Raw genomic sequence first — 129,504 nt, 5'->3', positions numbered from 1 at the left:
GTAAAATGTGGTCTATAGGAGATGCTCAAAAAATGCCCCTTGAATCCACTTAATTTTTTTAATCTTTCCCCGAGGGCAAGTTTTTATTGATTTGAGAGAAAGAGAGAGAAACAGCGATGGGCTGCCTCCCATACCCACCCTGACTAGGGATCGAACCCACAACCTAAGTATGTGCCCCACCAGGAATCCAACCTGCTATCCTTTGGTGCCCGGGATGACACGCAACCAACTGAGCCACCCAGCAACGGCTGAACCCACCTTTTTTTGACTTCCACTGAGTCTCCACCCTTCACTCATGGGACTCCCTGGGTGCATCTGCCCTTGAACCCTACGTCCAGGGGTCTTACCTCTGTATATTCCATTCCATCCCCCCTGCTGGCCGTGCCTGTCATCTCTCTCCTCCAAATGCCCTCCGTGGTCCGAGGTGAAATACGTGAGCGTCCGGTTTGTCAGACCATTCTCTTCAAGGGCATCGAGAATTTTACCTTCAGGAGAGACGACACGTTTCAGGACAAAGTCAATAAAACAGCATCGGGGACCAGAGCGCAATCACCCCTCCTCTCCACCCGCTTTCTGTATTAAGTCACCGCTTGGTGGAAAGTCAAGCGTGGAGACCCGTCTCCAGGAGACCACAGTGATGGATGTGACTGCAACGTGTCAAGATATATCCCATTGTTCTGATACAGTAGGATCCAGAATAGATATATTTAAATATATTTTTATTGATTTCAGAGAGAGGAAGGGAGAGCGAGAGAAACATCAATGATGAGAGTCATTGATCCGTTGCCTCTTGCTCGCCCCCTACTGGGGATCAAGCCAATAACGCAGGCCTGTGCCCTGCCCGGGAAATGAACCGTCACCTCCAGGTTCATAGGTCGACGCTCAACCACTGAGCCACGCCGGCGGGGCGGTTACCGTTCTTTAATGGTGAGGCCCAAAGTAAGTAATGCTGGGTCATGTCTTGAGTTACCTACAAGCCAGTCCATCTCCTGCACACAGTCTCCATATAAACCGTGCTGGCTCTTCCCGAGAAACTCCTTTGTGACCGTAAGGGGGACGTGCACATGCAGCAAGGAAACAAAGAGTAGGAACGGCCGGTGTTTATTCCTGAAAAGAGAGAAACATCGTTGAAGCAGAACAGCATCTGTGTCGACACTAAGGGGTCCGTTATGGCGAAGGAGAGACTTGAGTTTTGGAAACCGCTACAGATAAAAGGTTGGGTTCCTCAAACTCGCCTGCACAAAAGGTGGGCGTACAAAATCCCAAAGGTGATACAGAGACTCAAATGCTATTAGAACTCATCTCCTCTTAAAAACGTGAGGGTTTAACAGTCACCAGCGATACGTCCGATAAGCGGTTAATTTCCAAAATGTATAAGGGACCCATACGGCTCAACAGCAGGAAAAGAGACAATGCAATTTAAAAAATGAGCCAAGGGCCTGAATGGACATTTCTCCAAAGAAGACACGCAGACAGCCAAGGGACATATGAAAAGATGCTCAACGTCACTCATCATCAGAGATGCAAATTAAAACCACAATGAGGTATCACTTCACACCCGTCAGAATGTGTATTATCCACAAATCACTGAACGACAAGTGCTGGCGAGGGTGTGGAGAAGGGGGACCCTGGTCCACAGCTGGTGGGAATGCAGACGGGTGCAGCCACTGTGGAAAACAGTGTGGAGGGTCCTCAAAAAATTAAAAATGGAACTGGCTTTTGACCCAATGTTCCCACTTCTGGGAATATATTCAAAGAAACACTAATTCGAAAGAATATATATATATATATATGTATATATATATATATATATATATATATATATATATATATATATATGTTCATTGCAGTGTTATTTACAAGAGCTAAGATCTGGAAACAGCCCAAGGGCCCATCCGTAGATGAGTGGATAGAAAAGCTGTGGTATATCTACGCCGTGGAATACTATGCAGCTGTGAAAAAGGCAGATCTCTTACCCTTTGGGACAGCAGGGAGGGACCTGGAGAGTATTATGCTCAGTGAAACAGGTCAGTCACAAAAGGACAAATAACTTATGATTTCACACTTATATGTGGACTCTAATGAGCAAAATAAAGAAACAAACAAAACAAAAACAGGCTCATAGACACAGAGAACAGACTGACAGTTACCAGGCTGGAGGGAGGGCTGGGGGGCTGGGTGAAAAAGGGGGGAGGGATTGAGAAGGACAGGTTGGCGGTTACAGAATAGTCCTGGGGGTGTAAAGTACAGCACAGGAAACATAGTCAATAATATTGTAATAACTACAGATAGTGCCAGGTGGGTACTAGCCTTTTTTTGGGGGGGGGAGAGGGGTCCCTTTGTAAGGTATATAAATAGCTAACCCCTATATTGTACATATGAAACTAATATAACATTGTATGCCAATTGTAATTAAAAAATAAAATTAAAAAAAATCTGAACAGCCCGGCCGGGCATGGCTCAGCGGTTGAGCGTCGACCTAGGATCCAGGCAATCGGGGTTCGATTCCCGGTCAGGGCACATGCCTGGGTTGTGGGCTCAATCAATGACTCTCTCATCACTGATGTTTCTATCTCTCTCTCCCTCTCCTGTCCTCTTTGAAATCAATAAAGATATATTTAAATAAATAAATAAATAAGTAAATAAGTAAATAAATAAATAAATAAATAAATAAAAATAAAAATAAATTTAAAAAGTCTGAACAAAAGCGGGGGTTGAATTACCTTTCAATATAGGAAACTGTTTCTTTTAGCAGAAGGCTCGTTACTCTTTCCAAAACCATGGGCTGCTGGGTGACGTCATGGTTTCTCATCAGGATGCAATTCCAGCGCCTCACGAACCCTAGGCTGGCGTACCAGGCGACGAAAAACAGAGAGAAGAGGATGGCCGCCCCCACGACCGCTCCCCAGGAAACAGAGATGAGCCCGCAGGCCTTGCCGGCTGCCATGGTCAAGATCCCCAAGGCCAGCCACTGGGTGTAACGCCAGAGCTTCACTCTCAGGGCCACATGCAGCTGGGGTGGATAGTCTGGGTCACAGTCCGTCACCAGCGTGAAAGGCATCCCGTAAAAATAGTCGAATCCGTGGCTGAGGGGGTGGTGGCAGAAGTCTGTGCGGGATTCACAGTTGACACCCTGGTGCCATTTTCCTGTACATAGAAACAGCCAGTTGCACAAAAACCCACATTTAAAAAATACATATATATATATATATGTTTTTATTGATTTCAGGGAGAGGGAGAGAGAGAGAGAAACATCGATGTGAGAGAGACACATCCATTGGTTGCCTTCCACACGTGCCAGGACCGGGGCCAGAGACCGAGCCTGCAACCCAGGTCCGTGCCCTTGTCTGGAACTGAAACGGGGACCCTTCAGTCCATGGGCTGATGCTCTAACCGCTGAGCCAAACCAGACAGGGCCCCAAACCTATATTTGTCTGAAACAAATCACGTTGTCAGGATAATTCGGACGTTCCCATGAAAAAGGAGGTAGGAAACGGCAGAATTTGAAACTGAGGAGAAATATAATAGAAATTTGAAAGATAAAGAATGTTCTAGGCCCGGATGGCTCAGGGGTTGAGCATCGACCTATGAACCAGGAGGTTACGGTTTGATTCCCGGTCAGGACACATGGCCCCCAGCAGGGGGCGAGCAGGAGGCAGCCGATCCATGACTCTCATCATTGATGTTTCTCTCTCTCTCCCTCTCCCTTCCCCTCTCTCTAAAATCAATTTAAAAAAATAGAAATAAAAATAAAGAGAAGTCAGATGGATCAGGCACCAAATTTTGGTTCTGACCCGTGACCCCTTTCCCTTGTAGAAACAGGGGATCTTGAAAACCCTGCTTTTCAACGGGACCAAACGACAGGAGCAGGGGTACCTATGAGGCCTGTTGCGTAACCGCGCTGTTGCAGGATTCTCGCAAACGTGGTTTCATTCTCGGGGAGTCCGCCAGAGCCCCCGATCCAGTTAAGGGCCCGAAATCCTCCGTCACTGGTGTCCATGCCTGCAGAGCAGAGACGACAGGGAGATTTTGGTGTCTGCTGGCAGCCATGGGGGCTCTCAGCTGGGGTGAGTCTGCCCTCCCCTCCCTCCAGGGGACAGTCTGCAGGGTCTGGGATTGGTGTCGGTTGTCACAATTGGGGGAGGGGGCACGACTAGCGTCTGGTGGGTATACACATCCTACAGTGCGCAGGGCAGACTCAGCAGAGGGAATCACCCAGCCCCAAATGTCAGTGGTGCTGAGGCTGAGAACCCCTGAGCCTTCACATGACTCTATTTGTCTATCTATCTATCATCTATCTATCTATCTATCTATCTATCTATCTATCTATCTATCTATCATCTATCATCTATCTATCTATCATCTATCTATCTATATCTATATATTTATCATCTATCTATCATCATCTATCTATATCTATCTATCTATCTATCTATCTATCATCTATCTATCATCTATCTATCTATCTATCTATCTATCTATCTATCTATCTATATCATCTATCTATCATCTATCATCTATCTATCTATCTATCATCTATCTATCTATCATCTATCTATCATCTATCTATATCTATCATCTATCTATCATCATCATCTATCTATCATCTATCTATCATCTATCATCTGTCTATCATCTATCTATCGCTATATCCATTTACCTATCCATAGTCATCTGTCTATCTATCCTAGTCAGGGCACATGCAGGCTTGGTCCACAGTAGGGGACGTGCAGGAGGCAGCCGGTCGATGTCTCTCTCTCTTGCTCATTGATGTTTCTCTCCCTCTCCCTCTCCCTTGCTCTCTCTCCAAAAAAACCAACAAAAACATATTAAAAATAAAAAAAAATTAAAAAATATATATATACACACATAAAACGATGCCTGCATTCCTTGGCTCATGGTGGCTTCCTGCGTCATCAAAGTGCAATACTCCAATTTCTCACTCGCATCCTCGCGTCTACTCTGCTGCTTCTCTCCCTCCTGGACCATCCAGCAGCGGGTCGCCACCCCCACGTCCCTGACTTAATGGGACACCTTTCTGGGGGCGTGATTCAGCCCCCAACGCCTTCCCAGACTTCGCGTCAATATTGCTGCAAAAACAGGGTGCCCCCCCCCCAAAAAAACACAGATAGACACCTTAACAGCTGGTATAGCTCAGTGGGTGTTTCTTTTCAGCCAGACTGGGCTTTCAACGAAGAAGATTCATCCTAAAATGCTACTGGAAGTTTGAAAACGCAGTTTAGGTATGAACACTGCCTTGTAATTATTCAAAGTGTGTATGCGGTTTTTTTGGGGGGGACACAGGGTGCACACAGTTTAACGGCTGATCACTCACTTAATTTTCGCTCCTTTTCGGGTTTAACGGATTTGAAACAATGGGTGACGCCAGACTAAGCTTTGAACAAACAAAATTTATCCACTAGACTTTATGGGGACACATAAAAGATAAAGTTTACGGTATGTAACCGGCAACAGTCAATGTATTGAGGGAGCACAGATACCCCACGAAATGATCCTGGATGTTGACGATTCCATTGCTTTGCGTTATCAGCAGGGCCTGGACCAGAGGGTCATCAGTTTGAAAACAGGCGTTGACCAAAAAATTATTCATTTCTATAGATTCTTTTAAATATTGAAAGTGAACTATATACTAATAAACAGGGACTTTATAATCATTCAAAATATATACATTTTTGGGGGACACCCTGTATTTAAACAACTAAACAGACATCACAGTCAGCTACCACCGGAGGGTTTCAGCATTTCCAATTATCACAACTTTTTTTTCCCCCACGACTGCATAAAACACAGTATGTATGTAATTACGAAACAACAAACGAGCGGACACAGACGGGCCCTTTTCCTGGTGGTCCCCACGACACCCACCTGATCTGAAAGCGTGTCTCCCGGTCAGGAAAGCAGCTCTGCTCGGGGTGCAGATGGGGGCGGCCGCCAGGTGCTGGGTGAGCCTCACGCCTTCCCGTGCCAGCCGGTCGATGTTGGGCGTCCTGGGCAAACCACACACATGTCACTGTCAGGAAGGGGGATGTGTGTCCAGCTCCAGCAGATCTTTGCATGGAGAGGCATCGGGAAGGAACTCTATTTGGAAACAGGGTCTTTGCAGGTGGGATGAAGGGAAGGCTCTGAGATGAGGTCGTCCTGGGTCAGGGGGGCCCGACGCCCAAGGACAGGGTCCTTGTAAGAGACACGGACACAGAGACGAAACCACGTGGAGATGGAGGCAGAGACGGGAGGGAGGTGGCCACCAGCCCGGGGATGCCTGGAGCCCCAGGAGCTGGAAGAGGCAGGAAGGACCCTCCCTGGAGCCTCTAGAGGGAGCTCGGCCCTGGGACACCTGGACCTCAGACGTCTGGTCTCCAGGATTGGGGGTGGGGGACAAGAATTCCTGGTGATTTTAGGCCACCCAGTTCATGGTCACTTGTTAAGGCAGCCAAAGGAAACGTACACCCACCCACTACAATTCCCTGTTCTTGGAGAGGTGTAGGGCTCTCTTTTTCCCTGGAAAAATATATTTTTTGGTGTTGAGATCTGAAGCAGTCAGGAATTTCCTTCCTTCTACAGGCCGATTTTAAATGCATCATTCAGCCAAACACACACACACCCCACCACCACCACCACCAGCACCACCAGCACAGGGTACCTCAGTGTGTCGTTCCCATAGCAACCGAGGTCCCCAATGCCAAGGTCGTCGGCCATTATCATGAGTATATTTGGTTGAAAGGCACCGGCTGCTTTTAATTCGCAAATCCTCAGAAGGAAACATACGGTGACTAGAAACGGCCAGCAGTCCCTGGAGGGAAACGCCAAGAGGCAGAGAGAAAGATCTGTCAACGTAAGAAACTTTCACACCTGTGAAGAACTTTTTGTGAGCGTATTTGAGCCAAACTGTGGACAAATTTTGCCCGGACGCAGAATCTCAACGGGATGAGATGATGTTCCGGAGAACGGCAGGTCTGCCCCTTGTTTTATATATTACAATCTAAAGAGGAGACATAAGTGGGTCCCATGAAATCCACGGGTGACAGATGAGGGAGGCGGGAGAAAGCAAAGCGGGGAAACCTCTGGGTTCGGTAGAAATGATAGACACACGTCTTTTACTCAGGTCGGTGCAGGATAGTTAACAGTCAACAATTAACTCAGTAACAACGAGGGGATTTGTAGTATCCACAGAAGGAACCCTGTGCCCTGAGGGGTCCGGAAAAAGGGAAATTACTTGGACATTCCAACGATATGTTATCGTAGATGCAAAAAAGACAATAGACAGGCTCAGTTCTGGTAAAGATGGACCTTTGTCAGGGGAGATGCCAGCCTAGGACCTGACGACCCTCCATAAACTGCTTTTTAGTTAAAACAGTTTTCATTTCAGACCATCCTGGGTGGTTCCTTTAGGCCTCTGAGTTTGCAGGGCCCCCCACAGGCCTCCCCCCCCCCCCAGCTCCTCAAGGTCACCACGTGGCCCCTTTGCGTCCACAGGTCTATGCTGTGGAATGAAAAGTCACTCTTTCAAACCTAGGTTTACGCATTTCCACTAAATGTAGGATTTGCCAAAGAAATGCATCTGCCGCTGGTTCCTTTTGTCCCAATGGCTCGCATAATATAATAGGCGCCGGCAGGGATGTTAGTAAGCGCGGTGCGTAAAACGGATGTTTGCTTTTGGAATCCCGGCCCCTCCTTACCGGGGTACAGAAGATACAAAGTTTCAAGTCTCACTCAGTGAAGGGCGGGGTACAAGGCGGGGCGTTCAGGTTTCGTGCAGGCGCCTCCCTTTCCCGGGGTCGAAGGTGCCAAAAGTCCCGGTTGTTCCGGCTGCGCCATGTTGGAGAGGGTGGGGGGGCCCGGGAAGATTTGGGCAGAGGGGCACTTACATACTAAAAGGCTACATGTAGGGTGATTTGAAGCACCCCAGACGGGACCCGGGGATACAGCAGAGTTGTTTTCGCTACATAGTTACCGCGCGCATTTGAAAGGCCCGTTGCTCGAGCGCCCGGAGCGCGCAGGCGGCTGTTGCGCGTAAAGGGACCCGGAGCGGACGCGGCGGCTCCCGGGCTCTCCCCGCGCTAGAACCCGGAGGGGCACGGAGCTGGGGTAGCCCTGATCCCAATTCCAGCCCGTCCTGGTGGGGGGGGGTCCCCATTTCCCCCATTTCAACCCGGGTGAGAGTCAGGGCGCAGAGCAGCGGTGCTCTAGGGGGACCCGGACTGGGGCGTGGCCAGAGAGTGGGGGGCTCCGCCGAGTTGAGGGGGAGGGGGTCAAGGCCGGACTGGCTGTCTTGGGGGGGCTGTTTTGGGTCGGGGAGAAGGGGACCCAAGACAGGACGGGGTGTGTCTTAGCGTTGGGGGTACGGGAGCGCAGGGCAAGGCGGTGGAGGTCGGGCCGCAGGAAGGGGGGGCCACGAGGGCGTGTCTTAGACTGTGGGGCTCCAGGGAACAGCCGTGCTCGCGAGGCTTTGGGGTTAAAATGTTTTTAGGCAAAGGGGGTGGGGCCAGGGGGGCGTGCCTTAGACTTTTGGGGAGGACCCAGCTAGGCCCCGCCTACCGCCCTCCTTTGTCTCTCTCTCTCGTCCGACCTCTAACCCCTTGGGGCGGGGAATTGTCACCACCGCAGGTCTTTTGTGCCACGTCCCTGCACAGGCCTCGGGCTGTGTTTTGTTGAATTCTAGGCGCACCCTCAGGGCTCTCACTTTGGACTCCCCACTTTCTCCCCCACCTCCACCCCGGGCCCCCAGCCCCAGGTCCCATGGGGGGGGGCTGTGTCCTGGGGTCCCGCGCACCTGGCAGCGGCGGGCGGGGCGCGTCTCCTCTGCACCAAGGGTCCCATGGCGGAGCGCAAGCGACACGCTGAAGCCAGACGCACAGGACTTTGCCCTCAGGGCCTCGCGTTCAAGTCCCGCCCACCGAGTTTAAAAAAATCTGCCCGGTGAGGCCCCTCCGTCCCTAATCTTCTTAATCTCCTGGGAATAAATCTTTGAAACAGGTTTTCCTTCCTTCTGCGAGTTCCCGGTGGACACCCCCTGGGCGAGTGGGATCAATGAGGAGCCGGTTAAGCCAGGCTGGGCTTGGGTATGGGGACACCAAACCCTACCCGCCCCCCCACACACGCACCCCTGCCAGCCCTCAGGACCGAGCCCCCTTTCCTCCACCTAAGGAAGAATATATTGGGGGTTTCCTGGTGAAACCAGGCATCCAGGATGCGAATTAAGTGTCATGAGGGTCCTGGATACCAGATGGCTACTCTATGGCCACGGGGAGTGTGCGTGTGTGTGTATTAAATGTGAGCTGGTCTTGTTGGACCTTCACCCGCAGGACTGTACATTGGGGCCTGCCTCGTGGTCATATTTAGGTCCTGGTCCCCCTAAAGTACCCCAGAAGGAATGCTCTCCTTACTTTTAAAATTCAGTTTTGGCCATAACAATCCAGGCAGGGACCAGACCTGGGGGAGGGGGTAGTGTACAGAGCGGATTGGGTGGGTGGGTGGGGCATCTGGAATAGGGTCCCTGCGTCCGTCCCCTCGGGCAGGTGTCCCTTGCTGCCAAGCCAGTGGCAGGGGACTGTGCAGTGACCGACAACCTTGAACACCCAGACCATTTCCCAAATTCTGGGTTTTCCCCCAATCACCGGGGCTCTTGCTCACCCAGGAACATCTGTTGGAAACAGTTCCAGCCTCCAACACACTGTGTCCTAACCAAGGTTAAAACGACGGACCTGCGCTGTTCCATGGGGCCCGAGCCAGCCTGTGTCAGGGCCGCGGTGTCCCTTGGTGTCTACAAGTCGGCATGACAAAGACATGAGTTACTCTGGGACTGAAGCTCTTTAAGGGGGACACAGCGGGCTTTCCCGGGGCGGGGGGAGACTGGGGTCCTTTGTCCAGAAAGCCCTGAAGCAGGAGGAACTTTGCTGGTCGCTCGCCTGTTGCGTCACTGCTCTTTTGCATCATTCAGTTGTGACGTCGCTTGCGTGGTGCGTCATTTGCCTGTTACGTCACTGCTCTGTTGCGTCACTCGGTTGTGGCGTCGCTTGCGTGTTGCGTCATTCGCCTGTTGCGTCACTGGTTGGTTGCGTCATTCGCCTGTTGCGTCACTGCTCTTTTTCATCACTCAGTTGTGACGTCGCTTGCGTGTTGCGTCATTCGCCTGTTGCGTCACTGGTTGGTTGCGTCATTCGCCTGTTGCGTCACTGCTCTTTTGCATCACTCAGTTGTGACGTCGCTTGCGTGTTGCGTCATTCGCCTGTTGCGTGGCCTGGGCCACCCTCAAGGGTGCATTTTATTTAGTGGAGTCCGTAGGTGCCTGTGGCATTCTCTTGACCGAGCTTTACAGCCACGTTTTATTTCCCCCCCAGATGGAGGACATCCAGGCACCGGGGACCCCAGGGTGCCCCGGGGCAGGCGGTTACTGCCCCTCACCTTCCCGGTTGCACCAGCAGAGGGGGAAGGGCCCGCAGCACGGCTGCAGCCACGGCCTCCAGACGTTGTTCCGCGCGTCCAGCTGCAGGGGGACAGGCCCGAGGGTCCGGCGATGGTCCTCCACGGCCTGGGCCACCGTGGCCAGCAGCTGGTAAAACGAGGGCTCGGTGTCCGGCGTGAGCGCGTGGGCCTCGGAGGGGTCGCTGGAGAGGTCGAAGAGCAGAGGTGGGTCGTGACGGGTCACCGCGTGCCCTGCGCACGGGCAGATCCCTCGCTCGTAGCAGGCGCGCGCTGCGTCCGGCTGGAAGACGGGGGTCAGGTAGTGGACCTTCCACACGGTGCCTCCTGGGGGGAGGCAAGAGTCCCCGAGAATGAAGAGGGGGTGCTGCAGGGCAGCCTCGCTCACAGCAGCCAGAAGGCAGATGTCCATCAAAGAGGTGATGGAAACCTGGCCCGTGTGGCTCAGTGGTTAGATCAGCAGCCAGCGCACCCAAGGGTCACAGGTTCGAGTCCCGGTCAAGGGCACATACCTGGGGGGTGGGTTCCCTCCCCACCCCACCCCCACCCCACCCTGCAGGAGGCAATAAATGCGCTCAATGAAATGTTTTGCAAGACCATGTGCTCCCACGTCTCGGGATCTGTTTTGCGCCTCAGTTTAGTTTGTTCATTGGATTTCACCCTTAAGGGGGCCTGAGGGGATCTCAGAGGGGAGGGGGAAATGGGGCTGGAAGACATTGACCGAAGAACTTCTAGGCATCTATGCACAGCCCATGGACACGGGCACTGGTGCCGGGAAGGCCTGGGGAGGGGCTGGGAGCGGGATAGAGGGGTGAATGGGGGGAAAAGAGAGGATTTGTGTAATACGTTCAACAATAAAGGTGAATTAAAGAAAAGAAAAACACCCTTCTGTGGATATGAACGCAGCAAGAAGGGTGTGGAAGGGGGAGAGACAGGAGCCGGGAGCAGGGAAGCCCTAAGGACAACCTGGAGCGTCCAGGTAGACCTTGTACCTGGAGGGCAGCTGACACCGCCCCAAGGTCAGCCTCAGGACACATCCTTGAAAGACTGCAAGGCGAGCCCTGGCCAGTGTGATCCAGTAGTGAGAGCATTGGCCCAGGCACCAAAGGGTGCAGACAGGTTCGTTTCCAGGTCAAGGGCACTCACCTGGGGTGTCGGTTGGATCCCCGGCCTGGTTAGTTGCTGCAGGAGGCAACCAATTGATGTCTCTCTCTTACAGCAATGCCCCCCCCACTCTCTCTAAAAGCCAATGGAAAAATATCCTTCAGTGACGATTCACAACCAAAAAAAAAAAAAGCAATACAGGTGAAAAGAGTAGACTTGAAAGGTCAGAGGCAGGCTCTCGGATATGTGGGCACGTGGGGTGTGTGTGCGTGTGCCAGTGTGTGAGCGAGCATAGAAAATCCCCTAAGTTATGCCTAAACCATGGGTAACAACCCCCTTATCGTAAGGCCCCTGAGAGGATGTCGCTGGCATGAGGGAGAAAATACCCCAAGAAATGTAGAAAGGAGCCCGGCCGGCGTGGCTCAATGGTTGTGCATCGACCCTGATCCAGGAGGTCGCCGGTTCCATTCCCGGTCAGGGCCAATGCCCTCGATCCCCAGTAGGGGGCGAGCAGGAGGCAGCTGACCCGTGACTCTCTCTCTTCATTGATGTTTCTATCTCCCTCTCTCTGAAATCAATAAAGCCATATATATATATATATATATATTTATTGATTTCATAGAGAGGAAAGGAGAGGGGGAGAGAAAGACAGAAACATCAATGATGAGAGAGTCATTGATCAAGCCCACAACCTGGCATGTGCCCTGACCGGGAATCGAACCCCGATCGTCTGGATCCCAGGTCGACGCTCAACCGCTGAGCCAGGCCCGGCCGGGCAAGACATATTTTTTTAAAAATAAAAAAAGAAAGAAGGAAAGGAGCCAGTAGAAGGGCGGAGGCAGCCGCCAAGGGGGTAGAGTCACCCAGACGGTGCCGCCCCCCGGCCTACTCACTGTCCCGTTGGTGCCAGCGGACGGCGTGCAGGAACTTCTCACAATAATGCATCAGGAACTCGTGGTCCGAGTGCCGCGCGGTCCCCAGGAGCAACGGCAGCAGGTCCCGGCCGTCCACCACCCTGCAGAAAGCGGCCCAGAGACTCAGGGGTGGAGCGGCACCCATGGGAGGCATGCCGGAGCCGTGGCCAGCTCGGGGGCGCCTTGGGGCAGCCGCCCAGCTACCCTCCTGCCAACATCACCTTTGACTAAAAGCTCAGCCGGGACCAGCTGGTTCAGGTTAGGTTTCTGCCCACCTGAACATATGAACGCAAAATAAGCCGCTGAGTCCCTGAAACGTCTTTTTCTGTGTGTGTACCTGTGTGTTTTAAATGCTGATTTGAGTTTTAAGTTATTCTAGAATACGTGTGTTTTTGTTTTTAAATATATCTTTGTTGATTTCAGAGAGAGGAAAGGAGAGGGAGAGAAAGAAACATCAATGATGAGAGAGTCATGGATCGAGCCCACAACCCGGGCTTGTGCCCTGACCGGGAATCGAACCCCGATCGCCGGGATCCCAGGTCGACGCCCAATGGCTGAGCCACGCCCGGCCGGGCTACGTGTTTTTTTTCAACAAGACTTGGAACCGTTTTCTGGCCTGCAGGGCCCTCCGCCCTCACCTTTCTTTCCTAAAACTAAGGCCCGGCCCTGGCAAGTGGGGCTCAGTGGTTAGAGCAGGGCTTGGGGAACCTTTTTTCCTGCCAAGGGCCATTTCTATATTTATAGCATCATTCTCGGGCAGCACAAAATGATCAACTGAAACATTAGGTATAAGAAAAGCTCCCCGATTTGTTGAATTTCGAGTCCCGCCTGTGGTTGCCTCGGCAGGGCCGGACTCAATGCCATCCAGGGCCGAATGCAGCCTGTGGGCCGGACGTTCCCCACCCTCGGGTTAGACTGTGGGCCTGCACACCGAAGGGTCCTGGGTTCAATTCCCAGTCAAGGCCACCTACCTGGGTTGTGGGTTCGATCCCCAGCCCTGGTTATGGCATATGGGGGAGGCAACCGGTTGATGTGTCCCCCTCACATCCATGTTTCTCTGTCTCTCTCTGCTCCCTCCATCCCTCCCTCCCTTCAACTCTCCCTCAAAATCAATGGGAAAAATATCCTCAGGTGACAGTTAACAACAAAAACCAACCCCCCCCACCAAGGCTGATGTCTACATATAAGCCATTAATTTTTTTGCCTATGCACAAAGATTTTTAAAAAATATATAAATATATAAAAATAATATATAAGTGCATATAAATAATACATATGTATATAATATATAATATGTATATAACATATTTTATAGATATGATATACATATTACATGATTTAATTATTTATTCATGTCCAGGCTGTTAAGATTATAAAATAATTTATTTTCTTATTTCTTCCAAAATTTTCTATACATTTTAAGACAAGAGAAACTGAAATATAAAATTTCTGCACTACACTGAATCTAAAACACTTTTTTCGGGGTAGATTGTTAGATTTTTTTCCATGACAATGTCCCTTATAATAAAATGGGCCCCACTTACCAGCCAGGAAAGAGAAATCCCCCCCCCCCCTTTCTTTTTTGTATAAAATGAAGGAGACACTTGATCTCGGGAGATGACAGGGAACCGGAGCCTTTTCCCAAATTTCTCGGACACTTTACGCCATGTGACAGGGACATTGCAGACACATGACATCTGTGTGCAAAACTGAATTGCTCTTGGGGGGGTTGCTCTGTACCTGTCCTCAGGCACCTTGCCGCCCCCCAGCTGGACCACCGTGGGGAACACGTCCATCAAGCTGGTGGGCTCGTGGATGACCTGGCCGGCGGGCAGCACCCTGGGCCACCGGACTATCCCGGAGACGCGGATCCCGCCTTCCCAGCCGCCCATGCCTTTGCCACCTGTGTTGAAACAAGAGCAGAAGAATACGGTTAAAAACCAGATGGGGTTGCTTACTGTGGGTGATTTAACATTTCTGCTTGTTAAGGCCTTTTATTGATTTCAGAGAGGAAGGGAGAGGGAGCGAGATATAGAAACATCAATGATGAGAGTCCCTCCTGCACGCCCCCTACTGGGGATCGAGCCCACAACCCGGGCATGTGCCCCGACCGGGAATCGAACCCCGATCTCCTGGATCAGAGATTGATGCTCAACCGCTGAGCCACACCAGCTGGGCTGCTGAATGCCTTGGGGTAGATGGTCCCAGTCCACTGGAAGGGTTAGGAATGGTAGGTAAGACCACAGACAAGGGCCTGGGGCTCTGCCGTACGTACCTTTGTAGATCCCATTCCAGCCCCCATACTGGTGGTTCCCCACTTGAGCCTCTAAGAATCCCCCGTTGTCCGATGTAAAATAAACGAGGGTACTGTTGGTGAGACCTTCTGCGTCCAAAGTCTCAAGGATCTGCCCTGCAAAGAATTGGTATGTTTGAGCTGGTCAACACAAATTATGTATATAAAATAAAATATATTATTATATATATATAATATAAAATATATTATTATATATTTAAAAATTATATATAAAATAAAAAATATATATAATATAAAATATATTATATATTTAAAAATTATATATAAAATAAAAATATATATAAAATATATTATATATTTAAAAATTATATATAAGATAAAAAATATATAATATAAAATATATTATTATATATTTTAAAATTATATATAAAATAAAAATATATAATATAAAATATATTATTATATATTTAAAAATTATATATATAATAAAATATATATAATATAAATATATTATATATTTAAAAATTATACATATGTAAAATAAAAATATATATAATATAAAAATATATAAAAATATATATAATATATTATTATTATATATAATATATATACAATTATTGATCAATTTTTATTTATTTATTTTTATTTTTTATTATTATTTTTTTATATATATTTTAAATATATTTTTATTGATTTCAGAGCGAGGAAAGGAGAGGGAGAGAGAGAGATAGAAACATCAATGATGAGAGAGTCATTGATCGAGCCCACAACCCGAGCATGTGCCCTGACCGGGAATCGAACCCTGATCGCCTGGATCCTAGGTCGACGCTCAACTGCTGAGCCACGCCCAGCCGGGCTGATCGACTTTTAGACAGAGAAGGGAAAGAGAGAGAAACATCGATTTGTTCTTCCGCTTTTTTATGCATTCATTGGTTGCTTCTTGCATGAGCCCTGACCGGAGATCGAACCCGCAACATTAGACTATCTTAAACCAAATTATTCACTGTGTGTGCTTTAGCATTTTGGAGCAATCCTCCGAATGAGTCTTTAAAGTATACTGGGAGTGAGCGGAAGTATAGTTGGGCTATTCTGAGCATCTATGATCTAACATGGACACATCTTGCTATACTCCCCAATCTGTGTCCACGAGAGATTTAGGCAAGATACAAGGCTATATGCTACAGAGCACTAAACAGTAAAAACTTAAAATTGAGACAAAAGAAGATTTAAAAAAAGAAAGAGGTTGACTATGGTGTTGGACATGTATGTCCACGGGTAACGAACAGTCTTAAATAATGGCTTAAGTTTCTTAAAGTTACACAAAAGATACCTGCACCCCCATGTTCATTGCTGCATGGCTCACGATACCTAAGATTTGGAAGCAACCTAAGTGTCCATCGGTGGATGACTGGATAAAAAATGTGGTATATCCATACAAGGGAATAGTATACAGCCAAGAAAAGGAAGGAAATCTGGCCAAAATGTGACAACATGGATGGACCTCGAAGGCATTATGGTGAGGCGGGACAGACAGAGAAAAACAAATACCACATGATCTCACTTATATGTGGGATCTAAAGAGAAAAAAAAAAATTATAGAAAGAGAGCAGAGTGATTGCCAGAGGTGGTGGTGAAGTGGGGGGAGGCAGCCAGTTTGCACCAGGAAGACTCACCCACCATCCAGTCCATTTCCTCTACGTTGTCTCCGTATAGCCCGTGCAGGCTTCTCCCAAGGAAATCCTCAGTCGTGACGAGAGGGGTGTGGACGTGCAGAAAGGACACAAACAGAAGGAAAGGCCCTTGCTTGTTTCTAAAAATAAATACGAGACCAGGGTTCATTTGATTTATTTATTTTGAAAAGCAGAGATGGAGATCCTAGAGATACAAAACTGATTTTCTGCATCTTGTTTCCCTTGACGACTATCATTTTGTGCGTTTTTTAAATCTTCACCCAAGGATATTCTTTCTGTTGCTTTTCAGAGAGAGAGGAAGGGAGAGAAATAAGGAGAGAGAGAAAGAGAGAGAGAGATGGATGTGAGACAAATCGATTGGTTGCCTCCTGCACGGGGCCCAGGGCCAGGGCTCAAGCCTGCAACCGAAGCACATGCCCTTGACCAGAACAGAACCAGGGAACCTTCAGTCCACAGGCCGACGCTTTAACCACTGAGCCAAACCAGTTAGGCCTGACACTCACCTTTTGAGAAAGGAGGAGGCCTCCTTGAGAATGAGGGAGGTCGTCCTTGAAAAGTCCATGGGCTGCTCCGTGATGCTGCGATTTCTCATCAGAAAGCAGTTGGTGTAAACAATGAGAGTGCCCGTGAGCTGCGACGTCATCAACAACAAGGTAGCCACAATGGTCAAGCAGATGAATGGCGCCCAGGAGACCGACAGGAGGCCGGCGAGTTTCCCGGCGGCCAGCGTCAGGGCGGCGAAGGCCACGATTTGCACGTAGAAGTTGAATCTGCGCTCCAGGCTCACCCGACTCTCCGACACTTCCCAGCCCATGCAGTCTCCCATCATGGACAAAGGTATCCCGTAGAAGTGGTCGAATCCGTGGGTGTGGGGGTGGTGGCAGTGATCGCTGGAGGATTCGCAGTTGAGACCCAGGTGCCATTTTCCTGAAAGGGAAAAAAAATATATATGTTTATGTAACAACTGGCTTATCAGTTGTGTGTGATATTCTAGGTACTCAGTTGGGTGCTGGGATTGGGTGCAGATGGAGAGGACAGGACTAGTGTTTGATGTGATTTGCACCACTAACTAGTCTCACTCTTTCAGGGCAATGGGACCCTGTGTGGCAGCATTACCTGGTGGATCATCTACACTCTTGTGACTAGTGACCCGAGCTAGTTGACTTAAAAATCACAGAAATCCCTCATTTTTCCACCCTGGAGACCAGGCGTCTGAGGTCCAGGGGTCCCAGGGCCGTGCTCCCTCCAGAGGCTCCAGGGAGGGTCCTTCCTGCCTGTTTCAGCTCCTGGGGCGCCAGGCGTCCCCGGGCTGGTGGCCGCCTCCCTCCCGTCTCTGCCTCCGTCTCCACGGGGTTTCATCTCTGTGTCCATGTCTCTTACAAGGACCCTGTCCTTGGGCGTCGGGCCCCCCTGACCCAGGACGACCTCATCTCAGAGCCTTCACGTCGCCCCATCTGCAAAGACCCTATTTCCAGGCAAGTCAGTATGTGCAGGTTTTAGCATTTAGGGCCTGATATCTTTGGTGATTTTGCAACGGTCTATGTGAGAAAGAAAACAAAGGCCCAGAGGCATCGAATTGCTTCAGAAACCTCAGTCTGATAAAATCACTGTGGGCAACAGGATTCCTGCCTTCTGGCTTGACCTTCAGCTGGCTAATCTGCTATAACGAGGGTAAGAGTGGTGGTGGGGCGTCTGTTATTTATTTACTGTTAAAGATTTTGCTCATTTAAAAAAATATGTGTTTTATTGATTTCAGAGAGAAGAAGGCAGATGGAGAGAGAGAGAGAGAGGGAAACATCAATGATGAGAGTCGTCGATCGGCTGCCTCCCGCACGCCCCCTACTGGGGATCGAGCCCCAAAACCCCCAGCGTGTGCTGTGACCTGGAATCGAACTGTGACCTCCTGGTTCATAGGTCGAGACTCAACCACACGCAAAACAATATCCTTAAAGTTTGGAAAGACACATACCTATTAATCCAGTGGCATAGCCCCGATCTTTCAGTATTTTCGCAAAAGTCGTCTCATTGGTCGGAAGGCCTCCTGAGGCTGCGGTCCACCGGAGAACACGAGAGCCGTCGCTGGACACCATGCCTTTTGAGGATCGTTTTCAAGAAATGGTACCATCCCGCGCCGATAATATCATTATTATTTTAATGTAAATTTAAAAAAATAAAATAAAAATAATAATTTTGTAATTTCCGGTTACAGTTAACACTCAATATTATATTAGTTTCAGATGTACAGCATAGTGGTTAGACATTTATATACCTAACAAAGTGTCCCCCCCAGATATTTCTAGTACCCACCTGGCACCATACCTACTTATTACAATATTATTACTGAAAATATCCCCTGGGCTGCACTCTACACCCCTATGACTATAGCGTAACTGCCAATCTGTCTTTCTCAGTCCCTTTACTTTTTCCCCCAGTCACCCAACCACCCCCCACCCGCCCGCCGGCCTGCAATCTGGCAGCCATCAGCCTTTGTGTCTATGAGTCTGTTTCTGTTTTCTTTGTTCATTTATTTTGTTGTTTTTTTTTAGATTGCACATATAATTCAAATCCTACGGCATTTGTCTTTCTCTGCCTGACCTGTTTCACTCAGCTTAGCACCCTCTAGGTTCATCCACGCTGTGGCCAATGGTAAGATTTCTTTCCTTTGTTTTGGCCCAGCCCTGTTCCATTGCACGCATGCACCACAGCTATGTCCAATCGTCCCCTGATGGGCATATGTTTTTTTAATTTATCAGTCGTATTAAACTTAGGCTCTTTTTTTTTTTAATATATCTTTATTGATTTCAGAGAGAGGAAAGGAAAGGGAGAGACAGACAGACAGAAACATCAATGATGAGAGAGTCATTGATCAGCTGCAGCCCACAACCCGGGCATGTGCCCTGACTGGGAATCGAACCCCGATCGCCTGGATCCTAGGTCGACGCTCAACTGCTGAGCCACACCTGGCCGGGCTAACCTTAGGCTATTTGATGAGCCCTGGATGGGTGGCTCAGCAGGTTGGAGCATCACCCCATAAATAAAAAAGGCATGGGTTCGATTCCGAATCGGGGCACATATCTGGGTTTCAGGTTTGAACCCCAGTAGGGGGAGTGCAGGAGACAGCCGATCAATGACTTTGTCTTATCACTGATGTTTCTCTCTCTCTCCCTCTCCCTTCCTCTCTCGGAAATCAATAAATATATATAAAAAAATCAATAGAAACATATCCTTGGGTGAGTATTAAAAAAAATATGGGGGGACATGTACCATTCCCTGCCGCTGAACTGCAGGATCCTTATTTGAATGCCTGAATTAGAGAAGTTAAAGGGAGAATCCCCAGCCGTTGGACTCATGGAAGGACAAACCTGATCGGAGAGGGTATCTGCCTGTCAGGAAAGCAGCTCGGCTCGGGGTGCAGAGAGAGGCCGCGGCGATGTGCTGGGTGAGCAGGACCCCGCCCTCTGCCAGGCGGTCAATATTTGGAGTCCTATGGGGAGAGACAGACAGGGGCGGGTTTCATTCCTTCACCAACAGAAACTCACGTTTTCCCCATCGACATCTCCTGGTCATCGCTGAACCCACGAAGGTCCTCCTAGCAATGACCAGAGGAGATGGCAAAGGGCATTCACAACCTTCCGAACCGTCAAGGAAACTCATCGACCGGAGTCGGCCTTAGGACCTATGTTTCTGCAAATGAAACGGGTGCTGTGGGGAGCCCAGCAGCGGGGAGGGCCCTTCTCACTTGGGGTTCACAGTCTTGGTTGGAAGGGTCTTAGCGCCTTGTAGGGGGGCGCGGGAGGGTGGGATCCCGATGTAGCTTCATGGTGGCCTCCAAGGGCAATGAGACCACGATGGAGGCGACAAGCTCATTGTAAGAGCGAAGCAGTAGCAGGGACACATGGGCTTCGAGGCAACACTGATTTTAAAAACATCATCTTCAGGCCCTGCCCGGTGTGGCTCAGTGGTTAGATTGTCGGCCTGCACACCGAAGGGTCATGGGTGTGATTTCTGGTCAAGGGCGTGTACCTGGGTTGCAGGTTCAATTCTTGGTCCCTGCCAGGGTGCGTGTAAAAGGCAACCCATCGATGTGTCTCTCTCACATGCATGTCTCTCGGTCTCTCTCTCTCCTTCCCTTCCACTCTCTCTAAAAATCAATGGAAAAAAATGTGCTTGGGTGAATATTAAAAAAATAATAATAAAGATAAAAACTAGAAACACTGTCTTTAGAGGGTTTCAAAGGCGGGGGGGAATCTATAATACTCTGAATAAATAAAAACAAACGTTTTCCGTGGGCTATGCTAATGGCGATGGTATTTAAAAATAAAACCATTACTCCTGTGTGGGGTGGGCTGGGGCCGGGGTTATTGCAGGCCTGGGAGATGGCAGGATCGGGGGTGTTCAGTGGCGTGTGCAGAATTCTGCTAACGTTTGGATTGCTCGTATCAAGGGCCAGATGCATTGTCTGTGGTCTCTGCGTCGGGGCCACGCCCGGGCCGTTCTCTCCTTGCCTGATTGTGTCGTTGCCATAGCAGCCGATGTCCCCAATGCCAAGGTCGTCCGCCATCAGCAGAAGGATGTTGGGTCGAGAGCCAGGTACACCCCTACCGTTGGTGGGCCTCAAAACCAGGACACCGAGTGCCGCAGCCAGCCAGCCCCTAAAAAACAAGCTAACAACCCAAACAAATCGTCAGTAAGAAGTCTCTCTGGCTTTGTATCTCCTACAAGGAGTAAAGAGACTCAACCAGGGCATGCACATAAATAGTGCTCCGACCCACAGGGTCATGAAATAAAGATACCTGATGGGCTCCTTGGGAAAGCAGACACCTCCCACGGGAGATGAAAAATCATGGGCGTCCCAGGGGGCTGGATACCTGCTGGCCCAGAAGCCTGCCCACCACGGTAGCCACCAGGGCTTGACATCTGCTCAGATGGGGACAGGTGATACGGGCTTCCTCCCCAAGCTGCCCAGGTTACCCCCAGGTAGGGGACCCCATGGAAAAACATCAATGAACCCCGAGTCTCACGCCCGGTTTCCAAGACACACGATCGATCCGTCACCGAGGAAGACCCGCTTTGTCATCGGTGGATTCTGCCACATGAAGACCCGTGGAGGCAGGGATGGAAGATTCAGGGCCAAATTCCATCTTACCTAGAACGTCCCGGGCGTAACATGTCCTCTCTGGCGTCCTGTCTCCTACGAGGAGCGAAGAGATGCGGAATCAGACAGGGCCGCAGGACGTGAAGCCGTTCGATAAGCAAAACAGGAAGGAGGGAAGGAAAGGGAAACTTTGGTTATCTCTGGTATGATCCGTACAACCTTGAAGCAGCTACTAAAAACTCACAAAAGAGCCCTGGCCCTGTGCACTGAAAGGTCAATGGTTCGATTCCCGGTCAGGGCACATGCTGGGGTTGCAGGGTCCACCCCCAGTAGGGGGCGTGCAAGAGGCAGCCGATCCATGACTCTCTCACATTGGTGTTTCCATCTCTCTCTCCCTCTTCCTTCCTTTCTCTAAAAATCAATAAAAACACATGTATAAAAAATATAATGAAAGAAAATGATAGAAAAACAGAGAGTGGAAGGCTGGCACCCAGCGGGAAACGGGTTGGTGCTTAAGGATACAAAGTTGCAACTAGAAGGCCTGCAGTTGCAACTGGCAGCACAGAGGTGACAGTCAGTGCTACTATGTTGCTAAAGTCAAAGTGTCTGACTGATGGCATCTTAATTGTTCTTAACACTCAATGATTAGCGGTGATTCTGCAACTCTCAGAAGCTGTTGGCTCCTGTTACTGTTGCAACCGTCTTGCGAAACCCAGGTCCTTGCACGATGAGCTTCCCCATAGTGATATCTCTCCATCCCATCCCGGTTTAAGAAAAGAAAATGCGAACAAGAGAAGGAAAGGGTTTCTTCAAGACAGTCGAACCCATAATTTTGCCTGGGGTTCTATTCCTGGAGAGAAGGGACCGTCTGCTTCTTGGCTGCCCCTTGGACCCCGGGGAAGGACAGTTAGGCGTCACCACGACGCTTGGCCCTGTCCCCAGCTTGGTATTTCATCCCCAGCCTGTCTTTAAAATCCAGTCCCCATGCTGTAAAATGTCTAAAAACCTAGTCCCTTCCCCCTCTCCCTCCACACATTTTGTTTTTTATTATTTTTATTTTTATTTTTATTTTTTTCATTTTCTAGTTGATTGGAGACTGCACCACGCCGGAGTTTCTTCTAAATCTTTGCCAGGGGATGCACTGTACCAAGCAATGGGGTGCTGTTTGAAACAGCTGTCCAGAGTCCCCCCCGGGGCGGGGGGACAGATGTATAAAAGCATCTTGGTGGCCGAGGGAGAAATGCAAGTTACCTGAACACGTGCACTGCAGCTGGAGATCGGTGTGCGTGGCTGGCTGGTTGTGCAGGGAAAGATCTCCTCCTGCACAGGGCGCCGCAGGCTCTTGCTGGCTCACAATCCCCACCTCTCAGGGCCGTGCACGCATGTGCAAGGGTAGCCGGTTTACTCTCCAAATAAAACACGAATTCCAGAGGAGCTCACGTTAGGTTGCTCAGACAATGCGCGGAGAACGGGCCCCCAGACATCCGGAGGTCTGTTTTAATTCCCGGGTTGTGTCCCTCCCAGAAGGACGCCAGCAGCTTGCTCCGTCCGAGACAGTAGCTCCTTTATTCCCTGAAAGGCTGGCCTGTGGTCAAATAAAAAAAAAAGCAAAAAAAAAAAAAAAAAAGCTATGCCTGGCTTCCCTCCAATCCCGCAAAACAGTGACCCTGACAATTTTGTCGTTTTTATGATTATTATTTTTTGCCTCCGCCCTTCTGACATCAGCCTCAGAAATATGAAAAAAAAGGACACAAAATAGGTGTGACTACTACGTGCCAATAATGCTTAGCTACCTAACACCATATATATATATATATAAACTTATTTGGGGGCTGAGTGCCAAATTTCTTCTTTTTTATCCACGAAGGAACATTTTAAACTTTTTTTTTTTTTTTTTTCATGTGGCCGCAAAACATGGGAGTCAGGCAGCTTTGGAGGTGAAAACGATGCTTTTCTAAGGCCTTTGCAAATAGGACCTTTTCCTCACGTGTCTACAAGTCGGACAAACGTCTAAATAATGTTTAACCTGCCCTGGCCGGTGTGTGGCTCAGTGCTTAGGGCACCGGCCCGCACGCTGAAGGGTTGTGGGTTTGATTCCGGTCAGAGACTGGTACCTGGGTTGCAGGCAGGATCCCCGGACCCGGTTTGCATCAAGGCTCCACGTACATTTTTGGGGGGAGTTTTTTTTCCCATTGCTTTTCAGAGAGACTGGAAGCGGGGAGAGAGAGAGAAATATCAATGTGAGAGAGACACCTGGGTTGGTGGCCTCCTGCACCCGCTTGACTCTCTCTCTCATCATAGATGTTCCTAAATTTCCCTTCCTCTCTCTGAAATCAATAAAGATATATTTACAAAAAAAGTTCTGTATAATAATAATAATAATAATAATAATGATAATAACAAAAAAATCAATTTAAGAAATGTTTCCTAAGGGTCGTGAGCAAAAAGACAACCTTGAAATCCATGTTCCTAAGGGAGTCACCTTAACTCGGATGTTATTAAAAGAGCAAAAACCAAATGTGTCTGTCTGGGCAAAACGCATGGCGGGTTTCCATGAGAAAACACCTTATATATGGAGCCCTATTATCATCATCATTTTTTTTTTTATCTATAAAAGCTCTCTTTAAAGTCAACTCTTATCTCATGTTTTGAAACACGTCTCAATGTCTTCTGCAGATTGATCCAGCTCTTATCTGCTGACGACAGGCTTTGCGAACCCTTTTTTTTTATTTTATTTTATTTATTTTATTTTATTTTATTATTTTATTTTATTTTATTTTATTATTTTATATTTTATTATTTTATTTTATTTTTATTTTATTTTATTATTTTATTTTATATTTTATTATTTTATTTCATATTTTATTATTTTATTTTATATTTTATTTTATTTTATTTTATTTTAATTTTAATCTCTATGGTTTCCAGATCTGGGCGGGGTTGTTGCGCCACGCCTCTGCGTTTGCAGGTTATTAACCGTTTCCCAGGCACTGCACACAAGGTTTACAAGCACCGTGTCAGCCCTGGCCAGGTGAGTCAGCGGTTAGAGCATCCTCCCGATACCCCAAGGTCTCGGCTTTGATCCCTGGTCAGGGCACATACGAGAATTAACCGATGATGCATCAATAAGCGGAGCAACAAATTGATCTCTCTCTCTCTCTTCCCCTTTCTCTCTAAAAAATAAATAAATTACAGACAATAGTATGTGGAAAACCTGGTGGGGGGCGGGAACATGGTTGTGGGGTGGAGGGGATCAATTGAGGAGAAACGAGGATCTCCATTCCTTGATATGCTGTGTTGAGTGGATAAAAAAAAGCTGTGGTGCATCTACACCGTGGAATACTATGCAGCTGTGAAAAAGCAGCACATGTTACCCTTTGGGACAACAGGGAGGGACCTGGAGAGTCTTATGCTGAGTGAAATAAGCCAGGCAGAGAAAGACAAGTATCCCCTGACCTCACTCATATGTGGAATCCAATGAACAAAATAAATCCAGAGACATAGAAGCATGGAGCAGATGGAGGGATCTCAGAGGGAAGGCGGGTGGGGAGAGATGAACCAAAGAATTTATATGCAAATATGCATGACCCACGGACACAGACAATAGTGTGGGGAAGGTCTGGGATGTGTTGGGAACTGGGTGGGAAGGCAATGGGGGAAAAAGTGGAAACATCTCTAATACTTTTTCAATAATAAAGATAAATAAAAAATAAATAGCTATATGGCCCTTCTTTGACTCCTATTGCATTCTATAAATCTTAAGAGCAAAGAAAAGGGGCTTAAAAACCTGTCAATGGCAACTTCAAAGCAAAATGTCCTAAAATTTCCCACTAGGTGAACGAATCAGGGATCCTGGTTCATTCCACCAAGAGATCAGGTCACTGAATGCTGGCAGGTCAGAAACGCGAATTTGCACCAGCTGGCGTCCCAGTCCTGTCTCTGCCTATGTGGGGAAACTGGGGAGACCACAAGCCTCCTAGGTTTGCGAGGAACCACGTGTAAACTTCACAGAGGTGTATCCTGTTAACTCTTAAAAAAATTGCATCTGGCCTGGCTGGTGTGTCTCAGGGGTTGAGCGTCGACCTATGAACCAGCAGGTCAGGGTTCGATTTCCACTCAGGGCACTTGCCTGGGTTTCGGGGGCTCGATCGCCAGTAGGGGGCGTGCAGGGGGTAGCCGATCAATGACTCTCATCATTGATGTTTCTATCTCTCTCTCTCTCCCTTCCTCTCTCTGAAATCGATACAAAAAAATCATTAAAATCATTAAAAAAAAAAATTGGATCTGTACCCTGGATTGTACACAACTCAGAATCTGTGTCTCTGCAGCCTGGCCCTGGGTCAGGATCATGTGCGGAAGTTTTTAAAACACAGGCTTCAGCCCTCACTGCCAACCTGTGTGAGTCAGGAGGTTGAGGGCTGGGTCCAAGAGAGCACAGCTAAAAATAAAATTTGCCCTTGACTGAGCCCGTTGTCAAAATAACGTGAATGGAGCCGGAGCTGCCATCCCTGAGGAACTGGCTGGCACGTCTGAGGCCTCCAAGCTTGGACGTGAAACACTTTGCTGATGGGCGATTTCAAACCAGAATTTGCCTGTGGGGCCGGCTACTTTCATCAGTGAGATGTTTAAAATTATTTAAATGAATGTAAATGCAGGCGCGGGTTATCTTGTGACGGGTCAGCAAGGTGTTTAAAATAAAATCACCTTTGCACAGGGCCAAAAGCCACCTCGTGCCCCCAAGAGCTGTCTGCAAAGATGACGGGAAAGCAGGTGTGACGACCACTGAGGAGACAAAGTAACCTTTGCATGGGGCCTAAAGCAACATTGTATCCAAAAGAGCTGTCTGCAAAGATGACGGGGAAGCAGGTGCGATGACCACTGACGAGACAAAGTAACCTTTGCACGGGCCTAAAGCAACATTGTATCCAAAAGAGCTGTCTGCTAAGATGACGGGGAAGCAGGTGTGACGACTACCGGATGGGGGGACAGGACTGAAGATTAAATGCACTGTTTAGAATCAGCATCATGAGGTCCTGTTACCTGCACCCACAGCCACGCCCTCCCGCTGTGGGTGTCACTGTGGCCCGTCCCTTCCTCACAAACACCCGTCGCCTCTGTCCCGTCATCGGGACGCCGTTTGGGCTCCGACCTGAACCCGAGCTCTCCCAGTCGCTGCTCTTGCTGATCTCAAATACACGGTGTGGCCTCTCCCCTTGAGCGACCTTGTATTGTTAGGTGAACACCTACCAGGGTTAAGAACGGTCTTAAACCATAATTCACATTTCTCCTGCAGAGCTGTCTCCCTTCCCGGAAACACACACACACATGTTACATGCATGTACATATGTATACATACCATACCATCTACCTAAATATATATTCACACACACACATACCTATACACACACGTATGATATATACACATATATAAATATACTCACACGCACATATATAGCGTATCCCCCCAAAATGTATACATTTTATAAAATATTTTTTTAATTGATTTCAGAGAGAGGAAAGGAAAGCCATGGGGTTTCCCTATGGCTTCTCGGGGCGTCAGTCATGGCCAAAAAGAAAACCGTCGTCTCCATGATTTTTAAATTTTTTTTTCTTTCCCTGAGCCCTTTTCAGCTGCTTGGAGACATTGCATGTTTGGTCTCGGACCACAGCCATGGAGCGAGTCACATTCTTTTTTTATTTGTTTCCCGGTGTATATAAAAGTCATGTTTGTACTATACTGTAGTGTATTAAGAGGGTAAGAGGATTATGTAGAACGAATGCACAGGTTTTAATGGAAATGGCCCACGTGCCCATCCGTAGGTGAGCGGATAAAAAAAAGCGGTGGTACGTCTACGCCGTGGAATACTATGCAGCTGTGAAAAAGGTGGGTCTCTCATACCCTTTGGGGCAGCAGGGAGGGACCTGGAGGGTGTGAGGCTGAGTGAAATAAGCCCGTCAGAGAAAAGACAAGTATCTCGTGATCTCACTTATATGTGGAATTTAATGAACAAAGTAGACCCAGAGACGGGAAGCGTGGGACAGACCGAGGGCAGCGGGAGGGCGGCAGGAAGAGATTAACCAAAGAACTTATATGCGTATACGCTTCACCCGTGCACCTTGCGATGCTCTCTCCCCCCTCGGATGTGCAGGTTGAGGCTTCACGATGCCACGTTTACGAGACGCATTTTAAGCCCAGAAGGTGGAAGCCGCTCTCGAAAGCCTACGGCAGCGTCCAAAATGCTGAAATCCCCTTGTTACCGTTCTACGGGGTGTCCCGGAAAAAAAATGCACCCGCATTTTGAATGATGATAAACTCCGTGCTGATGACTAGGGTCCCTTTAGGATAAAGGTGCTTCGCCCAAAGCTTAGTCGGGCCTCACCCATTATTTCAAATCAGCTAAACCTGAAAAAGAGTGAAAATTAAGGGAGTGACCAGCTGTGAAATTGTGTGTTTTTTTTTGTTTGTTTGTTTGTTTTGGGGGCTGGGGGACACCCTGTATTCCCTCTTCCTGCCTTTTAAAGCCAGACTGTAGACCTTGGTTAAACTTAGAAATAATTACGTCGGCAGGAAATGTACCCAATTTCATTAGGTCCCCTTAATTATATATAAGCGTGTGTGTGTTTAGTGCCCATCAAAAGGCCGAGAGGAATGAGTTACTTGCTAAATTACTATGCAGCAGCTGTTCCGGGGGGTGTGTGATGCTGAAATATAAAAATATAAAAATGATTGACAGGCTCTCGAGGTGCCCGACGTCGGCACTTAATGAGTATTTAATTATAACAGTGGGGGCAGGAACTGGGAGCTGTCCCAGGGGCTCGGACGTGCAGGGCCGGCGGCCACAAATGCGGGAGACGGAGAGACAGCTGGACCCAGGTGAGTAAAACACGTGAACTTGCCCGAATTCGGGTTCTGAGCTCTTAAGTGGTCAGCTGGGGGTGAGAGCGGGTAGGCGACTATTTCTTTTATGAAACCAGCTCTCTCCTCTTTTTAAAAATGTGCTTGAATTTCACCTACATAGACTTTTGCAAGGTATCTGGCTTTTTAAAAAATTTTGAGACGTAGGACGGGTCTTGTCTAATGCGTAGATGATCCCCACGCCGGCTGGGGCAAGACAGAAAGGAAGATTTTAATCAGATTTTAATCACAGATGCGTCTGAAATTTTTCATCTCGCTGGTCTATTTCAGAATAACAACGTTCCAAGGATCCTTGGCTATCGGGAAACTCGAAAGGAGTTAGGGGCCTGCGTGCGAATCTCTCCAGAAATTGCCGGCCTAAGTTAGGAACCGGCTAATCCTGTCATCACCCAACAAGTCAGTTCCCTCCAGCAGGGACCCGAGTGCGAGGAAACCGCCAGGGACCTGCTGTCTAACTTTTAATTATGACTGTGTTTCAGTTAAAAAACGAATAGAGTTGGAAGGTTTATATTTTAAGTCCACAAGCGTGTTCTGAGATAGTGAGAATGTTGCATCCTTTAAAATAACAGCGTGAGCCCGGCCGGCGCGGCTCAGGGGTCGAGCACCGACCTAGGATCCAGGCGATCAGGGTTCGATTCCCGGTCAGGGCACAGGCCCGGGTTGTGGGCTGCAGCCGATCAATGACTCTCTCATCATTGATGTTTCTGTCTCTCTCTCTCCCTCTCCTTTCCTCTCTCTCAAATCAATAAACATATATTTAAAAAAAATAAATTAATTTAAAAAATAAATAAAATAACAGTCAGAGTGGCTCAGTGGTCGAGCGTCGACCTAGGATGCAGGAGGTCGCGGGTTCGATTCCCGGCCAAGGGCACAGGCCTGGGTTACAGGGTCGATCCCCGGTCCCCCCATTGGGATGCGCTCAGGAGGCACCCCATTGACGTGACTCTCTCCCATCGATGTTTCTCTCTCTCTCTCTCTCTCCTTCCACTTCCCTCCCTTCCACCATCTCTGAAAATCAACGGAGAGAAATATCCTCGGGTAAGGAGATGCCGGGTGGAAAGGGTCTTGATATTCCTTAGGCTCCGGACCCGATACGTACAATCCTCCGACGCCGTCCGAACCCCCTTTACCACAGGGAGTGGTTTGTTCAATGTCCATCGATTTAACAAACAGCGTCGGTTCCTGGCCCCTGAGGGAGAGCCAGGCTCGGGCGGCCGGTGACCAGCCACTGGGACTCTTTCCCTCTCCCTTCCTCAGTCTCTAAAATCAAGGAAAGTGTATTATAAAAATAAAAATAGAAATAACAATAAAAATAAAGATAAAAATATTAATAAAAATAGAAATAGAAATAGAAATAAAGCCCAGCCGGGTGCGGCTCAGCGGTTGAGCGTCGACCTAGGATCCGGGCGATCAGTGTTCGATTCCTGGTCGGGGCACATGCCCGGTTATGGGCTCGATCAATGACTCTCTCATCATTGATGTTTCTGTCTCTCTCTCTCTCCCTCTCCTTTCCTCTCTCTGAAATCAATAAAGATATATTTAAAAAAAAAAGAAATGAAAATAGAAATAAAAATAAAATAGAAATAAAAATAAAAATAGAAATAGAAATAGAAATTAAAAAATAAAATAAATAAAATATAAAATAAAATAAAATAAAATAATAAAATAATAAAATAAAATAAAATAAAAAATAAAATAAAATAAAATAAAATAATAAAAAGGATGGGTGTGTGGGTCCCAGCAAATGCCTCCAGGTAGTAAGCAGCCTGTAGAGATGCTGCATGTGAGGGCCGGACCCGAGGTCTGAGATGGGAACGTGTCCCTGGATATGGGACAGACACACACGCTATATACTGAATCCCACATCCTCAGCTGACCCGTCTTGAGAAAGTCTTTAAACCCTGTGATTTCCCCCGACTGCCTCTCCATTAAAAGGGGTGAGCAATCGTCCTCTTGTGCAAGACGCCGGGGGAGGTGTCCCGAGGGCGCAGTGGGAACCCGGCGGCGGAAAGGCCTGTAAAGTACAGGAGCAGGTGACTCACCTTATCACGTGTGTCATTTGTCCTGCGGGTGGCTCCTGGGCCTACGAGAACTGCACCCCGTTGGAGAAATTGGAGGCTCTGAGGTTTCGGGGTGAGGGGGGGATGCCAGGCAGGACCACTCTTTGGACTGTTATGAAAGAACATATTGAGTCGGGCCACCACGGCCACAGGCGAGGGCCATTTGTCATTGTGTGTGTGTGTGTTTTTATTTTTTTATTTTTTAAATTAAAAAACACACAATATAATATACAGACAACATATACAGACAATATACAGACAACCGGTTTATTAGGGAATTGCAGCCCTGAGGCCTACCTAATCTTACGAACCAATATCGCCCCAATAAATTCAACTACGAAATGCATCAATAAATGTGAAAAAATTTAAAAGAATAGCAAATACCTCAATTCAGGGAGGTGTATCAATCGTGCTGGGGTTGAGGTTTTTTAATCCCAAGGCCAGTGGGACGTTACTGGACATCTTCAGGGGGTATTGCAGCCGGGTTTGGGTATCTGCAGGGTCGGCTGGCTTGGCTGGGTCGCCGAGAGGCCAGCTGCCCAAAACGGGGGGGTCGGAGCCAGTTTGGAGGGTTCAGGGGTATGCAAGAGAGAGAGACGCCATCAGTCACCTGGGGACAGGGAGGGGACTGAACACCGAGGGACGCAAATGAATTTAAGAAACCGTGATTTTTAAAATTTATTATATTTTTATTTTTTTTGAGGTGGAACAAACAGACCTTGGAATTCACCAGATGACGTTTTCGGTTGGAAAACCCGTTTTCCTGCGTGAGGAGACCATGCGGCTCGTCATATCCCGGTAATGACCTTCGGTCAAGGGCATTCATGGGCATTTTCCGAAATGTTCAAGCATTCGGCCGTTGCAGGTGGATTACCCTGTGGTCTGAAATTTAGTGGAATAGTTTCGTGTTAAGTTTCCGTTTTCAGATGTTAAAAGAATTGCTGTGAGTTGTTTTTTGTTTTGTTTGTTTGTTTCAAAATATTTTTTATTGATTTTTAGAGAGGAGGGAAGAGAGAGGGAGAGAGAGAAACATCAGTGATGAGAGAGGAACGTTGATCGGCTGCCTCTTGCTCGCCCCCTACTGGGCATGGAGCCCACAACACGGGCCTGTGCCCTGACCGGGAATCGAACCGGCGACCTTTCGGTTCATAGGCCGAGGCTCAACCACTGAGCAACACCAGCCAGGACGTGCGTCTGTCTTTGTTTCTGTTCTGCTGTTGAGTGTCCTCCACCTGCTATATGGACGTAATTTCTTTCTTTTTTTAAAAAATTTTTTAAAAAAATACATCTTTATTGATTACAGAGAGAGGAAAGGAGAGGGAGAGAGAGAGAGAAACATCAATGATGAGAGAGTCATTGATCGAGCCCGCCATTGGGCATGTGCCCTGACCGGGCATTGAACCCTGATCGCCTGGATCCTAGGTCGACGCTCAACCGCTGAGCCACACCCGGCCGGGCTGGACGTAAATTCTTTACAAGGGAGAAATAGCAGATGTAGCCGACCCCAGAAGACTGAGTCTCGGAGCAGAAAGTTCTGGGCTCAGACCCAGGAGGCTACTCGAGCTCCCGCTTGCACTTTCCACTCTGAGCAGCTAAGAGCAAAAACGATGAACCTATAACACACACAGGGTGGGGCAGAAGCGGGTCTACAGCCGTGGGTACGGAAAACGCAGAGTTTCTTCGTGTATTATTATTTGTTAACTATTGGGCTGTTTTCCACACGGACCACGGTAAACCTGCTTTGGCCCCGCCTTGTATTAGAAACTACGGCTGAGCATGAAGAGAAAAGCAAACCCGACTAGCTGGCTCTTTGCTCTGATTTTACTGTTTTGTTTCCACTTTTTTTGCAATGAAATCAAATTATGAAGCTTCACACTCAAACGACTGATAGAATTTGTTTTTTTTTTGGAAAGGCCTCTTATTGCTAAAACAACAGTGGTGCTTCAGTTTTGGAATGCAGTTCGTCCCGGGAGCCCGTTCGAGTTCTGAAACGTTCGGAAAACCGAGGGATCCACAGCCCACAACTAGGCCTCAGGGTCTTGCCCTCCGCGGAAGCCAGCCGTGGGGCGTGTTTGACTTCCGAGGCGTGTTTGAAAACCGAAGCATTTCCTTCCGGGTCGACGGGCCTGCATAGACCGAAATGTTCGTCAGCGGAGACGTTCGGAAACCGAGGTACCATCGTATTTGAAAAATTTGGTAAATTTAAAGTCAGAATGCGTGTGAAACGAAGGTGTCAGTTAGACTATATTAACATAAAAAACATTCTCGTTTTTGAGTAAGCGCCAGCTCAGGGATGTTGGACAGTGAACATTTATAAGGGATACCATTACTTCCGTTTTTATGATTTTTTTTGTTTGTTAATCATCACCAGAGGCTATTTTTTTCATTGATTTTTTTTTTTAAATAAAAGAAGGTCGAAGGGCCTAGTTGGTGTGGCTCAGCGGTTGCACATCGACCGACGAACCAGGAGATCGCTGGTTCGATTCCTGCTCAGGACACAGGCCCAGTTGTGGGCTTGGTCCCCAGTAGGGGGCGAGCAGGAGGCAGCCGATCCCTGACTCTCCTCATTGATGTTTCTCTCTCTCTCCCTCTCCCTTCCTCTCTCTGAAATCAATAAAAACGTATTTAAAAAAAATAAACAAGTAAAAAAGAGGGAGGGAGTGGGCGAAAGAAATATTGATGTGAGGGAGACACATCTATTGGTTGCCTCCTGTGTGCACCAGCCTGCACCTGGGCTGGGGATTGAGCCTGAAACTCAGGCACATGCCGTTGGCCAGAGAATCGAACCCGAGACCCTCCAGTGAGCTGGCCGACGCTCTAAGCACTGAGCCAAGCCAGCCAGGGCTATTTTATTTATTTTATTTTATTTTATTTTAATTTTATTATTTTATTTTATTTTATTTTATTTTATTATTTTATTATTTTATTTTATTTTATATTTTATTTTATTTTAATTTAATTTAATTTAATTTTATTATTTTATTTTATTTTATTTTATTTTATTTTTTATTTTATTTTATTTTTTCCAAGTTGCTACAAATGCAAAACTGAATTGATAGTTGTGTTTATTTATTTTTGGTTGTTTTTTTTTTTTTGTTTTTTTTCCTTCCCAAATACTCACAGGGGCTGCTGGCTCTGGGTGTCCCTGTGGTGCATGGTTGGGGGCCTCCATGCCGTGTTCGTGACCAGGAACTCCAGGCCCAATATTGTCCTGTTGATGGCCGATGACCTTGGGCTGGGAGATTTATGCTGCTATGGTAACAACACAGTCAGGTAAAGACCCCCCACCCCCCACCCCCCCAACCCTGGCTGGTGGCATCTCCTGAGGGGAGGGAAGGGCTCCCCAATCCCATCGCTGTCAGTTCTCAACACGAACAGCAGAGGGCGCGCTAAGCAAGCGGCAAAAGATCAGGACCTCATTTCCTATCTCTGTCTTCTTACCTACAGGGGGCGCTGCTGTTGTTTTTATTATTGTGTTTTTAAAAAAACCGCAAAACACCCCAAAAACACATAATACAAACATCTTTTTAACCCATTGAAAGCAGGCCGTTCAGAGGCATTTAGTAAATTCACAGCGGTCCACCCAGTGTCGATTCATTGGTAATCCCAGTTGACTCGTCTTAGTTTGTAATCATCTTGCCTGAAGGTTCATTGTTTTATACTCTGCTTATTTTTTGCATTTAATCACAGGTGCATCCAAGTAGGTAGAAAATGGAAATTAAAAAAAAAAAAGCGTTTTAGGTTGACTGGAAACAGAGTCAACCCAGGACACAAAGGCTTTGGATCTCCTCCGTTTGGTGGGGAATGGGAAACCTCAATGCTGATTGTCTGTCTGTCTGCAGCACCCCGAATATCGACCGCCTGGCCAGGGAAGGAGTTCTGCTCACCCAGCACCTGGCAGCAGCCTCTGTGTGCACCCCGAGTCGGGCGGCGTTTCTGACAGGCCGCTACGCCATCCGATCAGGTGAACTGGGGAAATCCCACAGGCTTCTCATCTCAAACTCTGCTGTTTTATTATGCACCCTAAACCTAACCCTAACCTAACCCTAACCCTAACCCTAACCCTAAATCTAACCCTAACCCTAACCCTAACCCTAACCTAACCCTAACCCCTAAACTTAAACTTAAACTTAATCTTAACCCTAACCCTAACCCTAAACCTAACCCTAACCTAACCCTAACCCTAACCCTAACCCTAACCCTAAATCTAACCCTAACCCTAACCCTAACCCTAACCTAACCCTAACCCTAACCCTAACCCTAAATCTAACCCTAACCCTAACCCTAACCCTAACCCTAACCCTAACCCTAACCCCTAAACTTAAACTTAAACTTAATCTTAACCCTAACCCTAAACCTAAACCTAACCCTAACCCTAACTCTAACCCTAATCCTAACTCTAAACCTAAACTTAATCTTAACCTTAACCTTAAACCTAACCCTAACCCTAACCCTAAAACTAGTGATAGCTCTACACCTACCCCTAAACCAAAACCTAAATCTAACACTAACCCTAATCCTAGCCCTAGTCTTAACCCTAACCCTAACCTAACACCAGCACTAAACCAATCCGAAACCTGAAGCCATAGACATGAACCTAAAACTAAATCTAGTGCTAAACATAAACGAAACCACACCCCTAAACCAAGCACTAATCCTAACACGAACACTAACCCTACCCATCACTTTAACCTTGACCCTGACCCTAAACCTAAGTTTATTGCAATTGTGAACTCTAAACATAAAGCGAACCCTAACCCTAACACTAACCCTAACCCTCACCCTAACCCTAGCCCTAACCCTAGCCTTAACCCTAAATCTAAACCTAGCTCTAACTGTAACCCTAACCCTAACCCTAACCCTAACCCTAACCCTAACCCTAACCCTAACCCTAACCCTAACCCTAACGCTAACCCTAAAACTCTAATCCTGGCCCTAACCCTAACCCTAGCCCTAATGCTAACACTAACCCTAACCCTAGCCCTAGCCCTAGCCCTAGCCCTAACCCTAACCCTAACCCTAACCCTAACCTTAACCATAGCCCTAACCCTTACACTAGCCCTAACCGTAACCCTAGCCCTAACCCTAGCCCTAGGCCTAACCCTAACTCTAACCCTAGCTATAACTCTAACCCTAATCCTAACCCTAACCCTAACCCTAACCTAACCCTAACCCTAACCCTAACCCTAACCCTAACCCTAACCCAAGTTCAAGAGCACGTGTGCATTTGGCCCGTGGGAGAAGGAGCGCGGAGGAAGCTTATAGTCAAAGGCAAGAGAAAAACTTGGGGGAGAGAAGAGACTGGAAGGGCACAGGGGGTGCATCCGAGGACCTCAGGTAGACGCAGGAATCCGTGGAGCCCCTGCCGAGAAGACCGGTCACCTGGGCTCTGCTTCTGTGCCCGTAGGCATGGCGTCTGCCTTCAACCTGAACCGCGCCCTCACCTGGCTGGGAGGCTCGGGCGGTCTTCCCACCAACGAAACCACCTTCGCCAGACTGCTTCAGCATCAGGGCTACCGCACGGGGCTCATAGGTATGCCGGTGGGGGAGCTGCGGACGTGGAAACCCCCTCTTTTTCTGGGTCACCTCTCCAGGGGGTACCTGGGGCCAGCTTCTCTTTGCGAAGAGACAGTGGGGAAGGAGCTTAAGGCACAATGATGGACGGCCTTCAACACCTAGAGCAAGGAGTTAGAAAAGCCGTGGGTATGAAAAGCAATTATGCTCATCCATTGCCCCCCAAATAGAATATTCTGTAGGGCGGGGGCCTGCTTTGGCGAGGCCGTTGCTAGCTGAAAAAATGAGTGAATTTTTAATTTAAAAAATTATTTTTTTGTTCATTGTTGTCGGAAAATATCTTTTTCCATCGCTTTTATTTTACAGAGAATGGGAGGGAGGAGAAGAGATAGAGAGAGAGAGAGAAACATGATCGTGAGAGAGACATATTGACCGGGAATCGAACCCATGACCCTTTGGTGTACATTCAGACTCTCTAACCACTGAGCAACACCGTTCAGGGCATGAATCAATTTTTAAAGGGATCTTCTTGAACTTGAGAACTGAAAGCGTACACAGCGAGCAAGGGGAGGCAATTACTACCCTACGTGTTCAGATCGCCCCCCTCTCCCATGCCTGTGGGGGGTCGGTGTTGGGCAGGGGTGAGACTGTGGGTCGGCACATCACCACGCAGGTTTATGCCACAGGATTCTGGTCCCATCACTTATGCCTCTAAGGAGAGATTCTGTGAGCAAGTAATTTTGAGACATGTTTCCTGTTTGTTATAGGCGCTAGTTTTAGGATTTTCCATGTAGATTGTACCTCGGACATCAGCTAAGATGGCCTCACTTTTAAAAACATGAGTTTGCAGATCTTAGCTATTGTAAATAGCGGTGCTACGACCTGGAAACAGCCCAAGGGCCCATCCGTAGATGAGCGGATAAAAAAGCTGTGGTATATCTATACCGTGGAATACTATGCAGCTGTGAAAAAGCAGGATCTCTTACCCTTTGGGGCAGCATGGAGACACCTGGAGGGCATTATGCTGAGTGAAATAAGCCAGGCAGAGAAAGAGAAATATCCCCATGATCTCACTCATGTGTGGAATCTAATGAACTAAATAAAGTTATGGGCAAAATAGATCCAGAGACATGGAAGCATGGAGCAGACGGAGGGAGCTCAGAGGGAAGGCAGAGGGCGTGGGGATTAACCAAGGAATTTATATGCCTATATTCATAACCCATGGACACAGAAATAGTGAGGTGAAGGCCTGGAAGAGAGGGGGGACTGGAACCAGGTGGTGGGGGGCAAGGGAGAGAAAAAAGGGGGGGCATCTGTAATACTATCAACAATAAAAATAATTAAAAAATGGGAAGGGGCTGTTCAATGGGGGAAAAGGGGGCATCTGAAATACTTCCAATAATACAGATAAATTTAAAAAGAACACCCCCCCTCAAACCCCCCCCCCCCCCAAAGAAAAACCAATGAGTTTGTATCATCCATATGTGACCAGTAGTGAGTTTATTCCCACAAAGCTCCCGGTAGCATCAGATGAATAAACATCTTCTAAATTAGCTTTGAGGGAGACTCAGGGCACCACCAAACCTGGGTGTGAGTCCATCTTCCCCATCATTAATACGACCTCAGGCTTCCTAATGAATCCACATAGTAGCTTTCTCATTGGTCCTAAAGGGTCTTAAAAGAACGAAATACAACAATGTGTGTGAATAAATCAGCACAGAACCTGACCCACGTGGTATGTGCTCGTTCGAGGGAATGGCTCCCATTCCCCAATTCCTTTCGCTCACGGTTAAGTTTCCAGGGATAGCGTATCATCCCCACTTTGGGGACCGTGGCGAGGAGCTGCGGCCACAGAGTTTTGGTTATTTTTTTAGTGGGTGGCATGAGACAGTGAGAAGTGACTGCTCGATGGGAACTCGGGCTCCGTCCCCAGTCCTGGAAATTCAGGGGGCAGCCAGCAGGGGGCGCACAAGAGGCAGCCAGCCGGTGACGCTCTCTCATCATTGATGTTTCTCTCTCTCTCCCTCTCCCTGCCTCTCTCTGAAATCAATACCTATTTTTAAAAAGATTAAAAAAAATAATACAAAAGAAAATACACGGCTGGTCGGTGGAAGTGTGAACACATATCAACCAAGACGCAGTCTCTGGCTTCCCAGGGAGGGCGGGACACCTGGGAAATTTTTATTTTTATTTTTGGAAGCATTTTTTTTAAAAAAATTATCTTTATTATTGAAAGTATTACAGATGACCCCCTTTTTTCCACATTGACTCTCTTCCCCACATCCATCCCCCACCCCAGGCCTTCCCCACAGTATTGTCTGTGTCCATGGGTTATGCACTGATGCATATAAGTTCTTTGGTTCATCTCTTCCAGTCCCCGCTTCCCTCTGAGACCCCTCCGTCTGCTCCATGCTTCCACGTGTCTGCATCTATTTTGTTCAGTTTATTTTGTTCATTAGATTCCACATATGAGTGAGATCACGGGGATACTTTTCTTTTTCTGCCTGGTTATTTCACTCAGCATAACACTCTCCAGGTCCCTCCCTGCTGTCCCAAAGGATAAGAGATCCTTTTTCACAGCTGCATAGTATTCCCCGGTGTAGATGTACCACAGCTATTTTATCCATAAGTTTATTTTGTTCATTAGATTCCACATATGAGTGAGACCGTGTGACACTTGTCTTTCTCGGACGGGCTTATTTCCCTGAACATAATACTTTCCAGGCCATAGACTCTGTCCATCTAGAAAAGAGAAGGGTTTCTATTGCCCACTTTTAGCCTGAAAGATGCAGGTTTTATGCAAACAGGTGTTGGCGCCATAGCTACAGACATCTTAGCATTTGCACGGAGACAATGTCGGAACCAAGAAGATCCATGGAACCGTGGCTGCTGTGGCTCATTAATAATAAAAATAATAAAAGATCCATCAAGGGCAAGAAAGTCCAAGTTTTTTGTAACTTCTCCTGACAGAAGCCCATGTTCTAGAAATGCTACCCCCGTTTCTATTTCCAGGAAAGTGGCACCAAGGCCTGAGCTGTGCCTCCAGGGATGACCACTGTTACCACCCCCTGAACCATGGCTTCGACTACTTCTACGGGATGCCCTTCGGCCTTCTGAGCGACTGCAGGGCCTCCGAGACGCCGGAGCTGCACCGGTGGGTCAGGATCAAGCTGGGCATCTCCACCACGGCCATCGGGCTCCTCCCTCTCCTGCTGCTCATCCCCCGCTTCACCCGCTGGTTCCCGGTGCCATGGGGCATCATCGTCACCTTCGGGCTCCTCGCCTTTGTCTTTTTCGTGGGCTGGTTCTCCAGCTACGGGTTCGTGCGGCGTTGGAACTGCATCCTCATGAGGAACCACGAAATCGTCCAGCAGCCCATGAGGGAAGACAGAGTCTCCGCGCTCATGCTCAAGGAGGCCCTCTCCTTCATTGACAGGTATTCAGTCACCCACGAAAACCCAAGACACACAGGGGACTGTGATAAGAAAATAAAAGGTACCCTGGCTGGCATGGCTCAGTGGTTGAGCGTCGACCTATGAACCAGGAGCTCTCCGGTTTGATTCTTGGGTTTCAGGCTCCATCCCCAGTAGGGGGCGTGAAGGAGGCAGCAGACGGCTGTTTCTCTCTCATTATTAATGTTCCTATCTCTCTCTCCCTCTCCCTTCCTCTCTCTGAAATCAGTAAAATCCATGCTGTCCAAAAGGATACAAGGTCCTTTTTCACAGCTGTATAGTATTCCACGGCATAGACGTACCACAGCTGTTTTATCCACTCATCTACGGATGGGCACTTAGCTATTTTAAATTGTGCTGCTATGAACATAAGGGTGCACAAGTTCTTTCTGATGGGTGTTTCAGGATTCTTAGGATATATTCCCAGAAGAGGCATCGCTGGGTCATAAGGCAGCTCCATTTTTTATTTTTTTGAGATAACTCCATACTGTTTTCCACGGTGGCTGCACCCCTCTGCTTTCCGCAGTCGCCTCTCTCTGTAAAGGTAACTCAGTCTGACTTCCTACCCTCAGGTACAAACGCGGACCTTTTCTCTTGTTTGTGTCTTTTCTTCACGTCCACACGCCCCTCATCACCAAAGAGAATTTCGTGGGACGCAGTAAATACGGTCGCTATGGCGACAATGTGGAAGAAATGGATTGGATGGTGGGTAAGTATTCAGGAAAAGCAACCAAGCATCTAGATCGTGGGGTCAGAAAGCAAATCTGTATTCATCGCCTCAATGGACGGCGCCTTGCGTATCTTGGGAAATCAATAGGTACGCGTTTCCCTGAACTAAAAGCTGGCAAATCAGTGAAATCTGCAAATATTTCCCCCCCATTGTGCCCAGCTCCTACCCCACCCCAAGCCTCCAAGGCAAAATATATAAAGAACTCATACAACTCAACACGTGGAAGACAAAGGCTCCAATTAAAAAATGGGCCAAGGACCTCAGTGGACACGCTCTGTCTTCTCAAGGGACTGTTGACCCGTAAAAACAATGCTTGCTGAGTCCAGCAGAGTATTAACAAGCATCTATGATAGCGATTTATTACATAATATTCTGCAATCTATAATAAAGTATAATTTAATTATGCTGCAGTGTGTAGTAATCACGAACACATGATAAACAGCCATGGCCCACGCTGAAAGGTGACAGCTCCCTATCTCCACCTGTGCCAGGTAAGATTCTGGAGGCCCTGGACCAGGAGTGCCTGACCAACCAGACACTGGTGTACTTCACCTCGGACAATGGGGGCAACCTGGAGGCACAGGCCAGGGGCGAGCACCTGGGCGGATGGAACGGGGTCTACAAAGGTGAGGCACAGGGGCTGTCCCACTTCAGTTGATGCCCCTGCAGGGTCTCCTGAGCTTTGCACGCACCCGTGTCAACCCCCAAATGCTGTGTGGAGATTTTTAGGAGTTATACTCTCTTGTCAAGCTAGATGGGGAAAGGTGGTGAGTTTGGGGGCAGTGTGCAGAGTGGAAGGCAAAAATGTGGGAAGTAATGAAAGCCTCAAGAGCGTAGCCCTGGCTGGTGTTGCTCAGTGGTTAGAGCACCGGTGGGTTAAAGGGTCTAGGGTTTGCTTCTCGGTCAAGGGCACTACCTGGGTTGCAGGTTTGATCCCTGCCCCAGCTGGGCGGGTGGGGGAGGCAGCCAATCCATGTGTCTCTCTCACATCGATGTTTCTCCCTCCCTCCCTTCCTTCCACTGTCTTAAAAATCAATGGAAAAATGATCCTTAGTTGAGGGTTAACAACAACAGACAAAAAAAGCAAGCAGAGTTTATGTGTAGGTTTAATTTCCAGTTGAGTGGAGCATGACACAGTTGAGTTGAAGTCATCTTTGCCTTTGCTCTTTGCTTTTAGGTGGGAAAGGGATGGGCGGATGGGAAGGGGGCATCCGCGTTCCAGGAATATTCCGGTGGCCAACGGTGCTGGAGGCTGGGAAGGTCATTGACGAGCCCACCAGTCTGATGGACATTTACCCAACGCTGTCTTACGTCGGGGGAGGAATATTGCCCCAGAACAGGTAGGAAACCACTGCTTGCTCCTAGTCTGGGGGGATAGATTTGAGTTGCGTGTGGATACATTAGATAATTTTACATGTTTGTGAAACAGATTGCTTAATTGTCTTTCTTTTTAAAAAATATATGTTTTTATTGATTTTTAGAGAGAGAAGGGAGAGAGAGAGAGAGATAGAAACAGCAATGATGAGAGTGATTGATCAGCTGCCCCCTGCACACCTCCTACTGGGATCGAGCCCCAAACCTGGGCACGTACCCTGACCAGGAATGGTTCCTGGGTCAATGCTCAACCACTGAGCCACACCGGCAGGGCTCATTCTTGACCCGTTTTGTTTGTTTTTTAATCTCTTAAACAAATATTAAGTGAATTATTGAATAAAAGGAAGCATGTGTCTATGTGTGTGCGGTGAATTATACCATATTTCTCTATGGTTTTAAAATGAGTAAATACGTGACATGCTTTAATGGTTTAATTCTGTGGAGTGTGTGTGTGTGTGTGTGTGTGTGTGTGTGGTGGTGGGAGGATGTGTATTCATTTGCAGTGGGGTTCCCCTCCAATCAAATAAGAGTAAAAAGTGCAATGTTGTAATCCATGACGCTCACTCCCAATGTCTTGCAAGGTTATCGCGTTAATACTTCCATCTGCTACCCTCTCCCATTATCTTAGAAAATGTATCATATGTCTTAATTTTTTTCCCTTTTTTGTTATAAAATAACTGAAGATGAGCAATAAATTTTATTATTTTTTTAAATTTATTTTTTAAAATATATCTTTATTGATTCCAGAGAGAGGAAAGGAGAGGGAGAGAGAGAGATAGAAACATCAATGATGAGAGAGTCATTGATCGAACCCACAACGCGGGCATGTGCCCTGACCGGGAATCGAACCCCGATCGCCTGGATCCCAGGTTGATGCTCAACCGCTGAGCCACATCCGGCCGGGCAATAAATTTTAAAAAGTCTGTCTCCTCTCCCTCCACCTCCATCCCTTCCTTGTCCATCTCTTCCCGCTCCTTCTGTAATAAGACAGGCGACTAAACCACGCCTCCCTCACCACTTTGTGCATTTTCCTCTCTCTCCTAAGAGTGATCGACGGCAAGAACCTCATGCCTCTGCTGGAAGGCAGGGCCCGCCACTCGGACCACGAGTTCCTCTTCCACTACTGTGGGGTCTACCTGCACGCCGTCAGGTGGCATCAGAAAGACTGTGAGTATGAAGACGGTAGACATGTGGGCATGTGATAAAGACACAGCCCTGTCTCCTTTTTCTCTGAGGGAGGGCGGGAGCTATGACACGTGCAAATAACCTCCAGCCAGGATGAATCTTCTCCTTAGGAAAATTATGTAAGCAGCCATTGTACTACAGTAAGTTTATCGAGGTGTGTGTCTGTATGTCTGTCTATGTTTGTATAAGCAAATAAGCAATTAGCTTATTATGCATGTATGCTAATATGCAGGTAGAGAGAGAGAGAGAGGGAATACAAATGTTCCCAACTAAGAATATTAAAACAAATTAGCAACAGGGAGTGAACTTTATTCTAACCCACACATCAGTCACTACCTGCCTCTCCTAATTCACTGTTTCTGTCTCACCGTCACACTATAGGATGCACGTAAATAAATATATATCAACAAATGATATCGATTGCCTTACATCTGTCAACGAAAGCTTTCAGAGACGTTTGGATAAAGTTCTAGAATTTCTACTTGGTTGAGCTTGACTGAAACTGCAGAATAGATACGGGCTTTCTCCCGTGCAATTCTTCAGTACTGGTGTGATGCATTCTTCAAGTCAATGTCTTCCATGTAAAGTGAAAACAAACAAACAAAAAGCTTTTCCTGCCCTGGCTCAGTGGCTCAGTTCAATTCGTTGGGTGTCATCCATGCACCAAAAGGTTGCTGCTGGTTCAGTTCCTGGTCAGGACATATGCTCAGGTTTTGGGCTTGATCCCCAGTAGGGGGCGTGAAGGAGACAGCCAATCGATGACTCTCTCATCATTGGTGTTTCTCTCTTGCTCTCTCTCCCTCTCTCTCCATTCCTCTCTCTCTAAAAAAGAAAAAATTTAATAAAAAATTTTTTTAAAGAAGAAAAATCTTCAAGTTGGCAGTAAAATCGTGAATTTTTTGATAGCTGAGGAAACACTATTTTTGTTGTGTAACTTTTTGCAGGAGACTTTCAATTATTAACCAAAAAACGTTTGAGAAATACGTGTTTAATGAAAAAAGATCCTAAAACAATAACAAATATGGCATCTCAACGAGAGGGTTCTGTTTCCCAGGTGCAACGGTGTGGAAGGTTCATTACGTGAGTCCCAAATTTTCCCCGAAGGGAGCTGGAGCCTGCTACGGGAGTGAAATATGCTCCTGTACTGGAGACGTCACCTACCATGACCCTCCACTCCTCTTTGACATCTCAAGAGATCCTTCTGAATCCCGACCGCTCAGCCCCAACAACGAAGCGTTATTCGACTCTGTGGTCATGAAAATCGAGGCGGCCGTCAAAGAGCATCGAAGGACACTCACGCCCGCTCCACAGCAGCTCTCTGTGTTCAACACTATTTGGAAACCGTGGCTGCAGCCCTGCTGTGGGAATTTCCCCTTGTGTGGGTGTGACAAGGAAGATGACATTATAGCCAACGCTTGAGGAGCAGACAGGGGCTACTTGTTACCAAGCACCCATGTGCTACTACAAACGCTGTTGGGAACAGTTCTCGGCTGACTCATTCAACCCCTTTGGGATCAACCCCTCCACTCATTTTTTAAAAAATATGTTTTTATTGATTTTGTTTTAGAGAAAGAGGAAAAGAGAGAGAGAGAAACATCGATGAGAAAGAAATATCGATCGGCTGCCTCCTGCACGCCCCCTACTGGGGATCGTGCCCTGATCGGGAACTGAACTGGTGACCTCCTGGTGCTCAGGACAACGCTGACCCAACTGAGCCACACCGGCTGGGCCACCCATGTTTTTAACCCTTAGATTTTAGTTTTTTCTTCAAGTTATGTCCTGGAACTCAGTGAGGACCAAGTGGTTCTGTATAGCAGCGAACTGAAGTGGAGCATGGTCTGTATCACGTTTTCATAATACTGTGTCATTTTTTCCAGGGCAAAGAAAGACTAAGGTGACCTTCTCCAGATCCTTGTGGATCTGTGGTTCCTAGAACGTTAGAAGTAGCAGGTCCGATGTCATTGTGTGTTTCCTTCATTGAATTTATTAGGGTGACAGTGGTTAATAAAATTATATAGGCTTCAGGGGTACAATTCTATAGTATTCTGTATATTGTGTGTTCACCACCCCAAGTCAAGTCTCCTTCCATCACCATTTATTCCCCACTTACCCTCTTTTACCTTTCCTACCCCCCTTCCTTACCCCCCATAGAAGGTAATCACCATGCTGTTCTCTTTGTCCATGAATCTTTTTTTTCTTTGCTTAATCCCTTCACCTTTTTTACCCCAAACCCCTCCCCTATGATAGCTGTCAGTCTGTTCTCTGTGTCTGTGATTCTGTTTCTATTTTTTTTTGTTTTGTTTTTGTTTATTTTGTTCATTAGATTCCACATATAAGTGAAATCATATGGTACTTGACTTTCTCTGAGTGGCTGGTGTCACTCTTTTTACACGATTCCATTAGAAACTTCTAAACCCAGACACATTACTATTATTATTTTTTTTTGGTAACCAACCTTAAGTATTTCATATCAGCGTGAAGTAGATAGTGTGCATAAAAACCGAAGTGTTGCCACCCAGCAGGTGTGGCTCAGTGGTTGAGGGTTGACCTACGAACCAGGAGGTCACAGTTCGATTCCTGGTCAGGGCGCATGCCTGGATTGTGAGCTCGATCCCCAGTAGGGGGCGAGCAAGAGGCAACGAGTCAATGACTTTCTCTCATCACTGATGTTTTTCTCTCTCTCTCCCTCTCCCCTCCTCTCTGTGAAATCAATAAAAACATTTAAAAAATTAAAAAAAACAACAAAATACTGATGTGTTGTCAAAATCATCATAGTCATTGTTACTCATTGATTTTCCTGTTTTCCCTTCTCTTTCTGTCTAACATTTGGTTCTGGGACGAAACACTCGGCGACAGGTCTTGGCTATGCTTCCTGCTAACCATGGGATGGGGGAGAAATCTCAGGGTTGCTTTTTTTTTTTTTAGTGTAAAATGGGGAAAACCAGTATCTATTTCACAGAGTAGCTATGCAGGTTCTAATTCTTGTGAATTTGCCTTGTATACAGTGAGCATTCAATAAATATCCTTGTGATGAATGTTGTCATTGGTGTCAATGGTAATTCATTCTATTCTCTGAAGTACAGAGTCAAATAGAAAAATTACGGCTGGAAAATTTTAATCGATGACAGGCATTCAGAAAGCACATTGAGAAAGCCGGATAAACAAAGATAAATTTATAAATGAAGGCGTCATGGGAAAACTCCACATTTCAAAAGACTAAGAAAAGATCTTTAAGTGAATTAGAAGGAAACAAGGTTGCCTACAAAATATAAAATAATTAAACTAACAGAGACTCACTAACATCTCCAAGAGAAGCCACAAGATGATAGAATAATCTAATTAAACTTTTCAGGAAAAAAAATCTATCAACCCAGAATTATATACCCAAGTCATTCAATGATGGCGGTGAATTTTTTAAAATCCGGGAAACTATTATTGCAAAATGTCTTTTTTTTTTTTTTTTTTTTTTAAATTTAACTCTGCTTTCATGCATTTTGAAGCCTTGGTATTAGTTGCTTTTTAAAAATTTGGGAGAAGACATTTTTATTGTTGAGAGTATTACAGATGGCCCCTTTCCCTCGCATTGACCCCCTCGACCTGGTTCTCACGCACCCCAGGTCCTCACTATTGTCTGTGTCCATGGGCTATGCATAGATGCATTTAAGTTCTTTGGCTAATCTCTTCCCATCCCCCCTCCCTCCTTCCCTCTGAGCTCTCAGTCTGTTCCATGCTTCCATGTCTCTGTCTCTATTTTGTTCATCCGTTTATTTTGTTCATTAGATTCCACATATGAGTGAGATCATGGGGATACTTGTCTTTCTCTGATGGCTTATTTCACTCAACATAATCCTCTCCAGGCCCCTCCATGCTGTCCCAAAGGGTAAGAGCTCCTTTTTCACAGCTGCATAGTATTCCACGTGTGTAAATGATCGTCCTCTGATGTGGGTTGTCTACTTAAGGAGACCCGGGGATGCAACATTTCTCCCCTTCCATGGGGGTTCGTCAAGTTCAGCACTAGTGACACTGACGAAAGCATGACCTCTGATGGGGGACATCCTGTGCATCGTGGGGTGCAGTGCACCGTGGGGCTGTTGGTTCGATTCCTGGTCAAAGGCACGTACCTGGGTTGCAGGTTCGATCCTGCATGTGGGAGGCAACCTCTCTCTCTCTCTGTCCCTCTGTCCCTTCTACTCTCTCTAAAAATATCCTCGAGCCCGGCCGGACGTGGCTCAGCGGTTGAGCATCGATCTAGGATCCAGGCGATCGGGGTTCGATTCCCTGTCGGGGCACATGCCCAGGTTGCGGGCTCGATCAATGACTCTCTTGTCATTGATGTTTCTATGTCTCTCTCTCCCTCTCCTTTCCTCTCTCTGAAATCAATAAAGATATGTTTAAAAAAATAATAATAAAAAAAATAAAATAAAAAATTAAAAAATTAAAATATCCTTGAGTGGAGATTAACAACAACAAAAAAATGCTATTCCAAAGCTCAGTTGTCACGAACAACAGTTACTCATTTATTTGCTGCCAAAACACATGGGTCTGATGACCACGTGGTCAACGTCAAGCAACGGGGGTTTCGTATCTCAGCCCAGGAGACTCAGCAAAGAGCCTACTGGAGCCAGGTGCTCACAGGAAACCTTGCTCTGAGCCCAGCGTTGGCCAATATTGCATTTCTTTGACCGCCTGACCAACCTACTCCTTGGTGTCAGGGTCCATTAACGGGTTGTGCTCTGTGTGTTGGGAAATACACCGATTTCATGCTTCCTCTGTTGCTTCAGCCCGTGTGCGTGGCCGTGAAAACGAGTGGATTATATCTAATTACCCTGCTTGCAAAAGAACTTCTTGATTGCACCCTGGCTGCGTAGCTCAGTTGGTAAGAGTGTCATCTGGATACACCAAGTTGCAGTTTCAATCCCCGGTCAGGGCACATTTAAGAAGCAATCAACGAGGACATCAGTGGGAGGGTCAACAGGTCAATGTTTCTCTCTCTCTCTCTCTCCCTCCTTCCCTTCCACTCTCTCTAAAAATCAAGAGGGAAAAACTATCCTCAGGTGAGCGTTAACAAAAATAATCATAAAATAATAGCGTAAAATCAACATGAAAAAGCTAGGAGTCAACAAGCTGCGGTAGACAGTTCTATGAACTGGACTCACATTTGTACCTGGATGTCCCAACCCGTGGCCCAGATCCTTGGGTAAGAAGTTGACCTTATTTTGAAATAAGGTCTTTGCGTGTGTGGAACCTAAGGATTAGGTTAGCTCACAGTGCGTTGGGTTGGGACCCGAATCCAGTAGGACCGGTGTCCCTGTAATAAGGGGACAGTTGGACACAGGCACGTAGAACGGGAAGGAGGAGGCCACGTGGAGATGGTGGGACTACAAACCAAGGAATGCCAAGCATGGCCCGTGAACCGCCCGAAGCCAGGAGAGGGAGTGACGATTGTCACTCCAAAATCCCGGGAAAAAAGCCACCCCGTCCAGAACTTGAACCTCAGTCTCCATCGGGAACCTAATATCCAAGGAAACCGTCTCTCCTCCTATCTTATATTGGTCTCAGTTACAGTACAAAACTCCTGGGCAAGGTTCTCCGATAACCGGTTCTCCAGTTGGCCATGGTTTGCTTGAAAGGAAAGCTCAGTTTCCTCCAGGTTGTCAACAGGGTGAAATGACACCCGATCCGTCTCAAGCACGGGTGAACCCTCAGCGGGAACCATGAGCACACACGTTTCAGTAGGAGGGTGTGGGACCGATGGGACCCATGTAGAGAGTATTTGCATATCTTAGCTTTGGTCTAATCTCTCTATTTCTCAACGCCCCTGTCAAGATCCCCACGGGGGTTGTGGATTTGGAAAGTCGGGGTGTCAACGTAGAGGGTTGTGCCCCGGGATGGATGGCAGGGTTGAGCCTTGAGACCAGCTATTGTCTGGCTAAACCTCCCAGGTGACTTTCCTGGCCACCCGCCCAAGTGCCGTCCACGTTGCTTAGAACCACCATCCATGACCCGTCTGCTAGTCTAATGCGCTTATTAGATCAGCCTTTCTTTTTCTTTTCTTTTTTTTAAATTAAATTTACGGGTCAAGGAGATCATCTAAATTCCAGGCGTGCAATTCCGCGACACGTCACATGTATATTGCGTTGTGTGTCCACCAGCCAAAGTCCAGTCTCCTTCGGTCACCATATATGTGACCCCCTACTCCCTCTTCATCTCCCCCCCTCGTTGTCTGTCCATTTTGTGTGTGTTTGTCCATTTACTGGTTTTGGTTTTATATCCCACACATGAGACAAATCATATAGTTTTTTTCCAACCGACTTGTTTTGCTTAACACGGTTTTCTCAAGGTCCACCGGTGTTGTCGCAAATACCAGTAATTCGTTTTTCAGGGCTGAGTACTATTCCCTTTTACGAACGGACCACAGCTCCTTTATCCATTCCTCCACCGAAGGGCCGGCAGGTTGTTTCCATGTCTTGGGCACCACGTGTAAATTGTACATCAGCTTTTTCCCCCAATAGAATTTCTACCACACTGGAGGTGCCCTCCCCCATCCAGGTCACAGGCTCAAATACCTGTGAGGGTCGTGCCGTGTGCATCCCGGGCATGACAAAGGAGCCCGCACTCAGCTCCGGCCAGGGAGCCATGCTGAGAATTCGCTTTACTTTTCCCGGGTCATTTCATTGTTTCAGAGCAACTGGAAAGAAATCAAGAAATTTCGGGGTGGGGGAACTTTCTCAATTGTTATTTCTTTAATATATTTATTTTTTAAAAATATGTTTTTGTTGATTTCAGAGAGAAGAAGGGAGAGGGGGAGAGAGAGAGAGAAACATCAATGATGACAGAGGGTCACTGATCGGCTGCCTCCTGCACACTCCCTGCTGGGATCCAGCCCACAACCCGGGCCTGTGCCCTGACCGAGAATCGAACCCCGATCGCCTGGATCTTAGGTCGACGCTCAACCGCTGAGCCACGCCCGGCTGGGCCTAATATATATACTTTTAATTAAAGAATTATTTTAAAAATTACATTTTACATTCAATACCAGTTTGTATTAGTTTCCGATAGACGACATAGTGGTTAAGACCTTCATAGGCTTTACAAAGGGATCCCCCCTCTATTTCCAGCACCCACCCGACGCCACACGTCGTTACCCCAATAGTGCCGACGATATCTTCCAACCCGCGCTTTATGCTCAATATATTTCTTTTTATGACGGCTGGTTGCTCAGCCGTGTCACGTGGTTTTTAAGCTACGAAAGACGTTTTCCCTTTCACCCCCCCTCCCTGCACCCTCAGGTCAGGTAAGTCATTCGCAGCTCTGCCAGCCTGTTCCTAAAACTGAGCTCCCTTATGAGAACCATCGTTCATCTCCGTGTGAGACATAGGCCCAAACACCCGCTGGGGTTTGAATTCCAGCTGAGGGACAAGTGCTTTCTGCTGATACAACTTTCCTGTGGAATATTTGGGACATGCTTGAGCTAAAAAAAAATAAATAAATAAAAATAAAATAAAATAAAATAAAAATAAATAAAAATAAATAAATAAAAAAGCATATTTAATTAAAACTCAAAGTTAACCGGGCATTTATTTGCTCAAGGTGGCAACCCTACGGGGCTGGGATCCCGGCCTGTGTGTTAGAAAAGAGCGTTTTCCGCATTTTCGGAGAGCCGGCCCGTGCTCGGGGCGACGTGGAAGATGCCGGCTTCCTTAAGTCTGCCTCTGCATGCCCTCCAACGACAGGGAGGTAATTTTTTACCCTACCCAGGTCTATATGGCAGGGTGACAGCTTCAGGATTAGACGGGGGGAGTTGGATTGAGCCCTACGCTTTGGTGGGTGCGGAGACTTTCTTGACCTGATTCTTTGGTATCAAGCCAGGACCTGAAGGCGTTGGGACGAGTGTTTCCCTTTAGGTGGGTATAGATTTTTCTCCAGCTGACTGTTTGGTGTGAGAAACAGGACGACAGGGAGTGGGGTGCAGTGTCCACTTTGGTGGGTAGAGGCTCCCTTGACCTGACCGTGGGGTTGCAAAGCCACAGTGGCACCCCGGAGGCGTCCTGACCTCTGTGCATGTCCTGGCGGCCTAGTCGCCTTGGCATTTGGAAGGAAGCGAACCTTTCCTGGAAGATTAGGAGCTGGGGCGGCCTTGAGGCTTCCTGGCCTCACACGTCTCTCCCTTGCCGGATGGCCCTTTGCGTCATTGCCCAACACCCCCTTGGGGTTCTCTGAGGTGCACACTGGGCTTTTGCAACAGAGGAACACCTGGCTGCCCTGCCCACACCTCATCCCCTCCACGCCCCCCGAATCGCCTTTCTAATCCACTCTCTCTTTGCTCCAAATGTATTTGTCCCCAGTGCAAGCTGGGGCCTATCCGTCACCAGTCCTAGAGTTGCCTTCCTGTGCTGACCTACAATGCAAATTCTTCATGTGGCCGCCCGAGGTTCCAGGGTCGTTCCTCCCTAGCAGGACGTCACCCCCTGTTCCCTGTATTCCCGGCTCTCTCACCGTCACCTGCTCACCGGCTGCCTTAAATGCACCTTCTCGCGACCTTTCTCCGAGACTTACCGAGCCTGAGATTCCACCTGGTCACCCCCAGGTAGAATTTTGTCAAGTTCTAACCTGTATACTTCATGTGGCTCCGGGGTACATTCGACTTTCCCTTCGCCATCCGGGCCCCCCTTTTCTTACGTCTTGCCTGTCCCCGAATTTGGGGTCTTGGGCTCTCTGTGGAGCAAGGCCTGTCGGCCTTTGACGTTGGCGAGTCTGCCGTCTATAGCGGTATCAGCCGCTTCATCGGCATTTGATGAAAATGCATTTTTACGAATGGCACAGCCTTCGAGGTGAAAGACGGTAGTTACCCCAATATTCAGCGGAAGGGCGTGCATTTTCCGCAGAGGACCTTCTAGCCTCTTGCTCAGGGCAACTTGATCTGTGCTGGGGATTTGCTGGGGCTGGATGTCGACCGACGATGTTTTGTTAAGTCAGATGGGTAGGGAAGGGTTTGAGCGTCTTTTGTTTTCTTTGGGAGGGTGCTATCTTTCCCATCGGGAAGACAGGCGACTATTGGGGTTCTCTTGGAACTAGATGCCCCGAATAATTATCTGCTATCTATCTGCCTTCCTCCCATCTGAAAAGTGCAGGGAAGGAAAGACATCCTTTTACGGGGACAGCGGGGGGGAGGGCATCCGAGATTATAGAGGAATGCCACGGCCGAGAGCCCGGGGGGTGTTAGGTCAACAACAGCACCTGTGTGCCGACAGGGCCGTTGTGTAAGATCGAATTCCACTTCCCCATCCAGGTGACGCCCTATTGCACACACAGAATCCGAAGATTCGGAGATGAGCCAACTTTGATAAAAGCAGATATTCCATCGGCCGCATCTACGTGTGCCAGGTGCTCAGCGCCCCACTGGGAAACCAGCAAACCACCGTTTAAATGAACGTCTAAGGCTCACCTGGGATGGGAGCCAAGAGCCAAAGCTGAATTATTATTTTTTTTAATTAATAAATTTTTTTTAGGTAGAGTGGATTTTTCTCCCCCATTGCATCCGGAATTTGAGGGCAGCGGTCTCGGATCACGGCCCTCCATGGGTTTGCCCGTGATTCATGCAACTCAGGAAACATCACTCCGGTCGGGGCACACGCTCGCTCCTTCTCAAGGTGTCCTGTTTTCTTACCTGGATGTTCAGACGGCTGCGTCGAAGGTGTTAATTAGATTAAATGAACACGGCTCGTTAGACACCATTCATCAAAAGCTATAACTAGACGGAAGGTGGGAGTGCGGGTCGGGGACTGGAAGAGATTAACCAAAGTACTTATACTCACATATGTGTAACTCGTGGACACAGACAAAATAGTGAGGTGAAGGCCTGCGGGGGGTGTGTGTGGGGTGGAGGGGGGGCAACAGGGAAATAAAAGGGGGCCGTCTGTAATGCTTGGAACAATAAAGATAAATTTAAAAAATAATAATTTAAGAAAAAGCTAAGATTGGACAGTAGCTAACTAGCGGGAAAAGTGTATCGAGAACAGCAAATCCTGTTGAAACAAACGAGCAACAACCGGGTGGGATGCATTTCTGGGAGGCTGACAATGGAAGGATGCTGACGACTCCCCAGGCAAGGCCCATTCTTACCCCACGAAATGTGGGTCGAGCCCCAGACACTGGGAGGAGGGGCATCATTTAATCAACGCAGTGATGCGATTTCAGACCAGCTGGTCATGGAGGCACCGTCGGAATCGGTATTTAAGACATTTTTCGGAATCGGTATTTAAGACATTTTTATGATCCAAACTCTTTTCCACAGGGGCTGCACCCGTCTGCATTCCCACAGCAGTGTACCCGGGGTTCCCCTTTCCTCCACACCTTGGCCAGCACGTGTCGTTGGATGATTTCTTGATGGCAGACATCCTGACGGGCGTGAGGTGACACCTCATTGTGGCTTTAATTTGCATCTCCCTGAGGATAAGCGACCTTGGGGCATCTTTTCACGTACCCGTTGGCCGTCTGTAGGCCCTCCGCTGTGTATTTCATTGTTCAGAACAAAACCTCACCTGCCCTCTGGCGTTCGCATCCTGGGGGGGCGGGATTACACCTCGACCTGGCCTTCTGGTGTGTTTACAAAATTCCAATGCAGAGTTCCCCGGGAGGAGGTCCCTGTTCCTTTGGCGTGATGCTCCTGGAGGATCTGGTGTCGGGAGTTCATGGGGGGACCACAGGGTGGCACCCCTCATAGAAAGTCCCCCGTCAAGAAGCCACGTCTTGAAGACATCTACCTGGATGTCCATGAACTTTCCTTTGTGTGGAAGATGCTAATGGTTGGATTCTCACATACCCAGATATTTTATTTATTTTTTAAAAATTCGTCTTTATTGTTGTATTACAGGCATCCCATTGCCAACCCCTCCTCAGGCCTTCCCAACCCTATTGTCTGTGTCCATGGGTTATGCATAGATGCACATAAATTCTTTGTTTAATCTCTTCCTGACCCCCCCTTCCTGCTGAGACTCCTCAGTCTGTTCCATGCTTCTATGTCTCTGGATCTATTTTGTTCATTAGTTTACTTGGTTCACTAGATTCCTATGAGTGACATCACGGGGATACTTGTCTTTCTCTGACGGGCTTATTTCACTCAGCATAACACTCTCCAGGGTCAACTGTTTATTTACAACGCCGGGGAGATGCTATGGTCACTTTCCCTCATTCCCTCTCGAATGGCTATTGATTTGGGGCCCGGTGTTGACAAATAATATGAATCCCAGGCCTCTAAAGGATTCCTCACTATCTGTGTTGTGGAATATAATTCAGATATAATCCTGGAAGAGAAGATATACTTTCTCTGCTGGTGGAAAGGTCACCGTGAGTGCTGCAGGCCAGGGAGTAGTCCGACTACTGGATAGAATTAGAGCAACTGCCCCGGTTTGGCAACTTCTATCTTACCTGCCCCTGTGATAACCCATTTGCCCGTCGGCACAGCTAAGAACACTCAGCCAGAGCAAGCGAGTCTGCAGGTGTTTGGCCTAATGACTCCTTTCCTTTAACATGGATTTCCAGGCGCACCTGCAAATCAGGAGAGCGCGCAGATGACCTCATTTGCATACCCAAAAGGTGAGTCCCCTGGGTGAGCTCCTTCCAGCCCGGCCCTCAGTGTGGACCAGCCTCCCCGTGGGTCAGCCGTTGACGGATGAATTCCACGCTCCCAGGTGGCTTCCAGGAGAGTCAAACGTCGCTAAGAGCAGCCTTTGCGTTTTGTCCTGGAATCCCGTAGACAACGCCACGGACGGGTGAGTCAGGGAACGCGTTTTGGTGCTGGCCTCAGCCGATGGATACTCAATTTTGTGTTGGGATCGGCCCTCGTCATTCTCACTGAGATGGCAAGATGCCTTCGGTGATAAAATACAAGGAAATTTTGACAGATAAACGTTAATTATTTACCGGACCTGGAAGTGAACACAGTGCACCTGAGGACGCAGCGAGCTGACCAGAGAGAGAGAGACAGAGAGAGAGAGATGGGCACAGGGCTTGGGTTCGGCCTTTCCTGGGGTCTCCCCACCCTGTATTGGTGAATTTAAAACATGAGAACAGGAATTTAAAGGACAGTAAAAGGAAAATCAATTAGCAACGATGATACTTCAAGGGAGCCAGCCAAGGTCTCCAGGGTGTGGCCGGCAATGTGTGAATTCCAGCTCACGGCGGCTGTGGGAAGCAAAGCCGAGCCCAACGCCAGGGCTCGCACGTGGAAGGAGTACGAGCGGGGACCTTCTGGGTCCTCTCCCATTTTTTCTCTCTGGTGTAACAGGCAGAGTTCATGGGCTCCACAGGCTGAAAGGGTCCAGCTTGACTGTCAGTTTCCCGGGACTCAGTGAATCAGCCCTGACACCGAGCCGTTGATTCCAAGTCAATTTTCCTGTTAGTGACCCCACTCCCCACCCCCCATCCTCCCCCCCTTCCTGCCCCCATCCCTTCATTCCCACTTCTGCACCAACAAGCCCTTTTTCTGTGTGCCGGTCTCTGTTTTTTTCGTTTTGAGCAGGATGGATTTTTTTTAGTGTTGACACTATTACAGATGTTCCCCATTTCCACCCCCTGTGCCCCCCTCAGCCCAGCCCCCACCCCTCCCCAGGCCTTCACCCCACTACTGTCTGTGTCCAGGGCCTATGCGAAGATGCACATAAGTTCTTTGGTTAATCTCTTCTCCACCCCCTTCCCTCTGAGACCCCTCAGCCTGCTCCGTGATTCCATGTCTCTGCATCTATTTTGTTGGTCAGTTTATTTTGATGATTAGATTCCACATATGAGTGAGATCCTGGGGTACTTGTCTTTCTGATTGGCTTATTTCACTCAGCATAATCCTCTCCAGGTCCCTCCTGAAGGGTAAGAGATCCACCTTTTTCACAGCTGCATAGTATTCCACGGCATAGATGTACCACCGCTTTTTTATCCTCTTGTCTACGGATGGGCACTTGGGCTGTTTCCAGATCTTAGCTGTTGTCAGTTGCGCTGCTGTGAACACGGAGGGGGTGTGTCTTCTTCATAGTTGGTGTTTTGGGTTCTCAGGATGGACTTTTGAAGGAGGAGCTTAGTGTTCTGTACCTAGTCTTATTTTAAGGCTCAAGAGTGGATAATATATTTCAGGGGGAAGGTGGGTGTTTGTTTCTATCTTCCTTTGCAATGAGTTTTGCTGTCATGTCCCTTGGTTATCACAGAGCACCCCCCAAACCTGCACAATGATTACTCTCCCTAAAATCAGCAGAAAGGGGTCTGCCTTTGGACTCACAGACAATCAAAGAAGGAGATTAAGCCTTTGTCTCTCTTTAGGGGACCGAAGTTCCTTCCACGGAGACTCGGTGAGATTAAAGCCTTAGGCTCCGCTCCTTCCTGAGACTATATCCTCATGAGCATGTTTGACGGGAGGTTTAGGGCCTGAGCCGATTATCTCACAGCCAAAAAAAAGAGCCAGGCGGCTCTGGGACTTGGCCCAGCTCACGCTCTTCATTTATGGGCCAAGAGCTAAAAGCGACCGAGAGCCCAGGGTTTACACCATTAGAGAGTCAGAAAACCTGTTTTTAGTGGACGGAAGCAGAGGAAAGTTTTCCAAACAAAATGGGAGCTGATTTCATCGACCCAAAGATAACACACTTTTCTCTTCAGGAGCTTATCTCTTTGCCCAAGGAAAAGAGGAGGACACTCAGGTCTCCAAGATGACGCTCAGGTAAGGAGGCAACTAGGCCCCAAGCAGACACGTGGAGGCTGGTGGACAGTTTTGTGGGGTCTGGGAACTCAGCTGGACAGCCAGAGCCCTCCGATCTCACGCTTCCCTTACGTGCTTGGCCGCCCAAGTGTAAACTGATATTCTGGGTTCAGCAAGTCTATACTAATAATAGTAAAGTAGAAGAGATTTAGACCATTGATACAAATTTTATTTTTATTGATTGATTTTAGAGGGACAGGAAGGGGGAGAGAGAGAGAGAGAAACATTGATTTGTGGATCCAACTAGCCAGGCGTTCATTGCCTGAGTCTAGTATGTGCTTTGATGGGGAATCGAACCCACAACCTTGAGGTATCAGAACGGTGCTCAGACCAGCTCAGCTACCCCTGGACCTCCTGTATTATTTTAAAACGTTGTAAAAGCACGAATTGACAAAGGCAACTCATTCAGTTTGGGAGACACGGAAAGCGTTTCTGTAATGTTATGATTTGTCCATAGAAAGAGTCCTGGATGTAGAGTTGTTGTCTCCAAGGAGTTAACAGTTTTTTGGGGGGAAAGTTTGGGGAACGCAGGGTGTCAATCTCGGGTCGGTAGTTGTATCAGAATATTTTTAACGGGTCTGGGGCCAATGGTTCAACTATCCAACATCCATTACCTGATACCTGGGTGGGGACCCAGTGGGAAGATATGTATTTTTTTTGAGAAAACGGGACTTGAGCAAAATTAAGACTCAGTGAAGGACCAGATTCCAGACGGCATCCTTCCCAGAATCCAGTTCTGTCCCAAGCCCCGCTTTTCGTTTATTCCGTGGTGACTTTGTCTTTGTTTGGGTTTTTCTCAGCCAAGCTGGGACACCACACACAATGACATTGTCACGGGAAGGCCATCGGCCGCACAACCCCCCCGTAGCCTCCTAAGTCTTAGCAGCAGAACCACAGGTCAGCAGGGGAACCGGGGACATGGCTTCATAGGTCTTGGCCCGGTCGCCATAACCATGGGTCAGAAACCACAACCCTAAGTCAACAGCAACATCACCACCCACACAACCTCCCAAGTCTTAGGGCCTCTCACCCAGGGAGAAAGGCTTGGGTCTCTGGGTGAATTCCTGTTTTTTGGGACTTCACCCCCTAGAATAGCAATGGGTTTGGGTGCATTGAGGAGCCAGGATAGCCGGACGTTGGGCACCATGGGTGCCATTCAACAGCGATGGCCAACGTTGACTTGGAAAGAGAAATCCGTAGGCCTGTCTGTTTTTTTGGGGAGATGTGCTTGGTGTCCCACAAACCCTGGTGCCCTCAGAGGAGATGACGGGGGTGTGGGATGTGGCCCCTGAAACCATCCAGAAGAGGGTGTTTCCAGCTAAGTCTGAGCTTGTTCCTCAGGAGGCGCTGGGTGGCCCTGTATTGGGTGTGGTTGCTCTTCCACGTGGGCTGGGCCCAAATGGCGGCTGATGACAAGCCGAATATTGTCCTGATAATGGCAGACGATCTTGGGATCGGAGACCTGGGCTGCTATGGCAACGACACTTTAAGGTATGTGGTCCTTCAGCCGGGACGGTGGATGCACCTGCTGACCGCTGCTTCACCCAAAACCCAATTTATTCTTTCTGAGAAAGAGGGAATATTAAACTCAGGGTTACATGCATTTGGATCCGGATTCTGCGCTCACGGCTGCGACCCCTCGGGCAACTTGCCTCACCTCCTGCACCTTGATTTTCTGGGCTGTTGAGCGAATAGCACATGCCTGTGAGTCCCCCGGGCAAAGTGCTCAGTCGTCACCCATCACGAGGGAGCCTTCTGAGACGGAGTGTTGATTTTTATATGTATTTTTAACGTTTTTATTGCCTTATCGAGGTGACACTGGTTAATAAAATTATGCAGGTTTCGGGGTACAATTCGTCAATCCATCATCTGTACATTGTGTTGGGTCTTTACCATCCCAAGTCTCCTTCCATCACCACGAGCCCCCCTTTCCTCTCTTAGGTCCCCACCGCCCACCCTCTGGTGATAACCACGCCGTGGTCTGCGCCTATGAGCTGCTGTTTTCTCTGCTGAACCCCTTCTCACTGCTCACCCAGCCCCCCAACGCCCCTGCCCTCGGACAGCCGCCCGTCTCTTCTCTGTGCCTCTGAGTCTGTTTCCGTTGAGTCTGTTTCTTAATTTCCTTCATGAGGCTCCCGCCGTCCGTGAAGTCGCTTCACCCTTGTCTTTACGGCCGGGCTGACCTCACTTGGTGGACGTCTCCTGGGCTGAGTCGATCGGGCCGCGCTTCCCAATTTGGGGAGCAGAGGCCTTGTTAGGGGATGGGTGTCAACAGTGGGCTTTCGGAGACAAGAAAATCGAACATCAGAGCCTCCTGCTGGGTCATAAGATCCGTCTGCCTGGGCCGGGCCTCCCAAAGCTGACAGCACCTCCAAATAAGACGTGCGGTTTGGACATGGCTGGTCCCGCACGATCCCTGCTGGTTTTATAGCCAATCCCAAGGCAGGTGTGTGACCTGAGTGCAGAGAAGGGACATTTATCCACCAAACGCTCATCCTCAGGTCTCTAAGTGGCTGGGCAGAGCCATGGTTTCTACGCCAAAGACACTTAAGCACAGATTGTTACCTTCAGATCTATGTGTGTGTCTGCCTGTCTCCCTCTGTCTCTCTGTCTCTGTGTCTCTGTCTGTCTCTCTCAATCTCTCCCCCTCCCTCCTTCCCTTTCCTCTTTATGTCTCTGTGTGTGTCTGTCGCTCTTGGCCTCTGTCTCTCTCTGTCTCCATGTCTCCATCTCTCATTCCATCCCCTCCCTCTCTCTGTCTCTCTCTCTCTGTCTCTCTGTCTCTGTCTCTCTGTCTCTCTCTCTGTCTCCATGTCTCCGTCTCTCATTCCCTCCCCTCCCTCTCTCTGTCTCTGTGTCTCTGTCTCTGTGTCTCTGTCTCTCTGTCTCTGTCTCTGTCTCTCTGTCTCTGTCTCTCTCTGTCTCTGTCTCTCTCTCTGTCTCTCTGTCTTTGTCTCTCTCTCTGTCTCTGTCTCTGTCTCTCTCTCTGTCTCTCTCTCTCTGTCTCTCTGTCTCTGTCTCTCTGTCTCTCTCTCTGTCTCCATGTCTCCGTCTCTCATTCCCTCCCCTCCCTCTCTCTGTCTCTCTGTCTCTGTCTCTCTCTGTCTCTGTCTCTCTCTCTGTCTCTCTGTCTTTGTCTCTCTCTCTGTCTCTGTCTCTGTCTCTCTCTCTGTCTCTCTCTCTCTGTCTCTCTGTCTCTGTCTCTCTGTCTCTCTCTCTGTCTCCATGTCTCCGTCTCTCATTCCCTCCCCTCCCTCTCTCTGTCTCTCTGTCTCTGTCTCTCTCTGTCTCTCTCTCTCTGTCTCTCTATCTCTATCTCTGTCTCTGTCTCTGTCTCTCTCTCTCTCTCTGTCTCTGTCCATCTCTGTTTCTTTCCTCCCATCCCCCTTTCTCCAGTTTTCCCTCCGTCTCTCCTTCCAGGACCCCCAACATCGACAGCTTGGCTAGAGACGGCGTTCAGCTGACCCAGCACATCTCCGCAGCCTCCATGTGCACCCCCAGCCGATCCGCGTTCCTCACGGGAAGGTACCCCATCCGGTCAGGTCTGTGAACTGGGACCCTGGGCCCCCCTCTGCTGCCTCATTAAGGTGGGAGCCACGGGCCCTCCTGTGACGCCCAGAGGTGCCCACACACCCCTGTTCTTGAGTGGACAGCTACTGATGCCGACGTCCAAATCCCTGTGCCCCTGAGTGACCCCGATCGCCTCAGGCGGCTGAGGGACGCCTTCACCTGGGCTCGGGGACAGTTTTTTGAGGATGCCCCGAGGCCCGGCATAGCCTTGACTCTCTGCCCCAGGACACAAATGAGACGTTGCCTTGCAAGGGGGTAACTTACAAAACCCGACGACCTTGAGGAGGTTCCATGAGAACGTCCCAGACCATCCACGCTGAGCCGACAGATAGGACGCAGGAGCTCGTCTGCTCCGTGAAGACCAACCACTGGGGTCGTTTCTCCCTTTCAACTGCTATGAGGACTTAGCTCTGCTTTGAATGCGTCTGTACAAGTTTTTGTTTCAACACCTTTTTTGTTGCTGCTGATTTTCACCCAAGGGTATAGTTTCCATTGATTTTTTTGTGTTTTTTTTTTTAGAGACAGAGTGGGAGGGAGAGACACAGAGAGAGAGAGAGAAACATCGATATGAAAGAGACACGTTGATTGGTTTCCTCCTCCCCTCGCCAGGATGGGGGTCCAAGGATCAACCTGCATCCCAGGTCCATGCCCTTGACCGGGAACCGAACCCGGGACTTTTCAGTTTCCAGGCAGACGCGGTACCAACTGAGCCAAATTGACTAGGGCTGAACAGACCTTTTAAATTATTTTTGGACACGTACCTAAGAGCGGAATTGCTGAGCCATAGTTATGATTTTAGCGGTGAGCTCTTCAGGGGGTCCCTTAATCTTTACTACGCCCTGAGGTTTACGACATCGACCTTTAGCTGGTGATCAGGTTAATCAGGTCCAGTGAACAGCAATTTTTTTTTTCCCCTTGGAGTAAATCTGCATGTGTTCAATTTTTTTTTCTTTTCCCCTTTGCTGCTCACTTTATGTTAAATGAGTATTTTAGGAAGAAATATGTTTTGTGTACAGTGCCCGGTCTTAAAAATCTAATTTCAAAGAGCTTTCTCTTGTGTCCCATTTGAAGTTCCTGGTGTAATTTGCTCTCCTGATTGTATCGGAGCAGCTGGCTCGCTGACAGTTCCTGCCCGAGTTTGCTCTCCTGATTTTATCTGGATGTTGTTGTTTTTCTTTTTTAACCTGCTTTGTCTTGTCATATTCAATTTTGTTCCCACTCCCTGAGACTGCTTCAGGTTAGGCCCTATTTTAGAAGGAAGGCAGAATGGATCCATTTCGAGAGTTCACCAGGGCTGGATTGCTCAAAAATGTTCAATATACCCAGGATCTTGGCATCACTCCCAATGGGACGGAGCCAAGTCCCCCCAGTTTCAGCTACTCACCAGGGACACCTGTTGGGTATCTCGGGGTGTTCATCTCTCCCTCGGTCCTTCAAACACTCGTTTGCTTTTTTCTATTCCTTTCCCATAATTACATGTCTTTGGAATCAGAATCACTGGTCCCCCACCTACTTGACATCAACTTTAGTCATAAGAGTTTCAAAACAGATATATCTACTCTGCCCAGATGCCCCGACTTCAGGTTCTGGGCAAGGATTGAGCACACACACGTGTCCTACAAACAGAACTACATTCTATTGTCAGAAAAAAATCAAGTTTAGTAGGAACAGAAGAGTTTGAAGTTCTCATAAGATTTCATGTTTCGACTTCTTTTCTGAGGCATAGATTTCCCCAGTTGGGGGCAGGAACCTGTTAGATGTTCAATCAGCAATTGCCTACTGAAGTTGGGCGGTGGGTTTGAGGACACCTGATAGTGTCATGTGTGGGTGCACACAAGGGTTTAAAGGGGTTTTGCATTATGGACCAGTGTGAGTTTTGTCTTTGGAGGACATAATTTCCTCCCCCACACGATGGCATCTCCTCCTGGTTCATCCTCTCTCCACCTCCCAAGCTCTGAACTCTCCAGGTCTCTCTCCCTCTTCACCTGATGAGCACCGACCCACTCACCATGTGTACCAGGGTTGTGTTTCCACTTTACATTTAGGGATGGTTTCGGCTGAAAATGACCGTGTCATCTACTCCCTCGGGGCCCGTTCTGGACTCCCTCTTAATGAAACGACATTTGCAGCCTTAGCCAAGAAGCAAGGATATAGCACGGCGATTATCGGTAAGAAGCCATTGTTCTCTGTGTCCTCCAGGACTCTCTGTCATTACTGTGCTTTGCTCACATGGGACCTGCTATTACCAAGCACCCTTCACACACACACACACACACACACACGTACATGCACACGCTCCATCCTAAATGACACTTATCCACCCTTTGCAGACAAAACTTGGTCATGACGAAGACCCCTTCCCACCTAATCCCCAGGTCTTTCCAGATGTCCATCCCACATGTTTCCATATCACCCTGCGCTGTTCACCTTGGCACAGGTGCTCTGTGCAAAGACGCTCTATGATAAAGATTTACAACGGCGCTCTCTTTCCGCATTATCCCGTGAGAGCTCTGAAATCCTGCATCTCACCCACCAGGCATAATTCTGGACATGTAATGTGTCCTCCCAAGAGCTCACAACTTAAGTCAGTGTCATGAGTTTTTTATGGAGGGTCAAGTTTTGATTGTGTAAAAATGTCTGCACCCCATAGCAGTCGTCCAAAATAAGATAAGGACTGTGTGCATTGCTGAGAAATTTCCATGTGGCCCTGCCCAGTCCACCACTGTGTTGTTTTAGAACAGAGAAAGCCTACTCCTGGAGCATTACCTGTCACCTCCCTACCCTCTCAGGCACTCAGCGATGTCAGCTCATGCATTCTAGATGTGGTCCTAATGGCACACAGGTAACTACTAAGGTATTATGGATTCACATCATTATAGTCGTAGTCCAAATGCCTGTAGGGCTCACCTGGATCATTGGGTTACCATTCAAGGGGTGGCAACTTTTGCCAAATCAACCTCTTACTTCATTGAAGTCTAGTGGGAGACTCTTGAATTTCCATCCATCCATTCATTCATTCATCTCTGTTCCTCCATGCTCAATACAGCCTCTGTCATTTATGTATGTCTATTATCTATGTATCTGTCATCTATCATCTATCTAATCTATCATCTACCTATCCACCATCCATCCATCCATTGATCCATCCATCCATCCATCTATCATCCATCCTTCCATTCATCCTTCCATTCATCCATCACCCATCCATCATCCATCCATCCATCCATCATCCATCCATCCATCCATCCATCCATCATCCATCCATCCATCATCCATCCATCTATCCATCCATCATCCATCCATCCATCATCCATTCATCCATCCATCCATCCATCCATCATCTATCCATCCATCCATCATTCACTCAACATCCACCCAACATCCATCCATCCATCCATCATTCATCCATCCATTTATCCTCTACATATCTATCAATCCTCCTTCATCTTCTCTCTATCATTTATCTACCTTTGTGACTATAACTTACATCTAGCTAGCTAGCTCTCCATCCATTCACCTAGTCATCCATCCACTACTGGATGGCTGTCTATCTATCTATCTATCTATCTATCTATCTATCTATCTATCTATCATCTATCTATATCTATCATCTATCTATCTATCATCTATCTATCTATCTATCATCTATCTATCTATCTATCTATCTATCTATCTATCTATCTATCTATCATCTATCTATCTATCATCTATCTATCTATCTATCTATCTATCTATCTATCATCTATCTATCTATCATCTATCTATCTATATCTATCTATCTATCATCATCTATCATCTATGTATATCTATCTATCATCTATCTATTCATCTATCTGTATCTATCATTTATCATCTATGTATCCATCTACCCTCTATATATCTATCCATCATGTATCATCTATCTTCTCTCTATCATTTATCTATCTTTCTGCCTATAACTTACATCTATCTATGTATCTAGCTCTCCATCCACTCACTTAGTCATCCATCCACCACTGTTTTTCTTTCTCTCTCTCTCTCTCTAACAGCCCACCTACCCACACAATTCACGTATCCATTCATTTATCCACCATTTATCTCTACCTATCATCTATCATCTATCATCTATCTATCTATCTATCTATCTATCTATCTATCTATCTATCTATCTATCTATCATCTATCTATCTATCTATCTATCTATCTATCTATCTATCTATCTATCATCATCTATCTATCATCTTTCTATCTATCATCTATCTATCTATCATCTCTCTATATCTATCATCTATCTATATCTATCTATCATCTATCATCTATCATCTATCTATCATCTATCTATCATCTGTCATCAATCATCTATCCATTCACTCAACATCTCTATTACTATTCATTGTGTGTCATCCATGTTCTCTCTCTTATTTATCTATCTTTGTGGCTATAATTAACATCCATCTATTTATCTACCTACCTATTTGTTTATCTCCATGCCTATCTACTTACCCATCCCTCTGCCCATCCACCCACAAATTCATCCACCCATCCCTCCACCACTCATCTATGTATTATTTTTTGTATCTATTTATCTATCCATCTATCATCTATCACCATCTCTCTAACTGTCTATATATCCATTCATTCTTCCACCCACTCATCCATCTATCTTCTATCATATCTCTGTCAGTATCTAAGATCTATCTAACTACTTACCTGCCAACCAACCTACGTATCCGTCATCTATACTCTGCCTTGGCTCTATCATACACCTATATTTGAGTTTATGACTTGTCCTGCTAGAAACACACAATTGTCTTTTCCTCCCATTATTTTTTTATCCCACTTGTTCACACACAACCAGATCTTAGGACAGAGAGCTGCCAGCTAAAGAAGAGCAAAAACTGAGTCTATGCCAAGCCTCAATTTTTAAAGAAATGAAATGTATTTGCTACTCCATTTTTGTGCATTAACTTATTGTTTCAAGTGAAAAATCACCACATGGTCTTTGTGATATGTGAGCTTATTATGTGTGATCTGTGTGTGTTTAATTTCAGGGAAATGGCATCAGGGCTTAAACTGCCGCTTCCGAAGTGACCACTGCCACCATCCGTATAAGTATGGTTTTGATTACTTCTATGGCATGCCACATAGTCTGTTTGACACCTGCTGGCCAGATCCTTCTCGTGACACAGAATTAGCCATCGGGAGGAGAGTCTGGATCTGTGTACAGCTGCTCGCCTTGGCTGTGCTCACGCTCACTCTAGGGAAACTGACTCACCTGACCTGCATGCCCTGGTCCGTCATCTTCTTCATGATTCTTTTTCTGCTCCTCCTGAGCTACTTTTGGTTATCCAGTTATTCGTCTTCACTGTACTGGGATTGCCTCCTCATGCGTAAGGAAGAAATTACTGAGCAGCCCATGAAAGCAGAAAGAGCAGGGTCCATCATGGTGAAGGAGGCCATTTCGTTTTTAGAAAGGTAAAGTGATTTTTTTTTAAATATATATTTTTATTGATTTCAGAGAGAGGAAGGTAGAGGGAGAGAGAGAGAGAAACATCAATGATGAGAGTCATTGATCGGCTGCCTCCTGCACGCCCCCTACTGGGGGTGGAGCCCACAATCCCGGCATGTTCTGGGACCAGGAATCGAACCACGATCTCCTGGTTCATGGTTCGATGCTCAACCACTGAGCCACCCACACTGGGTTGACTTATTTATCTGAATGCATATCTTCAGTATATTCATTCAGAATGAGAAATATGTCCGATGGGACTAGACGATAGAAAAAATTGGCCATCACCTTGTTTCTGAGGGAAGGAAACCTACTGAGAAAAGAAAATCAGAGGGCTTACTGTTGATCACCTCTGGCAACCATCAGTCTGTTCTCTGCAGCTATGAGCCTGTTTCTGTTTGGTGGCTGGTTTATTTTGTGATTTAACTTCCACATATAAGTGAAATCACGTAGTATTTGTTCTACTCTGTCTGACTTCTAGTACCCTCTAAGTCCATCCATGTGGGCTGTCGTAAAGGGTAATATCTCATTTCTTTTTAGGGCCAAGTAATACTCCATTGTATATATGTACCACCTCTTCTTTACTCAAGCACATTGTCTGATCTGATCATTAGCATTGTGTTTACCCCATGGCCCAAGCGGAGACGACGCACATGTAGAGTGTGGGAGAAACAGGCTCATGTTTGCCTTGTAGATGCAGCTCTGTGGCTGGTTTCATGTAGGTCAAACTCCTTTATCTCCCGGTGCCCTTCCCAAGGGGCCGAGTTCTAGAAAGACTGACCGAAAGAACATTAGCTAACCCTTCAGATATCTCCTACAGGAACATGTAACCTCAATCGTGATCCACCTGTATACCAGTTTCCTAGGGCTGCCCTAAAAATGTGCCACAAACGGGGTGACTGAGAACAGCGGAAATGTATTCTCTCTCTCATTCCGGAGCCCAGAAGTCCCCAAACAGGGTGTCTGTGTGGGTGTGACCCTCACCTGAGACGTCTGAGCCAGGGGAACGTGTACTGAGCACAGCAGGATTTTAGACTTAGCTCTGTGGTGATTTTTGAGTGCACTGGGGCCAGGTTCCCTCTGAAGGCTTCAGGGGAGGGTCCTTGGTGCTCCTTGGCCTGTGGCCACATCACTCCAGTTTCTCCCTCTGTCTTCACAAGTCCCTCTTTCCTCTCAGGGTGACTGTGTAGCTCCTAACTGTGCTCTTCCTATAAGGACCCCAATGGATTCTGAGCCCCCTGGACCCCAATACACTCTTTTCTTAAGTAATTCTATCTCCAAAGACCCTATAGTGAAATAAGATCACATTCTGAGTGTCTTTGTGGACAATTTTGGAAGGACACCATTCAACCCAGTAAACCGTGGCACACTTTTTTTTAAAATTTTCATTTTTCACCCATTCTTAATTCTTTAATATCCCATGAGACAGAGCAGAAATTTCCCCAAGACTGGGTGGAGTTGTGCGTGGCTGCCCTGGTTAGCTGAGTGCCACTGATTGCTGCAGACAGATTGTCAGGCCTGGGAGGGGGTCCCCCTCATTCCCTGCACCCTCACATGGGAATCGAAGGTGTGTGCACAGATTGCCAAGGCGTTTCTGTTCACGCTGGCTCTTGGGTTGTGAAAGCGCTGACATTTCTTGGTAACCACCCCAGTGACACCATCTCTTGTGCGCCTTGGGCTGTGACTCTAGTCGGAGACGTTGTGCGCCCTGGGAAAGTGCTCCAAGCAGAGCTGGTTTGGATCATAACCCTGTGTGACCTCTGAGAGCAGGATGACCGACCCGCGTCCTGGCATCTGAGGGGCAGCATCACCCTAAAATTAAGGCAGAGTCCAGATGCTGGGGGATCCTGGAATCCACTCTGCCCAGGGGACCCTCTCCAAGGGGCTGTCTTTGCACGCGTCTCCTCTCCTGGGTGTGCACAGGACGGAAAGGAGCCTGTCTGTCTGTCTAAGAGCAAAGTAGCCCCGTTCGCAGAAGTTGACAACTCAAAACCGATGGGATCCATGTCTCCTCAGGCACCGAGAAGGACCGTTCCTCCTTTTTTACTCCTTCCTGCATGTCCATTTTCCTCTCCCCACGGCCAAGGATTTCATAGGCACCAGCCAGCACAGCTTATACGGAGACAACGTGCAGGAAATGGACTTCTTCGTGGGTAAGTGGCAAGAAGGAACCTGCGCACATCAGCACTGGCCTAGCAACAAATCCGTGTCCACGCTTAATTTACCAGAATCACCCTTCCACATGGGGTGCTGAGGGGGGTTCAGGAAACAGGCTCACTCACACCTGCTCCTGGAGTGTAGGATTTGGGGAACCTCAAGTGAGCGAGATTTTTGCAACGGCTCCCAGAGGAATGTGCACCTATTGGGACTAACAGGGATGCCCGGAGCTCGTAACGTCATCAGTGTCACGGGTCCCTCTTTCTTCTTTCAGGCAAGCTCCTTGCTGCCATTGACAACTTGGGGCTGAGGAATCGCACGCTTGTCCACTTCACCTCAGACCACGGAGGACACGTGGAGCAGCGGGTGGGCCACGTCCAGGCTGGTGGATGGAATGGGATATTCAAAGGTGAGGAGCCAAGGTCATGCCTGGGGTGTCCTTGGGTCTAGGGTCTCTTAGCCTCATTGTCATAAAAATCCGGGGCATGAAGCAGGAGGCCGATGATGCGTGAAACACCCAACGAGATGATTCTATTGGTAAAAAATAAAGTGTAGGACTGAAATCCAAGGATATTGACCTTAACTGGCTAACACCTCCAGGGAACACTAGACATCGGCCTTCCTGGTAATCCTGTGGGATTAAAGAGTGTTAAAGTCAGCAGGTGATTTAAGCAAGTCGTTCAATAAGTTGAATATCTAATCATTGCTTCATCTACAAAGGGAGAGGGTGCAGAATGGGTAGAAACGTGGTCTACAGGTTGGGCACAAAGAACAACAACCCAACTCTCCTTGGACATTCAGAAAGCTTGGGCGCCCTTCTCCAGATACATGGCCAAGCTCGTCTGAGGTCTTACAGTGAAATTCACAGACACTGCTTCCGAGTTGTGCCCGAACCTGTGGCCCATGAAGACACAGCCGTCAGCAACCTCTCTGATCTGGTCTAGTGACAGGTGTCCTGAGGTTATAAGAGGATTACCTGTGACGGGTTCAGTACATTTGAACCTATGAACCTGAAGAGATGCTAAAGCTGTGTGGATGCGAATGTGTCATTACTCATGCAAATGTGGATGTTATAGTCTTGCATCCAGGAGGACAGGATTCCTGTGTAAATGAGATAAAGACTTGGCATCACTCTGGCAAAAGGGAGTGAGCCTTTCCAGCTGAGGCCTTGCCCAACCCAACGGGGTGCTGTGGAAGCAAACCGATCATCAGAAAGATTGTATAGTTTTGCTTATGAGAGCTTTAAAGTATCTCCATGTCTGAGCACGTTATGACTTCAGTTGCGTTGAGCAATTTAATGTGTCTACATAAGACATGTCCTAACCTGTACAGTGTATTTATAACAGTTCATTTGAACCCAACTGAAGACGTATGTCAGGGAGCAGAATACCAAAGCCAGCTTCTTTTCTGCATTTGAAATTAAGGATGAGCCTAAGGCCGGTTAGAGAAAGCAAGGTGGGGATCAGATCACAGGATACTTAACAAGATTACATGCTGTCTTGAGGGGTCATATCCCCTTTAAGGGGTATTAATTCTGACATTTCACACGTGTGTTAACCTTGACGTTCAAGCACAATGGGCAGAGTTCGCTTAAGCCCTTTCACTAAAGAAGTTATAGGCCCGGGAGTGACCACCCCCCCTGACCCACCCAGTTGGAATCTATGATCAGATAACCCTGTGAGGACACTTTCCATAGACTCTCCTTTCTTATAATCCACCAGTGAAAGAATAAAAATCCATGAACACTGCAGGATGGCCGTTCCTCTTAGTTGGCTCAAGGAAATTGTGGTATGTGCTGGTCATCCTGGTGTCCATTTATCACCTCCTGCTTCCTTTTAGATAAATTCCCTGGTTTGCACAAGAAATTAGCATCGACCTTTACTATTCCACTCCATTAATTTTCAGCAGGCTGGATTCAGCATGGAACAAAACAGGCCCAAATTTTCACCTTTGTGGCATTTGTATTCTTGTGGAAAGTGCCACACCAGGAAAAACACACACACATAAATTATTTCATATGCTACAGGGGATTAGATGTTACAGACAAATAGACCAGAGAAAGAGAAATGAAGATAAATAAAGTGTTCATGGAGAAAGTACCATTGAGCAGAAACCTACGAGCAGCCCAAGAAAACTCTGTTCCGTGGACGTGTACTGCTGATCCCATCAGGTGCCTGCACATGGGCCTTGAGCAGAGACGGACTGACTGATGTTAATTTACATTTTTGACCACACTTATCACTGTGACCGTATTGCTTTACCCTGTAGGAGGAAAAGGCATGGCCGGCTGGGAAGGTGGGATCCGCGTGCCTGGACTTTTCCGATGGACCGGGAGATTGCCAGCTGGAAATGTCATCAATGAACCTACAAGCTCGATGGACATCCTTCCGACTGTCACAGCTCTGATGGGAGGAATTGTCCCCCAGGACAGGTGACGTCCTATAATCTGTTCACAGAGCTTGTTTTTATCTTTGTCTCGGGAAGATTCAGGTCACAGGAGGTAAACACTATTCTCACGGGGACACTTTCTCTCCGGTACCCAGGTGATGTTCACCTTGGTCTATGGCTTTGCCTCTTGAGCGTGACTCATACACGAGGCCTCAATGGTGCCGGCCTGTGGCCCATCTGGGACACTTTGTATTTTTATTTGGGAGGAAGATGGAGACAGGAAGGTTTGGTGACGAAAATATGGCCAAACTCATTCATCTGCGTAGGAGATAAAATCATTCCCTGATATCTGGTGTTCAAGGTCCAGAAGGTTGGGATGAAATCAGACGTTCGATGGATATTTTGAACTTTATCGAGATTATTTTAAATTTCATTAGGCTGCATTGTTCCATTATAAGTGTGCACTGGAATCCCATTGTGTGTTGATTTGTGTTTCCCGAGTGACTAACGATCCTATGGACCCCGGTGCATACTCATTTCCTGTCTATATCTCCTTTTTGTGAAGAATCTGTTCAAATCTCTGGTCTGTTTTTAAATTGGGTATTTTCTTGTTGTTTTTGATTTGTAAGAGCTCTTTACATATTCTGGATACAGCTTCTTCGTGAGATATGAGTTCTGCTAACGTTTTCTTCCAGTTCGTGGCTTGTCTTTTCATTGTCTCCCATTGTAATTTGAAAAGCAGAAGATTTTAATGTTGATAATGGACAATGTACTACTTTTCTTTGATAGACAGTGATTTTTAATCTATACCATAAAAGCATTTTTCTAGTCCAAGGTCACAAAGAGTCCCTCCTACATTTTTTTTTCTGTAGAGGTCTTATAGTTTCAGGTTTTACATTGAGCTTTATGGTTGACATTGAGTTAAATATTTCAGTCTTGTGAGGTATAGGTTGAGATTTATTCTTCTTGCATTAGATATATAATGTCTCTAGTGCCATTTATTGAGAGACTCTTCTTCCTCTGCTGAATTACTTTGTGCATTTGTTGAAAATCAATGGACTACATATGGCTTGATCTGGACTCTCTCCTGTTCCATTGATCCATATATTTATCTATTTTTATGTCAATACCACACTGTCTTGATGACTCTAGCATTATAGTAAATTTTGGAATCACGTAGTATGAGTGAGAAAGCTATTTTCTTTTTTCAAAAATAATTTAGACTATTCTAAGTTTCTTGTCCCCCTCCCCCAAATTATTAGAATAAGCTTCTCAATTTATGCAAAAGATTCTTCTGGGTTTTCTTTTATTCAGATCGTATTAAACGTATACGTCAACTTGTAAAGAATGGACAGCTTAACAATTTTGAGCCTTCAAATCTTAGAACTTGGTTAATCTGTCCATTTATTTATATTTTCAGGTGTTCTGTGCTTTTCAGCGTAGAAACATTTAACCTGAAAGAAAAAAAAAAAAAGTATCCTTAGATGTTTTCCATTTTTTGATGCTGTAATAAATGGCACTTAAAAAAGTAATATTCCACTGTTCATTGCTAAAATATACAGATAAATTGATTTTTTTTTTTAGTGGTTGGTCTTAAATTGATGACCTTGATAAATTTACCTGTTATTTCCAGTAGCTTTTGGAAGGATTCTCAAGAAAGGCAATGATTCCATCTGAGAACAAAGACAGTTTCATTTCTTTTATGATCACTTTTTAGGATTATCTGGGACTTAGTATTCTATTTTCTCCTATGAGGTAGGTTTTATGATTCTTTCTTTTTCTTATAAGGTATATGATATGTTTTCTGACGTAAGATTAAAATAATACCATTTTTTAGAGGTTCTTTAAAATCCCTTTGTCAGGGTAGTAATACAATTGCAAGTGAAAATCTGAGCTGGTGAGACCTTCTGTGGCCACGGCCACAGCGCTCATGAGATGGCCTATGGATTGACCCATCCCTCCCTTGTGCTATTTCACTGGAAAAGCTGTTTTCGGTTCCTGTTTTTCTCTCCTTGAGAGCCTGCACGATGTTCCTACACCCTCAGCACATTGTCCTCTGGGCCCCAGGGATGCCACGAAATGCACCGAGCATCCTTCTAACAGCCCGATGACCGGATTCCCTTGCCTGACCTTCTTTGTGTGTGTCCACAGGGTGATTGACGGCCGAAACCTCATGCCGTTGCTTCAGGGTGAGGTCCAGCAATCAGAGCATGAGTTTCTGTTTCACTACTGCAGTAGGTTCCTCCACGCCGCACGTTGGCACCCGAAGGACAGTAAGTACACCTGACCCTGCACCCTCCAGGTGCCAAGAGCAGGGTCCCTTTAGTCAATTCTCGATGCTTTCTTCCAATTTATCCCCAAGCCCAGTCCTTTTAGTCTCGGGTTACCACTGAAAATACCTTCTCCAGAACGTTTCTAAGAATTTCTCTCCTTTAGAAAGACGGAGAGATAACTTTAAGAAATATCCATTTTGAGAAACACTTTGTTAGTTTATTTTGTTCATTAGATTCCACGTATGAGTGAGATCAAGTGATACTTGTCTTTCTCTGACGGGCTTATTTCACTTAGCACAATACTCTCCCGGTCCCTCCATGTTCTCTCAAAGGATAAGAGATCCACCTTTTTCACAGCTGCATAGTATTCCATGGTGTAGACGTACCACCGCTTTTTTTTCCACTCATCTACTGGTGGTCACTTGGGCTGCTTCCCAGTGTTGACTAAGTGGAGACAGGCTCATAGATACAGAAAACAAATCGACAGCTGTCAGAGGGAAGGGGGTGTGGGCTGGGTAGGAATGGTGAGGGGACTCAGCAAAGAAAAAATTAGAAAGAAAGACTCACGGGCACCAAGAGTAGCATGGCGATTGCTTGGGGGACGTGTGGTAGGGGAGGTAGGAGAGGGTAAAGGGGAGATTAATGGCGATGGAAGGAGACTTGACTTGGGGGGTGAACACACAATATAATATACAGATGATGCATTATAGAATTGTACCCCTGAAACCTATATAATTTTATTAACCAATGTCACCCCTATACATTTAATTGAAAAGAAAAGAAATATCAATTTTGAAACATGTAATGTTACACTAAGGGGTGGTGATGTTCTGATGTTCTGATGATTGATTGATATTTAAGTTAATAAGTGAGCCAAGAGAAAAATCAGGAAACGCTCGAGAAGACAGAAGAAGACACCACTGGGCACATGGGCTGGATGTCCCTCACGTCTCGTTTCCTCTCTAGGTGAGGCCGTGTGGAAGGTTCATTACGTGACACCCATCTTCCAGCCTCCAGGAGCTCAGGCGTGCTATGAGGAAATTTATTGTAAATGCACAGGGGACATGGTCACCTATCATGACCCTCCCCTGCTGTTCGACCTGTCCCGGGACCCCTCCGAGTCGACCCCGCTGACCAACGACACGGAGCCCCTCTATGACTTAGTCATCAACACGGTGGCCGACGCCCTCAGGGAACACAGGAAAACCATCACCCCCGTTGAGCCTCTGCTTCGGGAAGAACTGAACCATCAGTTTGTGTCGTTGATGTCCTGTTGTGGGGTGTTCCCCTTCTGTATGTGTGACAAAGAGAGTGAGGAATCCAAATGAGAAGCAGCTACTGATTGAGAGCAGGTGGCCAAAGACCACCGATGCTGGGACTTTCATGTATGCAAGGAATGGATTTGAACACCAATAAACTTCTCTACCATTCCAGGTTACTTAATGTCTATTGGTTGTAATGCCCTTCACGGTGTCTGAGAAGGCGAGAGTTCCTTCTTTTTTACGGCCCAGGAGTAATCCATTGTGTCAATAGGGCAACATGGAAATACACATAGCCATTGGTGTCTGAGGCTCTCCAACTGTTGATAGAACAATGTCCACATCAAGGAGACCCCTGAGAGCAGCAAGAAGTGGAAATAAAAATCCCAGAAGGGACGCCTTTATTGATCTTCCCCATAGGATATACCAAAACTTGGTTGGAGATTATTTCTGCCTTACCTCACCTTCATGATTTAGATAGAAAGTCTTGTATGAGTTTGCTAAGACTGAGTTAAAAAAAATCAGCACGAACGTGGTGTCTTAAAAACAATAGAGATTTATTCTTTCAGCGTTCCAGAGGCCAGAAGTTCAAAATCAAGCTCTCAGCAGGACCACAGGCTCTCTGAAGGCCTAGATAGAATTCTTCATTGGGCATCTCCCAGCTTCTGGTGGTGGCTGGTAACACTTGATGTTCCTTGGCTTGTAGATGCATCACTTTCATCTCAGCCTGCGTCTTCTCATGGGCTTCTTTCATTTCTACGTGCCTTCATCCAACATCCCCTCTCTTTTTAAGGACACTTGTCACTGGATCTGATCCCATCCTAGTCCAGGAAAACCTCATCTTAACTCAATGACATCTGCAGAGACCCTATTTCCAAACAAGATCCATTCATAAGTCCCAAGGTTTAGGACCTTCTTTGGAGGGGATGCAATTCAACCAACTAGGCCCCTCTGTAATAGATAAAGTGTATGGACCCTTCTCCAACCCTGTCTTGCCTTGAAGGGAGCCAAAGCCCCATGCATCTTAACTCGATCCCATCTGCAGAGACCTTATTTCCAAATAAGGCTCCATTTGCAGGTACCAGGGTTTAGGACACCAAGCTATCTTTCTAGGGGAGGTGCAACTCAACCAACTGGCTCCCTCTGTAACAGACAATGTGCCTGGACCCTTGGCCAAGCCAAACCAAAATCCCCACACACAGCCACCCCATGACGCCTCTTGAAGGTATTGCTTTAGGAGAAACAGAATTATGTGTTTGATCTCTTTTCGACAATATCCTTTCATGGTCTTGACTAAGGAGTCCTCTGAAAAGTTAACATCAAACAAATAATTGTGTTAATATTGGGTATTAAATTATTATTTTATTTTTTTACCCGTAAGAGATGCTGGGTAACCATGTTGGACTTTATTTGCACACAGAAAGATAACTTGCAGATGCTGAGTCATTCTAAGGTTCCCAACACATCCGACTTCAATCCCATGGGCTACGCAGAGGTTCCTTGTGAACTGAAGATGTCCTGGAACCGAATTTTAGAATGTTAGCCAGAGAAGGATGTTCCGAGATTGTCTCATCCAATGCCCTTATTTCACTGATGAAGAAAAGAGAGCTACCAAGGGGGTCAGTCAAAGCCACATCCTAAATGACTAACCACCAGGTGTGAACCCCAGGTCATTGGCACCTAATACCTCTCACTCCTTTCTGCTTCCTGAAGTCACACGTGGCAGGTGCTGAATGCTGGAAGGAAAAGCATTTTTGTTTTCTGTGCCGTGGTATCCACAGAGGTGAAAAAAATAATAATAATGGTCCACAGGGTTTGACAGTGTGAATTCAATAACAGTAGGACATCTGCTAGCCAGGGTTCATTGGTTGGGCATCGTCTCATGCACCCAATGGTTGCCGGTTCCATTCCCCATCACAGCACATACTCAGGTTGCAGGCTGGATGCCCAGTAGGGGGCGTGCATGAAGCAGCCGAACTGTGCTTCCATCTCACATCAATGTTTCTCTCTCTCTCCCTCTCCCTTACTCTCTCTTTAAAAAATGAAACCCCTAAGGTTTTCTATGCTCCAATTTTTCCATGTGCAAGATGCCAGTGTACGATCATATATACGTCCCAAGGTTCTTGTGAAAATTCAAGGAGATAATGCCTGTGAAAGACTTAACCCACAGCCCCCTCCAGAGCAGTAGGTAAAAATTTGCTTCTCTGTTAGCTGTTTTGAAAAATACCTTAAAATTAACATTAAGGTACAGGCATTCCTTGGAGACTCTGCGTAGTCAGGTCCAGGACACTGCAAGGAAGCGAATGTCATTGTAAAAGGAGTCGCAAAAATGGTTTGGTTTCCCAGTGCATATAAAAATTTTGTTTTCACTATATGGTGGCCTATAAAGAGTAAAAACAATGTACATATCTTAATTACAGGATAATTTATTGGTAAAAATTACTAACCATCACCCAAGTCTTCAGTGAGTTGCAATCTTTTTGCTAAAGTTTTATATTAAAAAAAAATTTATATTAAAAAAACCCCAACAGCCCTGGCTGGTGTGGCTCAGTAGGTTGGGTCCCATCCCTTGTACTTAAAGGTCACTGGTTCGATTCCCGGTCAGGGCACATGCCCAGGTTGCAGGCTCAATCCCCAGTGGGGGGTGAGCATGAGACACCCCATCAATGTTTCATTCTCACCTTGATGTCCCTGTCTCCCTGTCTCCCTCTCCCTTACTCTCTCTTTAAAAAGATCAATAAAGTATCTTTTTAAAAAAGAGTTTTTAAAAATGCAATATCTGTAAAGCACAACAAAGCAATGCGTAATAGAGAAGGTATGCCGATATGTCAGCTAGTAAAGCAATATAGAACTTTGCCATTTGTCCAAGCACCCCACTGGTGAATTAACTATTGACCCAAGTAAAGTTGTAAGTTATAAAATTCTGTCTACATATATAGTAGCAACATTATTATTTTTAAAAAAATATGTTTTTATTGATTTCAGAAGGTGGAAGGGAGAGGGAGAGAGAGATAGAAACATCAATGATGAGAGTCATTGATCGGCTGCCTCCTGCACGCCCCTCTCTGAGAATTGAGCCTGCAACCCGGGCCTGTGCCCTGACCAGGAATCGAACCCTGACCTCCTGGTTCATAGGTCAACGCTCAGTGACTGAGTCACACTGGCTGGGCTAAAATTATTTTCTAAGTTGATATTGAAGAAGATTATGCATATGGGGGGCACAGGGGATATATGGGAAATATCTTTGCATTTCGCTCAACAGAGCTGTGAACCTAAAATTACTCTAAAAAAATAAGTCTTTATATGAAAACATTCTTTCTGTTGTTCCATCCGTAACACCTAATAATCTAAGCTTTATTTAACACTAGATGTTTAAAATCATTAGATTAATGTAACCACTAGGGGTCACACTAATATAGCTCCCCCTGCACAGTAGACCCACAGTCCCTAATAAAAACAACTTTTTAAATGTATACATTTCTTTAATTTCTGTGAGGGCGCCGTACATTGATTCGCTTAATGAATCTTTACAGGAAATAGCAAAGGATCAGCTGTTACCAGTTTGATTCAAGTCTTGGATAAATTAGGGGGGAAAGTTAAAAATTGTTAAAATCTCACAACCTCCTGCCACCCCACTCACAAGACACCTTTTGATGCCTCAGAAGTAGCCAAAGAAAAGTAATTTCCGAGAGAGCAGAAAACCACGTTCACGCCTACGTCCATGGAAAAAGGAGCCGGGTGGAAAAAGCTAAGAGAATGAATAGAGAGTCATTTTCAAGGTTTTGTTTTCTTAAAAAGAAAGCATGTTATTTCAGAGATAAAGGAAAGTAAGGTGCATTTATTATTATTATTATTATTTGTAAATGAAAAAATTCTAAGGTTTAGAGAGAACCGGCTGAGATTGGCAGCAAAAGAACAGCATAACATATAAAATTGCCATCTTAGTAGAAAATATGGGGGCTAAAGAAAAATTAATGCTTTTTATTTTACCTCCTAAACTTTTCTAGATTGGGGGGCGGAAATTCAAATTAGCAGAGACAGCCCTGGCCAGTGTCACTCGGTGGTTAGAGCGTCTTCCCGAGCACTGGAGGGTCTCTGGTTCAATTCCTGATCAAAGGCACATACCTGGGTTTTGGGTCTGGGTATATAAGACACGTTTGGACAAAGAAAGAAAAGAGGGTGGGGTGAGGACAGGGTCTTAAGTTTCAGAAGTGAGAATGGGCCTATTTGTATAAATTCTGGTTGTTCGTAAAACTAAACAAAACCTCTTGGGTATTGTAGGTTTCTGGGTTTGCAAATGCTTGGTATGCACCTGGCTTCAGTTCATGGGTCGTAGCTGCTTTAAAAAAATAAAAAGTAAAAATGCACGTGGAGCCCTGGTTGGTGGGCTCAGTGGTTAGAGCATCAGCCCATATACCAAAGGGTCAAGGGTTCAATTCCAATAAAGGGCACGTGCTTGGGTTGCAGGCTCGATCCCCGGCCTGGGTTGGGACGTGTGCAGGAGGCAACCAATCGATGTATCTCTCACATCATTGTTTGTCTCTCTCTCCCTCTCTCCCTCCCTCTGTCCCTTCCACTCTCTAAAAGTCAATGGAAAAAATATTCTCCGGTGAGGCTTAATAACAACGACAAAATCCATGAGGAAATTCCACTCCCCGCGATAAAAATTCTTCCACTTCAAATACTATAAGCTTTGGAAGCGGTGGGAAGGACCCAGACTCTAAACTCTTGACTGTCATCATCTGTGGTGGAGTTAGAATATTCACAGAAGTCATTAAAATGCTGGCAAAAAAACCTGAACAGATGGATGTTCCATCGTCCACGGGGTGTCAATGACCTTTACCGAAAGTATTCGAAAGTCATTTTAAAAATTGATGATGAAACTATTTGGATCACACACACACACACACACACACACACACACACACAAAGAAAGAAAAACCTATGGCAAGTTTTATTCAGGCCAAACACATGTTAAGTTAATCATGGCCTCTGGTTAATGCGTATCCCAGCTCTGGTGACACTGTGGAGGAAATCAAGACTCACTTGTTATTTTTGTGGAGTTATGTGGAAATGTTTTTGTGTGTGTGTTTTTTTTGTTTTGTTTTGTTTTTTTTTAAGTCCAGATGGAACCAGAGCCTAGCTGGCTTTGGTGCCGAAGGGCTCGGATCGCTTCCTGAAATGAGGGGAATGTCAACTCTTTGCAAAGGCACATTCTGTTGGAAATGCAGCAGCTACTGGGTTTCACATCAGTGTGTCCAAACAGTAGGTAGGGAAAGTGATGAAACCTTACAGGTGATAGATAGATAGATAGATGATAGATAGATAGATGATAGATATAGATAGATGATAGATAGATGATAGATGATACATAGATAGATAGATAGATAGATAGATAGATAGATAGATAGATAGAGAGATAGATATAGATAGATGATAGATAGATAGATGATAGATATATACATACATACATACATAGATGGGTAGGTAGACAGATACATACATACATATATACATAGATGATAGATGATGATAGATGATAGATGATGATAGATGATAGATGATAGATAGATGATAGATAGATGGATGATAGATAGATAGATACATACATACATAGATGGGTAGGTAGACAGATACATACATACATAGATACATAGATGATAGATGATGATAGATGATAGATGACAGATAGATGATAGATAGATAGATGATAGATAGATACATACATACATACATAGATGGGTAGGTAGGCAGATACATACATACATAGATACACAGATGATAGATGATGATAGATAGATGATAGATGACAGATAGATAGATAGATGATAGATAGATGATGATAGATAGATAGATAGATAGATAGATAGATAGATAGATAGATAGATAGAGATAGATGATAGACAGTTGATAGATATACAAAGACAGATACAGTGGATAGATGGATAAATAAATGGATGAACGGATGGATGGGTGATAGAAAAGTAGGCAGATACAAAGATACATTCATAGACTAGATACTTGGACACATAGATAGATAACTGATGACCGATAATTGATAACAGACGATCGATGAATGATGACTAGATGATGATGACAGATCATAGAGAGATGATGATGATAGATAGACCCGTAAGTGTCCATGGCCAGGCGCAGCAGGGAAGGTCTTCTCTCTTCTATTGTTTGTCGAATCACATTTCCTTCCAAATCCGTTCCATTTCCCGGGATGGGGGAGCCCCGCTGGGTCCAGGCAGCGGCCTCATGGTCAAGTTCTCCATCAGGCAGCTTCCGGGGCTGTTGTCAGAATCTGCGTGGAGGTTGAGAGCTGCCTGTGGGGGACGTTCTGACACGTGGTCGCCCAACACAGTGCAGAGGAGAAAGGGATCGCCGGCCGCCTTACTGTGCGGAGTTGTCACCTCCACACCCACCGAGATGGGAGAGGAGGCGTCTAATGAAACTGCATTTTGAGGAATCTCCGCAAAGACTGGAATTCCCTTCGTAAGTATCTTTTTCAATGCGAACCATCTGCTTGAATAGAAAATAGAGAGGGGAGGGGGACCGGAAAAAAAAGACAACGATGACCTCAGTTTGCTGCAAAACAGACGCTTCTTTGGTTTCTCACCAAGAGGCGGAACCCTCATTAATTTTTAAAATGCTGACCTCCTTTGAATTAGCTCTGTCCTGTAGATAGAAACCATGTGTCAGGCCCCTATGTATGTGTGTGTGTGTGTTTAAGCGTTTACAGGGTATTTTGGAGGCTTTCTGTGCGTCTCCGAGGCCTTAATACCTCTTTGTGTGGTCGAGTTTCAGGTTACATTCCTCGGGACTCACAGGACAAAGGCCTGCCTTGTGAGCCCTGGAGGGGCCCCGGGCGAGTCTGTGGGGATAAAAGTGCAGAAATACAAGTAGCGGAGGTGAGAGACGCGAGGAGAAGTGTATGCCCGGATTATAAATTCATCTAGAGGGTGGGCAAGAGGCGCTGGTGGCCGGCGATCAGACCCAGAAAATGTGGGGGTGTGGGGTGGGGAGGGAAGGAAATAGAAATGAGCACATGTGAGACTATAATGGAAACATTGACAATGATGGTGTCAGGGCTGCAGCTGAATTTAAGTGTGAAATCTGTAATCAAGAATGTACTGGTCCCTGCAGAAAAAAAATATATATATTGGTTCAAAATATAATTAGGTTTGAAGAGTGTGAGCTGTTTTCAAGAGAATTTGTACGCTATTGATTCATCAAATGCTTTTCTGAGACTAAAAAAAATAATATTAAAAAAAATTGAGATTTCAGAGTAGAGCATTGAAAAAAAAAATATATATATATATAGATTTCAGAGTAGAGTAGGGATAGAGTCCCAGGAGCGGATCCATTTCCTCGCTGGCCGGGGTCCTTGGCGTCCATCCTGCTTCCATAGGAGCAAACCTTCCTAAGGAATTGGGGGGCCAGAAAAAGGCCTGGACGGCTGCGTGCGTATCCGTTAGGGATCCGTCTTCTTTCTGGACCTTTCGTGGATTTTTTTTGGGAAAACAGCGTTTATAGGATCTGTGAGCAAGAAACACGAAATAGGGCCCTCACGCAGAAAATTGCCTCGGGAGCCACAGATGTGTTCTTGTGCCAGGAGCGGAGACGGCGTCTTCACGAGCAGTTTCTCATCCCTCGGTGTCTTGTGCAGAGCCTTTGACTCGGAGGGAATGGACCATAAATGCTCGTTAAATGACAAAAATGAGCCGGTGTGGCCACCCCGGTGCATGCCCTTGACCAGGAATTGGACCCACGACCCTTCGGTGACCAGGCCGAGGCTCTAACCACTGAGCCACACCAGCCAGGGTTAAAATTCAACTACTTCTTCTCAGCTCCAGGTAAACCCCCGACACGGGGAGGAGCCCCGGCAAACTGCGACCATCCAACATTTTTTTCAGGATGACACACTCCAGCGCAGAATGAGGTAATGCTTGGATGTCCCAGAATTGTTTTACTTCAATCACTGGGGCGAATTCTCCTACGAAGAGATTGATTAACCCTTTGCGGTCGTATTAAATTCAGACATGGGTGTCGTACTGGTGGGAATGAATTTCCATGGAAAGGGCGGTGATACATCACATGCAAGATTAGGAAGGATAAACAAGATTTACGGACGGATACATGAATGGAGTTAAGATCCGTAGGGTTCCTGGCTGTGGTGGCTGAGAGCAGACATACGACCGAAATGGTAAAAAAGCTTTGGTGGCTGAGAGTAGACACACGACCGCAAAGGGTTAAAGGTGCTCCAGGGTCCGAACCCAAGCCCCAAACCCTCGGCGCTATAAACATTCACTGACATTATTAACCCCGGGGGCGAACGTCGGGCCTGGGGAGTGAATGAGGGAGGTGAGGGACTTCACAGAAAATGTAACGGGGATTCGGGGAAAGCGCCACGTTCCAGCAAAGGTTGCGAAACCTTCTCCTCGTGTGGTGGAGAAATGCTGTCGTCATTTAACTGTTAAAATTCTCAAGGGTAATACCTTCAGAGAGATCGGAAAGGATGCTGTGAGAGCCGGACGATCCCTTTGGCCGCTGTGACCGATCGACGTAACTAGGTAATGACCAAACGCCGTCTCCTTAGACACGTTCATCTCAGCGTCTCTGTACCAGGTGGGGCAAAAATAGGTTCACAGTTGTTCATATGGAACATAATGTAGTAATTAATAAATAATACAAGAATAAACTGTGCACATACTCACAACCGGAAACCAACTTTTGCCTCACCCTGTGTATCTGTGTTTATCAATCAATCATCTGTCTATCTATCTATCTATCTATCTATCATCTATCTATCTATCTATCATCATCTATCATCTATCATCTATCATCTATCATCTATCTATCTATCATCTATCTATCTATCTCTATCTATCTACATCTATCTATCTATCATCTATCTATCTATCTATCTATCTATCTATCTATCTATCTATCTATCTATCATCTATCTATCATCTATCTATCTATCTATCTATCTATCTATCTATCTATCATCTATCATCCATCTATCATCTATCTATTCTATCTATCTATCATCTATCATCATCTATCTCTATCATCTGTCCATCATCTATCTGTGTATTTATCTATCTATCATCTATCTATCTATGTATTTATCTACCTACCTATGTATCTATCATCTATCTATCATCATCTATCTATATCTATCTATCTACTATCTATCATCTATCTATCTATCTATCTATCTATCTATCTATCTATCTATCTATCTATCTATCTATCTATCTATCATCTATCTATCTATCATCTATCATCTATCTATCTATCTATCTATCTATCTATCTATCTATCTATCTATCTATCATCTATCTATCTATATCTATCATCTATCTATCTATCTATCATCTATCTATCTATCATCTATCTATCTATCTATATCTATCTATCATCTATCTATCTATCTATCTATCTATCATCTATCTATCTATCTATCTATCTATCTATCATCTATCTATATCTATCTATCATCTATCTATCTATCTATCATCTATCTATCTATCTATCTATCTATCTATCTATCTATCTATCATCTATCTATCTATCATCTATCTATCATCTATCTATCATCTATCTATCATCTATCTATCTATCTATCTATCTATCTATCTATCTATCTATCTATCTATCTATCTATCTATCTATCTCATCTATCTATCTATCTATCTATCTATCTATCTAATCTATCTATCTATCTAATCTATCTATCTATCTATCTATCTATCTATCTATCTATCTATCTATCTATCTATCTATCTATCATCTATCTATCTATCTATCTATCTATCTATCTATCTATCTATCTATCTATATCATCTATCTATCATCTATCTATCATCTATATCTATCTAATCTATCATCTATCTATCATCATCACCTACCTTTCTCTGTATCTCTCTGTCTGTCTAAACCCGGCTAACACAGGAACGCTGAGCCTGAGCATGTTACTCTGTGGACACCTTACCCCTAAGAGTGACCGTGGGGAAGACGCACAGGCCTGGGGTGCCCTTGGATGCAATGTAAACTTTGAGGGGCCCCAGAAAGGCTTGTCGGCCCTCTACCTTTTGACAAAACAATGCGTTACGACTAATAACAAAAGATGACCCCACGTTAATCAACGTACTGACCGCTTTCCAAAGACTCTTCCCCTTAACATTAGGCAGCCTGGCCAGCCGGAGTGGCTCAGTGGTTGAGCATCGGCCTAGAAACCAGGAAGTCACGGGTTCGATTCCCGGTCAGGGCACATGACCCCCAGTGGGGGGCGTGCAGGAGGCAGCCGATCCATGACTCTTATCATTGATGTTTCTCTCTCTCCCTCTCCCTTCCTCTCCGTGAAATCAATAAAAAAAAAATCTGACAGAAAGTAGCCAGAGGGAAAGGCGGTGCTAAGCTTACATGAAAAAAGGGGCCAAGGGAAAAAACTGAGGACCGAAAGAGAGTTTTCTTGGGGCGATGGGCACACGATGCAGTGTGCAGATGGTGTTTTGTTGACTTGTACATGTGAAACCTGCATGGTTTGGGGAACCGATGCCACCCCAATAAATTAAAAAAAAAAAAGTCTTCATTCCCGAGCATTTCTCAGGAAGACTCCAGGCCTGTTTACCTCGACGTCTCCTGCGTCCCATAGCTTCTGAGTCACCTGGCAAAGAATTTCCCTGACGTGTGTGTGTTTCTCTCTCTCAACCGCCTGCCAATCGCCTGTTCTCACCTCCGAAATCTAACGCCCTTTTCTCGTTTGTCCAAAAGCCTCTGATATCCCCGTGTTGCCTGACCGTCTCGGGCATTTTCGTGCTTATGTGAATTCCCCGGGCCCGTGGATTAAAAGCTTTCCATTTCCACCGTTCATCTGTTTCTGTTTATTTGATGATAGGCCTGACCAGGAGAACTCCGAGGCTGGGAAGGAATGTATTCATTTTTTTTTTTAAGCCCGAACTCTACAACCCCCGGGAGGCCTGAGTCATGATTATTCATCTGGTTTTGCAAATGAAAAGACCGAGACTTAGAACAGAGGGCGAAGGGCTGCAGCCAGACCAACGGATTTTCCCTGTGACCCTAAGAAACGTTCAAACCTATAGAGAGTTTTTGTGGGTGTATTTGAGCCAAACTGTGGACATTGCCGGAAGCAGGCTCTCAACGGACTGAGATGATGCTCCTGAGAAGGGCAGTTTTGTCCCTTGTTTTATGCAAAGAAGAGACGTCAGGGGGTCCCCTGATATCCACGGGGGACAGATGAGGGAGGCGGGAGGAAGCAAAGCGGGGAAACCTCTGGGGTTGGGTAGAAAATAAAGTGATGGACACACGTCTTTTACTCAGGTGGGTGCAGGACGGTTAACAGCCAACAATTAACTCAATGACTATGAGGGGACCTGTGGTCTCTGCAGAGCGGAGCCTGGGCCCTGAGGGGTCCGGAAAAAGGGAAATTACTCTGACATCCCAAGGACATGTGATCGTAGATGCAAAAAGACAACAGACAGGCTCAGTTCCAGTAAAGATGGACCTTTGTCAGAGGACATACCAGCCTAGGACCTGACGACCCTCCATAAACTGCTTTTAGTTGGAAAGTTTTCATTTCAGACCATCCCGTGGGGTTCCTTTAGGCCTCTGAGCTTGCAGGCCGCCTGCAGGCCTCCCTCGAGCCCGTCAGGTGAGCGTGGGGCCCCTTTTGCGTCCACAGTCCCCACACTGTGCATCAGTCCCCGGCCCGGTTTGCTGCTCCTTTCGTCACAATCCCGATTTATATTTTGCATCTCTCTCTCTCTTTTTTTTTTCCTTCAAAGACTAGTTTCCTTTTTTGTTGTGCAAACAAAGCATGCAAAATATATATATATATTTCCGTTGCTTTGCTTTGATGACTTGGACGTAAGATGCAAAAGCGAGGGCGGCCTTTCGTCCCCGGGAGAAAGCTCGTTGGGGAGGATTTGTGTGTCAAGACCACTGAATCCGGTTCCCCAAAAGCAATGTTCCTAATTCACGCAGATGAGCAGCTAAGGATTCTGTGGATGGACCATGAAAGGGTTAAGTCCTGGGGCAGGATTCCTTCGGTGGCTGCCCTTGGTTCTGCTTGCTGACCTCCTGGGGACGTCACAGGCCTTCCCGGTGGGGAGCTGGGTCCGAGACATAAAGACTCGACCACCCAGGAACCCCGACCGCCTGCAGGGAAAGGGGAAGGACGGCTGCTGTGTACACAGGAGGGCAAACGAGACGTAAAAACCCGTTTCCGGGCAGAGAATCTATACTCACTGGAGGCCCGGAATGAAAGGAACTCGGCATCTTCACGTCCGAGGTCAGCTAAGTGTTCTAGGAAAAATACAACTCTGCACGTCGGCGGCAACCCTTTTATTATTATTATTATTATTATTATTTACTTTTTTGAAATTTTAAGAATAGACTTCATTTATGTTTGTGAATTTTCACCCAAGAATATTTTTTCTATTGGATTTGGAGAGAGAATGGAAAGGAGGGAGGGAGAGAGACAGAAACATCGATGTGAGAGAGACACAGCTATTGCCTCCCACAGGCTCTCGTACCAGGGCCTGGAGACCGGGAATCGAACCCGAGACCCTTCAATGCTCCGGCCGATGCTCTAACCACTGAGCCACACTGGACTGGACTTTAATGTGGAGGAGAAACTACAGGCAGTGGCTGGATCCCCAGTCGGGGTCCTGCAGGAGGCAGCCGATCCAGGACTCTCATCATTGATATTTCTCTCTCTCTCTCGCCCTGTCCCTTCCTCTCTCTGAAACCAATAAAAATATATTTTAAATAAAACCCACACATGTGTACACACCTGGACAGCTGGTAGCTCAATGGATGTTTCTTTCTTTTCAGCCAGACTAAGATTTGAACAAGGGACATTCGTCCTAAAATGCTACTGGAACTTTGAAAACGCAGCTGAAGTACAAACATGGCCTTATAGTTATTCAAAGTGTGTATATATATATATATATATATATATATATATATATATATATATTTATATAATATTATAATTATATATTTATATAGAAATATATTTTTATATAAATATATATCATTTTATATAAATATATAAATATATATTATTTATATAAATATATAAATATATAAATATATATTACTTTTATAAAAATATAAATATAAAAATATATAATTTTATATAAATATAAAAATATATAATTTTATATGAATATATAAATATAATATTATATTTATAGAAAAATATATAAATATATAAATATATATAAATATTATATTATATTAATATAAATATATTTCTATATAAATATATATAAATATTATATTTATAAATATACATATTTCTATATAAATATAAATAAATATTATATTATATTATATTATATATAAATATATATAAATATATATATATTTTTGGACAGTCTGTGTCCCCCCAAAAAAGATATACAGACTTTAACAGCTGATGACTCACTTAATTTTGGCTCCTGTTCAGATTTATCTGATTGGAAGTAATAGGTGGAGCCAGATTAAGCTTTGAACCAAGAAAATGTATCCACTAGACTTCAAGGGGGCACATAAAAGATAAAGTTTATGGTAAAAAACCAGCAACCGCTGACGCATCGAGGGCGCCCACATGTCCAACGAAATGATCCTGGATGTTGGCGATTCCGTCGCTTCGTGGTATCAGCAGAGCCTGGACCAGAACGGTCGTCTGTTTGAAAACAGGCCTTGACCCCCAAAAATGATTCATTTCTGTAGATTCTTTTAAATTTTGAGAATGAACCGTGTGTTTCTAAAGACGGACGTTATCATCATTGAAAGTGTGCGCACACATTTTTGGGGGAACACCCTAGAGTTTGTGTGTTTGGAGTTGCTGGGCCCTATGGGATGCATAATTCAGGAAAAAAAACACCCATAAACCTGTATTTTTTTTTCTGATGCTGTTTTAACTGATTACACTGCAGAGCTAACAATAACCCTTCTCCTAAAATTATTGACGTGCAGGTTACTCACGCCAGAGCCTGAGGTTTTCCATGTTCCTTTGCCCAGCTATTTATTTTACGATGTTTGGAAGTCCCGCCACGGCTACCCAGACCCTGCAGAAATGAACGGCTGTGTTCCAATAAAACTTTATAGACACTGAAATTTGAGTTTCATACCCTTTTTCACACATCACAAAATAGCTTTTGCTTTTATCCCACCCACCCACCCCCCTGCCCTCCAACCCCTTACACACAGGAGGCTATGGAAAGCCAGGAGGCAGAGGGAGCTTGTGTGGGTGCAGCTCAGGGATTTCCGATGGATGGAGTGTCAAATTTGTGAATTTAAGGGGAGTTTCCAAAGCAGGCATACGTAACACCAGCATCTTTAATTTTTTAATTTTATTTATTTTATTTTTGGTAAGACGGATATGTTTCTGGAGCTGTCTCCCCTGCATCGTCGCCGCGGTTGGAATTTATGTTACGATATTAAGTTTCTTCTCCATTATGTGCTGACGTCACCCTGCGGAACCATTTCAAAGGGATTTCTTGGGACGGGCTTCTCTCTCTGGCCTCATTTTTTTAACTCCGTGGGCAGCGTCTCAAAGCTGAGACACCGCACGTCTGCTCTGAGCCAACCTTGGCTTCTAAGGCCTGTTCCATTCCCCAGGCACCAAGCACCAGCTCTCTCATTAAAATAAAAGGCACCGATTATTTTATGATAACAATTGTCCCCCTTTTCAAGGCCAACGACTGTGAAAGTTGACAAAATAGAAAGAAAATGCCCGGCTGGCGTGGCTCAGGGGTGGAACGCTGACCTACGAACCAGGAGGGCAGGATTCGATTCCAGGTCAGGGCACATGCCTGGGTTGTGGGCTCGATCCTCAGTAGGGGCCGTGCAGGAGGCAGCCAATCAATGACTCTCATCATTGATGTTTCTCTCTCTCTCTCCCTCTCCCTTCCTCGCTCTCTAAAAATCACTTAAGAAAATAAGGAAAATCTGTAGAAGTTTGGGAATCGTGATGCTCTTTCTCAGAAAGTAATGCGGCCTCTAATGCATGACCATCTATCACATGGGGGTAGAGCTTTAATATAAAGTGGACATGATAGGAATGGAGATGGTTGACCCGGAAAGGCTCTTGATGGGATAATATTTTTCTACATTTTACGATACAAGGAAAGGCCAAACGGGATATCCTCAAAGAATTGGACGCAGGAAACAATTTTTGGGAGCTTCTATCCGACCGTTACCTTTCAGCAAGCACCTTCCTTCATTCGAACGGTGGAAGCCGTTGGCTAGAGGTTTCTTTTCCGTTTACATACCCAGAGGGAAAAAAAAAAAAAGACAGCATATCTCTTGTCTTATCACTGCAAGCTCCTCTGACTGTTCTTGCTTTTTGTTTGAATGTTCTTTGTGCTATCTAATCCCCACCCAAGGATACATTGATTTTTAGGGAGAGAGAGAGAGAGAAAGAAAAGATTGATTGGCTTCTCCAATATGCACCCCAACCGGGGATCAAACCTGCAACCTACATGTGGGCCCTGGGCAGGAATTGAACCTGCAACCTTGGGGTATCGGGATGATGCTCCGACCAACCGATCAACCCAGACAGGGCAGGTTGTTTTTCATGTTTCTCCTGAAGGTGCTTATTTTGACAGCATCAAGCATTAAAAAATAAAATAAAATAAAATAAAATAAAATAAAATAAAATAAAATAAAATAAAATAAAATAAAATAAAATAAAATAAAATAAAATAAAATAATAAAATAAAATAAAATAATAAAATAAAATAAAATAATAAAATAAAATAATAATAAAATAAATAAGATAAGATAAAATAAAATAATAAATGTTTAAAAGTCCCCCCCAAAAAAACAACCCAAAACAAACAAACGAACAAAAACAATAAATTTGTGCACCGACGTTGACTTAGCCCTTTGATAACATTATTAATTTCAGAGAGAGGGAGGGAGAGGGAGAGAGAGGGAAACATCAATGATGAGAGTCATTGATCGGCTGCCTCCTCATCGCCCCCTACTGGGGATCTTGTGTTCTGACTGGGAATCAAATCAGCAACCTCCCGATTCACAGGCCGACGCTCAACCCCTGAGCCACACCGGCCAGGCTAGAATCTTACTTTTAAAAAAATTTTTAAAAATATATCTTTATTGATTTCAGAGAGAGGAAAGGAGAGGGAGAGAGAGAGATAGAAACATCAATGATGAGAGAGTCATTGATCAAGCCCACAACCCGGGCCTGTGCCCTGACCGGGAATCGAACCCCGATCACCTGGATCCTAGGTTGACGGTCAACCCCTGAGCCACACCAGCTGGGATAGAATCTTACTTTTTGAAGCAGTCGCTTTGCAAGGCGTGTGACTGTCGAATCACTACGTTGGACCCTCGAAGCGAATCTAATATTGTGCGTCTATTACAGGCAAAAATAAATGTAAAACATGCCTGGAAAGCGAACTTTGGTTGGGAATGGATTTTGTCAGCCACAAGTACAATGGCCCTTTATTAACATTTAAAGAAATGAAGAGAAGGGGTAGAGTATACGATCCAAAAACACACACACACACACAAAAAACACACAACACGATAGCATGGTTTGAAAGAAAACCCAAGTGCAACTGATGTATTTAATTTTCTGAGGTTTTGCCCGACTTCCTAAACGTTTAAATCTTTGTCAGTTAAGTCACAGCGGTTGCCAAGTTATGGCCTGTGGGTGGAATCAGTCACTGCCTGTTGGTTGTTTTCTTTTCTTCCCCCGTTTTAAATTTATTTTTAAATGTATCTTTTAATTTATTTTTAAATACAAAAATAATTAAATGTATTTCATTTATTTTTAAATGTATTTTTAAATGTAATACTCTGGTTGAGAGTATTACAGAGGTTCCCCTTTCCCCCCATTGATCCCCTCCACCAAGCTCCGGCCCCCTTCCTAGGCCTTCCCGCACTATTTTCTGTGTCCTTGGGTTACGCACAGATGGATATATATTCTTTAATTAATCTCTTCCCGCCCTCCCACCTTCCCTCTGCGATCCCTCAGTCTGTTCCACGCTTCCATGTCTCTGGATCTATTTCATTCATCAGTTTTTTATTTTATTTTTTTGTATGGCCCAAGAACTCAGAATGGTTTCTCACATTTTTAAATGTCTTGAATGTCTCCAAGGAAGGAAAATGTTCAGTGACGCACCATATTCGGGGCACACGGCCAGGCTAAATTCATCGATGTATCCTGAGCGGCTGCTTTCTCGCTATCAAGGCAGAGACGCAAATAATTTTCAACAGACCAAAGGGCCCGCAGAGCTGAAAAGAGTTGCTCGTTGGCTCTGAGAGTTCGCTCATTCCTGGTTTATAAAGTTTATAAAGTGAGTTAAGCGACCCTTGGGAATTTTTTTGTTTTTGTTTTTGTTTTGTTAATATTCACCCAAAGATATTTTTTTCCATTGATTTTTTTTTTTTAGAGTGGAAGGAAGGGAGAGAAACATTGAATGTTTGCCTCCCAGAAGCACCTCTACCAGGGCCCAGGGATCGAACCCGCAACCCAGGTGATTGCATTAAGTTCCTAGACACAGGCTACCATAAGGTGGTACCTCGGTTTTCAAACGTGGTCCGAGTTCTGAAACGTTCGGAAACGGAGGCGCGGTTCCCCGTAGGAAGCAATGCAAAACGGACGCACCCGCCCCAGGCTTTTAAAATCAACCCCTAAAACAGCGATTTCACGTGAATTTTCACTATCGAATGTTACCGCGGATCCATTAAATGATACCCAGTGAAAGCAATAAACACCACACCCTGTAGTGTAAAAGCAATAATAAATAAACACAGCGTAAAAACAGTGCTGCACTGTAGATGATAAAAATGAAAATGTCATTTTTTTCTTACCGGCAATGATGATAGTCATGGTTTGGCCGGGGGGGGTTCCCCTTCAATAATCACAGCAGGTGACTTGCTCAGGTGTCTGTGGTCCTCTTACAGAATCACTACAGGTGACCCCTCTCCTGCCGTTTCCTTCCCTTTAATTTTTTTCCACCACCGACCCCTGGTTCAGACGCACTGGATTTTTCATCACTAAAGATTTTGCCAACTGATATTTGCTTTTTTCCATATTTTAAAAATTAGTCTAAAGGGAGACAGAGTGTTATTCTCGACAGGGCCATTGGTGTGACATACAGCGGCCTTGATATTTTTTTCAACAAAAATTTGCCCTTCCGCCCGTTTTGCACACGTGTCTCTGATCAGTGCGATAGAAACGCTCTCTCTTCCCTCCTGTTCCTCCGAGGACAGTTCCTCAGTGGCCACCCGTGGCTGCTCCGTCAGAACGAACGTCTGGAAGGTCTTTTGCGGCGCGTTCAGGCCTGTGGTCCCCACCGACCCCTCCACGTCATTGCCACTCACTTCCAAGCCCGTGGACTGTCCCAGAGACACAGAATCCTCAGCAACAGGAGCATCCTCATCAACACCCTCAAATGCACGTCCAGGGACAGCTTCTGGCCACAGTTTCTTCCACGCTGACCTCACTGTTCTGGGAGACACCCCCCTCCCTGCTCTGTCTATGAGATGGAAGCAATGTGGGATATCGAAGATTCTTCCAGAATCATTTCTGAGGGTTACCCCTATGTTCGAGGTCACGTCGAAGCACCTTCGGGACAGAGCTTTGGCGTAAAGCTTCTTAACATTAGATAAGACCTGCTGGTCCATGGGCTGGATGAGCGGACTCGTGTTGGGGGGCAAACACTTTACATCAATAAAAATAAACTCTTTTATCAACTGGTCCTCCAAGCCTGGAGGGTGAGCTGGAGCATTTTCCATAACAAGCGGGCACTTCATTGGATGATTTTTGTCTTGGACGCACTTGGCCCGAACACTTCATGAACCCACTCAATAAAAAAAATCGCCCGGTTACCCCAGCTTTGCTATGTGCTCTCCACATCCCATGCAATTGGCTTTTTATGACATTGTTTTTCTTAAACACCCTGGGTTCTCAGACTGGTGGACCAGCAAAGGCTTCAAAATGTAAAATCCCCACGTGCATTCCCACAAGATAAAAGGGTCAGCCTGCCTTTCGTGGGCTTGTGTCCTGGGTAATGATTTCTCCTCTGTTACGCAGGTTTTCTTTGGCGTTTTCTTCCAAAACAGGCCTGGCTCATCACAGCTGAAAACTTGTTGGGGAAGGAAACTCTCTGCCTCCGCATAATCTTTAAATTCCCAAATTGTTCGGCGGGGTCTTTGTTGGCCGTTTCACCACGTCTCGCCATACTGAGTACGCCACTTGTTTTCAAGTTTTCAAGCCACCCTCTGCTTGCCTTGAAAATATCGCCCTCAGCGCTTGTTCCAAGGGTGTCTTATTTGTGGAGGTCAGCATGCAAATTTGAGGTCAGCATGCAAATTTGAGGAGGTCAGCATGCAAATTTGAGGAGGTCAGCATGCAGATTTGAGGTCAGCATGCAACTTTGAGGCGGTCAGCATGCCAACGAAACAGCTTTTTCACAAATCACGCTCTCAGAAATGCCGTCTCCGGCCAACTGTTTCTCATTTATCCGGAAGAAAAGCAATTTTTCCGCTTCTTCAGCTGTCTGTGTTGTTTGTCTTGTAAGTGTTTTCAGACGTCTTGCAACCATTGGCTCCTTTCAAGGCTTCTTTATTTTTTTTAAGACGGTGCAACTTGCAGACTTGGCCATCCCGAACTGCGCTGCCAGGCCCCACGCATGGACACCACTTTCAGGTTTGGAAATAATTTCCTTCACCACCTCGATCGCTGTTCTGTTCATGATTCTCTTGAGTTGGAGCATTTATCCAGCAGAGGCTTCAAAATGTAAAATCACCGCTTGCATTTCCACAAAATAAAAGGCTGATGGGCGGAGGGCTCCTGAGATGACATGAGCACAGATTGACTGCACACAGTCACCAAATAAGCCCAAATTTCACCTGGGTGTTGCTCAGGTGCTCAGGACTCAACAGCCGACAGCTGGGCCTCCAGGATCTTGCCCTCAGCGGAAGCCACGCGGCACGTTTGACTTCCGAGGCGGGTTTGAAAACCGAAGCATTTCCTCCTGTGTTTATGGCGTTCATAAACCCAAAATGTGCATCAACAGAGATGTTCGAAAACCGAGGTACCACCGTGTGGTGATTACCAGAGAGAAAGGGGGGGTCAGGGGATGTAGGAGAAGTAAAGGGGGTGATGGAAGGAGACTTGAGCTGGGGTGGTGAACACACAATAGAAATACAGATGACGAATTATAGAATCGCGCATCTGAAACCTAAATAATTTTATCAACCAGTGTCACCCCAATAAGTTCAATTTAAAAAAAAAAAGGAAACACGTTGATTTAGGTTTTTTGTTTTTGTTTTTGGGGAAAAAATATCTTTTTGGAGGCTGAATGGCTACTTTAGAGTACGGATGGTCCCTGACGGGCGATAGTCGGACTTGACAATTGTTTGACTTGACGATGGTACAAAGGGGATGCTCATCCGGCCAACACTGCTGTTCAATTTTTTTTTTTTTTATTCTGATTGTATCCTGGGATAGGGGCGTGCGGTCCCACATTCTCTCGTGCTTCTCGACAGATTCACCCCGCAATAGCTCTCCTTCAGGCCCCTCTCTTTGAGGGTCAACAGCCAGACAGTTGAGCCAACTGCATTGCCAACATTTTTGGATATTGTGTTTTGTGCCGTCGAATCCCATCACACTCACAAGATGCCCATCTGCGTCTCCTGCTTCTGGTGAGAAGCGGGGAAACGTAATGGCTCTGGAGAGGAACCTCGGGGAAATGGCCCGAATGCGGGGTAAATGGAAGTGTTTTGAGCACGTTGAAGGTGAGCTGGGCTATGCTATGATGTTTGGTAGATTAGAGGCATTAAATGCACATTCGGCATATGATATGGTCCACAGGCAACGGGCTTACTGAGATGTAACCCCATCATATGTCGAGAAGAATCTGCAGACCGGTTATCTAAATAAAGGGAATCTTTTACTCTCCTAATCAACAACTTAGATGCACACAGTGCTGGCTTCTACAGTTTGCTCTGAGTAGGCACAGGGCCAATGAGGAAAATGACCGTGGATGCTTGTTTTCCAGCTCTGAGAGCCACGTTTAAAAGTTGGAAGTTAGGCCCAGCCGGATGTGGCTCAGCAGTTGAGCGTCAGCCTAGGATCCAGGCGATTGGGGTTCGATTCCCGGTCAGGGCACATGCCCGGGTTGTGGGCTCGATCGATGACTCTCTCATCATTGATGTTTCTATCTCTCTCTCCCTCTCCTTTCCTCTCTCTGAAATCAATAAAGATATAAATTTTAAAAAAAGTTGGAAGTTAGGCATTGAGCACCGAAAATGTCCCCCAAAAAGTTAAAGGGGGGGGGGGCGCTACAACCCATGGACATTTAATAGTCTGCACTGGTAGAGGCAATGTATTGGCTTTCGTTTTAGTTTATTTTGCGGCATCCTTTCATAGTTTCAATCTTTTTAAAAATTTATCTTTATTGTTGGAAGTATTACAGATAACCCCCTTTTTCCACCCCATTGGACCCCTCCACCACCTGCTCCCAGGCCTTCACTGAACTATTGTATGTGTCCACGGGTTATGCACAGATGCATACGAGTTATTTGGTTAACCTCTTGGCTCGCTGCCCCCCCTTTCCCGCTGAAATTCATCAGTCGGTTGCATGTTTCAATATCAGTGTTTACTCATTTCAGATCCATTCCTTGCGTATTTGAAAGAGCCAAGGTTGGTGGCTTTCGGCCACCGGCTCTGCATCGGTTGCCGCTTCTCACTTTCAGTCTCTGCCTTCTTTGTCACACATACAGAAGGGGAACACCCCGCAACAGGGCATCAGCGACACAAACCGCCGATTCAGGTCGGTCCCAAGCTGCAGCTGAACAGGGGTGATGGTTTTCCTGTGTTCCCTGAGGGCGTCGGCCACCGTGCTGATGACTAAGTCATAGAGGGGCTCCGTGTCGTTGGTCAGCGGGGTCGACTCGCCAGGGTCCCGGGACAGGTCGAACAGCAGGGGAGGGTCGTGGTAGGTGACTGCGTCCCCTGTGCATTGGCACAAGCCTTCCTCATAGCACCCCTGAGCTCCTGGAGGCTGGAATGTGGGTGTCACGTAATGAACCTTCCACACGGCCTCACCTAGAGAGGAAACGAGACGTGAGAGACATCCATCCCCGTGTGCCCACTTGACGTCTTCTTCTGTCTTCTCGAGCGTTTCCTGGTCTTTCTCTTTGCCCCACAAGTTAACTTAAATATCAATCGATCTTCAGAACATTGAGACCATCAGAATCCCTGAGTGTAACGTTACACATCTCAAAACTGATATTTCTTTTCAATTAAATGTATAGGGGTGACATTGGTTAATAAAATTATATAGGTTTCAGGGGTACAATTCCATAATGCATCATCTGTATATTATATTGTGTGTTCACCCCCCAAGTCAAGTCTCCTTCCATTGCCATTAATCTCCCCTTTACCCTCTCCTACCTCCCCTACCACACGTCCCCCAAGCAATCGCCATGCTACTCTTGGTGCCCGTGAGTCTTTCTTTCTAATTTTTTCTTTGCTGAGTCCCCTCACCATTCCTACCCAGCCCACACCCCCTTCCCTCTGACAGCTGTCGATTTGTTCTCTGTATCTATGAGCCTGTCTCCACTTAGTCAAGACTGGGAAGCAGCCCAAGTGCCCACCAGTAGATGAGCAGAAAAAAAAGCGGTGGTATGTCTACACCATGGAATACTATGCAGCTGTGAAAAAGGTGGATCGCTTATCCTTTGAGAGAACATGGAGGGCCTGGGAGAGTATTGTGCTAAGTGAAATAAGCCCGTCAGAGAAAGACAAGTATCACTTGATCTCACTCATACGTGGAATCTAATGAACAAAATAAACTAACAAAGTGTTTCTCAAAATGGATATTTCTTAAAGTTATCTCTCCGTCTTTCTAAAGGAGAGAAATTCTTAGAAATGTTCTGGAGAAGGTATTTTCAGTGGTAACCCGAGACTAAAAGGACTGGGCTCGGGGATAAAATGGAAGAAAGCATCGAGAATTGACTAAAGGGACCCTGCTCTTGGCACCTGGAGGGTGCAGGGTCAGGTGTACTTACTGTCCTTCGGGTGCCAACGTGCGGCGTGGAGGAACCTACTGCAGTAGTGAAACAGAAACTCATGCTCTGATTGCTGGACCTCACCCTGAAGCAACGGCATGAGGTTTCGGCCGTCAATCACCCTGTGGACACACACAAAGAAGGTCAGGCAAGGGAATCCGGTCATCGGGCTGTTAGAAGGATGCTCGGTGCATTTCGTGGCATCCCTGGGGCCCAGAGGACAATGTGCTGAGGGTGTAGGAACATCGTGCAGGCTCTCAAGGAGAGAAAAACAGGAACCGAAAACAGCTTTTCCAGTGAAATAGCACAAGGGAGGGATGGGTCAATCCATAGGCCATCTCATGAGCGCTGTGGTCATGGCCACAGAAGGTCTCACCAGCTCAATCAGATTTCCATTTGCAATTGTATTACTACCCTGACAAAGGGATTTTAAAGAACCTCTAAAAAATGGTATTATTTTAATCTTACGTCAGAAAACATATCATATACCTTATAAGAAAAAGAAAGAATCATAAAACCTACCTCATAGGAGAAAATAAAATAAGTCCCAGATAATCCTAAAAAAATGATCATAAAAAAATAAAATTGTCTTTATTCTCGGATGAAATCATTACTTTTATTGATAATCCTTCCAAAAAACTATTGGAACTAATAGGTAAATTTTTTCAAGGTCATGAATTCAGGACTAACTGTAAAAAAACATCTATTTTACCTCTATATTTTAGCAATGAACAACTGGGTATTACTCTTTTAAAAACACCATTTATTACAGCATCAAAAATTAGAAAACATCCAGGGGTACCTTGTTTTTTTAATGTTAAGCGTTTGTACGCTGAAAGGCACAAAGCACCTCAGAGAAATAAATGGACAGATAAATCAATTCACAGATTTGAAGGCTCAAAAATTCTTAAAGTTTCTGTTTTCTACAAATTGATGTATAGATTTAATGCAATCTGAATAAAAAACTCCAGAAGCATCATTTGTATAAATCGAGAAATCTTTTCTTATAATTTTTTGGGGAAACAAGAAACTTAGAATAGCTTAAATGACTTTGAAAAAAAGAAAAAACAGCTTTCCCACTCACACCACATGATTCCAAAATTTATTATAATGTTAACCTAATCAAGACAATGTGGCATTGACATAAGGATAGGTATATAGACCAATGGAACAGGAGAGAGTCCAGAAATAGACCCAGGCATATCTTGTCTGTTGATTTTCAACAAATGCACAAAGTAATTCAGTAGAGGAAGAACAGTCTTTCAATAAATGGCACTAGAAACATTAGATATTTAAATGCAAGGAAAATAAATCTCAACCTGTACCTCACTCTGTATAAGAAATTAACTCAACGTCAACAGCAAAGCTAAATGAAAAACCTGAAACTGTAAGACCTCTACAAAAAAATGTAGGGAGGAGTCTTTGTGACCTTGGATTAGAAAAATGCTTTTATGATATTGCCTAAAAACCCTAATCTATAAAAGAGAAAGTGAAAAATTGGCCATTACAAAAATTAAAATCTGCTTTTTCAATGACAAAATGTCAGAAAATGAACAGACAAGCCATAAACTAGAAGAAAATGTTAGCAAAACTCATATCTTATGAAGTTGTATCCAGAATATGTAAAGAGCTCTTACAAATCAACAATAATAAAACGAAATACCCAATTTATAAATGGACTGGAGATATGAAGAGACTCTTCACAAAAAAAGAGATACAGATAGAAAATAAGTACACACAGGAGTGTTTAACATCATTAGTCAATTGGGAAACACAAATTTATACCCATTGGGATTCCAGTCCATAGTTATGGCTAAAATGAAAAAGAGCATTTTAAGTGTTGGCGAGGAGGTGGTGTAACTGAAACTCTCATTTATTGTTGGTGACAATGCCAAATGGTGCATCCATTTTGGAAATCAATTTTGTACTTTCTCATATTAGGGAATGATTTTTCCTCCTACATGGATAACTGAGTTTGGCCATAGTTTCTTCAACAAACCTTCCTGTCTCCATCTTCCTCCCAAATAAAAATACAAAGTGTCTCAGACGGGCCACAGGCCGGCACCATTGAGGCCTGTGGTGTGTGAGTCACACTCAAGAGGCAAAGCCATAGACCAAGGTGAACATCACCTGGGTACCGGAGAGAAAGTGTCCCCGTGAGAATAGGGTTTACCCCCTGTGACCTGAATCTTCCCGAGACAAAGATAAAAACAAGCTCTGTGAACAGGTTATAGGACGTCACCTGTCCTGAGGGACAATTCCTCCCATCAGAGCTGCGACAGTCGGAAGGATGTCCATCAAGCTTGTAGGTTCATTGATGACCTTTCTGGCTGGCAATCTCCCGGTCCATCGGAAAAGTCCAGGCACACGGATCCCACCTTCCCAGCCGGCCATGCCTTTTCCTCCTACAGGGTAAAGCAATACGGTCACAGTGATAAGTGTGGTCAAAAATGTAAATTAACATCAGTCAGTCCGTCTCTGCTCAAGGCCCATGTGCAGGCACCTGATGGGGTCAGCAGTACACGTCCACGGAACAGAGTTTTCTTGGGCTGCTCGTAGGTTTCTGCCCAACGGTACTTTTTCAATGAAGACTTTATTTATCTTCATTTATCTTTCTCTGGTCTACTTGTCTATAGCATCTAATTGTAACATATGAGATAATTCATTTTATTTTTCCTGGTGTGGCACTTTCCACAAGAATACAAATGCCACGAAGGTGGAAATTTGGGCCTGTTTTGTTCCATGCTGAACTCAGCGTGCTGAAAATTGAGTGGAATAGTAAAGGTCGATGCTAATTTCTTGTGCAAACCAGGGAATTTATCTAAAAGGAAGCAGGAGGTGATAAATGGACACCAGGATGACCAGCACACACCACAATTTCCTTGAGCCAACAAGAAGGAATGGCCATCCTGCAGTGTTCATGGATTTTTATTCTTTCACTGGTGGATTATAAGAAAGGAGAGTCTATGGAAAGTGTCCTCACAGGGCTATCTGATCATAGATTCCAACTGGGCGGGTCAGGGGGGGTGGTCACTCCCAGGCCTATAACTTCTTTAGTGAAAGGGCTTAAGCGAGCTCTGCCCATTGTGCTTGAACGTCAAGGTTAACACACGTGTGAAATGTCAGAATTAATACCCCTTAAAGGGGATATGACCCCTCAAGACAGCATGTAATCTTGTTAACTATCCTGTGATCCGATCCCCACCTTGCTTTCTCTAACCGGCCTTAGGCTCATCCTTAATTTCAAATGCAGAAAAGAAGCTGGCTTTGGTATTCTGCTCCCTGACATACGTCTTCAGTTGGGTTCAAATGAACTGTTATAAATACACTGTACAGGTTAGGACATGTCTTATGTAGACACATTAAATTGCTCAACGCAACTGAAGTCATAACGTGCTCAGACATGGAGATACTTTAAAGCTCTCATAAGCAAAACTATACAATCTTTCTGATGATCGGTTTGCTTCCTCAGCACCCCGTTGGGTTGGGCAAGGCCTCAGCTGGAAAGGCTCACTCCCTTTTGCCAGAGTGATGCCAAGTCTTTATCTCATTTACACAGGAATCCTGTCCTCCTGGATGCAAGACTATAACACCCACATTTGCATGAGTAATGACACATTCGCATCCACACAGCTTTAGCATCTCTTCAGGTTCATAGGTTCAAATGTACTGAACCCGTCACAGGTAATCCTCTTATAACCTCAGGACACCTGTCACTAGACCAGATCAGAGAGGTTGCTGACGGCTGTGTCTTCATGGGCCACAGGTTCGGGCACAACTCGGAAGCAGTGTCTGTGAATTTCACTGTAAGACCTCAGACGAGCTTGGCCATGTATCTGGAGAAGGGCGCCCAAGCTTTCTGAATGTCCAAGGAGAGTTGGGTTGTTGTTCTTTGTGCCCAACCTGTAGACCACGTTTCTACCCATTCTGCACCCTCTCCCTTTGTAGATGAAGCAATGATTAGATATTCAACTTATTGAACGACTTGCTTAAATCACCTGCTGACTTTAACACTCTTTAATCCCACAGGATTACCAGGAAGGCCGATGTCTAGTGTTCCCTGGAGGTGTTAGCCAGTTAAGGTCAATATCCTTGGATTTCAGTCCTACACTTTATTTTTTACCAATAGAATCATCTCGTTGGGTGTTTCACGCATCATCGGCCTCCTGCTTCATGCCCCGGATTTTTATGACAATGAGGCTAAGAGACCCTAGACCCAAGGACACCCCAGGCATGACCTTGGCTCCTCACCTTTGAATATCCCATTCCATCCACCAGCCTGGACGTGGCCCACCCGCTGCTCCACGTGTCCTCCGTGGTCTGAGGTGAAGTGGACAAGCGTGCGATTCCTCAGCCCCAAGTTGTCAATGGCAGCAAGGAGCTTGCCTGAAAGAAGAAAGAGGGACCCGTGACACTGATGACGTTACGAGCTCCGGGCATCCCTGTTAGTCCCAATAGGTGCACATTCCTCTGGGAGCCGTTGCAAAAATCTCGCTCACTTGAGGTTCCCCAAATCCTACACTCCAGGAGCAGGTGTGAGTGAGCCTGTTTCCTGAACCCCCCTCAGCACCCCATGTGGAAGGGGCGATTCTGGTAAATTAAGCGTGGACACGGATTTGTTGCTAGGCCAGTGCTGATGTGCGCAGGTTCCTTCTTGCCACTTACCCACGAAGAAGTCCATTTCCTGCACGTTGTCTCCGTATAAGCCATGCTGGCTGGTGCCCATGAAATCCTTGGCCGTGGGGAGAGGAAAATGGACATGCAGGAAGGAGTAAAAAAGGAGGAACGGTCCTTCTCGGTGCCTGAGGAGACATGGATCCCATCGGTTTTGAGTTGTCAACTTCTGCGAACGGGGCTACTTTGCTCTTAGACAGACAGACAGGCTCCTTTCCGTCCTGTGCACACCCAGGAGAGGAGACGCGTGCAAAGACAGCCCCTTGGAGAGGGTCCCCTGGGCAGAGTGGATTCCAGGATCCCCCAGCATCTGGACTCTGCCTTAATTTTAGGGTGATGCTGCCCCTCAGATGCCAGGACGCGGGTCGGTCATCCTGCTCTCAGAGGTCACACAGGGTTATGATCCAAACCAGCTCTGCTTGGAGCACTTTCCCAGGGCGCACAACGTCTCCGACTAGAGTCACAGCCCAAGGCGCACAAGAGATGGTGTCACTGGGGTGGTTACCAAGAAATGTCAGCGCTTTCACAACCCAAGAGCCAGCGTGAACAGAAACGCCTTGGCAATCTGTGCACACACCTTCGATTCCCATGTGAGGGTGCAGGGAATGAGGGGGACCCCCTCCCAGGCCTGACAATCTGTCTGCAGCAATCAGTGGCACTCAGCTAACCAGGGCAGCCACGCACAACTCCACCCAGTCTTGGGGAAATTTCTGCTCTGTCTCATGGGATATTAAAGAATTAAGAATGGGTGAAAAATGAAAATTTTAAAAAAAAGTGTGCCACGGTTTACTGGGTTGAATGGTGTCCTTCCAAAATTGTCCACAAAGACACTCAGAATGTGATCTTATTTCACTATAGGGTCTTTGGAGATAGAATTACTTAAGAAAAGAGTGTATTGGGGTCCAGGGGGCTCAGAATCCATTGGGGTCCTTATAGGAAGAGCACAGTTAGGAGCTACACAGTCACCCTGAGAGGAAAGAGGGACTTGTGAAGACAGAGGGAGAAACTGGAGTGATGTGGCCACAGGCCAAGGAGCACCAAGGACCCTCCCCTGAAGCCTTCAGAGGGAACCTGGCCCCAGTGCACTCAAAAATCACCACAGAGCTAAGTCTAAAATCCTGCTGTGCTCAGTACACGTTCCCCTGGCTCAGACGTCTCAGGTGAGGGTCACACCCACACAGACACCCTGTTTGGGGACTTCTGGGCTCCGGAATGAGAGAGAGAATACATTTCCGCTGTTCTCAGTCACCCCGTTTGTGGCACATTTTTAGGGCAGCCCTAGGAAACTGGTATACAGGTGGATCACGATTGAGGTTACATGTTCCTGTAGGAGATATCTGAAGGGTTAGCTAATGTTCTTTCGGTCAGTCTTTCTAGAACTCGGCCCCTTGGGAAGGGCACCGGGAGATAAAGGAGTTTGACCTACATGAAACCAGCCACAGAGCTGCATCTACAAGGCAAACATGAGCCTGTTTCTCCCACACTCTACATGTGCGTCGTCTCCGCTTGGGCCATGGGGTAAACACAATGCTAATGATCAGATCAGACAATGTGCTTGAGTAAAGAAGAGGTGGTACATATATACAATGGAGTATTACTTGGCCCTAAAAAGAAATGAGATATTACCCTTTACGACAGCCCACATGGATGGACTTAGAGGGTACTAGAAGTCAGACAGAGTAGAACAAATACTACGTGATTTCACTTATATGTGGAAGTTAAATCACAAAATAAACCAGCCACCAAACAGAAACAGGCTCATAGCTGCAGAGAACAGACTGATGGTTGCCAGAGGTGATCAACAGTAAGCCCTCTGATTTTCTTTTCTCAGTAGGTTTCCTTCCCTCAGAAACAAGGTGATGGCCAATTTTTTCTATCGTCTAGTCCCATCGGACATATTTCTCATTCTGAATGAATATACTGAAGATATGCATTCAGATAAATAAGTCAACCCAGTGTGGGTGGCTCAGTGGTTGAGCATCGAACCATGAACCAGGAGATCGTGGTTCGATTCCTGGTCCCAGAACATGCCGGGATTGTGGGCTCCACCCCCAGTAGGGGGCGTGCAGGAGGCAGCCGATCAATGACTCTCATCATTGATGTTTCTCTCTCTCTCTCCCTCTACCTTCCTCTCTCTGAAATCAATAAAAATATATATTTAAAAAAAAATCACTTTACCTTTCTAAAAACGAAATGGCCTCCTTCACCATGATGGACCCTGCTCTTTCTGCTTTCATGGGCTGCTCAGTAATTTCTTCCTTACGCATGAGGAGGCAATCCCAGTACAGTGAAGACGAATAACTGGATAACCAAAAGTAGCTCAGGAGGAGCAGAAAAAGAATCATGAAGAAGATGACGGACCAGGGCATGCAGGTCAGGTGAGTCAGTTTCCCTAGAGTGAGCGTGAGCACAGCCAAGGCGAGCAGCTGTACACAGATCCAGACTCTCCTCCCGATGGCTAATTCTGTGTCACGAGAAGGATCTGGCCAGCAGGTGTCAAACAGACTATGTGGCATGCCATAGAAGTAATCAAAACCATACTTATACGGATGGTGGCAGTGGTCACTTCGGAAGCGGCAGTTTAAGCCCTGATGCCATTTCCCTGAAATTAAACACACACAGATCACACATAATAAGCTCACATATCACAAAGACCATGTGGTGATTTTTCACTTGAAACAATAAGTTAATGCACAAAAATGGAGTAGCAAATACATTTCATTTCTTTAAAAATTGAGGCTTGGCATAGACTCAGTTTTTGCTCTTCTTTAGCTGGCAGCTCTCTGTCCTAAGATCTGGTTGTGTGTGAACAAGTGGGATAAAAAAATAATGGGAGGAAAAGACAATTGTGTGTTTCTAGCAGGACAAGTCATAAACTCAAATATAGGTGTATGATAGAGCCAAGGCAGAGTATAGATGACGGATACGTAGGTTGGTTGGCAGGTAAGTAGTTAGATAGATCTTAGATACTGACAGAGATATGATAGAAGATAGATGGATGAGTGGGTGGAAGAATGAATGGATATATAGACAGTTAGAGAGATGGTGATAGATGATAGATGGATAGATAAATAGATACAAAAAATAATACATAGATGAGTGGTGGAGGGATGGGTGGATGAATTTGTGGGTGGATGGGCAGAGGGATGGGTAAGTAGATAGGCATGGAGATAAACAAATAGGTAGGTAGATAAATAGATGGATGTTAATTATAGCCACAAAGATAGATAAATAAGAGAGAGAACATGGATGACACACAATGAATAGTAATAGAGATGTTGAGTGAATGGATAGATGATTGATGACAGATGATAGATAGATGATAGATAGATGATAGATGATAGATGATAGATAGATATAGATAGATGATAGATATAGAGAGATGATAGATAGATAGATGATAGATAGAAAGATGATAGATAGATGATGATAGATAGATAGATAGATAGATAGATGATAGATAGATGATAGATAGATAGATAGATAGATAGATAGATAGATAGATAGATAGATGATAGATGATAGATGATAGGTAGAGATAAATGGTGGATAAATGAATGGATACGTGAATTGTGTGGGTAGGTGGGCTGTTAGAGAGAGAGAGAGAGAAAGAAAAACAGTGGTGGATGGATGACTAAGTGAGTGGATGGAGAGCTAGATACATAGATAGATGTAAGTTATAGGCAGAAAGATAGATAAATGATAGAGAGAAGATAGATGATACATGATGGATAGATATATAGAGGGTAGATGGATACATAGATGATAAATGATAGATACAGATAGATGAATAGATAGATGATAGATAGATATACATAGATGATAGATGATGATAGATAGATAGATATAGATAGATAGATGATAGATAGATAGATGATAGATAGATAGATAGATAGATGATAGATAGATAGATGATAGATAGATAGATAGATAGATAGATAGATAGATAGATGATAGATAGATAGATGATAGATAGATAGATAGATAGATAGATAGATAGATAGATAGATAGATAGATAGACAGCCATCCAGTAGTGGATGGATGACTAGGTGAATGGATGGAGAGCTAGCTAGCTAGATGTAAGTTATAGTCACAAAGGTAGATAAATGATAGAGAGAAGATGAAGGAGGATTGATAGATATGTAGAGGATAAATGGATGGATGAATGATGGATGGATGGATGGATGTTGGGTGGATGTTGAGTGAATGATGGATGGATGGATAGATGATGGATGGATGGATGGATGGATGAATGGATGATGGATGGATGGATGATGGATGGATAGATGGATGGATGATGGATGGATGGATGATGGATGGATGGATGGATGGATGGATGATGGATGGATGGATGGATGATGGATGGGTGATGGATGAATGGAAGGATGAATGGAAGGATGGATGATAGATGGATGGATGGATGGATCAATGGATGGATGGATGGTGGATAGGTAGATGATAGATTAGATAGATGATAGATGACAGATACATAGATAATAGACATACATAAATGACAGAGGCTGTATTGAGCATGGAGGAACAGAGATGAATGAATGAATGGATGGATGGAAATTCAAGAGTCTCCCACTAGACTTCAATGAAGTAAGAGGTTGATTTGGCAAAAGTTGCCACCCCTTGAATGGTAACCCAATGATCCAGGTGAGCCCTACAGGCATTTGGACTACGACTATAATGATGTGAATCCATAATACCTTAGTAGTTACCTGTGTGCCATTAGGACCACATCTAGAATGCATGAGCTGACATCGCTGAGTGCCTGAGAGGGTAGGGAGGTGACAGGTAATGCTCCAGGAGTAGGCTTTCTCTGTTCTAAAACAACACAGTGGTGGACTGGGCAGGGCCACATGGAAATTTCTCAGCAATGCACACAGTCCTTATCTTATTTTGGACGACTGCTATGGGGTGCAGACATTTTTACACAATCAAAACTTGACCCTCCATAAAAAACTCATGACACTGACTTAAGTTGTGAGCTCTTGGGAGGACACATTACATGTCCAGAATTATGCCTGGTGGGTGAGATGCAGGATTTCAGAGCTCTCACGGGATAATGCGGAAAGAGAGCGCCGTTGTAAATCTTTATCATAGAGCGTCTTTGCACAGAGCACCTGTGCCAAGGTGAACAGCGCAGGGTGATATGGAAACATGTGGGATGGACATCTGGAAAGACCTGGGGATTAGGTGGGAAGGGGTCTTCGTCATGACCAAGTTTTGTCTGCAAAGGGTGGATAGGTGTCATTTAGGATGGAGCGTGTGCATGTACGTGTGTGTGTGTGTGTGTGTGTGTGAAGGGTGCTTGGTAATAGCAGGTCCCATGTGAGCAAAGCACAGTAATGACAGAGAGTCCTGGAGGACACAGAGAACAATGGCTTCTTACCGATAATCGCCGTGCTATATCCTTGCTTCTTGGCTAAGGCTGCAAATGTCGTTTCATTAAGAGGGAGTCCAGAACGGGCCCCGAGGGAGTAGATGACACGGTCATTTTCAGCCGAAACCATCCCTAAATGTAAAGTGGAAACACAACCCTGGTACACATGGTGAGTGGGTCGGTGCTCATCAGGTGAAGAGGGAGAGAGACCTGGAGAGTTCAGAGCTTGGGAGGTGGAGAGAGGATGAACCAGGAGGAGATGCCATCGTGTGGGGGAGGAAATTATGTCCTCCAAAGACAAAACTCACACTGGTCCATAATGCAAAACCCCTTTAAACCCTTGTGTGCACCCACACATGACACTATCAGGTGTCCTCAAACCCACCGCCCAACTTCAGTAGGCAATTGCTGATTGAACATCTAACAGGTTCCTGCCCCCAACTGGGGAAATCTATGCCTCAGAAAAGAAGTCGAAACATGAAATCTTATGAGAACTTCAAACTCTTCTGTTCCTACTAAACTTGATTTTTTTCTGACAATAGAATGTAGTTCTGTTTGTAGGACACGTGTGTGTGCTCAATCCTTGCCCAGAACCTGAAGTCGGGGCATCTGGGCAGAGTAGATATATCTGTTTTGAAACTCTTATGACTAAAGTTGATGTCAAGTAGGTGGGGGACCAGTGATTCTGATTCCAAAGACATGTAATTATGGGAAAGGAATAGAAAAAAGCAAACGAGTGTTTGAAGGACCGAGGGAGAGATGAACACCCCGAGATACCCAACAGGTGTCCCTGGTGAGTAGCTGAAACTGGGGGGACTTGGCTCCGTCCCATTGGGAGTGATGCCAAGATCCTGGGTATATTGAACATTTTTGAGCAATCCAGCCCTGGTGAACTCTCGAAATGGATCCATTCTGCCTTCCTTCTAAAATAGGGCCTAACCTGAAGCAGTCTCAGGGAGTGGGAACAAAATTGAATATGACAAGACAAAGCAGGTTAAAAAAGAAAAACAACAACATCCAGATAAAATCAGGAGAGCAAACTCGGGCAGGAACTGTCAGCGAGCCAGCTGCTCCGATACAATCAGGAGAGCAAATTACACCAGGAACTTCAAATGGGACACAAGAGAAAGCTCTTTGAAATTAGATTTTTAAGACCGGGCACTGTACACAAAACATATTTCTTCCTAAAATACTCATTTAACATAAAGTGAGCAGCAAAGGGGAAAAGAAAAAAAAATTGAACACATGCAGATTTACTCCAAGGGGAAAAAAAAAATTGCTGTTCACTGGACCTGATTAACCTGATCACCAGCTAAAGGTCGATGTCGTAAACCTCAGGGCGTAGTAAAGATTAAGGGACCCCCTGAAGAGCTCACCGCTAAAATCATAACTATGGCTCAGCAATTCCGCTCTTAGGTACGTGTCCAAAAATAATTTAAAAGGTCTGTTCAGCCCTAGTCAATTTGGCTCAGTTGGTACCGCGTCTGCCTGGAAACTGAAAAGTCCCGGGTTCGGTTCCCGGTCAAGGGCATGGACCTGGGATGCAGGTTGATCCTTGGACCCCCATCCTGGCGAGGGGAGGAGGAAACCAATCAACGTGTCTCTTTCATATCGATGTTTCTCTCTCTCTCTCTGTGTCTCTCCCTCCCACTCTGTCTCTAAAAAAAAAAACACAAAAAAATCAATGGAAACTATACCCTTGGGTGAAAATCAGCAGCAACAAAAAAGGTGTTGAAACAAAAACTTGTACAGACGCATTCAAAGCAGAGCTAAGTCCTCATAGCAGTTGAAAGGGAGAAACGACCCCAGTGGTTGGTCTTCACGGAGCAGACGAGCTCCTGCGTCCTATCTGTCGGCTCAGCGTGGATGGTCTGGGACGTTCTCATGGAACCTCCTCAAGGTCGTCGGGTTTTGTAAGTTACCCCCTTGCAAGGCAACGTCTCATTTGTGTCCTGGGGCAGAGAGTCAAGGCTATGCCGGGCCTCGGGGCATCCTCAAAAAACTGTCCCCGAGCCCAGGTGAAGGCGTCCCTCAGCCGCCTGAGGCGATCGGGGTCACTCAGGGGCACAGGGATTTGGACGTCGGCATCAGTAGCTGTCCACTCAAGAACAGGGGTGTGTGGGCACCTCTGGGCGTCACAGGAGGGCCCGTGGCTCCCACCTTAATGAGGCAGCAGAGGGGGGCCCAGGGTCCCAGTTCACAGACCTGACCGGATGGGGTACCTTCCCGTGAGGAACGCGGATCGGCTGGGGGTGCACATGGAGGCTGCGGAGATGTGCTGGGTCAGCTGAACGCCGTCTCTAGCCAAGCTGTCGATGTTGGGGGTCCTGGAAGGAGAGACGGAGGGAAAACTGGAGAAAGGGGGATGGGAGGAAAGAAACAGAGATGGACAGAGACAGAGAGAGAGAGAGAGACAGAGACAGAGACAGAGATAGAGATAGAGAGACAGAGAGAGAGAGACAGAGAGAGACAGAGACAGAGAGACAGAGAGAGGGAGGGGAGGGAATGAGAGACGGAGACATGGAGACAGAGAGAGAGACAGAGAGACAGAGACAGAGAGACAGAGAGAGAGAGACAGAGAGAGAGACAGAGACAGAGACAGAGAGAGAGACAAAGACAGAGAGACAGAGAGAGAGACAGAGACAGAGAGAGACAGAGACAGAGAGACAGAGAGAGGGAGGGGAGGGAATGAGAGACGGAGACATGGAGACAGAGAGAGAGACAGAGAGACAGAGACAGAGAGACAGAGAGAGAGAGACAGAGAGAGAGACAGAGACAGAGACAGAGAGAGAGACAAAGACAGAGAGACAGAGAGAGAGACAGAGACAGAGAGAGACAGAGACAGAGAGACAGAGACAGAGACAGAGAGACAGAGACAGAGAGACAGAGACACAGAGACAGAGAGAGGGAGGGGAGGGAATGAGAGACAGAGACATGGAGACAGAGAGAGAGACAGAGAGACAGAGACAGAGAGACAGAGAGAGAGAGACAGAGAGAGGGAGGGGATGGAATGAGAGATGGAGACATGGAGACAGAGAGAGACAGAGGCCAAGAGCGACAGACACACACAGAGACATAAAGAGGAAAGGGAAGGAGGGAGGGGGAGAGATTGAGAGAGACAGACAGAGACACAGAGACAGAGAGACAGAGGGAGACAGGCAGACACACACATAGATCTGAAGGTAACAATCTGTGCTTAAGTGTCTTTGGCGTAGAAACCATGGCTCTGCCCAGCCACTTAGAGACCTGAGGATGAGCGTTTGGTGGATAAATGTCCCTTCTCTGCACTCAGGTCACACACCTGCCTTGGGATTGGCTATAAAACCAGCAGGGATCGTGCGGGACCAGCCATGTCCAAACCGCACGTCTTATTTGGAGGTGCTGTCAGCTTTGGGAGGCCCGGCCCAGGCAGACGGATCTTATGACCCAGCAGGAGGCTCTGATGTTCGATTTTCTTGTCTCCGAAAGCCCACTGTTGACACCCATCCCCTAACAAGGCCTCTGCTCCCCAAATTGGGAAGCGCGGCCCGATCGACTCAGCCCAGGAGACGTCCACCAAGTGAGGTCAGCCCGGCCGTAAAGACAAGGGTGAAGCGACTTCACGGACGGCGGGAGCCTCATGAAGGAAATTAAGAAACAGACTCAACGGAAACAGACTCAGAGGCACAGAGAAGAGACGGGCGGCTGTCCGAGGGCAGGGGCGTTGGGGGGCTGGGTGAGCAGTGAGAAGGGGTTCAGCAGAGAAAACAGCAGCTCATAGGCGCAGACCACGGCGTGGTTATCACCAGAGGGTGGGCGGTGGGGACCTAAGAGAGGAAAGGGGGGCTCGTGGTGATGGAAGGAGACTTGTGATGGTAAAGACCCAACACAATGTACAGATGATGGATTGACGAATTGTACCCCGAAACCTGCATAATTTTATTAACCAGTGTCACCTCGATAAGGCAATAAAAACGTTAAAAATACATATAAAAATCAACACTCCGTCTCAGAAGGCTCCCTCGTGATGGGTGACGACTGAGCACTTTGCCCGGGGGACTCACAGGCATGTGCTATTCGCTCAACAGCCCAGAAAATCAAGGTGCAGGAGGTGAGGCAAGTTGCCCGAGGGGTCGCAGCCGTGAGCGCAGAATCCGGATCCAAATGCATGTAACCCTGAGTTTAATATTCCCTCTTTCTCAGAAAGAATAAATTGGGTTTTGGGTGAAGCAGCGGTCAGCAGGTGCATCCACCGTCCCGGCTGAAGGACCACATACCTTAAAGTGTCGTTGCCATAGCAGCCCAGGTCTCCGATCCCAAGATCGTCTGCCATTATCAGGACAATATTCGGCTTGTCATCAGCCGCCATTTGGGCCCAGCCCACGTGGAAGAGCAACCACACCCAATACAGGGCCACCCAGCGCCTCCTGAGGAACAAGCTCAGACTTAGCTGGAAACACCCTCTTCTGGATGGTTTCAGGGGCCACATCCCACACCCCCGTCATCTCCTCTGAGGGCACCAGGGTTTGTGGGACACCAAGCACATCTCCCCAAAAAAACAGACAGGCCTACGGATTTCTCTTTCCAAGTCAACGTTGGCCATCGCTGTTGAATGGCACCCATGGTGCCCAACGTCCGGCTATCCTGGCTCCTCAATGCACCCAAACCCATTGCTATTCTAGGGGGTGAAGTCCCAAAAAACAGGAATTCACCCAGAGACCCAAGCCTTTCTCCCTGGGTGAGAGGCCCTAAGACTTGGGAGGTTGTGTGGGTGGTGATGTTGCTGTTGACTTAGGGTTGTGGTTTCTGACCCATGGTTATGGCGACCGGGCCAAGACCTATGAAGCCATGTCCCCGGTTCCCCTGCTGACCTGTGGTTCTGCTGCTAAGACTTAGGAGGCTACGGGGGGGTTGTGCGGCCGATGGCCTTCCCGTGACAATGTCATTGTGTGTGGTGTCCCAGCTTGGCTGAGAAAAACCCAAACAAAGACAAAGTCACCACGGAATAAACGAAAAGCGGGGCTTGGGACAGAACTGGATTCTGGGAAGGATGCCGTCTGGAATCTGGTCCTTCACTGAGTCTTAATTTTGCTCAAGTCCCGTTTTCTCAAAAAAAATACATATCTTCCCACTGGGTCCCCACCCAGGTATCAGGTAATGGATGTTGGATAGTTGAACCATTGGCCCCAGACCCGTTAAAAATATTCTGATACAACTACCGACCCGAGATTGACACCCTGCGTTCCCCAAACTTTCCCCCCAAAAAACTGTTAACTCCTTGGAGACAACAACTCTACATCCAGGACTCTTTCTATGGACAAATCATAACATTACAGAAACGCTTTCCGTGTCTCCCAAACTGAATGAGTTGCCTTTGTCAATTCGTGCTTTTACAACGTTTTAAAATAATACAGGAGGTCCAGGGGTAGCTGAGCTGGTCTGAGCACCGTTCTGATACCTCAAGGTTGTGGGTTCGATTCCCCATCAAAGCACATACTAGACTCAGGCAATGAACGCCTGGCTAGTTGGATCCACAAATCAATGTTTCTCTCTCTCTCTCTCCCCCTTCCTGTCCCTCTAAAATCAATCAATAAAAATAAAATTTGTATCAATGGTCTAAATCTCTTCTACTTTACTATTATTAGTATAGACTTGCTGAACCCAGAATATCAGTTTACACTTGGGCGGCCAAGCACGTAAGGGAAGCGTGAGATCGGAGGGCTCTGGCTGTCCAGCTGAGTTCCCAGACCCCACAAAACTGTCCACCAGCCTCCACGTGTCTGCTTGGGGCCTAGTTGCCTCCTTACCTGAGCGTCATCTTGGAGACCTGAGTGTCCTCCTCTTTTCCTTGGGCAAAGAGATAAGCTCCTGAAGAGAAAAGTGTGTTATCTTTGGGTCGATGAAATCAGCTCCCATTTTGTTTGGAAAACTTTCCTCTGCTTCCGTCCACTAAAAACAGGTTTTCTGACTCTCTAATGGTGTAAACCCTGGGCTCTCGGTCGTTTTTAGCTCTTGGCCCATAAATGAAGAGCGTGAGCTGGGCCAAGTCCCAGAGCCGCCTGGCTCTTTTTTTTGGCTGTGAGATAATCGGCTCAGGCCCTAAACTTCCCGTCAAACATGCTCATGAGGATATAGTCTCAGGAAGGAGCGGAGCCTAAGGCTTTAATCTCACCGAGTCTCCGTGGAAGGAACTTCGGTCCCCTAAAGAGAGACAAAGGCTTAATCTCCTTCTTTGATTGTCCATGAGTCCAAAGGCAGGCCCCTTTCTGGTGATTTTAGGGAGAGTAATCGTTGTGTACGTTTGGGGGATGCTCTGTGATAACCAAGGGACATGACAGCAAAACTCATTGCAAAGGAAGATAGAAACAAACACTCACCTTCCCCCTGAAATTTATTATCCACGCTTGAACCTTAAAGTAAGACTAGATAGAGAACACTAAGCTCCTCCTTCAAAAGTCCACCCTAAGAACCCAAAACACCAACTATGAAGAAGACACACACCCCTGTGTTCACAGCAGCGCAACTGGCAATAGCTAAGATTTGGAAACAGCCCAAGTGCCCATCCATAGACGAGCGGATAAAAAAGCGGTGGTACATCTATGCCGTGGAATACTATGCAGCTGTGAAAAAGGTGGATCTCGTACCCTTTGGGACAGGACCTTACCCTTCAGGAGGGACCTGGAGAGGATTATGCTGAGTGAAATAAGCCAATCAGAAAGACAAGTACCCCAGGATCTCACTCATATGTGGAATCTAATCATCAAAATAAACTGACCAACAAAATAGATGCAGAGACACTGAACATGGAGCAGACTGAGGGGTCTCAGAGGGAAGGGGGTGGAGAAGAGATTAACCAAAGAACTTATGTGCATCTTCGCATAGGCCCTGGACACAGACAGTAGTGGGGTGAAGGCCTGGGGAGGGGTGGGGGTTGGGCTGAGGGGGGCACAGGGGGTGGAAATGGGGAACATCTGTAATAGTGTCAACAATAAAGGAAATATCCATCCTGCTCAAAATGAAAAAAGCACAGACCCGCACACAGAAAACGGGCTTGTTGGTGCAGAAGTGGGAATGAAGGGATGGGGGCAAGGAGGGAGGGAGGAGGGGGGTGGAGAGTGGGGTCACTAACAGGAAAATTGGCTTGGAATCAACGGCTCGGTGTCAGGGCTGATTCACTGAGTCCCGGGAAACTGACAGTCAAGCTGGACCCTTTCAGCCTGTGGAGCCCATGAACTCTGCCTGTTACACCAGAGAGAAAAAACAGGAGAGGACCCAGAAGGTCCCTGCTCCTACGACTTCCACGTGTGAGCCCTGGCGGTGGGCTCGGCTTTGCTTCCCCGTGGCCGCTGTGACCTGGAATTCACACATTGCCGGCCACACCCTGGAGACCTTGGCTGGCTCCCTTGAAGGATCATTGTTGCTAATTGATTTTCATTTTACCACCCTTTAAATTCCTGTTCTCATATTTTAAATTCACCAATACAGGGTGGGGAGACCCTAGGAAAGGCCGAACCCCAGCCCCGTGCCCATCTCTCTCTCTCTGTCTCTCTCTGGTCAGATCGCTATGTCCTCTCAGGTGCACTGTGTTCGCTTCCAGGCCCGGTAAATAATTAACACTCATCTGTCATAATTTCCTCGTGTTTTATCGCCGAGGGCATCTTGCCATCTCAGTGAGAAGGATGAGAGCCGATCCTAACACAAGATTGAGTATGGATAAGCTGAGCCCGGCACCAAAATGCCTTCCCTGACTCACCCGTCCGTGGCGTTGTCTACGGGATTCCAGGACAAAATGCAAAGGCCGCCCTTGGCGATGTTTGACTCTCCTGGAAGCCACCTGGGAGCGTGGAATTCATCCGTCAACGACTGACCCACGGGAAGGCTGGTCCACACTGAGGGCTGGGCTGGAAGGAGCTCACCCAGGGGACTCACCTTTTGGGTATGCAAATGAGGTCATCTGCGCGCTCTCCTGATTTGCAGGTGCGCCTGGAAATCCAGGTTAAAGGAAAGGAGTCATTAGGCCAAACACCTGCAGACTCGCTTGCTCCGGCTGAGTGTTCTTAGCTGTGCCGACGGGCAAATGATTTATCAAACAGAAGGTAACGGAAGGTGGACGCTGCCAAGCCAGGGCAGTTGCTTACATTTGTGCACGTTCAAAACACTTTTAATAGGGCTTCGTCACAAGGGGAACACCCAGGCTCCTTCCCAGGGCCAAAACACTGAGCGTAATGGGGACCCCGCCCTTCTCCAGGGAGAGGTCATCCCTGTGCTACAGGTAGATATTTACACCGTGGAATACTATGCCCAAGTTATCGCCAACCCTTGTCTCTACACGATCCAAGTTCATAGGAGCACTGAACAGGGTCCACAGCAACTCTTGGGCAAGGATCCGTCATACCATCTCCCCCTAATTCTGGGAACCCTCCCTAAATGTCTGCCGGCTTCCTCGCAGCCTCCTAGAGTAGGCCTGGCGATGGCGATGAACCCTGGGAGGGGGCCACTGTCTTCTTTGTCCACACGGGTGAAGCCGGACTTGGACCTTCTCATGAGATCCGACTTCATCAGTGTCAGCGGTGCCTTCTCATCGGCTTGCGTGATCCAGGGACCCCACCTCTTTAGAGCGAGCCCCTAGGTAAGGATTCTGAGCTGGGAGATCGGGAGGTAAGAAGGCAAAAGCATCGGTAATGATTCTGCCTGAAAGAAGGTTGTATGAGGATTGCAGCTGACCCCGGGAACACCCTATATTTTTTGGACGGACTCATTCCCAAAGGAGTCTGCTCTTAAGGGCATACAGCAGGGGGTCTTTGTGCATCTTGTCCACGATCCCATCCCCGTTGGATGAATGTTTAAATATTAAATTGTGATTTATTTTAATGATTTTTATTGGTGAATCAAATAAAAATCAAACCTTACTTTATTTTTTTAATATATCTTTTTTATTGATTTCAGAGAGAGGAAAGGAGAGGGAGAGAGAGAGATAGAAACATCAATGGTGAGAGAGTCATTGATCAAGCCCGCAACCCGGGCATGTGCCCTGACCGGGAATCGAACCCCGATCGCCTGGATCCTAGGTCGACGCTCAACCGCTGAGCCACGCCCGGCCGGGCAAAACCTTATTTTAAAATAAAACACAAACGCAGGAAATGCACAATACAAATGTCTTCATGAATAATTAGAAGGAAAACCCTATGGCCCTGCCGGCGTGGCTCAGTTGTTGAGTGTTGACCCATGAACCTCGAGGTCAGGGTTCGATTCCAGGGCAGGGAGCATGCCTGGGTTGCGGGCTCGATTCCCAGTAAGGGGCGGGCAAGAGGCAGCTGATCAACGACTCTCTCATCATTGATGTTTCTCTCTCTCTCTCCCTCTCCCTTCCTCTCTCTCTGAAATCAATAATAATAAGAAGAAAAATATTTTAAAAGAAAGCAAACCCAAGAAATAGAACTTCGGCAGTTACCCTGAAGGCTTCTCCGGATTCCCTTTCCGGCCTTTTTGAAAAATGCATGTGGGCCGCTGGTAGCATCGTGGTAAATGTCAGACTCCACTCCACGGACATGTGGAAACTTCCTGGGGATGTGTAATCAGAACAGATTGAGGTTTTTCTTGGCAGGAATTTCTAAAGAGGATTTGGAGGCGAGGCCCCTCTTGACATCTGAAAAGTCTGCCCAACGTTTTCCTAATGAGTAGAGACGTGTAACATACGGAGCTCATCATTTTCTTGGCGGAACGTGGTCAAGGTGGAGCGAGAATCTTCAAGGAGCTTTGATTTGAACACGTGTCTGCCCAAAAAATCTTAAGCAAAGTCTCGTTAATAAAAACGCCTGTTCTTAAGGGGATATTTAATTAACGTTTGCCCTGAGAATAATAACGGAAGAAGAATTTTCAGGATGCTGTCTAATGTGGGCAGATTTTTAAAATTTTATTTTTAAATATGTTTTTATTGACCAAGAGAAATGGTATGAACAGTCAGGTATATGGACTTGGGACGTGCTAGAGTGGCTTTCCTAGAATATTCACCCCAGAAAAGAATTCTTGACTCACGGCTATGTGATTAAAATCGGTTGAGTGTCAAGCTATGAACCGGGAGGCCACAATTCGATTCCAGGTCAGGGCACATGCCCAGGTTGCGGGCTTGATCCCCAGTCAGGGGTGTGCAGGAGGCAGCTGATCAATGACTCTCTCATTATTGGTGTTTCTATCTCTCTCCTCTCTTTTCCTCTCTCTGAAATCAATAAAAAAAATTGATAGATTATGTAAAATGGTTTTCCAAAGATGTGATATTTATTTATAATTCCAAGATCATTGTACACGTGTTCTCTGTACATCCACGTTTTCTCCAATGCTTGACTTTTCCATACTATTTAAATGCAACTGATGATATAAGCCTAATATTTATCACATTGCAGCCTTGAGTTCTGTTTCCTTGAACAAATGGAGTTGATCATAATTTCCACTGTTTTGGGGCCATCTGTCTATACCTTTTGAGTGAAATGCCTCCTCATTGGTTTCACCAAGTTTTCTAATGAGTTGTATCTTTCATATAAATTTGAAGTTCTCTGTATGTGCTGGCTACGCATGATTTAAATCCTTCATCAAGACAGTTTGTTCAGCCCGGCAGGCGTGGCTCAGCAGTTGAGTGTCAACCTGTGAAGCAGGAGGTCAAGGTCGGATTCCTGGTCAGGGTTGAAATCAATAAACACATAATTTTTTTTGTTTTGTTTTAAAAGAGTTTGTTCAAATTATTTCTCCATTGCTAGTGTTCCCTTTTCATTGCATTTATGAAGGGTTTTTTTGATTTACAGAAGGTCTTCATTTTTGTGATAGTTCCCATGGCATTTTCTTCCATGGTCAACATTTTCGCGTCTTCTTATAAGAATCCCTCTGGGTCCTAAGGAGATAAAAAAATTTTTTTTTTCTACATTTTCTTCTAAAAGTTTAGCTTGAATCTATCTGGAATGTATGTGCATGTGTGGGTGTGTGTTCATATGGTTTTCATTTTTTTCCATATGGAGAGCCAATCATCCGTATATTCTTTATTAAATGTATTTATTTGATTGATTTTAGAGAGAGAGGAAGGGAGAGGGAGAGAGAGAGAAACATCAATGATGAGAGAGAGTCATTGATCAGCTGCCTCCGGCATGCCCCCTACTGGGGATCGAGCCCAAAAAACCCTGAAGGTGATCTCAGGTTAATGGGTCGATGCTCAACCACTGAGCCACACGGGCTGGGGTCTATGTATTGTCATTTACTGACTGATCATTAATCTCTCCTCTGTTGTATGTGATAGCACGTGCTATATAAGACCAACCTAATACTCAAAAGGAGGGGAAACATATCTCTCCAAACGAAATAACAGTCTTTCGCCAAAGATCAACGGGCTACATTACCCTTAGAAGAGAGGGTAGGTGAACGCATAGGTAACTAGTTGGGTAGATATGTAATATTCCTATTTTGCCTACGATGAATGAAATATTAATCTCACGCCACCAGAGTCCAAGGAAGAATTGATATTTGATATTCACCAATGATAGTTAGACAATTTGTGGGGGGTGTAAGATACTTTTAGTAAATGCTTTGATGGGACTGAATGAAACTGAGTTGAACCTAGTAATAGTGAAATATTGTAGGAGTGTCCTAGGGCTGCTATAACAAAATAACACAGGCTGAATGGCTTCACATTACAGAAATGGATCACCTGGTGGCTGAAAGTCCAAAATCAAAGTGTCAGCGGGGCCAGAGTCCCTCTGAAGCCTGTTGGGGACAGTCCTTCCTCGAACCTTCCAGCTTCTGGTAGTGGCCAGCTATCCTTGGTGTCCCTTGACTTGTCAACACATCACCCAGTCTCTGCGTTTGTCCCCATGTGCTTGGGTCCTCTCATGATATTTTACTCTACATTGAAGGACACCAGCCCTATTGGATTAGGGCCCACTGTAATCGCCAAATCTTGGTTTATTTATATCTACAAAGACTCTATTTATGAATTAGGTCACATTCACAGATAAGAAGGGCTTCGGACCTCTCTCTCTATATATATTTACGAAGATAAAACTCAATGCATCAAAAGTATATAAACAAATATCCCATGATCTCAGTCCTATGTGGAATCCAATGACCTAAATAAACTGATGAACAAAATAGATCCAGAGACATAGAAGCATGGAACAGATGGAGGGATCTCAGAGGGAAAGGGGTGGGAAGAGATGAACCTAAGAAGTTATATGCATCTATGCGTAACCCATGGACACAATCAACGGCATGGGGAAGGCCTGGGGAGGGGGGCAATGGGGAGAAAAAGGGACATCTGTAATACTTTCAACAATACATTTTTATAAAATTTAAAAAATAAAAGGCATCTGAGACAAAACGCCAGCCTTAACAGCATAGATTTGTAGAAACCTGACACTGGAGTCCATTGGGTTGACCTCAATGCGTAGAACACGTGGCCTAAACTCAGTTCCTAAGTATTTAGCTATCCCGGGGCTCCAGATACAAATTGAATGAGCCTGTCGAGCTTTAACCGTCTCATATCAGCGGCAGGCTGCTGTTTTTGGAGTAGAAGTATAACACGCCCAGCCACATGCGTACCCAAGTCCCATTTTTAGTGCTCTCGTGGACTCCTAAACACCTCCCGTGTCCTCAGATCTCAATCCCGAGAAGGGTCAGCTTGCAGACTCCCAGCTGAGAGGCAGGCCAGAGGGATCTGAGAGCTGGACACGTTGGGGAGGTTCCAGGAAAAAAAAAACCCACAAAAAAACACCAAGATGATGACTGTTGGCAAAAGGCTTGTAAAATATATCCAAAGAGGGGGAAAAAAGAAGAAAAAATCCACAGAAACAACAACCAATGTTGGGAGGAAATAAAACTGATTAAAAGAGTCGCCTTGACTCCGCTTCTGAGCAACTGAGCGGAGTCCAGAGAAACGGGCCATAAAATTGCAAATTAAAAAAGGAAATTCTCAGCGGGTCAGTCAAGTCCTCTTGGCAGCCGCCGCACAGGAAACAGGGAAGATTGCTGACGGTTGACTAGCTGCGCCGGAGCCGACGAAGGTGTAGATGCCGGTGGTGATGGAGAGAAAAGGGTTTCAGAGGAGGACAGGCTATGGTACTGAGGGGCCCAGGCTGCCCTACAGAACACCACGGACTGAGCGGATGGAACAACAGACATTTATCGTCTCACGGTCCTGGAGGCTGGAAGTCCAGGATCAAGGTGTTGGCAGGGTTGGTTTCTGGGGAGGGCTCCTGTCTGGGTTTGTAGACGGAACCTTCTCAGTTTCTCTTTGCATGATCCAACCTCTGTGTATATGGAGAGAGAGAGCGATGGAAGGAGCCTGGGCGCAGATTTTTCTCTTCTAAGGACACCAGTCCTATCAGATTAGAGCTTCACCCGTAGGACGTCATTAAAACTTATTTTATTTTTTATTTTATTATTATGAGTTTTATTTTATTTTATTTTATTTTATTGAGGAAGGGAGACAGAGAGAGAGAGAAACGTCCATGATGAGAGAGAGTCACGGATCGGCTGCCTCCTGCAGGCCCCCGACTGGGGATCGAGCCCCCAACCCGGGCATGTGCCCTGACTGGGACTCGAACCCTGATCTCTTGGTTCCTAGGTTGGCGCTCAGCCGCTGAGCCACGCCGGCCGGGCAGTGTTGTTTATTTAGGTGTGGACTGGCCGTCCATTTGTAGCGTCCGTGGCTGAAGATTATGATTCAATCCCGCAACCGCGGGGCCCAGGGCTATGGATACTTCCCGAAAGCCCGACGGTACAGGACGCTCTGAAAGCGAAATTTATATCCCGATCCAGGGAGTTTGGGCCGCGTCTGTGGAAATGTTCCTTGGGGAACATGAGTTATAAAAGCTTCTCCTGGCAAAGAAAGCGGCTCATGGAAATTCCCCTTGAAACACAAGGGAGTTGTCACTGGGATCCCTGGTTCAGCCACGGGCTACTGGCTTATATAAATTAAAAAAAAAAAAATCGAGGAAAGCTGGTGCTTAATTTAAAACAGGAAACGTAGCCTTGGCTGGTGTGGATAAGTGGTTAGAGCGTCAACCCATGCACGGTAGGGTCTCGGGTTCGATTCCTGGTCAAGGGCATGTGCCTGGGTTGCAGATTCAATCGCCTGCAGGAGGCAACCCATCGATGTTTCTCTCTCTCTCCCCATCTGTCCCTTCAACTCTCTCTAAAATCAATGGAAAAAATATTATCGTGTGAAGATTAAAAAAATAAAATAAAATAAAACAAACAAAAAAAATAACACAGGAAACGTAGCCCCAGAGTGGATGTTACAAGGAGCAGTTGTGGAAAGTCGGCTTTTATCACAGTCGAGAGCAAGCTGGGTCATCGGAAGTCTCCCGTGAATCGAGCTTGGGGAAAATAAAAGCCCATTTTCCAGGAAAATCGGGTCAGCGAGGATTTTATTGCCCGTTGTGGAAGGTGTCCTCGGGCCTCTAGAATTAAAGCGTGGGGCCCGGGAATGAGCGGGTGCCCTTGTACAGGGGCAAACTCCGTCCCGACATGCAGAAGACGTCACGGCGTTTGTATCATTACGTGCGCAGGGCAGGTTTTCTGGACCTTTGTCTTTCAAATTCACTTGCTCAGTGAGCGTAAAGATAAGTAGAATTCGCTAAGCGGCGCTGAACCACAGACATGGTGAATAAGTGAAGAAACGGAGCCCGGCCCGTGCGGCCCGGTGGTTGAGCGTCAACCTGTGAACCTGGAGGTCACATCTCTCTCTTTCTCCCGCTTCCTCTCTCTGAAATCAATAAAAACATACTTAAAGAAATAAATTAATTAATTAAGAAAATGATTCCGAGATGTCCTCGTGGGGATCGAGCCCGCAACCGGGGCATGTGCCCTGCTAAGGCATCGAACCCTGACCTCCTGGTTCACCGGTTGACGTTCAACCACTGAGCCACACCGGCCGGGCAAGTCCTGCACTATTGTCTTCCCACTGTGGCGTGTTCCGCGTATAGAACCACGGGTCCGACTGGCCCTCCAAAGACAACTGTGTCTGCCTCCAGCACAACACGCGATGGACCACAGCTGTTGATCGTGACGTGTCCGAAATCAAGAACAATACACCGGGGTCACTCCAGCGCCTTCAAAGCAACGCCGAGGAGAAAAACCCGGCCTTATTTCTTGCCTGGGAGGCTCAGACGCCCGGCGTCCAGCCAGAGCTGTCACCCAGGGCGGATAAAAATAAGATGGATGCACTTGAGACGCCCGCTGTCAAGAGTTTGGCAGCAGATGACTAAGGGGGAAAATGGCCTGGTGTCGGGCGCTTCTTAGCAGCCCTTGTAAGAAACCGGCTCTGAATCCCTTGGCTCTTGGCTTCCAAAGATGTCACCGAGTAAACAAAGTCCCTTCTTTGGAGGCGACGTGCAAGGGACCAAGGAATTCACTCGGCAATGCAGCAGCAGGATCGCTGGACGGCATGAATTTTCATGAAGTAGGCGTTTTTTTTGTGGTTTTTTTTTTTTTTTTTTTTTTTGCAGTGACCGCCGTAAACCAGTGTGAGCCTTCGACTGTGGCATTGAGTTTAAGGAGCTGAATCCCTCGGACTTTCTTTCTGAACAGTGGCAAGAACGGGCGAGATGATAATCTCCCGAATGGCCGGGCCCGACTCGATGACTGAAGACACGTGTCAAAAAAAATCTCTCCCAAGCTCTTTTTTTTTTTTTTCAACCTGGATATCTTTTTCCCATTGATTTTTAGACAGAGTGGAACAGAGGGAGAGGGGGAGAGAGAGAAACATTGATGTGAGAGGGAGAGAGAGACACATTGATTGCTTGCCTCCCCCATGTGCCCGACCCGGGATGGACCCTGCAGCCCAGGTACATGCCCTTGACTGGGAATCGAACCCTCGACGCATGAACCACTGAGCCACACCAGCCAGGGCCCTCCCACGCTCTTTATACTGAGATGGCTCAACGTGCGTTTTTTTGAGCTCGACCCGTGTGGCTCAATCGGTTGAGTGTCGACCTATAAACCTGGAGGTCAGGGTTCGATTCCTGCTCAGGGCACGTGCCCGGGTTGCAGGCTCTATGCCCCGTCAGGGACGTGCAGGAGGCAGCCCATCCATGACTCTCCCTCGTCATTGATGTTTCTCTCTCTCTCTAAAAATCAATGGGAAAAAAATACCCCACGTGAGGATTAAAAAAACAAACAGACAAAAAATCTGCACCATATTTTAAGACCATTTTTTTATTGTGTTTTTTTTTTGGTCTTCCCCCAAGTATTTTCTTTAGCAAAGTTCAACATAGCAGCTGAGAGGTAGGCACCAGCCCGGCTCCGAACACGTGGTGGTCGGGGACCGAATGCATAGCAACCCAGAGATCTGCCCTCCTCAACGGCACCCCAGATCCTTAAGGGGTTTAGCAAACCGCAAGCTCCGAGCAAATAAACATCTGCTCTGGTCCCAGCCTAGGCCGGGCCCTTTCAAGTCGAGAGGTTTATTTTCTCTGCCATCCTCTGATGGTTATCACTATGACTTCAGTCTCTAAAAAAAAAGTAGCTTCAAGCTCACGTCGGGGGGGTTACAGGATAGTGCCCCCCCCAAAGTCAAAAGTACAGCTCAGGGAAGGTAGTCGGTTAATATTATAATAACTACGGACGGTGCCGGGCGGGTATTTGACTTACGGGAGGTGGGGGAGTCGTTCCATAAATTATACAGACGTCTAATCACTACGCCTGGAGCTAATGCAGGACAATACGGAATGTGAACTGTAATTGAAAAATAAATACGAGCAAAAAAAATCCTGCATCGTGGGGTCGGAAGGGCTGTGTGTTTCCCACTGAAGCAGGGGAATTTTAGGGGAGCCCTATTTTCCCCCAGTAGATGCAGGGAGGGGAGGTTCCTTATCTTTGTTCTCTGGCAGCCTCCTTCCCTCCGACTCTGCAAACATGAGCCCTTCAAAGCATTTAAAAAAAACAAAAAAAAACTTGAAAGAATGGCAGTTGGGGCTTCTGCCAACACTTAACATTCCAAAGCAAAGACATTCTTATGGCGAAACGCGTCCACCATCCGGGGTTCTCGTGTCTGTTTTTTCCATTCCGTTTTTTTTTTTTTTTTTTTTTGATGAGCACATAGATTTTTTTTTTGGCCTAAAACCATTTTTTTAAATTTTTTAAAAAATTGAGAGTGTGGAAGCGTCGCTGGACGCGTCTGTGTTGACTGTTTTCTGGGCAACGCGGACATGGTGAGTTTCCTGGAGTCGTTTGGGGTGAACGGTCGGGTCGGTGGCAGGGAGCGAACCCGAGTGGAAGAATTGTAAGGACGGGATGAGCTCAGCATTTCGAGAGACGGAGGGAAAGAAATTAGACGCGTCTCCCAGGGTTCTGTTCCCTCCGGCGCCTGTCGTTTGCGGATTTGCGGGCGGTAACCCCTCTGACAGGTGTCAGGTGGTATCTTACTGTGGTTTTTCATCTGAATCCCTCGGATGATTAGCGGCGTTGAGCGTGTTTCTGTGTCTGTCTCTCGGCCATCTGTGCGCTTTTCTTTGCAAAAGCGTCCGTTGAGGTCCTTTGCCCGTTTTTTAATTGCATTGTTTGTCTTCCTTCTGGGAAGCTGTGCGAGTTCCTCATGGATTTTGGAAATTAACCCGATGCATCCTTGGCGAAGAGGATCCCCCAGGCCGTGGGCCCCCCCTGTGCCTGTCGATGCTGTTTTCCTTTGCGGCGCAGAAGCCTTTTAGTTTGCTGCAGCCCCGTGTGTTTATTTTCTGCTCCTAGAAGCAGGGGTCAGGCTGAGGGGCCTCAGAGGGGAGGTGGGGGCGGGGAGGGCGGACGGGAGAGATTAAGCAAAGAATCTGCACCCATCTGTGCGTAACCCTGGGAGGCAGACAATAGTGTGCGGGAGGCCTGGGGGGGCCTGGGGGGCGGAGGGGGCAATGGGGGGAAAGGGGACCTCGGAATACTCTCAACAATGAAGATAGATTTAGAAATAAATCCATTAATTAAAAAAAGAAAATAAATTAGACAATACTTTCAACAGTAAAGACAGAGTTAAAAGTAAATCCAAGAATTAAAAAATAAAATAATTGGACAATACTTTCAACAATAAAAATAGATTTAAAAATAAATCAATTAATTTAAAAAAGAAAATAAATAAGACAATACTTTCAACAACAAAGATAGATTTTAAAAAATAAATTAATTTTAAAAAGAAAATAAATCAGACAATACTTTCAACAATATAGATTTAAACATAAGCCAATTAATTAAAAAATAAAATAATTGACAATACTTTCAACAATAAAGATACATTTTTAAAAATAAATTAATTTTAAAAAGAAAATAAATTAGACAATACTTTCAACAACAAAGATAGATTTTTAAAAAATAAATTAATTTTAAAAAGAAAATAAATTAAAAAAAGTTAAAAAGAAATAAATTAGACAATATAGGTTTAAAAATAAGCCAATTAATTAAAAAATAAAATAATGAAACACTACTTTCAACAATAAAGACAGATTTAAAAATAAGCCACTTAATTAAAAAATAAAATAATTAGACAATACTTTCAACAATAAAGATAAATTTGAAAATTAATGAAAAAAAGAAAATAAATTAAACAATACTTTCAACAACAAAGATAGATTTAAAAATTAATTAATCCAAAAAAGAAAATAAATTAGACAATACTTTCAACAATAAAGACAAATTTAAAAAATAAATTTATTTTTTAAAAAGTAAAGCAATTAGACAAGTCAATCCAGTACTCTTCGAAATGGAAAACCTTGTCAACTAGTGTTAAAAAGGTTGAAAGCTAGAACGCGGAGGCTACGTTCCACATTTGCAGCCGGCCTTTCTTCGTGTTTCATTAACTGGAATATTTTTAAAATATTCCTGCTAATATTCACCATTTCAATGATTTTTTCTGCGACCCCATAAGCCGTGTTAGGAGACACCTTAACTAAAAGCACGACGGAGGGGTTTCCAATAACAGACGAAGGTCCCACCCACAGCCCCGTGACTTTTTATTTTAGGAAAACACTGCCCTGGATTAAGTAAAATTATTTCTTTTTGTTTTTCTTGGAAAACCGGATGAACCGGCCAGTGGGAAAAATCAGGTCTAGCTCTTCCGAGCGAACGGAACATAGTCCAAAATTTCATTGTCGCCAAGCACAGAGAAGGCCTTTGCAAGGAACCACTTCCCTCGCCGCCTCTTAAAATCCCATGTGCGCCCGTGATGTACGTTTTTATGACGTTTATCATGAGCTCATCAAACTATTGTTCACGACGTATTAAGTCAAGTTAATCACATTTTACGCCTTAAACGTACACAGCGCGGCAGGCCCGCTGCGTCTCCCTAAAATCAGAACCCTTGCCTGGTATTTTTTGCTGTTTCCGAAATCCTCAATCTCGACATCCCCATCGGTCCCTTAAGCCGGATTTTTTTTTTTTTTTTTTCTATCAACCATTAGGACCCGGTGTCCAGGTGTGAAAACTCCAGGTGGCCCACACCTGGCTCCGAGCAGGTGGCCACGCCGACTGTCTAAATCCGAAGTCACTCGGGACGGCCTTTGTCATCAGTCCTCCTGGATCTTGCCCTTGTCCAAAAATGTTGGCCTGACGCCCCCCCCGCCCCCCACCTTACCTGGAAGTTGGGGAGCTAGATGGGTCTTAGACCCCAGGGACACCCTTGGGCTCTGACATTCACCCTCCACACGCAGATGAAACCTCCTGCTAGGAACTTCTCTTTGTTAAAAGTCGTACCTGAAATTCCATTTCTTTGCCTAAACTTGCATTTATGATCGAAAAGTATTTTCTTTTTTTTTTAAAAATATATAGCTTTATGGTTGAAAGTATCACAGACGTCCTGTTTTTTTCCACATTGACCCCTCCACCCCCAGGCCTTTCCCGATGCTGTTGTGTGTGTCCATGGGTCATGCATTGAGGCATTTAAGTTCTTTGGTTAATTTCACCTTTCCTCTGAGATCCGTCCGTCTGTTCCATGCTTCCATGTCCCCGGAGAGATTTCGTCCATCAGTTTATTTTGTATATAAGATTCTACTTACAAGTGACACCATGGGACACTTGTCTTTCTCTGACTGGCTTATTTCACTCAGCATAATACCCTCCAGGTCCCTCCATGCTGTCCCAAAGGGTGTGAGATCCACCTTTTTCACAGCTGCGTAGTATTCCATGGTGTAGATGTACCACAGCTTTTCTATCCACTTGTCTACAGATGGGCACTTGGGCCAGAATCTTGCCCTCGGAAGACGCCGTTTTGCGCATGTTTGTTGTTTGTTTGTTTTTTTAAAAATATATATATATATTTATCGATTTCAGAGAGAGAGAGATAGAAACATCCATAATGAGAGAGTCATTGATCGGCTGTCTCCTGCACGCCCCCGACTGGAGATCGAGGCTGCAACCTGGGCATATCCCTGCCGGGGAATCGAACCCGGACCTCCTGGATCCTAGGCCGATGCTCAAGGGCTGAGCCACCCCAACCGGGCTACACACGTTTAAAAAAAATGGGTAAGATGCTGGCTCCCCGGAGACGCCGAGTGTCAAACACGCAGGTCAGAGGAGCTGCTGCCGAGCCGTCTTGACAAGCGTTTTCGGATCCCGCGGCCCGGCGGCACCTGGAACCCGCCCGAGAGGAGACAGACGGCGGAATTCAGGCCGACCGGGCGTCTGCAGGCCCCTGGGTCATTCGGGGCTTGGGATGCTTCAATTGTTTCATCCAAACGAGCGATGGAGGGAGGAAGTCGGCTGTCATCTCCTGCGCGTCTCCCCGGCTGCCGTTGGGGGCCCGGCGAGCCTGCTGTGCGGGTAAAAGCCAGGTCCGCAAAGTGCTCTCGAGCTGTCTTCGCGTTTCCATCGCGGCAGTTCTGGAGCCAATTTGGGTTCGCACGTGAAATCCACGGGTCAGGCCCAGCCGGCGTGGCTTCAGCGGTTGAGAGTCAACCTAGGATCCAGGAGGTCAGGGTTCGATTCCTGCTCAGGGCACATGCCCAGGTTGCAGGCTCGATCCCCGGTCGGGGGCATGCAGGAGGCAGCTGATCAATAAGTCTCATCATTGATGTTTATCTCTCTCTCCCTCTCTCTGAAATCGATAAAAATATATTAAAAAAAAATAGAAATAAGCTTCAGGATCCAACGTACCCTCGGGACATCCAAGCGGAATCTCTCTGCAGAATGGGCCTGAGGTCTGGCCTTTCCTGGTTTATTTTTTTTTCCTTCTATGTTGCTCTCAAAACAAGTTTGTCGGACGCCCTTTCTGTCCGGGTCGGCTTCTGAGAAGTCAGACCTCAGGCGGATGGGTCAACCGACACCTAAAAAATAAAATGAGCGGGGACAGGAGAAGGGATTCATTTATTTTTAAATTTATTTAAATTTATTTTTGTGTTAATTGTAGCCCAGGGTTGTTATTTATTTATTTATTTTTTGCATTGATTTTTAGAGAGGGTGCAAAGGAGGGAGGGAGAGAGAGAGAGAAACGTGGATGTGACTGAAACGCATCGATGGGTTGCCTCCCGCACACGGCCCGACCAGGGCTGGGGATCGGGCCTGCAACCCAGGTGCACGCCCTTGACCGGGAATCGAACCCAGGACTCTCGGGTGTGAGCAGGCCGATGCTCTAAGCATTGAGCCCCACCGGCCAGGGCTCTATGTGTTATTTTTAATTTTTATTGTTATTTTTTGTCTCCGTGGTTCCCCTCTGTCTCTCTGAACACCTCCTTTATCCCGGCTCAGCCTTTCCCCGCCTGTTGGCATTTTTTTATGACACAGGATTCGAGCCTCGCCGTAAACCGAGAGGATCGTAAGGGAATGTTTTCCAAATGCTGCCATGGCCACGGTCACCCGGGGGGGAAAAAAAAATAAAATGAGAGCCCGACAGACACGCCCCAGCCTTCGGGCATAATTCGTTCCCTTGCCGGGCGCTCTTATGGCGCTTGGAGCTCTAAGGTGACTCACGCCCGCAGGCCTTTGCAAAGAGCTTTTGACGGAGTCGCCCCTGTTATGGGCTTCACCCCGAGCCGCTGGCCAAGCCTGGACCTGCTCTATTTACCCTGCGACGTTGGAGAGCACTCAGCGGCTGCTTTCTTTCTTTTAAAATACGTTTTTATTGATTTCAGAGAGAGGCAGGGACACGGAGACAGAGAGAGAAACATTCATAATGAGAGTCATGGGTCGGCTGCCTCCTGCACGCCCCCGACTGGGGATCGAACCCGCAACCCGGGCCTGTGTCCTGACTGGGAATCGAACCCGTGACCTCCTGGATCCTAGGTCGACGCTCGAGCCCGGAGCATGGGCCGGACACGACGCACACCTTTGGGAAGACAGACACTGCTATGGGAACATCACTCTGCAAAACCAATTTGCACATTTTTAAAAACCCACGTTGAAATCTCAGGGACCTTTTCTGATGAAATCATCAGCAAATGAAATTTATCTAAAGGCAAAATAGGACAGGATACCTATGAAAATATGGAAAATGTTAAAAACAGACACACACACATAGGATCATATTCAAATATGTTATAAAAACCCCTACGTCCAGCCAGCGCAGACACCTGCACAGGCTCTTAACGCAAGGGGCGCTTTTGTGACGAATGTGGGGAATATCCTCAGACGCGGAATTAGAGGAATCGGTTTCACGTTCGGGTCTAAGAAAGGTCGGCCTTCGCCTCATGCCGTGCGGTCAAGCTCTAATGTTGTAAGTTGTAATATTTAAAAATAAAAAATATTCCAGCTCTGGCCGGTGTGGCTCAGCAGTTGAGCATGGACGTATGAACCAGGGTTCGATTCCCTTTCAGGGCACAGGCCCGGGTTGCGGGTT

The 129,504-nt window shown here is 46.3% G+C and overlaps 5 protein-coding genes across 8 annotated transcripts in view; 2 read left to right on the top strand and 3 right to left on the bottom strand.

Moving 5' to 3' along the window:
- LOC308550849 (arylsulfatase D-like) overlaps positions 1 to 8,882 on the bottom strand; it is a 13,161-nt gene extending 4,279 nt beyond the window's left edge. The window contains exons 1-7 of one of the 3 annotated variants that reach the window (XM_081125181.1): positions 8,792 to 8,882; positions 6,662 to 6,811; positions 5,887 to 6,008; positions 3,877 to 4,002; positions 2,724 to 3,147; positions 971 to 1,107; positions 348 to 485 (exon numbers count right to left, since the gene is read on the bottom strand). In XM_081125181.1, the coding sequence (XP_080981307.1) occupies positions 348 to 485; positions 971 to 1,107; positions 2,724 to 3,147; positions 3,877 to 4,002; positions 5,887 to 6,008; positions 6,662 to 6,811; positions 8,792 to 8,838 (1,144 nt within the window). In that variant the 5' untranslated portion in view covers positions 8,839 to 8,882. Of the gene's footprint in view, positions 1 to 347; positions 486 to 970; positions 1,108 to 2,723; positions 3,148 to 3,876; positions 4,003 to 5,886; positions 6,009 to 6,661; positions 6,812 to 7,697; positions 7,739 to 7,886; positions 7,943 to 8,791 lie in introns of those variants that run through there. The other 2 variants (XM_081125182.1, XM_081125183.1) reach the window with 2 other exon arrangements.
- A 769-nt stretch (positions 8,883 to 9,651) lies between these two features.
- LOC308550850 (arylsulfatase L-like) lies at positions 9,652 to 23,045 on the bottom strand. Of its 2 annotated transcripts, none has more exons than XM_081125184.1 (11): positions 22,750 to 23,045; positions 21,550 to 21,594; positions 20,909 to 21,067; positions 19,766 to 19,887; positions 18,373 to 18,495; positions 16,907 to 17,330; positions 16,386 to 16,522; positions 14,734 to 14,868; positions 14,199 to 14,361; positions 12,438 to 12,559; positions 9,652 to 10,767 (listed from the first exon to the last, which is right to left on the bottom strand). In XM_081125184.1, exons 2-11 carry the CDS (start codon positions 21,570 to 21,572, stop codon positions 10,409 to 10,411), a joined length of 1,767 nt encoding a protein of 588 aa, XP_080981310.1. In that variant the 5' UTR covers positions 21,573 to 21,594; positions 22,750 to 23,045; the 3' UTR covers positions 9,652 to 10,408. The 2 variants fall into 2 exon arrangements, with proteins under 2 accessions (XP_080981310.1, XP_080981311.1); XM_081125185.1 differs by having other exon boundaries at positions 9,671 to 10,723.
- Positions 23,046 to 32,614: 9,569 nt separating this feature from the next.
- Positions 32,615 to 44,148, top strand: LOC308551102 (arylsulfatase H; the record flags this gene model as incomplete). The annotated part of the gene is made up of 10 exons (XM_081125434.1): positions 32,615 to 32,646; positions 33,598 to 33,747; positions 34,317 to 34,438; positions 35,882 to 36,007; positions 39,001 to 39,424; positions 40,013 to 40,149; positions 40,662 to 40,796; positions 41,348 to 41,510; positions 42,590 to 42,711; positions 43,784 to 44,148. The coding sequence occupies 10 exons, from the start codon at positions 32,615 to 32,617 to the stop codon at positions 44,146 to 44,148; spliced, it is 1,776 nt and encodes a 591-aa protein (XP_080981560.1).
- A 13,717-nt stretch (positions 44,149 to 57,865) lies between these two features.
- LOC308551101 (arylsulfatase F-like) lies at positions 57,866 to 73,671 on the top strand (the record flags this gene model as incomplete). The annotated part of the gene is made up of 9 exons (XM_081125433.1): positions 57,866 to 57,958; positions 59,888 to 60,009; positions 62,083 to 62,205; positions 65,068 to 65,491; positions 67,542 to 67,678; positions 67,957 to 68,091; positions 69,951 to 70,113; positions 72,222 to 72,343; positions 73,310 to 73,671. The coding sequence occupies exons 1-9, from the start codon at positions 57,867 to 57,869 to the stop codon at positions 73,669 to 73,671; spliced, it is 1,680 nt and encodes a 559-aa protein (XP_080981559.1). The 5' UTR covers position 57,866.
- A 21,683-nt stretch (positions 73,672 to 95,354) lies between these two features.
- On the bottom strand, positions 95,355 to 112,536 carry LOC308551100 (arylsulfatase F-like; the record flags this gene model as incomplete). The annotated part of the gene is made up of 10 exons (XM_081125432.1): positions 95,355 to 95,710; positions 96,676 to 96,797; positions 98,918 to 99,080; positions 100,927 to 101,061; positions 101,341 to 101,477; positions 103,528 to 103,951; positions 106,749 to 106,871; positions 108,945 to 109,066; positions 110,996 to 111,145; positions 112,526 to 112,536. 10 exons carry the CDS (start codon positions 112,534 to 112,536, stop codon positions 95,355 to 95,357), a joined length of 1,743 nt encoding a protein of 580 aa, XP_080981558.1.
- Between the last annotated feature and the right edge of the window lie 16,968 nt (positions 112,537 to 129,504).

Source organism: Miniopterus schreibersii, assembly GCF_964146895.1.
Source record: "Miniopterus schreibersii genome assembly, chromosome: X".
Taxonomy (NCBI): Eukaryota; Metazoa; Chordata; class Mammalia; order Chiroptera; family Miniopteridae; genus Miniopterus; species Miniopterus schreibersii.
This window is presented reverse-complemented; position numbering and strand designations above follow the sequence as displayed.

Coding starts and splice junctions, on each gene's coding strand:
- LOC308550850 (XM_081125184.1), bottom strand. CDS start 21,572: ATGTTACGCCCGGGACGTTCTAG. Junction 18,496..19,765: donor CAGATACCCTCTCCGATCAG/GTTTGTCCTTCC, acceptor GATCCTCAAAAG/GCATGGTGTCCAGCGACGGC. Junction 10,768..12,437: donor CCGCTGGCACCAACGGGACA/GTGAGTAGGCCG, acceptor GCCTCCCCCCAG/GAGGCACCGTGTGGAAGGTC.